At 42.2% G+C, this 144,179-nt stretch overlaps 4 protein-coding genes across 7 annotated transcripts; 2 read left to right on the top strand and 2 right to left on the bottom strand.

Moving 5' to 3' along the window:
* Nucleotides 1–29,236: 29,236 nt before the first annotated feature.
* Nucleotides 29,237–36,878, bottom strand: socs6a (suppressor of cytokine signaling 6a). Its single transcript, XM_080417834.1, has 2 exons — nt 36,794–36,878; nt 29,237–34,873 (listed from the first exon to the last, which is right to left on the bottom strand). Exon 2 carries the CDS (start codon nt 34,848–34,850, stop codon nt 33,144–33,146), a length of 1,707 nt encoding a protein of 568 aa, XP_080273960.1. The 5' UTR covers nt 34,851–34,873; nt 36,794–36,878; the 3' UTR covers nt 29,237–33,143.
* Nucleotides 36,879–45,476: 8,598 nt separating this feature from the next.
* Nucleotides 45,477–121,674, top strand: rttn (rotatin). Its single transcript, XM_080417833.1, has 49 exons — nt 45,477–45,598; nt 53,877–54,064; nt 54,708–54,897; nt 55,656–55,754; nt 55,941–56,031; nt 56,198–56,312; nt 58,926–59,076; nt 59,920–60,088; nt 60,834–61,033; nt 62,305–62,420; nt 64,037–64,207; nt 64,752–64,964; nt 66,734–66,846; nt 66,986–67,112; nt 67,626–67,751; nt 68,626–68,742; nt 69,310–69,449; nt 72,809–72,980; nt 73,258–73,357; nt 74,174–74,259; nt 75,488–75,605; nt 76,072–76,168; nt 76,295–76,360; nt 76,513–76,704; nt 78,419–78,667; nt 83,191–83,347; nt 85,165–85,334; nt 86,838–87,057; nt 90,290–90,418; nt 90,846–90,956; nt 95,852–96,010; nt 97,103–97,180; nt 98,050–98,251; nt 98,589–98,686; nt 99,459–99,552; nt 99,982–100,183; nt 101,121–101,211; nt 101,998–102,148; nt 104,650–104,787; nt 107,642–107,844; nt 108,389–108,494; nt 109,813–109,910; nt 111,517–111,594; nt 112,677–112,803; nt 116,006–116,202; nt 117,625–117,907; nt 119,249–119,352; nt 121,241–121,310; nt 121,459–121,674. The coding sequence occupies exons 1-49, from the start codon at nt 45,568–45,570 to the stop codon at nt 121,536–121,538; spliced, it is 6,783 nt and encodes a 2,260-aa protein (XP_080273959.1). The 5' UTR covers nt 45,477–45,567; the 3' UTR covers nt 121,539–121,674.
* LOC308077548 (protein ILRUN-like) lies at nt 71,517–72,182 on the bottom strand (the record flags this gene model as incomplete). Its single annotated transcript, XM_080418297.1, has 1 exon — nt 71,517–72,182. One exon carries the CDS (start codon nt 72,180–72,182, stop codon nt 71,517–71,519), a length of 666 nt encoding a protein of 221 aa, XP_080274423.1.
* A 2,893-nt stretch (nt 121,675–124,567) lies between the features above and the next one.
* Nucleotides 124,568–136,729, top strand: cd226 (CD226 molecule). 4 transcript variants are annotated; one of them, XM_080417835.1, is made up of 7 exons: nt 124,580–124,649; nt 125,493–125,855; nt 126,922–127,332; nt 128,979–129,081; nt 133,182–133,236; nt 134,225–134,358; nt 136,557–136,729. In XM_080417835.1, exons 1-6 carry the CDS (start codon nt 124,583–124,585, stop codon nt 134,345–134,347), a joined length of 1,122 nt encoding a protein of 373 aa, XP_080273961.1. In that variant the 5' UTR covers nt 124,580–124,582; the 3' UTR covers nt 134,348–134,358; nt 136,557–136,729. The 4 variants fall into 4 exon arrangements, with proteins under 4 accessions (XP_080273964.1, XP_080273961.1, XP_080273962.1 ...); XM_080417838.1 differs by having other exon boundaries at nt 124,568–124,649; nt 134,225–136,729; XM_080417836.1 differs by having other exon boundaries at nt 125,493–125,819; nt 134,225–136,729.
* The last annotated feature ends 7,450 nt before the right edge of the window (nt 136,730–144,179 follow it).

The raw sequence follows: 144,179 nt of genomic DNA, 5'->3' as shown, positions 1-144,179 counted from the left end.
TCCAAAGTAGCAACAAACAACGATGAGTCAGTGCAAGTGTTGCCACATTTTGTGAGAGAAACAAGCAACCAAGTCTACAAAAACATGCTCAAAAGAAGCGACAAACTATAAGGCCACATCAGCACATATTCGTCGGCTATTTGAAAAGAGCAGATCTAAACGTTTTTGAAACGTTTTAAATACACAAATCTTGTGTGGGGGTCCCTGCCACACAAAAATTTCAGATGTGGGTTTGCGGAAAAATTTCCTTGACATGAAAATGTTTGAGAACCAATGATTTAAACTTGGAAGCAAGCCCAAATAAGCAGCTGCACTTTAAGTCCAAAGAACCGCAAACCCACAACTACCAATATTTACAAGAGACTTTACTTAAAAACAAGCCCAAAGTCTCCTCACATGTCCAAAACTGTTACTTTTCAGGATTCAAACTCAAAAATAGCGAAAGTATGGTCTGAGGTTCACTTAACTTGAGTATGTCCATTTTTTGATACTTTCTACTCCTACTTCACTATAGGCTACATGTCAGAGGCAAATATTGTACTTAAATTTGAACTATTATTTGAAATCTTTAGTTACAAGTTACTTTGCAGATTTAGGTTATTAAACCAAAACATACTTTACCGTACCACTTAATCCCTATTCTATACTTCGGATATTTGAAATACAGGACTTTAACTTGTAACAGAGTATCTTGTATTGTTACTTTTACTTAAGCAAAAGAATCAGAGCACTTCTTCCACCACTGGATGGGAGAGACATAAACAGATACACAGAGCGAGGGAGGAGAGAAGGAGACCATGGTTTTGCCCCCCAATCGATCTTACTTGCCAAAATCTTTTCTCTGAGAATGGAAAAAGAGGTGCTTGGGTGATCATGTATTCTCATATTCTGCACAGAAGATACACATGGAATAATACAAACACACCCCGGTCTGCGCTCTGCCTCCGATTCTGTTCCGATGCTTTATAAAGTTTAGAGGGAACTGTCCGTCTTGTAATGATGAATAGTTTCAATTTCTGGGAAAATAACATAGCAAAACTTGTCTAATTTCATTCAGATGTCAGCAATATCTGGAATTGGGTAGTTTGACTGACAAGATCTGTGAGGTGTGTGCGTGTGTGAGTGTGTGAGTGCGTGCGTGTGCGTGTGCGTGTGTGTGTGTGTGTGTGTGTGTGCGTGTGTGCGTGTGTGTGTGTGTGTGCGTGTGTGTGCGAGCGTGCATGCTGGAAACAAACACCATCAGCTTAATGGTTCTACATTGGCTGACCACCAAAGTGTGCTTGGTAACACTTCCCTCTCATGTCTCTGCAACACACACACACACACACACACACACACACACACACACACACACACACACACACACACACACACACACACACAAACCCTCCAACTGACCCGACCAGCCTGTAAGTGTTTTAAGAAGATAACTAAAGCCGTTTCACACTCGGGTCCCGGGTGCGCACTCCAGACCGCTTGGCTAGTGTGAATGTTGCGAATCGTCTCCCGAAACGGGTAACCGTTCCGTTCCCGAAACCACCTCCGGAGGCAGTTTCGGATCCGGATCATGCGTTTTCGGGTACGGTACGCTGCAATGTGAAAGCAAGCGTACCATTAGACGGAAGTGGCCCGCTATTTGGAATAGGTGACGGTATATAAACTCGACAAAAACAGCCAACAAAAACACCGCTCTTCTAGCCGGTGCTACTGAATGAATGAAAACGCCCCAGAATGCATTGCGCACTTAAGGTGGGCAGGTGCATATTACTCTTAAGGTGGAACATAACAATTGAAATAATAATCTGATGGGAGCCTTTCTAACAATTTTACTCATTCAATTCTGAACCGATTCTTAAAATTTAAAATTCTCTATTAGCTGTGAAGGGCCTTCTTTCATGTCTATCAGTCATGAAACATTGGCGGGTCTCCATCGCGCATTTCAGGTGCGCGAGCAGCGCATATAGTATAGTATATCTTGTGGGTATCTTGTGGAGTTTCAGCTACTATGCATCCCAGAAATATATAGCTTATAAGGCTTTGTAATTTGAAATTTGTAAGTAAATATGGTAACTCATTTAGATGTAGGCCTACGTAGGTTTATAGTTTCCCAAGGACTATAGCCGTTTCACTCATGATGCAATTTTTCTTTCATAACAGATACATACATGTGCCAGATAATCTCCACACCAAGAGAGTCAAAAAAGAAAAGACGTTGGATTGATGTACTTTATTTAGACATGAGACATGAGAAACAGTACATGGAAGTACAATTCACAATACAAGGTTTCAGTCATTCAGTCGGACTTCACTGTATAGGCTACTATAGTTGCCTTTTCATAAATTATATATTTTTGTACTTAAGCTGTCGTGAAAGTTTATAATATTTAGAGAAATTTAAGGTTTCAAATACAAAAGTATTAGTAGTTGTGAAGGTTAGCAAACTGGACATTTAGACTGAATGTTTCCTGTATCCTCATCTTGCGCTAATGCACGCAACTGTTTTGCCAGGTTTTATTTGTGTTGTTTCTCATAATAAGCGTGCATCCGTTGTCCGTCAACAACACAGTAGTCTGTGCCTTGACTTCAGTGCGCTGACTCTCTCCCCCCCCGCCCCCCGCCCCCTTGCGCTTCAACTACATGCAAAAGGCCCGTTGACTCACTCCCCAGCCGCAACCCTATATTTATACGAGCCCAGCACAAACATTGTCGCATAGTTGATGACGTCTGTGTCCACAGAAGAAACACTATGTGCATGCCGCCACCTATAGGATCGGGGGTATACATGCAAGTGTTCTCTGGTGCGATTGGATCTTGGGCAGTGTGAATGCTGGCCAGCCAAGCGTACTCGGGACCGGTTTGATTCAAACGAACCCAGTCTGAAACCGCCCTTAAGTGTGAACTGAAGTGACAACTATGAATATAAGTGGTCAGGGATGACACATCTCCACCACATTACAGCGGGCCAGCAGCAGCATCACTTTCACATTAACTAATATCCTAAAAATACATTTTGAACAGACGGGTGGGCTGCCAAAGGATCAAACATGCACAAGTGGTGCACCAGCTGCTGCCGTGGAGAACTACCTTGGAATCCTGCCGCGTGGCTACTGACAGGGCTCCACCCAGGTCAAGAGATTAGCCTGTTTGTAAATATCCTCGCTGGCGGGTGGAAACCTCGTATACGACGAAAACTGTTACTTTTCCAGGAAACGGGCAAAAAGAACCGTGTGTTTCCAATGGATCCAATGTCGTTATTATTTAGTCATTTGCTCCTGTTAATATTTTCATCGGTTCAATATTGTTAAAAACCCACAGACACACTTAACCAATTTCACTTCCACTTAACCCATTCAATCCGGGAACACTTCTATAAATGTCATCTAAATCCTAACAGTTTTCTGAAAACCGTATGTTGCTGTAATATCAGTGGTTCTCAAACTTTTTCATGTCAAGGACCACCCAAAATTATAAGTATTTGGTCGCGGTCCCCCATCTCAAAATACTTTGTTCCAGGGACCCCCAGAAGCAAAGATTTGAGTTACAAATGTTCGCTTTAAAAATATTCAAAGATTTCAAAAAATAGCTCTACAAGCTCATAGCACATCACGATGCGACACGTTGTGAGCTTGTAGACCGACTATTTTTTGTTTATTTTCTGTGATGCTGATGTACGTCCGAAGTAGGGCATTCATTTACGAAAAAAAACATAAAACGCTGAAATATGGAGATATGAGGTTTCTGCCCGACAACAACTATATGGAATGTAAAAGTGGCAAAGATAACTGGACGGGAATAGGAGAGGTGGAAGACTGCACTATAAAATCCTGTGGGTATAAATGGACCCTTGTATGTACAGTACAAACAGTTAACAGATGGTGGCCGTATTTGTTTTTAAGTGTTAGTTGTTGAACTATAGCTTAGAAAATCACTGCATTGTTTGACATTATACAGTATGGCATAGCATAATATAATTACATACATTTTACAAGTTGACTCCAGAAAAAGCTAAGCCTTTCTTTTTGCTGAATTGGCAATCCTGTTGTTCGCATTTGTAAACACGAGGGGGAAATGGTTTCAAATATTATCGTAGTGAGAGTAAAGGTTCACAGAGGGTTACTCTATTACACAATCACACTGTTGGAAGCAAAATCCCATCTTGGATCGATGTCTACACTACAGAATTATCTCTCAAGGAATGATTTTTGTTACAAGAATATACTCGGCTGCCCTAAATCTGCCTCTCAATTAGTCTCATATAAATTACCGGCCTGGTGGCCGCGGTGATATTCTAATAAGCAAACATGCGGTAACTACATGACATGCTGCATCTTGTCCCATAATTAGGTCACTATCCCCCTGTCCCCAAGGAGCTCAGCATATAGGATCGTGAATATAGTTGTTTACATTTATCCACCCTTTGTCCCTGGATGTCTATCAGTGCACCTTACCTAATAGGAATCCAGTGCTGTGCATAGAATTACCATATACTTCCAGCGCTCTCACAGAACCACATAGAAATAGGCAGGAGAGGGGTTCTCATCAAGCCTCTTTGGAATAAGCATTACAGTGTTCAATGAAAGCACATATTCAATGGGATAGGTATAAAAGGTGGAAATGACTCAGCGGGCCCTAAATACGTCAGTACAGATTTAGATGTGTTAAAGAACATGGCTTGTAAATGGAAGATACAGTGTTTGAAAAATATGAATAGCGAGTATAACGACTTGACCTAGTTATGACGACCACGTGGACTTACCTTGGTCATTTGTTGTCATGTTTTTGTCACTTAGGGCACGTTCACACCGCAATTTTGTTTTACCTATGGGGCGGAATCTGCCAATGCTTTTTCAATGGGGATCGCGTGGTTTGAGGATGTTTCCGCGTGTCGGCTGGCTGCAAAAAACAGTCGGCCGCGCACAACATGAGTTTATCAGCGGCCAGCCATAGTTTGTTGTGACCGTGCACCAGGCTTGTTTTTTTTCTTGACCACAGTGTTGAAATGTAGATTAGGTTGTTTAGACAGATGTTAATTGTTTACCTGGTATCCTATAGTTTCAATTGTACAGATAATTATTTTGATAGTTGTTTAGACTGATGCTCAGTTATTGGTTTACTCATGATCCTAGTTTACTGAGGCACTACACTGTCTCTCTGCATTTGATGTACGTGTTTACCTCGCTCTGGTTAAGAGCGTCTGCTAAATGCCTAAATTGTAATTGTAAATTGTGTCTGCCTGCCTGGGCGTCTATTTCAGGCACGTAACCTTAAATAAACATTGTATCCATATATGACACTTATTAAACAAGCATGGTCAGTCAGCTATCTATATTTTCCTGTAATTCACTTCTATATTTGGCCAAATGACAAATAGAAAAACACTCACGACAAAGAGCCAAATAAGAGAACTGAAATGTGGTTGTTTTTCATCCTTCAGTTTGAGATATGCTATTGTACCTGTTTCATATTTTCTGGAATATTCTAACTGGTTTTGCACTCCACTGAGAATCCCACTTAACTATTGGAGCTCATCTTTTTTTTCTAACACAGCTTTTTTTTTAACATTTTCTATTTATGAAAGAGACAGATCAATTTGAATAATGTGGTGAAAAGTGCTGGGTTTTTTATCCTTAATTTGGAGGGAACAGTTTCTCTAAAATTCACAGTGAGGGAGGTATAGAGTCGGTGATAGTCTTCAAGCCACCTTAAAAATGAAGAATGAGACATTTATGGACTTGTATTGTTAAGGTGTGTCACTGGTGCAGTTCTCCAGATGTGAATCCATTAGGCAAAAAAAAGCAACAAATTGTGTATAGAATAGTAAGTGGTAAAGTAAATAATGATGTGTAGAACCATGCCTGTAATCCAAGGCTAAACCAAGAATTTGAACAGCTCACCACACATTCTGTGTATTTGGATTCTCCTCACAAGAAATCTATCAGCTCAGCAATGCAGATGGGATTTATTTATATATTATTTTCCCCTTTATTTATTTATATGTGGTTTTAAATACCATCCACGTCTGTTCCACATTCCTCTTGTCTCGTCTCTAGTTAATAGGCATAGATGCAAAGGAGTTGACAGTCTTTGATTCATAGATCCGAATGATGCACCTATTGCATATTTACTGCTCTCAAAGTGGGTTCATAGACAGCCAGCCCTAGCAGACACTTTATAAGCCCTGTCTCAGCCATGTTCATCCTTAGACAAAAATGTATTTTGTAATACAGTATGACAAACCATTAAAGCCTAAATTAATCTTTTAGATCTCTTATCTTTTAGATTAGCACAAGCTTAAGTGATACCGTGCACTGACCTTGCTGCTGAAGGAGCTCACCGTGTGAAACTCATCTACCAAACATGGCTGCTGCAGATGGTTTTGGTCAAATTCAAAACAAGCTGGTTCACTCAACATCCTGCATTTGTACAAGATTTTACAACAAATGCAAGACTTTTTAAATAACTTCAAACCAAGGCAGGCACTCCAACCTCCAGACCTTGAGGCTCGTAAGATGCGCGCTTGCCGAGCAACTGCCCACGCCTAGCAGCCTCTCACACAGAGAACACTTGTCTTGCGAAGTTGCGAGTGATTCAGATTGCTACCCCGGAAGTAGGTGAAATAATTCACATACAACTAGAAAAATATGCTCCTCTGAGTACAGGTCTCCGCCAGGCCAGGTAGGTTATTGTGGGCCAGCAATGTTTAGAATCCAGTCATTATACAGGTGAGTGGAATCTGTAGTAGTTGAGGGATTAATGTTGATGAAAAATGACACAATATGTTGATTGTCGAAAATGTGTATGAGCAGTTGCAAAAATTGCATTTAGTGGAAAATGGTATGGATTGTGAGTAGTTTTGTGTATACGGCCTCCCTCCCTCCAATGCTTGTGTCTGTGTGGTGCATGTGATGACATTGTTTTTGCATTTGTGCAATGGGGGAAAGGCTATGATAAAGGATGCTGTTTGTTAATGCCTTGTGTCAATTATGTTGGTACAGGGCCAGACTGGGAATACAAATCAGGCCAGGAATGTAAATGACAGAGGCCCCCGTGTCTGTCCAAATTGGCATAAAAATAATGAAGTAGTTAGAGCAGTCGGCCAAAGTGCAATCACCCAGCTGATCAGTAGTCCATAAAAGTAATACAAAGTAGAAAATTGTGAGAAATTGCTAAATTTGTGGTGACCCCTACGGTCAGAGTTGAAAGTGCTTTTGGAGTTACACTATAGAGGGCCATCAACATGCGATGTAAATTTAGGGTTCATGATATATGGCATGTTGTTGTTGTTCTAAAAAAAAAAAATAGGCCCCTCCCATTAAATGTGGAAACTAATTACAGGCAAATGGTATGGAATATGAAACAGCTGTTTGACACTCAATCCAACAGTACAGTTTAGGTGCAAAATCTGAACGTCAAGACTGACACATATGAGTGCTGAGTGAGCAGTCATCATGCCTTTCCGAACATAAAAGCAAAAGAAGAAAGAACAGGAGCAGAAGGTAGCAAAGCACCCTGAATTAGATTGATAGATTCCCTTTTTTTATCAACAGTCACCAACACCCCCTCCTAGCAGAAATGTAGCACTTTGGTTGGCATCAGCAGCGCTGCCATCAATGGTGTGGCAACCACCGTGCAGCAGCAAGCTAGATATACATTTAGTCAGTCCTAAATACGTTCTTATTTATTAACATGGGTGGATGCATTTGAGAATGTTACACAAAGATGTGAAGTTATCTCTGTATCTCATTAGTTGACTTTATTTAATTGACCGCCTGTTTATTTGCAAATTTAATGTTTAACAAATATTTAAATACAATACAATAGCACACTAGCCTAAAAAATAACTAATTCAAATGTAAAAACATAATATTGGCAGAATATATCTACACCTAATGGTGTGTGTGTGTGTGTGTGTGTGTGTGTGTGTGTGTGTGTGTGTGTGTGTGTGTGTGTGTGTGTGTGTGTGTGTGTGTGTGTGTGTGTGTGTGTGTGTGTGTGTGTGGGTGGGTGGGTGGGTGGGTGGGGGTGGGTGTGCGTGTGCGTGTGCGCATGTGCGCCATAACTAGGTAGCGTGCACTAGGGCCCATCGTAGTGAATAAATACCCATAAAAGTTCATCAACATGGAAGTTGAGCACATTACAACACAAGACTGTATTGATTCTGCTGAACCATTATACATTAGACTAAATCAATTAGACCAAATATTTCAGCATGTAAGTCCGGACAAGACAGCTTGGTGTTTCAGAGCCATAAGTCAGACTCAGACAAGTCAAAGAAAGTTGTATTTCACATGTCCAATCCCCACTGAGGAAATGGTTAAGAATTCAGCCATCCAAACACATCTCTACAATCCATTCTATGCTGTACTGTAAAAGGAAAGGGGCCACATGCAGTAGTTCAACCTGGACACCAGATATCAATCCCGCCAAAGGTATGCAAATCACATTATGTTAGGCTAAATGCTTAACAAAACACAAGTGTGTGTGTGCGTGCGTGCGTGCGTGCGTGCGTGCGTGCGTGCGTGCGTGCGTGCGTGCGTGCGTGTGTGTGTGCGCGCGAGAGAGTGAGAGAAAATCACTTTTATTGTCACATCACAGGTTTACAGGTGTAATAAAGTGCAATCCTTTTATGTGCAAGCTCTATCATTCATAGTTTCCAGGGAACAATTGGGCGGCAGAGAGAGAGCAGGTAGAGGAAAATAACAGGTTAAAAGAAAAATCACAGATATCATGTACATATAATACATATTGCATAAAAGAAGTATCAGGTATGTACATGAGGTTAGACATAAGGTGCAAGAAGTAGCAGGTATGTACATGAGGTTAGACAAAAGGTGCAAAAACATAGCGGCAGGTGAAGTACATGATGTACACCAGTGGTTCTCAAAGTGGAGTCTGGGGACCCCCAGGGGTCCTTGGGGGGGGGGGGGGGGGGGGGGGTTAATTACTTAATATAGCATCATAATGTATACTTTTACTTTGATCTACAATGATCTATGTGAGCTTGTACGTCTACATCTGCTATTTTTGAGAAATCTTGAATAATTTAGAATGGTTTAACACCATTCTTCTCTTGTGGGGGTCCCTGGCACAAAATATTTTCAGATGGGGGTCCGCGGCCAAATACATATACATTTTTGGGGGTCCTTGACATGAAAAAGTTTGTACAACTACGGATGTACAGCTCTGGAACGGTATGTCTTATGTGCTAGTCCACATAAGGTAAGAGAGAGAGAGAGAGAGAGAGAGAGATGAAAGGCAGACATATTGACTGGAGGCACAGAGACACATGCAGACAGACAGATATATATATAGAGAGAGAGAGAATGAAGAGGACATAGTCTGTCAGAACTGCTTTCATGTCATGTGACCTGTCACAGCCATATGTATCATCACAGCCTGCCTACACAGTCTGTAAGCTAAATACTTCGTACTTCATACTGTTTTCTCTCAAATGGACTTTAATATTTTCAGAAGAAAAATGTAGAGAAACTTGCTTAACAAGGACATCTATGGGTTTTGCAAGATATCGCAGGACCCCATGAGAGCCCATGTTCCTGTATAGAGAATTCCCCTTTTCTGTCTTCTTATATGCTTTATACTTGGGCATTTGGAAGGCTCTTTATCCTTAATGGTGAATGGCTTTTTGAAATCATCCCTGCACCTGTAATTAGATTGCAGAGGGATAGATACGCAATTGTAATTATGTTAAAACATTTCTAATTAATTAATGTATTAAACAGTCTTAGGAATATAATTTTGTACTCAAAGAATATGTTTATTTGTGTTTATTGTTTTTACATATTCATTCAGATTTTAAAAAATTACATTACACACATAGAGCAGGGGTAGGCAACCTGTGGCTCCAGAGCCACATGCAGCTCTATAGCCCCTTAGGCTCCCTGTCGCTTTGACAAAAGATGATATGGATTTAGTAACTAAGTAATTTTTTATTGTGGCATCAGCCAGGACATGAAGAAAAGAAACTAGGGGTGGATTGGACACACCCCTACACCAGTGGTTCACAAATATTTTCATGTCAAGGACCCCCAAATTCTATTTATTTGTATTTGGTCGCAGACCCCCCCTTTTGATGATTTGTGTTGTTAAAATGTTTCAAAAATATTCCAAATGTTTCAATGTTTCCTTTTTATTCCTCTTTTTATTTCTTTGATTTTTTGAAAATAGCAGATCTACAAAGCTCACAAAACAAACTGATACGACTACTACTCATCCTAAAGCCCATGACCCACCTAATTCCAAAACTTAATTGATTCGCATTATGTGGGGGACAAAACCAATGCCACGCCAACCGGAACACACCACCGTAAAACGTTCATTTTTTTCTAAACCGGATCACACAGGCCAGTTTGGAACGAATACCAGGCTTTCCTCCGCGGTGGAAAGCCTGGTGACGCGAGGTTACTCTAGCAGTAGCCAGTAGTAGACAGTAGAACATGTAGTCCCCCGACTACATGCTCTGGAGGGCTGTTCTGTTCCATACTCGGACAGCAGTGTGGAGAAAGGTTCTGTCCAAGGTGAGTGCGTTTTGGAGCCTGGGAGGCTAAGTGCACGATCTGGCGAAGCTGTGCATAGGCGGGTGGTTTGCCGTCTGGTGTGTGGTGGAGGGAGCATTATCCTGAAGGTCCGTGGGACAGAGGTTGGTGTGCATTTTGTACAGGACTGTAGCAGCAGCAACCTGTCTTCTATGGATATAGGCTGTGGATGGAGAGTTTTGTACTGGCAGTGTCCTGGTCCACTCAAATTATTTTGAGGGCTTTCTTTTGGATGTTGTCAAGAAAATGTAGGCCAAGAAAAGATGTGTATGTGGAGCACTCATCCAGCTGAGTGAGGCGTACTCCTTGACACTGCAGACCTGTAGCTTGTAGACAGTTGCTCGGCTCTCTGTGGTGAGTTTACTGGCCACTCTCCTCAGTGCTGCCATTTTCTGACCTGCCCAGATGGAGATTCTGGTCAGGTGTTTCCCTAGCTAAACTAGCTAAGGATTCAAATTCAAATAAAAGAAAAAGTCACAAAAAAGAAAATAGAGAGTTTAGTGGTGCGTGGAGAGGTTTGTTTGGGATCACCACCAAGGCTATACTCTACTGGCATGCTTGATCTGCAGAGAGAAATTTGCAAACAATCAAAAAGTAATATTGAAAGACATATTCCCCACTGCATGTGCAGTGGCAGTTTGGGAGATAGTAAGGCATGGAAAGCTGTTCAGTGAATACATGACACAATCGAGAGATGTCTACATGCACATAGTGTATGTACGAGTAGTAGGAATGTACATGATGTTTAGAACATTCGCATCATATGCTCATGTTAAGATCAGGTCTTAATACCAATTTTATCCAATCAGGAGAGAGAATTCATACAGGATACAGGATAAACAAGTGCATTTGGAAGAGATGGAAAAATAATAATAATAATAATAATGAGCTGACAAAAACTGAAACAGTATAAAATTCTTGCTGATAAATTCTAAAGTTCTGCAGAAACAGGAGATAGGCTCCTGACCTATGGGCCACATGGCCTGGGAACAGTTGGCTCTGAAGACTACTTACTTAAAATAGGTTTTGCGCCAATATAGAGGATATGCGCATGCTTAAAGTGAATGGCACATCGAGTGGCAAAGCGAGTGGCAAAGCAACATGCAAAGTGAGTTTAACATTGTTTAATGTTGTTTAATGCAATCAGATATGACTTTTCTGTTTGGATGCATGGGCTGTCAAGGCCAGAAAGTATTTTTTTGACACTCAGTAGGCATTCCTGCATAACTTCCGGGTTTGATGATGATGTTACACGCATATCCTCTATTGGATATACATTTTGCCCACCCCTGAGTAGAGTGGTGCACATCTCTTAAAATCTCACATAGATGCAGGAAATGGTGAACTACCCTATTCATGAAAGCTCATTTTAGTCATCATCTTCAATCAGCTATACCTATTGGTATTCTTGATAGGCGAATTTAGACTTCAATCTGTGTTATCTTCAATATGAGGCTCAAATATGCTTTTCTGCACCAGACAGATATCCATTAAAAAAAAAAGAAAATATCGATTTTGATAGTAAAGGTTGCCCACCCCAAATGAAATCTCCCATAGATGCAGGAAATGGTGAAGTGCCCTTTTAATGGAAGCTCATTTTTCATCATCTTCAATTAGGGTGACCATATTCTGAATTCCCAAAAAGAGGACACCTAACGAATGCACGCGCGCTGCGCGCGCGTGCATGCGTTCCGCGCGCGCGCGATTTTTTGGGGCGGTTCTGGGCGGTTTTGGCCGTTTTTTGGGGCGGTTCTGGCCGTTTTTTTGGGCAAAAATGGGTGGATTTTGGGTGGATTTTGTAACTGTTTTTTTTTTACTTTATTTCGGTTTTAAGGTTAGGGTTAGGGTTAGGTTAGGGTTATGTTATTTAATTATTTTGGGGGAGCCATTCTTCAAAATAACCTCTCTCATGTCTATAATGTAAAAATGTAAAAAAAATGCCTCAAAACCTGTTAATTAAACAAAAGAAAATAGAGAAGTAGCCTGTTATTTAATGTTTCGGTACCCCATTCTTCAAAATAACATCTCTCTCATGTCTATAAGCAATATGGGCTTGCAGGTCAGAAGAACCCTTATTTGCCACGGAGACATATGTTCCTGCTTTGCAAACAGTACACTCTGCTTCGCATTTGTCACGACCCAGACGAAAACACGGGTACTTTTTGCGCATTTCATCCGTGAAGTTACATTTGCGTTTCGGCATTTTCTCCGCCTCTGTCTGTCTGTGTAACTTTTTCGGGGAGCAATGATAGGCAGCGCTGAGCGCAGAGCGCGAACACTGTTCCGTGTGTGTCTGTGTGAGTGAGTTTCAGTGTAAAAAAATAAAAAAATAAAAAAACACCGGACATTTGAAGGATTTTATAAACTCCCCCCGGACAGGCCGGACAGCACCTCAAAAGAGGACATGTCCGGGTAAAAGAGGACGTATGGTCACCCTACTTCAATCAGCAGACAATTGCAAGGCTTTTGTTTTGATTCGAGAGGTCACAAAGGTGACCTTTGGCTTAAGAACAGACAAATGCAGGGCTCTCCAGACATAACAATCTATTAAATATTTTGGTTACCCAAACAGTATAAGACACATCAGTTGTCTGTCAGAATAGCTACTAGCCTACTACTCATGCTTATTTGCATAAGCATAATGCTGACGTCTGTAGTTCTTCATTTATGCATCCTATTGTCACGATCCGTGACATGTTCTGTCTCCCTGCTGTGTTTTCTTGCGTTCCTTCTAGTCATAGTTAGTGTTTTACTTTTCAGTTGTGTTCCTTAATTCTGTTGTATTGTTGCTTTCTTTGTTTCTTAGTAGCAGTTAGAGTTTTACTTTACACTTTTGTAGCTTTTATTTTGTAGTATGTTAGTGTCTCCTGGTTTCCTCTGTTGCTACTGTTACCTGTCTTGTCTCACCAGTCCTGTGATTTGCCAGTGTTCCCACCTGTGTCCTCTTAGTCCCCCAGTCCCAGCCTATCCCAGTGTTGATTGTCAGTTACCTGTGTCACCTGTGTCTAGTTAGTCCTTGTTTATTTATATGCCCTTGTGTTGTTAGTTTTTTGTCCTTTTATTAAATAAGTCACTGTGTGAGTTAGCTCCTTGTGATTTTCCAAGCTCCTAGTGTCATTACCTTTGCTCCTAGTTTGTGATATTTTCCTAGTCTCCTTGTGTTCCTATGTTTATTCCTGATCCTCTGTTTTGGTTAATAATCCCCCTTGCATTCGATCTGCCCTGTGTCTGCCAGGGTCCTCTGCTTTTGTCCTGCGCCTCTGTCCTGCGCCTCTGACTCTGATCGTGACACCTATATTAATATTGGCTAATGGGAGGGCCGGCAGGCGGGTCGGCGGACCTATGACTCAGACACATCACCATCACTATGACTCAGACATAACACCGTCACTGTGACTCAGACATAACCCAACACATGCCCATATATGGGCATATATGACCTCTAGTGTTCAAAAAAGTCCGGTCTCATTTACCACCTCAAATAAGCCGAGCAACATAGTAAATGTAAAGATCCACACTTCAGATCTTCCCTCCAAGCCCAATTATCTATCATTGACTTTATCAAAACTTTTACTTTTCATGAAGATTAGTCATTTGGATGCATTTCTTTGTGCTCTTATTAGTGAATGATTTTTTTCCCCTTTTCTTTTCCTTTTTCAATGAACACATGTCAATGCATTTTGGTCTCCCTTCATTTCTGCTCTGAAGTTAAACAATCCAGCATGTCTTTAGAACACTTGACAGTTTGTGAGATGAATAAATAAAGGCACCTATTCTTTTATCCACGCACATCCCTGCAGATCTGTCTAGCGACAGCTGTGGATATTTAACCGTTCTCCTCAAACAGAATTATTTCAGTTCTGCTCTAACCCGCTCCCTGTCTTCATTACTATTGCATGGCCCACGGCCACTGTTACTCATCAAGACTGCATTACATTATTTACAAACTGGAAACAATTGAGGGGGCACTGTGTTACAGGACTGGGAGACACCATTAAAAACCAGACCCTGAATTATGAATGAATAAGGCTGTGTCATTTAGCATGCAGTATTACATCCGGCACCTTTTGAATGCTGAAGGTGTATTTAAGGGACCTGCCCTTTCCTCCATGCTTTCATTTGTTTTAGAAGAGGGGAAGAGGACAGATCTAGGACAAGCGTTCTCTACTGTACAACTTGACTCGCTTGTGCAGGGGGGAGGCATCGGGCAAAGGAATACATGAAGGGCCTTATACAGTGCTGCCTCTGCAGGGAGTTAAAAGTGAGACTCGACAGACGGATAGACAGACCGACGGAAGGATTCAACTGTTGACTAGCTCGAGAGAGTTTCAGTCAGATTCACCAATCTATAAATATTAAGAATATATTAAAATAATATACCGTATATATATATGACTGCAAAGCGGCTATTCAGGGGTACAAGCCAACATGGACTGAAGAAGTGCTGCGAGGGTCTAGAGTAGACCTTTGACAGTTTACGACACCTGTATTAAATATAACTTTCATTTAATGCCAGATTTGTTCCAGGTCCTGCCCTTTTCTGCGGTATTGACACCCCCTATTGGTAGATTTAAAAAAACATCTTGGGGATATGTTTCAACAGCTTAATTAAAAATATCCTGCTAGACTGTCATTGAATATGGCCAGTTTTGCTGCCCAATATTTGGGCCCAATATTTTTTTGCAGTATAGTCACGACATTTATTTGCATTTGTATGTTTCAGGTAGGCTACCAGGTTTTGATGATTGGTCAGTCAACAGTTGTTGACTTTGCTCTATTGTTCTATTGTTCTATAACTTCACTGGTCAATATCTTCAGAATTAAATAAGATATCACTAGCTGTATGTCAGATTTGTATTCAAAATGGTGAAAAATTCAAACGTTATGGACTTTACTCTTGAGGAAGATTTGTAGAGAGAGGACAGATTGATGTCTGTAGCAACCTTTTTGTACATCAGACTCACAGCAAGAAACATTTTGACCTTTAATTTTCAAAACCCCCATGAGGCTGATTGGGGTCTTAAATTTGTTCAGCCCTCCGGCCTTGAATCCCTAATAAGGACTAAATGAAATGGAATCATCACACCAAGAAGCTGCTAATTTTGTTTTTGTCCCTGTGTGGGTGTGTGTCTTTCTGGGGCCACCACAATTGCTATCTGTGTGTGTGTCACTGTTTGTTGCAGAAACTTTTTGCAGAAACAAAACATCCAATCAACCCCCCAATTGGAATCACATGTTGAGGGGCCTCTATAGATCACACCTCCAAAAAAGCACTTTCACTTTCTGTCCATATAGGGCATGCCACAAGTTCAAAACATTGCACAGCAGCCCATGTCGTAAATGCTATGTCCCCTTTCAGTTTCCTTGGGTCCTGACGTCTGCAAGCCGCGTAGGCGGATCAACCTTTTATAGTTCTGCTGTATATTTATAAGTAGCCAGGTACAAGCTGACATACCTCACGATTCCTTCAATGCCAATCTCCTCTTAAAAGACTCCCCTCTAGGCGTACTTTCAAACCAACTGCCCACGTATGCTTTTTCAGAATCACGCCAATGTACTGGACTGCCTGCTCAGATCTTATCCATCAGAGGGGAGAGACTTTGGAAGGAAGAAGTGCAGCATACATAAACTCGGTCAGGTCTGTATAATGATATCACACACACACACACAGGCACAACATGTGTAGGGAAAGAGCAGTCACTGGCAGAAATTATTATAACATGCATGAAAGACGCCCCTGAGATTGCTCTCAAATTGTATTTGCATGTTCTCTCATTGAAGTGTACTCATTCATTGATGTGGAAGCTGTATTCCCCTCCCGATTGGAGGTATATTTGATCATTTTGTAAAGGCAGTTGAACCAGTATTTCTTGAGTATTTAATCATACATCATAGTTAGCCTTTGACTAATTGTTCTTTACGCAGCAACTAGAAATGGGGACGTGGTGTATCATCTCCTTAGAGACAGGCCTCATTCATGCTTTCTGAGTATTGTCGTTCACGCTGGGTGTTTAAAAAAGGAACCCCAGTGCACCAAGAAAGCCTTGTGGGAAACTGTGAGTCACCTAGGCATTGCAGGCATTTGGGGAATTGTTAAAGGAAATTAATCGCTGTCTGAGCATGCGGACAGCACCAGAGCCAGAAACCAAGCAGGCCTCTCATATCTTACAGTACGTATACTAGTGGCCACTGGCCTACTCGAGGACTGTGCAAGTCGGGAACGACGCAAGTTGGGAATGCACGACCCACCAGTTTATGCAATACCCATTGTACTTGTTGTCAGAGTACATTGTAGTTTTGAAAGGAAAAAGTCTGCACAACAGCTTTGCTCCGACAAAAATGCACTTGGTACAAATGTGTCAGCACATCAAATGTGACGTTTCTGCCAAACAAATTTGTCCTTCCTCAGTTGAACGTGACCAGAGGGACACTTTCTTTTGTTTTTGAAAAATGACTCTCCGCCCACTTTTAAGATGTTTCAAGATCAGATATCTCAACTTCTTCCACTACAGAAATTTACCTTTGAAGAGCATAACCGGGGACAGATATTCCAATACCTTTAATTTGGTCTCCACTGTTTTCTCAATTAAACAGGTGACCTTCTAAATGATATGGTTAGTGGCGGAGTGACAAATGCACTGCCCACAATAGGTCTGCTATTTTTAGCATACAGTTACTGCCTATAGTTTGTAATGTTCATTTGTCGCTGTTACTGTTATTATTTATAAAAACAAATGTAAAAAAAAATTGTATTAGGTGGAGGGAGGGAATAGGGAATGGGAGAATTACTGTGTACTTTGGGGCATGTATCTGCTCCACTGTACACCTGTCTCTCAAATAAAAATAAGTTGAAAAACAATGTGACATATCATAAGGCAACAAAAAATATGTAATATGTCACTCTGTGATTAAACTACCACATTGGATCCATTGTAATGGACTCTTTTCCTGTTTCCTGAAAAGTAATGGTTTTCACCCGACAGCGACGATACTGTATGTGTGAACATCTTCACTCAAGCTTGCTTGATCTGGGTCACACCGTGTTCTTCAGAAGATAATGTTCAATGATTCGTGTTTTACCTATATCTGCTAGACAGAGCATGCGCGTGTAGATCAAATACAGCCACCCCCAGGAGCTGTGACTAAGGAACAAAAAAATGGATGTAAAATGTATGCAAAAGAACGATTAATATCCATTTTGACTTGAAATGAAAACGTATGTCGGGGGGACAAGTTCTACCAGTGGAGTAATTGTCTATAGCTACCATTATCAAATAAAACACCCATGGTATTATAAGCGCCGCATGGAGCCTGGAGAGGAACTCGAGTAGGATGCCTAGCTCACACAACAATGGGGCACAGCTTGAAAGTCACCATGCTTGCTGCGTGGGAGGCAGGCACATGTTTTCCACAGCACCATGGTGCGCAGTGGGCTCTCTCTCATCCTAGCACCGGTGGTTCAAAAACACAGTGAGCTACTGTTGCAGTCACATCTGGGCTACCAGAGCGAGAGAGAGAGGGGATGGGGGGAGGAACGCTTCCAGGGCACAGATTCAGAGGAGGGTGGGGCCCCCGTGAAGTGTGGCACGTTCAGCATTGTAGGATCTGTTAATTGCCAGGCGACATCTTCTTGGCTGTGGTGGGAGCTGGTGGCATGGGACCTCTGGGACAGCAGCAGTGCAAACAGTGGGGTGTGTTTGGAGCAGTTCGATCAAAGTACAGAGCCGTGTCAGTTTTACCCTCGACAAAAAAAACTGATTAGAGGCAGATATGTCTTTAATTCTAATACATTTTTCAAATGTCATTGGCAGTGGAGCCACCTTTGTCTTGAAACAAAAAATAAACTGAGCATTGCAGTGCCTGTCTATGCTTTTGCTTTGTTTCTTTTGTTATGTTTGGCTGCAACTCCTTATAAGCACATAGCTGTAAACATGCTGTAAGCGTAAAATGGTGTCTTAGTTATAAACCCATGAGGGTTGGGCACTTTGTGTGCAGGACACGAAAATAAAACAATATCTCTATCTATCTATCTATCTATCTATCTATCTATCTATCTATCTATCTATCTATCTATCTATCTATCTATCTATCTATCTATCTATCTATCTATCTATCTATCTATCTATCTATCTATCTATCTATCTATATCCAGGGCCTTGCACTATTGATACTTTTCTAATATTTGGTGGAAAGACGAGATGACAATACATTCTTAACAGAACTGTATTGATTTTTCTTTCTTAACCACTCGAACCCTTGAACCCTAGCATCCCCAGGACTTTTTTTGTGTAATCCTTTTAGCCTTTTTTGTCTGACTATACCTCGTGCTGTTTACATTTCTGACTAATAAAGTATTCAATCAATCAATCAATTCTCGGGCTAACGTTTGATGAAAATAGCAGATCTACAAGCTCACAATGTGCTGCAATGCGACGCGTTGTGAGCTTATAGATCGGTTATTTTTAGAGCCTAGAATAGCGTCCTTGGGAATTGGGTCAACTATGGGGTTTAAGTGGTTAATTTGAATGAAGGAAGTTGGCAAATGTTAAATATGTATATTAGTCCGTGAGCCAGGACCCCAAAAATGGGGTCATCATTACCATCTGGGGGGAATAATTCTCATAGTGATTTTTGGGTAGGTATACACCCCTAGAGCTAGGAAAAATGTGATAGCCTTGCATCGGTGGTAGCTATCTGTGTGTTATCACTCCTTTTATAACCACAAGCCAAAACACAGTTTTCAAAATCCGAATGAAGCATTCTACTTCAAACTGATGGTTCTCTCTTATTATTGACCCTCTCTCTCTGAAAAATGGTTGGGATAAAGCTCAGACTATATATTGTCCAGAAAGGTTGTTAAAATTTGCATATCTAGAATATTTTTCTATTACAGGCAGTGACAACATAGTGACTATATGTGACATAAGATGTACTTTGGTTTTAATGAAAGATGGAACACAAAGGGTTCCTTTGTAAATTACCTATAGATTTAAAACCATGTTAGATTCTAAGGAAATGTATTATGAAATTCAATAAACAGAATATAGTGCAATGGGTAAGAAAATATCCAAAATGGCCACTAAACACACGCCTGAAAATTTGTTACTTTTAATCCGCTTGTCTTAGAATACCTCTGTTTAATACCTCTTTTTTAGGGTTTTCATATGTAGAATCCATTCCTGATGTTATTTTTTTAATATCAGGTCAATCATGTCAAAGCTCAGGTCAAGGTTAAAATTGACCTCTGGGAGAACAACAAATGGAAACAACTTGATGAACATTCATGGTTCACTATTCATGATTTTGTTTTGTGAAAAGTGTCATTAACATGTCACAAGAACTGGTATTCATAATAACATGAATGTAAAATGATATAATCTAATGTCAAATATGTATCTTTTGCAACTACATCTGTATTCTCCAACCCACATCCTGTTCTACCTCATCCTTACAAGTATCCTCCTTATTAACATCACTCCTCATCTGTAGCTTGAACATATCATCAGTAACCATCTTCACCAGAGCAGTTACAGTACATCAGTGATGTACTTCACACTCTCTGTGCCCTAAATTGATATTGCACCATGTCACATAGCTCTGACGGTGGGGTCACCCTTTGCAATGACAGGAACAAGAATATCCTAGATCTCCTATCCAAATTTTGTGCCATCAAACGACTTGTCAGGTGGGGCTTGGTGGTCTGCCACTTTCCACAACATCACTTGTAAATAAATGAGCCCACATGTGGTGCAACAGGTTGGTCGGTGTTGGAGGAAGGGTCATTGACTTGTGGCACCCACCTCACCCAGCACATCAGGGTAGCCTGGGAAGTTCCCTGCCAGCAAAGTGTAGTGTGCTCTGATCTTGCCTTTGTCATACATATAAGACTGTCCCATCCCAATGCTCCATCTATACTTTACACTGTAGGTCCACCTGATACACCCCAATACACAGCATACAACAGGACAAGAACATCAGTGTAATCACTGAGCATGTGTATCACACCCTTTCCAGAGATGGCTGCATCAGGGATATAGGAACTCATGGTGATGTCTGCCTCATCATGACTAAATGCAGTATCTATCGTCAGCACTGAAGGTGTACAACATGCTCAACGGCTTCTGCTTAATGTTCTTACTCTTCATGATGACATCTCATGTGGGTAAAGGACATTACTATTCACAACAGCATGGGGGCAAATTAGCCAAGGATGGGATTGAAGAGATGATCTTTCTGTGTGTGAGGAATCCTACACCCCAATATTTTATGACCAAGACACACCAGTGCTTCAACTCTCCCTCTGTTTCTGCACATTTTGGGGAAGGCTTCAGTCCACTCCACTCACATGCATCATGACAGCATCTTTCCTGATCGTTATGGCAGTCTGCTCCCCAGACTGGTCAGCAGAGACAGTGATCCAGAATCCATCATGGTGCCGACAGACAAGGTCTAGCTTAGCCTCTAGTCTATGCTATGGCATGGAGCACATGCATCTTCAGCAGGCACTGGGTTAGATATCAAGCACACTGCACATGGCCAGCATGGAAGAAGTGCTTCAGTCATGTGCTTCATGAGAGAAAAGGTGAAGTTAATGTCAATGTGTCTCCCTGCGCATTCAAACTGGTGGATGTGAAGTGTAGGAAGAAGTTGTCTACCCACTGTCAGCCAGTAGGATGGAGATGTGCAGTGTCCAGGTAGGCTACTGCTGTATCTGTTCAAATGTCTTTGGCCAAGTTGATAGAAACCACTTCAGAGTGCTGCTGATACACTCAGGACTGACCACTGAACTTGCCTGTCATGTTCTGCAACCACATGCATTTCCACTTCCAGTGCTGAACCTTGCATCAGTTTTGCAATGCAGCTGAAGAATGACTGTATAACATGCATCCCACCGGGATGCACAATTACATTATAGAGCTTATATACCTGCAAGGTGTCAACAAACGGCTCCATGTCAATTGTGAGGTGAATAGGGCCTGCTGTACATGTCAACCAGTGACCATATCTGCTGCCTGCTTGGACACCTGGTTGGACGATAAGGTGCGAGAGAGACCTTGACCTGACCTTTAGCACATAGGCCAAAGACTGACCAGCAAGTCAAAATATAACATTAGAAATAGATTCTACACCTATGAATGCCCCCCCCCCCCCCCCCCCCCAGGTCCCCATATGAATCACGTTCACGAAGTTCACAGATTCCCTCACACAACTGCAATATTTTGTTGTTTTTAACATAATTTAGTACAATGGAACATCACCATGGGATGGACACCATCTTTGATTTGGCAATAAAAAATTAACTGATGGTAATTTCACTGATTCAGCCATATTTCTTGAACCCTAAGACCTAGTTTTAGACACCAAAACCACCTTTCTAGGTTGAACAATATCATAAAGCCATTTAAGCTCCTGGCAGTCATATTGGACGCCATCTTGAAAATGATGGCTTTACGAGAAATATAATCTCCTAGATTTTTTTGTATGTTCTTAAGCATGCCTAGACGTACCAGAACCAATTGAAAAACCTTTTGTATATTTTTTTGGGGGGGGGTTAATAGTATGTTTTCATATATTGACCCATGTAATTTTCGCCTAGTGTTATAACATAAAATGCATGATAGCACCCATAAAGCTACCATTGGTGCAAGGCTATCACATATTTTCTAACTCTAGACATGCATACCTTGACAAAAATCACTATGAGCATTATTCCCTCAGATGGTAATGACCAACCCCCCTGGCTCACGGACTATATAGGCCTATCATTAAACACAACAGATCACTAGGCCCTCCAAATATGGCAGGCAAGTGGCACATTTTTTGTTTGGTAAAATGTGCAAATGTGGACGCTGGTGTTTTTTTTATTTAATTTTTGTATTACTGTGCTGTTGCTAAACGAAAGGTTGCAGATTTATGACGTCATTGGTAGGCGACACTGAATCAGATCTACAAACAAAAAATCACACCCAGTGTGAAGTGGGCGGTGTGGTCACAGTGGTCATCACAGTGATGGAAGAAGTGATGGAAGAAGTGATGGAAGAAACCATAACTTTAAAAAAACACATTTATTGTTTTTTTTAAGTTATGGTCCTATTTATAGGGCTATGCACATGTGTCATGTTTCCCTAGCCAATCACAGTCCTGAATAGACTGTGATTGGCCAGTGCAGGGTTAGGGGGGTACATTTGTGGCCAATCACAGCGCAGGATTTGGTGTGCAAATATCCAAACCTCACATATAGGGGCGGTTTCACCGCCCAAAAATGTATCACTGACATTCAGCCTGATTATAATGTCAGACCCTACAATATGGGTCTCATTGAGACAAAAATCGCAGAATCCGGAGAGATGTGAGTATATTTTTTACACTGTCGATGCAATAGAATAGAATATGTTATTGACACCATTCAAAAGCATTACAAATTCCTTTAAAAACATCAACATGTATTTGACACAAAAAAGCAGAAGCTTGCTTCCATTGTGTAGTGGTCCATATTAGACATATGTAACATCAAACAAACAAACGCCCATGAAAACAAAATCACAACATCTAAAAATAAACAAGCATTAGACGAGCAACACAGCAGGGGCACGTCAAAAAGAGCCAAGCTACAGCAGTCCGGCCATAGGATGACCTTTATCTAAGTCCAATTTGTGGCCATGATTTAAGATCAGTTTTACATTTTGGTAAATTTAGGGATTTTAGATCATTCCACTGAACAGTGGCTGAGTAATAAAAAGCATTTGTACCCTTAAGTGTCTTAAATCTGGCGAATGGATTCCATTGTAAACCCATAGCCAAGCTTTCTCTATTGGCTGCTCTCTCCCATACCAAAGGGGGGGACTCCATTGCTCGTAAATGACAAGCCACCACCTGTTCTCGTTCCATCTCCTCCGTCCTCACTGTGCCTCTTGGACTAGCGGTGAAGGGCAGACACCCAGGTACTCCTTGAGGTATGGGGGGGCGGCTCCCGTTCAAAACACTCCCCATCCATTTCCTGATGGCAGCCACCTGTTCTTCCCCCGGCACGAGGGATGGACAGATTGCTGAGGGGGTGACAACGCATTGTCACTGTCACGGGAGGCAGAGGGGGAGAGGAGGGGTGGTGGTCTCCATCCAGATGTCACTACTTTTAATTACATAATTATGGACAGCTTATGGCTCTCACTGGTATTCAATATGTCCGGGAAAGAATACACATACCATATACAGTATACATGCATACTACATACGCACGCATGCAAAAACATTATGCATGCACTTGTTGTATATATATGGGGCGTATGACTTTGAGAGCTTAATGCAATCTATAATTATATAGAACTCTAAACAGTTTATACATTACTGAGGTAGTTTCTGTTGCTGTCTAAACATAACAACACAAGAACAGCCCACAACAGTCAGTGTAAATTACATCATACGCTTGCATAACAGGAAGGATAAATAGGCATAACAAGAAGAATATTGAATTTGACAAAACAGATAATTGACCAAATATAATAAAACGGCTAAGTTTGTTCTTTGGAGACTTTGCCATCTGGCATGGTCATTTCCAGCTCATTAACAATGCCCATTGGTCTGAAAGACTGGTTCCTTCCAGGAAAGGCATGTGGATATAGTGCATGGCCAGTAATACCATGCTAACAATTATGACCACTTTGTACCTGGCTGTAACTGAAGCACGTCCATGCATGGTGTGGTAGAGATGGTAGCAACCAATGGTCGACATTCGTGCTCAACCCCAGTTTTTGAGTCAAAGATAGATCCTCCTGGTCAAATATCACTCATCTACAACTGAAAGTTGCTCTGTGAAATGTGTCAAAATCTTTTTAATATCAATGCATGCACAAAAGATATCACTAGGCATAATAGTGAAAATAGCCGATCTATACAAGCTCGAGCTTGTAAATTGGCTGTTTTCACTATAATTGAAATAGGGCTTAAGTGTTTTTTACAAAGAGTCAACAAGGCTGAAGTTAAACAAATACTCTATACTCTTGCGTGTGCACATACACACACACACAGCCTAAATAAAAACACTCTCTCCTCAGAATGATGTGACACAATTGAAAATGGTGTTGGATGAGCCTGGGCTTCAGTGGGGATTTGGTAATCATGAAAGCAGTTCCTTCTATAACCGGGCTAATTGAGGTACAAAGACATCTAATGCATGATAGATGGGGAAGGATGGGGTCTCGGTGGCGTAAGGCACCGCTGGCATGAGATCACAAGCATTAATAGAGCCCGAACCTTTCACTCTGGGCTGAAAGACATCTGTTGCCAGCAGGTAACCTCGGCTTTGTCATTACCCACAAGACCCCGACGCTTTCCTGGTATGACAATTTAAAACGATATATATGTTTGTCGGCTAATTCAAGCTGTCTTCATCATCCCTGTTTGCAGGTGACAAATGGGTGCGCCATGCAGTGCGCCAGATGGCACGACTCGATCATCAATCTGCAGAAGCAGACATGTGATGGATGGGTATTCCAGAGTAAACAGATTTTTGACAGAGAACCCACAGCAAAAAAGAAATTTGCTGAGCACTTTTTGTGTGGGCCGCACTTTAAAATGAACACAGTCTTGGGCGGTGCAGCAGGTATAAGGGGTTTAATTACTGTATATCTGAATCCAATGAATGTCTTATACATTTTTTAAACACTAAATGATTCAGTACCCGCATTACTGGAATCATGAACTTCTCAGTTCTCATCTTTCATTTAAGCCCAGCTACAGGCTTTGTCTGCAATGTAGTGGCCTGTGGATGTCTTTAAAGCAGTGGCTCTCACCGTGGGGGTCTGAGGACCTCCAGGGGTTCTTGAGGGGGTTCCAGGCAAAATGAGGAATAGTTTAATTTGACTATTATTTCATCGACACTAGAAGCTAGCCCAATGAGACAATGTAAAAGAATGATTATTGAGATCATAGGTTTCACTCTAAACTCTCACCACCTACAGTATAGACAGTTGCAGAATTCTCTTCTCTCATGTAAGGGTCCCTTGCACGTCAAGTCGTTTCAAATGGGGGAATATACGTATAAATGTTGGGGTCCGTCATTGAGGAAAATGTTTGAGAACCATTGCTTCAAAGTGATCAATTATATAACTTCACTTCACTTCAACCAGTATCTTAACTGCACAATTATGTTTAGCCAACACTGACACATACACATTAATCTCTCAAGAACAGATTCAGAGCTGCGCCACTGAATCTGTCGGGAGCCCCGTTCAGAACGTGTGAGCGTTGGCCTACAAGTGGGAGTGCCTTCAGATCAGGTAGCAGGCCGCGCTTTACCCAATCAAACGTAGTAGCCGGGATTTACATCTGTGCATTCGCTTCCCACTGGAAACAAACCCAAACTCATTTAATGTACTCAGAGCCGACAAAACCACGGAAAGTTAGTAACATTTAAACTTGTTCTTTCATCATAGAAACAAGTGGGCTTATAACCAAAACGATCCATGTTTTTTGGGAGAAATGGTGTTAGTGTTCCGTGGAGAGATATTGTTAGTGGGAATGAAAACCTAGGCGCACCACCGGAAGTGGAGGGCTGAGGGCAGAGACCAAACGCCGGTTTCCTGTCATCGTCGGTCTATTTTATCACAGAGTCAAATACAAAAGTGAAAAACGCTGGGGCGCTGTTTGTCCTTTTTATTTGACGATGGGTTCCCAGATTGCATACACATTAACCCATTAAGACCTGAGGCCGGTTCTAAAAATGTCTTCTAAATCGTAACAGTTTTCTGAAAAAACTTTTTTTTCATGTCAATGACCCCCAAAATTATATGTATTTGGCCACGGACCCCCATCTCAAAATATTTTGTTCCAGTGACCCCCAGAAGCAAATATTTGAGTTAAAAATGTGTATTCAAAGATTTATACACATTTTCAAGATTTTTCAAAAATAGCAGATCTACAAGCTCATAGCGCGGCACGAAGTGACACGCTATGAGCTTGTATATCTGCTATTTTTTAAAAGCCAAAGTATAAATTAATGTTTTAATGGGTTAACAGGAAAATGTCTGTGTGTGTGTGGATATACAATTAGCCTATTCGGGGACCATGCAAGTCAGGAACGATTGGGAACTATGTAAGTTGGGGATGCAAGCGACATCCAGTTATGCAACATCTGTTGCTGTACCTGTTGTTAGAGTAACCAGCACGATGCCTGTTTACCACATTACTAATAACGTTAGATATTGCAGTACAATTGGTTATTTATAAACAAGCACCGGTCGGTCTATTCAGGTAGGATGCAAGTCAGGAATGATGCAAGCTGGGAATGCATGGGCCCACCCATTTATGTAATACCCGTTGTACTTGTTGTTAGTCGTATCCACTAACCCGTCGTATCCATTGTATTGGTCCTCCACAGACCCACGGATAGACAGATACAGACATGGGTGGTGTATATAGAATATACTGTGAAGTTGTTTACACAAAGTTAGGTGGCAGCTACTGGGAAAAAATGCTGTGTACGATATACAAAGTTTTTTATGCACATGTACATTTGATGATGCTCTATTTTATTCTCTTTTTGCTCTTTTTTGCACTCTCTTTCTTTTCTTTAAATCTTTTTACGATTTCTATCATTATTCTGTTGTTGTTGTTATCTATGCTGCTGCATTGTCTGAAGGAAGCCAAACCAAAATAAGTTTTACTCTTATGTACCTGTACACAAGATGTAACAATACAGTACAACCGTGAACCTTGAACCTTGGTTTTCCAGTTCTAAACACACACACACACACACACAGACAGACATTTTGTCTTGCGACTTTATAGATACGTAAGATATGTGGCTGAAGCTGTGCACTATAACCCCCAGGGTTACAGTCGAAGTGTCCTTGAGCAAGACATTGAATCCCTAAATGCTCCCGGTGATGAGCAGGTTGGTGCCTTGTGTGGTTTCCTTCTCCACTGGCGTGTGAATGGGTGAATGTAATGCACATTGTAAAGTGCTTTGGATGAAGGCACTATAAATGCACCGTTCATTTTATATTTTATGTACTGCCAGACGATCAGAGGTCTACCCGAAATGTCAGGGGACTTATAAATTCAATTTAGGGGCTAGAACAGCGGCGTGAACAGCTGCTAACAAACCTTCCTCTATACTGCTTTGAAAACCAATCCTGGCTGATACCGTCCCAATATAAAGGACCACCCTAAGTCTTTGCGTTGGTTCTGCAATGCAGTTTGTTTTACATTTTCAAATTGTGTCCACCCAGTAAATGTCCCTACATTGAATTTAGATGTCCCCAGATGTTTCAGTAGATGGAGATCTCCGATTGTCTGGCTACGCATGACTAACAATGGTACGTATGGTCCTTTAACCACTTAATCCATATATACTTATATTAATTAACAGGGGCCCTATACTTGATACCCTCCTTTCTCCCTCTACACAATGTATCGTGTTCCGACACATTGTGAGCTTGTAGATCTGTTATTTTTATTGAATGGTTGCTCCAGAATAGGGACGCTAGGGTTTATGTGGTTAATATGACCTAAGCATGCCAACAATAAAAACGACAGCAGATAATTATTACCGGACCTCAAGGTAATAAGGAATGAATAAACCACATACTGAGAAACTCTAGAGTATAACTGGTGTGCTATATTATATTAGAGACCGTTTCAGCTATTGTTATAATAAACAAAACTGTCACATGCATTATGTACTGGGGCTTGATACTTGACTTGATTTAGAACTAAAACGAATTGTGAACCCAGGAGATGATATTGAATCACTGCAGGTATGAGAATGTGGAATGCTGGACAAATTATTCCCTATAGGCATCAAAATACACCATGGTCACTCCTGAATATCTTAATTCACATCTGCTGTGTTGAAAACTAGATTGGGAAAATTGGGAGTAAGGTTGACAAAGTGTTCTAGAAATTCATCTGGAGGTGTCAAGATGCCCCCCCCCCCCACTTGTAGTAATGTTTGCTGAAACAGCAACATATTTGACTTGTTCTCAGGTGACAGTTTCCCTTCCAAGGAAACTGCACTCACAGAAGGACGAAGGTAAAACTCCGGTAACACTTGGGTGTGAGCATTCTGAGCTGCTAAGTGAACAGAGGAATAATACAGTAATGTTCACTGTCAACCCCTGAGGGACTGAGATGTTGGGTCCCATCATGACAAGTTTCACTCGCTGGGAAAAATAAAACTTTTACCCACACAATTTTGACAATAAACATTTTGGAAAGTCGAAAGAGGATTTAAAAAACCCCAAAAAAGAGGAGTCAAAAAAAGAAGTATACGGCAGAGATGAGCCTTTTCATGATGGAGGCATCTCCATATGACATGCGACCACCAGTGTGTGCTATGAATAAATCATCCCGTGCCGGGCGGAGAGAGTAAACAGTTGTATATCTTCACCTCAGATGCCTGGAGAGGCCTGTCAGACACAGCGGTTAACAAGGTCTACCTCCTCATCATCATGCAGACTGTGTTCGAGCAGATCCAAGTCCAAACTCGACACCATTACCCCCCACCCCCCTCTCTTCCCCTTCTACAACACAAGAACTCACTCAGTGCTGAAGTCAACTGAGCAAACTTAACAAGGGATAACTAGGCTATTATTTGTTTAAACCTTAAGCGTTTGAACATTAATTACATAAGCAAACGTTATGAAATTATAAAATTCTGGAGACAGTTGAAAGAAAACTTTCAGAATATAGTTTTTATTTATAATTTATAATCGGCAGATACAAAATCTTCTTGAACTGTATCCAAAATGTGCAATAAATCACCGTTGATTCTTTCCAAAAAAGAAAAAAAGAAAATACAAAAAGACAAATAATCTACTTTGGAAAATTGACAGTTGACAACAAATGTAAACTGGAGTGTTATTCTACTGAGGATTTACTAATAGCTACTAATGATCTTTGTTACGGACTAGTGTTTACAAGTTTAGGTCTACACGTTGCTCTCCCAAGAAAACCAAAATCATTGTGTAGTGTACATACATCTACATGTAAATGGTGACATTCTATTTCCCCATTGTTAAATACAAGAAAGGCAATCATATCCATAAGCAGCAAAAATGTGTATAACACATTCAAATGAAATAAACGTTTTCAAACATTGTACCAAGTTGTTTATGTGAAAAGGGTAAACAAAGAAAAATGTGTGTGTTGGGTGGGGGGTCTACCAAAAAAAAGAATATTGTAAACAGTTACCTTCATTCATAGAGATGCACAAAAATGTTGGAGCTTGTTAAGTGCTAAAGAACTGTTATGAAATTCAAAATGCTTCAGCAGTTTAAAAAAGCATCAACCTCTAGATTCACACACTGAAGGCAATAACCATAATGATAATGAACTGAATTAATCCCAGTCTACTAAAATATTTAAAAAAATCACAGCAGAGACACCATCGTCTTGTATTTATCAAATTGGTTCCCGCTTGTCAACAAAATGCAAATAAAACTGGAAATATAATTCAAATTACACTGTATTAAAAAAGACTAACATTTCATTTTCACATTTGAACTCACTTAAAAAATAAAACAAAAAAAATAAAAAATAAAGGTTCAATTTTATATCCACATTCTTGCCGTGATCCCATTCCTTTGACAGCCCAGGACATGACATTCTCATGCATTATGATGATGCTGGTGCCTTACCCTTTGTATTCCACAGACAATGATAACACAACCATGTCAATTCAATAGACAGTTATGCCTGATTTAAACTTAGTTGCGCACCAGCGTTGCGTGCCAAAATAGCCAATCGTCTATTTTCAGTGCGTGACACCGGCACGCAACTAAGTATAATTCAGGCTTTATATGAACAGCTCTTGGCAACAAGTGTGCGAATTGACATTGTTGTGACATAAAACACCACCGCCATCTGAGGGATGACTCTTAAGGAGTGAGGATCCAAGTGTGTCCATGGTGAAAATTCAAGTGCAAAAAAACAAAATAGTGTCAATGTCGATTTCATGATTACACATGCATTCTGTGATGGTCTGTGGAACAGATAGCAGATAAAATGGATACCCCTCAAACAAGCGTACATTCCTATTAGCTTTAGTACAGCTCAGAAACCCCCAAATGGCAAATGTCACAAAACAACCAAAAACATCCCAACGGAAACACAATTAATGTACACAGAATATCCAGCTTGTGATCATAAGTGGAAAAAATATCCCGCTACACAGCCAAACACACAACCTAGATCCTTCATTCCTATACATTTCAAAGCAGTAAAATGGTCTTTAAACATGCAACACCATTCAATGTTCCTATCTAATCTCTGCTGTGCTAGATTCATGGTTAACTTCCTCAGACACCAACAGATCTCTCTAATAACTAAACACTACACTCTATGCACTACCAACCTACCAACGTTGTCTGAAAGACATTTTCCAAAATACTTTTAAGGACACCAATGTCAAAAGAAAATCCTCAGACATAATGTGAAAACACAATTCCCTGGCAAAGTATCCATATAAAAGCACTTAAGTAGCATAATGTGTGCTCTTCCCTTTATTCCGGCACCAACCGCCCAGTAGAGACACAATCTGTGTGGTATTACAGCTCTGTGGGGACTGGGGAACTTGAAAAGGTAATGGTCATACGCTTCTCAGTGTCCTTGGAACTTATGTGACAGCAGAGAGTAATGACATCATGCATCTATGTTGGAATTTTTGTCATGTGCCAACCCCGCAATAGCCCACACCCCCAAACTCCAAAATATGTCAATGAGGCTTAATCCTGGCTTCCCCCAAAATCCCTCTAACTCAGCTCACACCATGTTTGGTATTTCTTTGACCTGGCTCCATTACTGACATGAAGAGGCAGGGTGACTAAGACAAGAGTTGCCCCTACATATAGAAATAGGCCTTGATGCCCATGTAACTTGTAGCACTGATGGTAATTTTCTTCACTTACAAACTAAGAAATTTTACTGTGAATGAAATAGCCATTTTTTTCATAAGCTACTAGTTAACATATTTAGCCTTTAGAGTCTTTCTTAAACCCTCGTGTCATGAGATCATTTGTCATTTAGAGTAGGTCTACAGTGCACTTACTTGACAGTCTTTAAGTCTTAACTACATGCAGATACAAGCATTACAGATTACGAGAAGTTGGTACTCCTGAGCCGTTGTGCAGCCTTTATAACATTCCTTATGCAGAAACATTTAGCTTTAGTGTTATCTTAAGGTTATGTATTCATATTTGAATTTATACAGGACTATACATCAAGTATTACTTTGAAGAGCACTACAACATGAGAAACCAGCATCTTCTTATAGCAAGTACCTTTATGCTTGATCGTTATAAAATGGCTAAATGCAGCCATACAACTCGTTTCCCTAGCGCCTTTGACAAAATTGTTAAATCCCCCAGCAGACTAGCTCCTTCAGACCATCCTAATGACAATCCAACCACCAAACAATTTATCTTACTGTAGACTGATTATTTGGTGGTGACCGATAGTTGGAAACATTGAGTCATTTGCTATGACAGAAAGGGAGACAGCTGATTTAAGTGCTGCTGCATGGATTCAGAGACTGCGACGTTCTCCCAAAGTTATACATTTTGTGCCATAATTGTGTGTGGCTGGCGTTACAGTACGTTTATCAGGGAGTGACTAGGATCTTGCCAGGCAATAATGACGAGCTGCTGTGCTGGCACAGGTGTAAAGGTAGAAGAGGAGAGACTTTAGCTATTTATGACATGGACATCTATACTTATGTGACATCAGAAATATACCATGACAGGGCCCAAAAAGACATGGCTAGGAAAGATATAAGAGGCCTCAAGTCATGTGTAAAGTACAGCTGATGAGTTACAGTTTATGCTGACTTATCTTTGGTTAAGGGAGTACTGCATTAATGCTATTATGCCGTTTGTTGGCTCATGACAGACCCAGCTTTGTATTTCAACCAGTTGTAACGTATTCCACAGACTGCAATGCATTTCAGTTTGACAAGGCTTGTAATGATTATGTCTTCCCATTCTGTCATTCCATTGCACAACCTAAATTAATGAATGACAAAAGATGGTCCAAAACGCTGTCTGCGGGGCACTCAAGATAAGTCATATCTCGATAAGCAGCCCATTTTAAACTACAGGTGTAAAGTCCACTATGTTTTCTCATACTGAAACCCTTATCCTTTTCTAAATATTCATGCCACCGTACAAATTCTGCCATCTTTTGACTATTGATCTAAAGTGTAGTGTGGAAACTTTCTTTCTACAGGTGTACAGTCAATGCAGATGGTGAAACTGTGATATCTGCTGTAGTTGCCTCACTTACTATAAATCCCCATACCGCATCAGAATGCATGTTTAATGTTTTAATTAATGCATCTATGATAACTTTAGATGTATATCGCTGCCACATTCCTACATTAGATTTAGTGTAGTAGGCCAAAGTCTCTGGACGTAGCGCCACCCTGATTCTGACCAATACCAAATAAAAAACCCTGAACAGTGGAATGGAGGACTGGATACAGACAGTCACCTGGACACAATCGTCTCAAAACTATGGTTGTCTGTAAACCTTGTTTCAAATCTCTTAACTGAACCCAAAAGTGCAAATTGCTACCATGTCCTGTCTCTGCTGTCCTCAGTAGTGCTTCTCCTGCAGGTAATCTTTCATCTTGTTGGGTAAAGGCAGTTTCTGAATCAGGTCTATCCTTGTGTACTGTCTGATGACAAAGCGACATAGGTACTGCAGAGAGCGCACTTGCATAAAACGAGACACAGGGTTGGTCAGTCTTACAGGGTATGTGGCCGACCCCGGTAAGCGGGACCTGGAATAGCAAAAAGCTCCACTCTCCGAGTCTTTAATGGAGTACTCGATCAGGTCCACGATGGACGTGTGGCCCTCCACGTCCGGCTGCTCGTAGAAGCTGAAGCGGCCGTTGGAGTGTTCAATGCGGGTGTGGAGCGTTTTCGCCTGGGACCGGAAGCTCAGGCTGAGGAGGTACCTGTCGTCAGAGCTGTCCCTGACCAGGAACGAGCCATCCGCCAGGTTCACCAGCTTCTCCTCCGCCTCCCAGCGGGTGATGGGTCCCCAATACCACCCCTGCCTCGCCAGCTTCTTCAGCTCCTCCGTCAGGCTGGTAACGACCATGGGCCCGCTGCACTGGACCGACTCGTACACCCGGCTGACCCCGGGAGCAGAGTTGGGGTCAAAGTTAAGGTGGTGTCTTACACGCTCGGCAACCCGACTGTCCGCAGAGCTGAACCCTGAAAATGTCCTGGGGATAATGTCCGCGATGCTGACCATGGGAGGCAGGAGAGGTGAAAGGGGAGGCGGAGGAGCCTCCATTCTGGAACTTTGCAGCATCATGCAGGCAGAGCCAATGAGAAGGCCGTTGACAGTGGGCTCCATGAAAAGGTCCGGAGGTAGGCCACCGATGAGCTCATGTTCCTCCGGACCTCCTTGGTCTGTGTGGAGGAGGGAGCCGCCGTCTCCCTCCGTCACCACCTCCATGGGAGAGGTGCTGTCTAGGCAGAAGGAGTGGGATCCCTCGGGGTACATTCCCTCATCTAAAGGCATAGTGTACTGGATGTAGTCCTGGGGCGTCAACCCCAGCACCACAGGCACGTCATGTTGGTCAATGTTCAGGTGCAGCTCGCCGTTTTGAGGCTGCTGCAGGTTCTTTAGTGAGTCCGCCTGGTCCTGGAACAGACCTTCCATCTGGAAATCGTGGAATTCTCTCCGGACACCATTGAGGTTAGGACTCGGGCTCGGGGAGTGAACCATGGCTTTCACCTTAACCTCCATCTTGATGCATGCCTCGTCAGAGTTGACCGACCTGAGGGGCCACGGAGAGGGGCTATAATGGTGGCTTCGGAGCGACGCTGATCTAAGGGGCCTCTGGGCTTTCACTTCAGTGAAACTAATGGGGACAGAAGAAGATGAGAAGGTGTCGTCGTCGTCTGCAGATCCCATGGCCGACGAGCCGCCCTTCACCTTGGCCTTCTGCTTGGCAGACAGCCTCCTCTTTAGTGAGCCCATAAGGCTCTCACTCTTTGAGCGGCCTTTGTTCTGGCCCCCCTTCTCCTCCTCGCCAGCAAGGTAGCAGCCTCCAAAGAGTGACTCTTCCTTGGAAAAGTCAGCAGTCATGGAGGGCTGCTGGAGCATAACAAAGTCACCCTCCTCTTTGCCCTTTATGTTTAGGGACTTGCGGATGGTTTTAAGGCTTATCTTCTTCATTCTTGCAGGCCCTCCGAGGTGGAGACATGGGACGGTGTGTCTCGCCTGGTATCCTGATGAAGGTGCTATCCACAATGTCCTCCCATCAGGCCACGTAAAACTAGTCATACATTTATTGGAGTCGACATATTCTGTAGGAGAAGAAAAATATATTTTTTAAATGATTATTTTCACACAACCGATTTCGCAGATATCTTTGACAAAAACGGAGAGGGCAGTGAAAATGGTGATTTGTTGATGGCGCAAATGTCCCCATGATTTTGTCATCTGTAAACAAAAAAACACCAGCAAATCAAGTATTAACTTAATTTCTGAAAATCCGAAAAATCAATTGTTTTACATTCCACTGGGATACTCTCCTCTTTGATTATCACCCCCCACTGCAATTCGATTACTCACATCGATTATGTGCTTGAAAATGGTGACTCAGTTGGATCATGGGCTAGGCTGCACTTCCAGCACCTTTCATTTGAAACAACAAAACCATTAGAGTCTAACCCTGGTGATGATGACAGGGGGGCTATTTTATAGCAATCTAATAGTACCACTTCAAAAACCCTATGTTTGTCATATTAACAGCAAGTTAATAACCAGGTTGGTCCTGACCTGGCACGGCCTACACACACACACACACACACACACAGAAGGGCAACTAGCGTCGCTAAATGAGTTAGCCAACTGTAATTAGTTAAGTGATTTTGGACAGAAACTAGAAAGTATGAAATGTAAGACTTCTTCCCCCATTAAAGGAATAAACAACGATGCCAGGGATCCCATCAGATTGACCACCGCTGCTAACTAATGCTAACATTAATTAACGTTATATAGCGTGGATGCCTGCGAGCATAAAGGATAAGTCGCTCAAATAAAAATCTAAGTGTTTTCTTAACAAATTACCTTTTCAACTACACCACCGTTATATTCAACTGAAAATGGCCTTTTTTCATTTTTAATTACGTCATGTTTGATTAGCCACAGTTAGGCTAGTTTGTAAGCATTATAGTTAACCAAGTAGTATTGCCAGATTCTGCGAGAGAAATAAGCAACCAGGTCTAATACAAACAAGCCCAAAACAAGCGACCACTCTATAGCCTATATATACACATTAGCTATTTTCAAATAGCCGATCTACAAGCTCACAACAGAGATCTGCTATTTGAAAATAAAATACTTGGGGGAAAAAGTGAAAAAGCAGGAATATTTCCAAATCCACAAAATCTTGTATGGGGTGGGGGGGTCTCTGACACGGTTTTCAGAAGGTTGGGTCTAAGAATAATATTAATGTAGGGGTCCTTGACATAAATGTTTGAGAACCACTGGTTTAAACAAATTAGGAAACAAACCCAAATAAGCAACTACACTTTAGAAACCAGCCCGACAAAAACCAAAACAATATTTACAAGCTTTACAGAAAAACAAGCCCAACGTCGCTTATAATAAGCAGACATGGCAGCACTGGTTACATTCATCAAGCCCTTTTAAAGAACATGCAGATGCTGCATGTTTCTCACCATGTCAGTGTAATAACCATGTCTGCATGTCTCACTGGGTGGGATGTTGGACCAAAACGTTCCATAAAAGTAGACAAAATAGTAATAACAACAATAATAAAACGTTAAAAGAAACGGTCGGTGCCCTAGTGGGCTAAGGTTAGCTTAATAGCCTAGCCAGCCAGCTAGCTTCAACCAGTTAAAATAATGTAACCAATTAAAATAGCTAATAATAACCAGTTAAAATAACAGCTGGCTAATAATAGCTAACTAGCTTCAACCAGTTAAAATAATGTAACCAGTTAAAATAATAATAACAATAGTAATAAACGTCAAAGAAACGGTCGGTTAGCTTAGCCAGCTAGCTAGCTTCAACCAGTTAGCTACCTAGCCTAGCTTAGATTTATGCTAGCACATTTCTTTCCTTTTATAGTCGGGTGCTGCTGCTTCCAGAGACACACATAATAATCCACTTATATGACTGTCAATAGTCGTAATACGGTGTGTATGTGATGTAAATGTGTCATTATGGTCCGGCGAAACGACAGGATAGGATAATACCTTTCACTTTTAGGGTAGCTATAGGACCTGTTAGCCATCTTCCTCGGCCTCCTCCTTTCTTCTTCCTTTGTTGCCTGTTGAATTGTGGGAGACGTTGTTGCCAGATTCTGAGACGGAAACAAGCAACCAGTGGTCTATGGCAGTGGTTCTCAACCTGTGGGTCGGGACCCCCAGGTTTTTTTGTTTTGTTAATACCTTAAGAAAAAAAAAGAGAAAGAAAAAGTACCATTGCTGCATCAAAAGTAATCAACACACTACACTATAAAAACTGGTCAAATTGTCAAATAAAATTTGAAAGTGACAATTTCTTTAAAAATAGACGATTGTGAGGCATTGTGAGCTTGTAGATCTGCTATTTTCACAATATCTATCTGTGGGACAGAGTCAAACTAAATGTAATGCCCCTCAACTCTAGCATTCCTAGTGCTTATCGGGGTGGGGGGTCCCAAGTTCAAATATGATTATTTTAGGGGGTCCTCAGTTCAAATATAATCATTTTGGGGGGTCACGGCCTGATCAGGTTGAGAACCACGTGATGTACACTACACAGCTATTTTCAGAAAGATCTTGACAAAAATGTTTTGAAACATTTAACACAAATCTTGTGTGGGGGGGTCCCTGGCACAAAATATGTTCAGTTGAGGGTCCGGTCTAAATACATATTAATTTGGGGGTCCTTGACAAAATGAAAATGTTAATGTAGAACCACTGGGTTGAACAACATTAGGAAGCAAGCCCACATAAGCAACTACTTTGGTAACAAGCCCAAAAACAAACTACATTTACAACTCGCCACTGTAAAAAGTCCAAGCCTATGACCAGAAATGCCGATCTGTTTACTGTACATATTTTTCTTTTAGATTACTATGATGTTTTTGCGTATATTGTTTGTCATTAAATGTTTAGATGAATTGAATACACAGGACTCCAATGGAAACAACCCATAGTGCTTTCTTGGGTGTAATCCTTTTAGCATCCAACCTTTTGTATAGAACTGTACTTTCTGTGCTTTTTTTTGCAAACTGTTAATAAAGTATTCAATCAATCAAACAAGCGACTACAGAAAAACAAGCCCAAATTCGCTTATAATAAGCAGACATGGCAACACTGGTGGGAGCGCAGAGTCACATACAGAGAGAATCTAGACTGGGGTCAATTCACTTCTCAGGTTGCTGATCCGGTCTGGGTCTTCTAGAGTGAATACGGAAACGGTACATGCATGCATTTGCGCGTGCAAATGACCGGATACAGTAGGGCGGGCTCTAAACCGGATCAGAGCACCGACCAGTAATATAGAATCCAGGCTTTCCACGGGTACTGTGGAAAAGCCTGGTGACGCGATGAAAACAGCGAATCAAACACATGCATGATGCATCCCACAGACAGAGGCTATGCCATTCTCAAATAATACATACATTGGTCATTTGAAATAATTGAATCTAACGCAGTAGCAATACCACAATATAAATATACTTCGTTACACGTAAAAAGCCTGTGTTCAAAATGTTACTTGAGTAAAAGTACAAAAGTATTGGGGTAGGGTAAGTGATATTTGTTGGTAATTTTTTTGTTTTGTTAAAAGTTAAAAGTACTATATTCTGATAGTAATCATTGATACAGATCACAGGGGTCTCTCCAGCTCTTTAGTAAACAGAATATAGTACAGTTTCAGGTAGGTGACACAATTTTAAATCAGGAGAGAGCACTGAAAATGCATTTTCTGTTTAATAAAGAGCTGGAGAGACATGGGAGACTCCTTTTACTGAACAAACACTCTATTGTGAGTACTATCAGATTATAGAGCTATTTAACACTTATTTTAACAAAAGTAAATCACTTACCCTACCTTTAAAGTACCAAAAGTAAAAGTACTAAAATCTTTGAAAATAGCAGATCTACAAGCTCACAGCTTGTACATCGGCTTATTCGGCTATGTTCTAATAGCCTTAATGTACTTAGTTACTTTACACCACTGCATTTGAAATAATTGAAGCTAACGCATGAATTATTTGATAAACACCTATAGTATGACAGCAGAATCCTGTGTGTTAATTTTTTTAAAACGGACTCTTTCGAATACAATACATTTTGCTGTGTATCTACTTACTATATAAACATTTCCACCACAGTTGCTTGTTGACTTATAATTTGGTAGAAAATGCATCACAGTTGTCTGCACACAGCGATGATTCAAGAACCAAATTTCCTCAGGCTGAGAAAAAAAATATCTAACAAATTACATCTATTTTTAGAGGGCATTTTGACATAAATGAAATCATAGATGATGTGTGCTGCCACCGTTGCATGTTATCAATATTAATAGAAGTGTTGTGTCACAAATGGGATTTCAAGGACTGTGAATTTAAATATTAATGTTCCACAGATTAGGGGGGAGGGGGGGGGGAGTGGGATGGGACTGAATGAGAGGAAATGGCCAAACTTGGAATATATGCTACAAAAAGTTGTCCATTAAATTCACTCACATTGACAGCAGAGTCTAGGGCCGGCTTGCAGTATACGATCTCAGCAGTCAAGCTCTCTTTCAAATAATTTCATATTTTTTCTCAGTGATTGAAGACTGTTTTCCTCAAGGTGCTGATATTTCCCCAGTCTCCGGTTTTAGAAATGCATGCAAGTCATTTGAACGTTTTCAAAGGAAGAGCACAATGCATGCCCATCACAGTGTGTATTCTGTGTTTATCTTATGGGATGGAAATGCACAGAGATGGGGCCTAACAGTTGGAACTGACTAAAATGGAAAATATTGTGTGGATAGGTTATCTAGAAGAGGAATATGGCCTATCGTTGCTCGGGCGGAAACCTCATATGTCCAAAACTGTTGCTTTTCAGGAAATGGAAAAAGGAGCCAGTGTTCCAATGGATCCAATGTTATTATTTAGTCACAAGCTCTTGTTTATTTGTTGAATATTTCTACAACCCACAGACAGACTTAACCACTTTCAACCTGGCATTTTGGGCAGGTTATTATTACAGGCAAAACAAATTCAAACATCTAAAAAAAAATGAAAATAGCAGATCTATAATCTCACAACGTGTTGCATCACAACAAGCTTGTATCAGCTATTTTCAGAGAAAGAAATATAGAGATACCATTTTTTTTGCCTGACAATATTTACTTGCCAAAATAGTCACTGAAAGTATTTAAGCCTGTATCAAAAGAGACCTGTAGTTACCCCGTAATCAACCCAACTGAGAAAATGTTGAGTGGTACTAATAACATCATTGATTCAAAAAAGCGGCACTGCTTTGAGAGCTACAGTACCAGTAGGGTCAGGTGCATGTTCATCCTATTGGGTGTTATGTCAGATTGTGATTGAGGTAGAGAGTGGCTCCATTTAGTTGCCCTATAATTCAGGGGTTCCCAAACTTTTCATTTTTCAAATGTGCTATATTAAAGACGTAAAAAAAATATATATATATTTTTTGGCTCTGACAGCATGACTCTCCAATGCTCTAGAATTGAGGCCCAACCTCCCCTCCCCCCTGCCCCCCACGGCGAGAAGTAGGGAGGTCCCAGGACTTTTTCAAGGTTCAGCTCAGCAGCCAGTCAAATAGCCAAAGAGGCATGTTATTGTGTGCGTGCGTGCGGGCATGTGTGTGTGTGTGTGGAGGCCAAATTGTTTACTCAGAGATCCATTAGCATTTTTCACCATAACATTTATAGTTTCCAGTTTATTTTAAACTGGAATCTGAAATCCAGTGTTGGGCAGTAATATATTACTTAATAAAACATTACTGTAATATTATTATTTCCCCAGTAACGAGTTATGTAACTTATTATAAGTGCCAAAACAGTAAAATGATCACCTATTACTGATCCAAGAAACACTGCATTACTGTGTTACAACAATGAACGTGATTTGTTTTTGTTTCTGACCCAGATAAGCGCTCTCTATTTGCTGCACAATAATAATACATTGGATTCAGTTGTAAAGGGACCTGGATAAACAGATTGTATTGTACTTCACTTTTCTTGGGGAGGTTGGGTGGCAGAAATAATAATTATGTAATATAATATTATTAATGGGGTAATAAGTAACTAGTAACGTATTACTTTTCCTGAGTAACCTGGCCAACACTGCTGAAATCACACATAGCAAAATTATAGCAATAAAGAAAAAGGTCATGGTGAACCAGAACTGGTACGCAGTTTCTACAAGCTCCTAATCTCCTGACCTTAACCAGAAATACATATTTTGTTATGTGACTGTAACTTATAATACACATCATTGGCATTTACTCAGCTCATGGTTCCGTTCCTCACTGAAAACAGGTAGAGGTTAATATCACATTTCTTTCTCGTGACAGGTTTGCTTCACAATTATGTGAAAGGGGTTTTTCTAATTTGTATTCATGAAACATAGTTGGCTCTGAAAGTATTTTCAAGTAATGATAGCGGCTAAAACTTGAACTCCGAAATGATACATTGGTTGCCTAATTAGTGTCATTGTTTTAGAGTGGATTGTGTTTACTGCTGCCAGGCTAATTTGGTCTATACACTGAACATTACATTGTTTTTTCCACACTGTCAAGTGCATGGCATTTCTTCCCCCAACCTGCTTAGGGCGGCTGCGTGCAGACAGGCTTTATGCAAACACTCTAATTACCAGACCCTATTAGGGTTGATCAGGCTGCCTTCACTTGATATGCGGTGCAGGAGGGGATAGAGGGGGAGAAAGGAGGGGGGCATGCTTCTTAGATAGCACCATGACCATTTGCAAGCAATCGTGCAATGTTTCTACGCACCAAATTAATCCTGACAAACAAACTTTAGCCTTGTTGATATTTGTTGCCAGACAGTAAGTAAACATTCGGGGCTGTGGGGCCTTGTCTGTTTTCTTATAGGGGCGAGAGGATCAAACACTCGCTAATGCTGGGCTATTTATTTTGAGTTTACATTGCTGTAATAAGATTATGTGAGATTCAGTGTAAACAATTGTCATTTGGCTGCATGTGAAGGATTTCTGTGTTTGAGTTCTCTGAATATTCCCCACCGTGTTAAAAACCCTTTCACCCTGTTTTATTCAAAATATGTCAAGAAGTTTCCAACATTTTCAAAAATAGCAGATCTATAGCAGATCTACAACGTGTTCAGCTTTAGATCGGCTATTTAAAAAAAAGAAAAAGGCCTTATGTTGTTAAGATGAATATATGTTTTAGCACCCCCCCATCCACATCCAATGTAAAAGTATAAATAAACCCTGCACAAACCTTTATTAAAAAAAGTTGGAACATTCCAGACACGCAGAAAGCCACATGTTTTAATGGTGTCGACACTTCAATGTCTGCAGAGGAGCTTTTCGTTTCACCTCAATTTCAAATGAAAGCTGTATTGGCCATAAATTATTTACTCAATACGTCTGCACCATGGCTCAGCTTGACTCAGTCCTTTGACTTGTCTTCCCTACCGAGGGGGGAGGGGGGTCCCGTCCCCCCGGTGCAGCCCTGCATATCCTCAACACTTGCAGTGGAGCGAAAGACGGGTACAGCAAGGCATGTGAAACAATGACAGGACCGGAGGGAACACTTGGGTTTTTGTTTCAGGAATGACTGCGGAATAACATGACAAGGGCTTGCCTCAAAATACAGTATGAACATTTATAGAATGCATAATGCTCACCTCTCTTCCTGCATGGTTTTGGTCTCTTATTCATGGTTTCAGCAGATCAGTTATTATCGCTGCTTCTGCTTCTGCTTCTTCTTCTTCTTCTTTTTTCCTTTTTCTTTTGCAGTGTTTGGAGTTTGCAGAGTGACCCGTGGCTAAGTCGGTCCTTCATGTCACCTTTGCTCTCCTCAGGGAGGAGTTTTAAAAGGTGGTGGGAAATTGTGCATTAATTACACCTACAACAGCTGTATCCACACATAATGTAATGAGTCAGCTAGAGAGACTTGAGCTCAATCCAGGTAAAACAAGAAAAAAAGTTGACCATGTTCGCCTACTGTCCTCAAGTGGTCTGTTGAAACATCATCCTTGATGTCACATTATTTATTCTGGTGGTAACTTTGTATTTTGTCACCATATGGTAGACTGCATGTTGGACAATTAAATTATATGATGTGTTTGTTGTTCTGACCTTGTTTTATGCATAAAGACCTCCAAGGATAAGTACCAAAACAAGGGATCTTGCCAAACATTTGATGATGGTCTGTTTTTATGTTTAATTTGCCTTAGCTTCATTGCAAACAAGACATGCTAAACCTTTGTTGATCCCTGGAGGGAAATTGAGATGTCATCCCAGCAACAGCAGATCGAGTACATGAGATGTCATCCCAGCAACAGCAGCGAGGAGAGCATAGGAGTAAAAGTAAAAAACAATACCAGATACATAAGATAAACATCTTGCACTAATGTAATGGATCTCTGAGTATTATGTACAATCAATCAATCTATCTATCTATCTATCTATCTATCTATCTACAGTATCTATCTACAGTATCTATCTACAGTATCTATCTATCTATCTATCTATCTATCTATCTATCTATCTATCTATCTATCTATCTATCTATCTATCTATCTATCTATCTATCTATCTATCTATCTATCTATCTATCTATCTATCTATCTATCTATCTATCTATCTATCTATCTATCTATCTATCTATCTATCTATCTATCTGTGGATAGATATGTTGGTGTGACATGGTCCCCAAGGCTGTACAACATCACAATTAATGCAATATACACAAGATAATAATACGAATATTATAGCACTGTATAGAATAAATAAAAATAAGAAATACGAAATCAAGATAGCAGCAACAGGTTATGCGCAAATGGGGAATGTGCTGAATTTAGGGAGGTGGGAGTATAATAGAATAACCGTCAAAGATCGAGTACATTCAGTACAGTACAGTGCAATAAGACACACACATCAGTATACTTCCATCCATGTACATTTGTGCAAAAAAACATACAAGGTAAAATATATGTATGGTTATTTACAGGTTATTATTTTTTCCTTTTTATTTTGTCTGTGTTCATAGCTCTGACAGCCACAGGGGAAAAAAGCTCTTCCAGCCTTGAGCTGTGAGACACCTCAAGCGCATACTCATCCGTAGTATCATCATGAACAGTTCAGTCTGTCACTAGGGTGCCATGTCCCCTGTCAGGATGCTCTGGGGGTACCGGCGGTGTAGAAGGCTCTCAGTATCTTCTGTGAGACCTTGAATTTCCTCAGTTGCCTGAGGTCAGACGCTGTCTCGCCTAGTTTGCCACCATCTCTGCAGTGCATACTCCAAGTCAGGTCCTCAGTAATGTCTACCCCCAGCTACTGCATGGAAGCTGCTCATCCTCTCTCCACTGGTGCCCTGTTGATCAGGAGGGGCATGTACAGTCTATCAACCTGCACGAATGAATGAATATATGTAGTCTGTCACCAGTCAACAGTCTATCAACAAGATATGTACAATATCACCAGTCTATAATGAATATATGAATGAATATGTACAGGCTATCACCAGTCTATAATGAATAAATGAATGAATATACAGTCTATCAAAAATCAACATTGAATTTTAATAAATGAATACAGTCAACAGTCAACAATAAATATACCACCACATTCTTTATGTTTCAAGTCTATTTGTTCACAACATTTGAAGCTGATCAGTATGATATTAGTACATCTATTCCCATATCCCATGCAATTGGATTAGTATAGACTGAGCTGTTATTAAAATAAATGATGCCTATGGGCCTACTTGTGTGGAGATGCAGAGCACATCGACTTTGATTCCTCATTACTGTTTCATATGAGATTTAATTGAACGACAAGATAATGTGAGTGGACTCAAAATTTCACTCAGTGTGGCAGCAATGGGATTAAGGTTCAGTGGCTATCAAACACTTCTTGCAAACATTGATCGTCCTCCAGGCGAGTTAAGCCACTTCAGTGTATGTGTTTGTTTACATTTCAAAAAGATTAGATTGCCATGTCTAAGAACTGATGTGAAACAAGTTTTATCTAAAGCAGTGTTTCTCAAAGTGGGGTCCAGGGACCCTCAGGGTTCCTTTTAATTGATTTATTGAATACTTTGTTAACAACAGTAGTAGACATGCTGAAAGGATAACACAAAAAGCCCAAGGGGAGCTTCTTTCCGTTGTGGCCCATTGTACTCAATTCATCAGTAATCCATATGATACATACAATTCAATACAATACAATTACATATTGATTGAAAACTCAGTAGCATCAAAAGGTATATTTACAGAGAAGGGGGGGGGGGAGGATGCAACTACCAAGGTGGTATTCAAGGAGTTAAACTATGCTCAATTGTATTTTACGGGTTCGTTTGGTTCCATTTGTACACTTTCAGAGTTATGGGTGTCCTTCATTGATCATTATTATTTTCTGTTATGGGTTTTCTTTAGCAGTATTTTTTTGGCAGCCAGCACCCTGAAGTTTATTGTCACTTGAAAAAAAGAGAAACAGAGAAAAGGGGATTTTTAGTCTCTGCTAAAAAAATATAATAAAATAAAATAAATACAATTACAAAGTTTGTGTAGTTTTACAACTGAGTGAGGAGGGTCACAATTCACAGTTAACGTTTCACACGACTTTATTTCACGAGCGCACCCAAACAGGAAGTCGTGTGATGCAGCCTGAGCCTGGCGCGTTTGTTGAAAACAAGCCCGGGTAGCAGCCTTATAACTCTATGGTAGCAGCAGACACACTGACAGCGACAACAATGACACCTGAAACCACCAGCTTCTGACTTTAACACAACTTTGTAATAATATCCTGGACAACATGGAGCTGTCTCATCATGTAAAGAAAATAGGTAAACCTGCGCTAACTTTCTAGCAAAGTAAAGTTACACACTGACTAAGCCCTGAGTCTGACTGAGTGTAAACAACTCTCTTAGTGTTAGCCCTAGAATACCTGTGATATTATATAGTACATTTCACGTATTCCATATACACAGCCAGTGGTCGAAAGTAACTAAGTATATTTACTCAAGTACTGTACTTAAGTACAATTTTGAAGTACTTACCTTTTACTGGAGTATTTCCTATTTTAAATACTTTTACTTCTACTCCACTATACATCTCAGAGGCAAATATTGTACTTTTATTCCATTACAATTAGAAGCTTTAGTTGCTAATAGTTACGTTATAGAGTTAGATTATTATCCTCTGCATTAACCACTTAAGTTCTGTTTTATACTTTGGCTATTTGAAAATAGACGATCTACAAGCTTTGCGACACGTTGTGCTTGTAGATCTGATATTTTCAAAAGACTATTATACATTTTATAACTTGTGAAATGGGATATTCTACTTGAGTACTTTTACTTTTGGTACTTTAAGTACATTTTGATACCAATGCTTTTGTACTTTTACTCAAGTAAATTGTGAATTCCGGACTTTTACTTGTAACAGACTATTTCTATATTACAGTATTGATACTTTTACTTAAGTAAGAAATGTAACTTGATATTGTTACTTTATACACATCTAGTAACCATAGAACCACAGAACACAAGTTCACTTCTGGCAGAAAACGTGTATTTATTTAGTCAAACATCTCCACTTTTTCCACGAGTTTCACACTATATCCAAATGGGGCACACAATACAATAGACAGGTGTCATTAATTACCCTGCATCAACAGCAACGCAGTGGGCACCTGGTGTTTCTGGGCACCTTTAAAAAAAAAAAGAATAATTCTATTTTGTCTTTTATATTGACTGTACAAACGAGGAGCCACATACATGTAATATTTAGTTTTATTACATTTAAGGCCCAATATGTCTACAAATGCATTTTGGGGATAACAAGAAGTAGGGTAAATCTAGATCTGATAATGTGCATGTTCAAATCATGTATGCTTTATATTATTTCCGACCATTTTCCAAAGCAAGCATTTTTTATTTTTTTTACATATTGGAAGAAACAGCCAATTTAAAGCCCACAAGGTTTAGGTGCCCACAAGGTTTAGGTGCCCACACACTGGACCTGTATCCCCTGTCTATTCGTGTGCCCCATACATACAGTACAGTATGTGCTCACTGGAGGAAATGTGTTCTGTGTGCTCGTGGAAAAGTGGAGATATTTTAACCCTTTACAACAGGGGAAAGCGTTTATCATTTTTGATTTTCACGTTGGCTATTCAAATAGCAAATATACAATCTCACAGCTTGCACAATCTCATGAGCTTGTACATCTGCTATTTTTGAACATTTTTGAAAAATCTTGAAAGCGTGAGAGCTACTGATTTAGGAGGCATTTGTAGAAGAATCGGCCTGAGGTCTTAATGGGTTTTACCACGGTTCTCCGTTTACTACTCACTATGGGATATCAGCGCCCTCAGGCGATGAGACAGAGCAACACACACGCTCCCGGTGCCAATACTGATTGGCTAAGGGTATGTCACGAGTCCGGAAGACCCGGGAGTATAAAGCTCCCTCGTGACGTAGGCTCTTCCTCTTTTCTCCACTCTGCAAGCGAATGCGCAGAAATTCACACACAACAAAGCAAGAAATTTTCAACTTAACCCAACGCGGGAATACGGAGTATATCCCCACGGGAAAATCCTTGCAAATAAGTTTTCTCCCGGAACTTATTAAGTATTTATTTATTTACCTATCCTCTCAGTTTTCCTTATTTCTTGGTCTGTTCTGGAAAAGCCGGTTAGCTGAAAAAGCCGGTTAGCTGCTAACACCGGTTAGCAGCTACTAGCTCATTCATTCATTCAGTGGCTAGGCTAATACTAGCAGCTACTAGGCTACGCTATTGGCTAGGCTTTAGCCTGTTGTTTTCCCAGACCGAGGACCAAGATGGAACCACCGAGGAGTTGCGGGGTCGCGGAATGCGACCCCCTCATCGCCGCAGACGACCCCCACCGCGTCTTCATCCACTGCTTGGGGGTCGATCACGCGTTCTGCGCCAGGACCCACCCGGGTGAGACAGATGCGTGCCCTAACTGCACGAGGTTAACCGTTTCTCAACTTGACGCTCGGCTTGTCAGGGCTAGGACCCTGGTCGGCTGGACTAGACGAGATAACGGTGAGACCTCCACCGCCACCGGACCGGGGACCCCAGTCGGGCAGCACGAGCGGCCCCCCGGCTCATGGGACCCCCACCGGTGCCGATGCCAAGACTAGAGCGTCAAGCGTCCACGACGCTGACGCCACCTCCCGCCGCTGCTGCTGCGATGGGGGCTTGTCCCCATCGCAGCATGCTAGCAGCGGCCCTCCCTCCCCCCCTGCCAGCGAGGAGTCGATGGCTCTTCACGATGACGACATGGCGGAGGACGGGGAAGATTTCCTGGAGCTCCCGTCGTACCAGGACACCCAGGAGGTGTCCACGACGAGCCCCGGACGGGGAGAACCTCCCGCAGCCACCGAGGAAGAGATCCTCGAACCTGTGGCGGCTGGTTTCAACGAATGGCTAGCCTCACTAAGCAACAGGTTGTTAGCAGCGCTGTTCTAGCTTAGCTTGCTAGGACAACACCAGCTCGTTAGCCTCTTCAGAGCCGGCGTCTGTACCACGAAGAACGAGGCTACAATCGGGTGCTTTGAGACACATAAAGGGTTTTCATAAGAGTATGTTGAACTGTTTATGCTGTTTCCACTGTTCTGTGTTTTATTCTGTTCCATTAAATTTCCCAAAATACACAAGCACACTATCCAGCCCCGGTCAGGAGGTCACGACGCTAGGGGTCCCTGGGGGTCCCCGGGCGTCGATGCCCTCCTCTATAAGCCCATTGTGCCTATCAGGCCTGCCTTCACAGCATGATAGACAATAATGGGATACTTCTCTACCTGTTTTCGACAACTGTCGGGGTGCATCGATGCATAGGGATCACTAGGTGGTCCCCGTGTTGATAACCACCCCTTATAAGCCCAAAGCGCTTGGAAAGTCCCTTGGTGACTTTCCAAACGCTGCTGGGATGAATACTGTGCATGATATGAACAAGACAAAGGTAATAAACCCATTGCTAATTCTATAAGCCAGTGTACATGGGTCACGCCAAAATTTTTCCAATTCTACCATCCATCCGGCAGAGGGCGCCAGAGGCCCACTGTGGGAAGGAAGGTTTGCAAGATGGCGGCGCGGGTCGAAGGTCACCCCAATATTTACAACCTGCCAAGCACCGTGTCACGCCAGCCTCTGGAGGGCGACAGAGTGCTTCCTTCGGTGGAGGTGGCTCCGTCGCTTCCTTTAGCCAGGCCAAGAAGCCTAGACAAGATGGCGACGGACTTTGTAAACACAAGGGAGCAGCGTGGAATGCTTCCGTACTCAGTCACGTGACCCCCACGCTTGCACGGGCCCTGTGGGTTAGGTGTCGACGTCACCTGTTTCCATGGAAACGGATGTCAACGTCTCTTCACTCTTGGTGAGTTAGCCGTGACTATTACTAGCTATGGTACCCTAGCATGCTAGGTTGGCATAGCCTCCAGTCAAGGCTGCTGTTGTTTTCACTTAGTGGCTGACTAGCCTCACTAACATCGACACAGTTAAAGAGCAGTGTTGTTTTGGTGCAGTGCTTAGACAGTCCCCTAAAACAACACGTGGTGGCCATAGCTCTCCTTCGTTCTTGGTTAGCCAAACAACTACAGGTAGCAGCTAAAGGCTAAAGGCGACCTGTAGCTAGGCTAGACTAGACCAGGCTAAGCTTACAGGCTAAGCTAGTTAGCCCTTTGTCTACACTACCACGATGGAGGCTCAGGTTCACTGGGTGCCTTGAGACAAACATAAAGGGTTTTCATAAGAGTATGTTAAACTGTTTATGTTGTTTTACACTGTTTTTGTGCTTTATTTTGTTGCATTAAAAATGTACAAAAATACACAAGCACATTATCCAGCCCCGGCCAGGAGGTCACGACGCTAGGGGTCCCAGGGGGTCCCTGGGCGTCGAAGGCCTCCTCTATGAGCCCATAGAGTCAGGCTGATGTTGTTTCACTTAGCGGCTGACTAGCCTCACTAACATCGACACAGTTAAAGAGCAGTGTTGTTTTGGTGCAGCGCTTAGCCAGTCCCCTAAAACAACGCTGCGGTGGGCATAGCTCTCCCTCGTTCTTGGTTAGCCAAACAGCTACAGGTAGCAGCTAAAGGCTAAAAGCGACCTGTAGCTAGGCTAGACTAGACCAGGCTAAGCTTACAAACTAAGCTAGTTAGCCCTTTGTCTACACTACCACGATGGAGGCTCAGGTTCATTGAGTGCTTTGAGACACACATAAAGGGTTTTCATAAGAGTATGTTAAACTTTTTATGTTGTTTTACACTGTCTCTGTGCTTTATTTTGTTCCATTAAAAATGTCTTAAAATACACAAGCACGTAATCCAGCCCCGGTCAGGAGGTCACGACGCTAGGGGTCCCAGGGGGTCCCTGGGCGTCGATGGCCTCCTCTATGAGCCCTTTGTGCCTGACAGGCCTGTTTCACAGCATGGCAGACACTAACGGTCTCTAATGGACGCCACAGTACGAGTCCGCTGGACCGCGTGGCGACGTCATCGGTCCCCGTGGAAATGTGCACGTTGCCCACGGGACTGATATCAGCAGCGCCCCCTCCCGACTCGCTCGCTCGGTGAGCAGCTTTTGGGAGGGTTGCAATCCGAATCTGTTTTTATCCCAGTACATCAGCGTTGCACTGTGTTTACTGGTTAAGCTCAGTACGGCAGTGACACACTGTGGTTGTACTGGCCAGGCTCCCCTGAACAACAACAACACATTGTGGTTGAACTGGTGTGTTTTCCACATGCCTTGTGTTACTTCCTATGTCAGACGAGTGTGTCTCTCTCATGCGGAAGATAAAAGCAGCCACGACTCTAAGAGAGAAGGTTCTCTCTCTCTCTCTTGAGCATGAGCGTTACCAGAGAAATATCTACGAATCAGAACCGACTGGGTTTCTGTTCAAAGCTTTTTCTGGTGAGAAAAAGGGGGGGGGGCGTACGGCCCTTTCTGAATCTGAAGGGCCTCAACAAGTATCCATTTCTTGGTTGACGACCGTAAAAGCTGTTGCAGAACGGTACATCAGGGGCACTGATGGGCGGGCATCAACCTCTAGGTTGCTTGCCTCCACGTTCCAGTCTGGCCTCCACACAGAGAATTCCTGCACTTCGGCTACAAAGGGGAGTGTACGAGTACACGTTTTTTCCCTTTGGTATGTCATTGAGCCTGCGAGTGCTCGTGCAGTGTACCAATGCGGCCATAGCTCCACTGCGGCGACAGGGGATCGGTCTGTCGACTTAACTTCGACGACTGGTTAATTGCTGGCTCAGAGGAGGAGGTGGCACGGCACACGGCCGTGGCCCTCTCCCACCTGACGTCGCTATGTTCACAATCAACGTCCAGAAGAGCGTTCTGGTTCCATCTCAGCGGACCACCTTCTGGGGGATCTCGCTGGACTCGAACACGCTCAGAACGCGGCTGTCCAAGGGCAGGTTAGACAGCGTCTTAGCTTGTGTGAGGTCTTTTCGCGTGGGGCGTCAAGTCACTTACAAACTAGGCATGCAGGCGGTGAGTCTCATGGCTTCAGTCATTCACCTAATCCGCTTGGGCAGGTTCTACATGAGACCTGTATAGAGGTGGCAGCGGGCTCTTCGGATCCCACTCACCTCAGGCTTTCAGCAAGTGGTGGTGTTTCCAGGGTGTCGTGGAGACACTCGGATCGTGGTCGCAGGTGGCTTTTCTGTCCCAGGGGGTCAGTATAGGCGCTGTGATATCACAGAAGGTCATCGCCACGGACGCCAGTCTCACGGGGTTTTTCCTCGCTCTCAAACAGTTCGGTGCTCGGTTTCCGGGTTGTTCTGTCTCGATCAGAACATACAACACCGCGACCATGTGCTATGTCAACAAGCAGGAAGGTTTGGCCTCCCTGGTGTTGGACGGATTGGCGTGCGAGATGGTGCTGTGATGCGACTCACGTCTCGCGTCCATTCAGGCGTTCCAGGTGCCGAGCCTCCTGAACGAACTGCTTTATGCTTTCCCACCAATAGAGCTGATCCTCCCCATGTGGGGGAGGGTCAGGCTCCGAGGGTTGTTGATGTTGCTGGTGGCCCCAGCATGGGACACGTAGAGGTCAGGAGATAACTCCTCTCCTTCACGACGTGCCTTGGGCCCTCCTTGTCGGCAGGGACTTGCTGCGGCAGGGAGGGGGGACGCCCTCAGGACCTAGACCTATGGGTCTGGCCCGTGAGAGGGTGAATTTGAGCTCGTGTGGCCTTCCCCCTGACGTGATGGCTACCATCCAGGGCGCAAGGGCCGTGTCCACGAGGAATGCTTACGAGGTCAGATGGGGGTTGGAACAGTCACCAGTGGTGGTGGCTTTCCAGGCCTCGATGTGTAGCATTCTTACTTTCTGCAGGGAAGGCTAAATCAGGGTTTATCCTTCTCGACGGTGAAAGTGTATTTGGCTGCCATTTCGGCTTGCCACCTAGGTTTCGACGATGGCAAGAGGGTGGGTCAGCATAACTTCGTGCGCCGATTTATGAACGGCGCCAGAAGGGCTAGACCGGTCAACAGGCCACTGTTCCCAGTCTGGGAGTTGACGGTGGTGCTGGAGGCACTGTGCCGTCACCCGTTCGAGCCTTTTGAGTCTATGGACCTGAAGGTCATTAGTCTAAAAACGGTCCTTTTGGTGGCCCTGTCCACGGCTAAACGGGTCAGTGACTTGCATGCGCTCTCGGTGAGCCCGGAGTGCATGAATTTTCTGAACAACGACAGGAGGGTTTTGCTTAAACCAAACCTGGCGTTCGTTACAAAGACCGGAGTGGTGGCCCCAGATCCGGTTGAATTGGTGGCTTTTCATCCGCCTCCCTTCGCTTCGGCGGAGGACAGGCGGTTACATTGCCTCTGCCCGGTGAGAGCTTGAAGCTCTATTGCCAGAGGACGGCGGCCAGTCGCTCATCGACACAACTCTTTGTCTCTTTTGGCGTGGGGGTTCAGAGGAAGGCGGTCACCAAAGCGACGCTTTCTAGATGGATCCGTGATGCCATTAAGCTGGCTTATGTGAGTAGTGGTGTCCCTGTCCCGGGGGGTCTGAGGGCCCACTCTACTAGAGGCATGGCTACGTCCTGGGCTCTCTACAAGGGAGCTTCGATCCAGGAGATTTGTGCGGCTGCAAATTGGTCGTCACCGTCGACTTTTGCGGCCTTTTACAGTCTGGACGTGGCGGCGTCATCAATGGCGCACGCTGTCCTGGGTGTGGCTGCTGCCTCCAGGTCAGTGGAGGATAGGGTGTAGGCTTGGGGCCTTTTCTCCATATCTTCCGACTTCCTCTTTAGGTTTCCTTGGGACCAGCAGGGCTGTGTCTTGGGGATAGGGCCCTGCTCCTCATTATTATGAGGCGGACTGTGTCTGCCTGTTAGTAAATAGGGCAGACTCTAGAGTCTGTCAGGGCCTACTCTTGTTATCTATCCCGGGGGGGCGCCCAGGGGCCGTGAGGTCATGGACCTATGGCCTGGGGGTCTTAGGTCACGTCCGGGGGGGACGTGACCTAGGAGCTGAGGGGCGTGCGGGGTTGTCAGGGTTGTGTGGCTCATTACCTCAAGGGGGGTTTATGAATCCCATAGTGAGTAGTAAACGGAGAACCGTGGTAAAACTAGAGGTTACGAATGTAACCCCGGTTTTAGTAGGTTCGGAGTTTACTACTCACCAGACACCCCTTTCTGTGCGCATTTGGCATGCAGAGAGGAGAATGTTAAGAGGAAGAGCCTACGTCACGAGGGAGCTTTATACTCCCGGGTCTTCCGGACTCGTGACATACCCTTAGCCAATCAGTATTGGCACCGGGAGCGTGTGTGTTGCTCTGTCTCATCGCCTGAGGGCGCTGATATCCCATAGTGAGTAGTAAACTCCGAACCTACTAAAACCGGGGTTACATTCGTAACCTCTAGTTAATGCCACTGTGATGAGTCCCCGGTAGGGGGTGGGGGGCATGGGAAAAATCTATGGCTGTGCATATATGGAATACATGACATTTATGTAATATCACAGCTATTCTAGGGATTGAGTGTAAACTCCCACACTCGATCTCTTATGTACCATTAATGTTGACAAAAGTAAACTCTGCACTCAATAACTAAAATAATCTGTATTCCCTGTATGATTAGGTCATTCTTTGGTGGAGATCAGAGTTCGAGCATTGAAGAGCATCATAAGTAAACTGGACCATTCCTTAGTTTCTGTATCTGATCTGGTCCAAGAGAGGAGGCTGTTTGTGGTCCTACTGGAATGGTTCAATTTCCCCACGGTGCCAATGCAGGACGAGGCCCTCGAGTTGCTCAATACTTTATCACAGGTAGGTTGAAACAAGCTAAACTATGCCCTTTGAACTAATATTATAATTCATATTCAAAGTGTAGCCCAGGAAAAAGTTTCATGAAGATGAACAGTGTCATAGACTGGACTTTTAAAAGACTGTCACATAGTCAAGCAAAATCATTAACCAGCAGAAAGCATGCAAATAATATTGACTATTATAGCCCATAACAGGTTTACAGGCAGTGTTACTTATAGGGGTGTGCCGATATATCGCAATACGTTTTCGTGGCGATATGTATTGTTTTGGGTAAAAAAATATTGTTTTGAAAAAATAATAATAATAATAATATTCATATATATATATTTTTTAATAATAATAATGCAAAAACAGAAGTATTTGTTTGCATTTGCTCTTTTTTACCCCTCATATATTTTCATAAGCTTTTTTTCCCCCCATATATTTTCATAATAAAAAAGTGCCATATATCGTATCGATGTCGTGAGCCCAGTATCGTATCGTTTTGTGAAATTAGTGTATCGGCACACCCCTAGTTACTCTGCTATATTCATTGCATAAACTTTATTTGACATACAGTATACTGCAATGACTATGTCACAGTGCTGTTGGGTTTGGTTTCTTGACTATTTGCCATGACCGCTCTGCTATCGTACATCCCAAGCATCCTGGTGCAGCGCAGATGCTGAGAGATGTTGGTGCGGTGGAGTTCCTTACCCAGCTGTCTCCAAACATGGAGCCCAGACTGCGAGGTGTCATTGACGGCATCCTGGACCAGCTGTTCTTGCTACCGGAGCTAATCCCTAGGCATACGACGGTCTACTCCCATGGACAGCATATTGCGGCTCCAACAGGTGTTGCAAGTTAAAGTCAAGTCTTTGTATCCAGTCAAATTGTTTTAACCCACTAAGACCTGGAAGTCATCCGTGTCATTTTTAGATTTCTTTGGGCTATTCAAAAATAGCAGATATACAAGCTCATAGTGCCGCGCCGAGTGCCGCGCTATGAGCTTGTAGATCTGCAATTATTTTTTTAAATAATGAATTTCTTTTGCAAATCTTTGAATATATATTTTTTAAAGCAAACATTTTTAACTCAAATCTTTGCTTATGGGGGATTCTACAAACCTTCTAAACAGTTTTTTTTGAAAAAAACGTATGTGATTATTGCATAATCAGTGGTTCCCAAACTTTTTTTCATGTCAAGGACCCCCAAAAGTATATGTATTTGGCCGCGGACCCCCCATTTCAAAATGTGTTGTTCCAGGGACCCCCCAAATCGAAGCAAAGATTTGAGTTAAAAATGTTTTCTTTAAAAAATGTATATATATTCAATGATTTGCACAAATTTTCACGATTTTTCAAAAGAATTGCAGATCTACAAGCTCATAGCGCGGCACTTAATAAGCTTGTATATCTGCTATTTTCGTCCAAAGTATTAAACAATGGTTAAAGTGGTTTACACAGATGCGTTCCCGGTTTTAGTTGGTTATTTCTTGTTCATAATGCAGTAAAGTGGGGTGATGTGTCCCTGCATGCACCGAACCACGTGAATAATGTTTTTGTAGTAGCATGCCAATTCTTTTGCCAAAAATAAATTGTCTTTGCTTTAGCTCCTCCAGTTGCTCCTCCGGAAGAGCATTCTATCAAAATGGGCTTTTTCCAAAAGACTAAGCAAAGCAATGCAGATGTTCTACCTCAGAGGATTGCAGGTATTTTGAGTAGACAACCTCAGACTCAGTAGTTGTTGTTTGTTAGTTTAACTTATGTTGCATATTTATTATCTAAATGTTTGGCTTGATATTGTATTTATATTATGTACAGCATAAAAAAGGAAATAAATGCAAATGCACCCCATTAAGCATTGATTTCCTTATGTTCATGTGTTTCACTTCTAGTTTCTGAGTCTGTCAGATGTCTGAAGTTTTCTATGTTTCCATGGCTGGCTTTGACCACCACCGACAGACACATACTTTCATCCAATGAAAGGTGGGTGACATCACATTGATTTTTCCACTGCACTCCATGACACCGATATAGTCAATTAAATTAATACGTTTGATGTGACTCCACGCAGCACTGTTTAGTTTCTTAATATCAAATGTCCGAACTCTCAATGAACACGTTTCCTCCTTTTATGCTCCTTTTTAACTAGCTCTTTGAGAAGCAATAACCCCAACTTAGTCCAGACAACGTGTGAACTTCTGCGTGACGTCATCATGCAGGACTTCCCAGCGGAGATCTTTCTGCAGAGGCCTGGTATTGTGCAGGTATTAAATCTAATTACACTACTGGTTCTCAAAGTCGCGTCCGGGGACCCCTATGGGTCCTTGAGGATGTTCCAGGGGGTCCCCAGCAAAATGAGTTAATATAGCATCAAAATCAGTTTCACCAGTTTAACCCTATATACAGCAGCTTCAATCTGGCATTGCTATTTTGGGCATGTTAAAGTATGAAATAGGGCTTGAGTGCTTAAACCTTTTATTTGGCATTAGGCCTGACCTCTAGTAGTCGAATAGTCGACTAATTAGTCGAGGGGTGTCTGAGTCGACTGCCAATCTCTTAGTCGAATTATAAAAAAAAAGAAGGTTTTTAATCGACTGAGAGATTGGCCTAGTAGTTTGTTATATTAATTAACTAATAGTTTGCCAAAAATATGATATACATCATGATTTAATGGGAGAAACCAATAGTATATGTTAAATCAGACACTAAGCACCCCTACAGCCCAAATGGAATGTTCCTCTATTGCATAACATATTTTTTGCATGATTTGACTGAGAGATTGGCAGTCGAATCAGACTGATTCGACTGCCAATCTCAGTCGAATCATGCAAAGATTATTATTATTATTTTTTTGCATTAGTCGACTGCCAGTCGACTATTGGCAATTAGTCGCCAATCAGATTCGACTATACAAATCCTTAGTCGGAGACAGGCCTAGGCATTAGTAACAAAAAAGACATGTTAAGTGATAACATGAACTCTTAATTATAGGTGTGTCTTGAGGTTTTGATTTGCCATGGGCACAAAAAGTTTGAAAACCACTGGAGTAGACTAATGGAGACAAACTAATTATTTTATTACAATAATGATCTTTTCTTTTGACTAGCCTGCCTTTATACATAATTGATTTCATTGGCTTCTTCAACTACAAATGACCATTTCCTAATGGTACAAGACTCAAGGATACTCGGAGAGGATACACAGAGGAGACTCCACTTTTTCTGATCTTGCATTTGTAAGTCGCTCTGAATAAGAGCGTCTGCTAAATGCCTTAATTGTAAATAGACTCTAGGATACTAAAAAATGTTTAAATACTTTTAAATGCTTTCAAAAATAGTGAAACTAGCCGACAAGCTCACAACTCATTGCAATGCGACACATTGTGACCTTGTTGTTTGGCTACTGTTGAGTGACATTAAGACAAAGTATAATGTAGGCCCATTCATTTATGAAAAAATATGAGATGAAAAATAGAGATGCAAGGTTTCTGCGACAATATATTTCTTCACTCAATTTTAACAGTCCTTGCCCACAACTTCTCGTAGAGCTCCAGTAGCATCATGGCCTTACATCAAGGTTATCAGAATAGTAACTACGGTATCTTTCACAATCACTGTAGAAATTTCATTTGCTCCTTTTTCCAAAGTGTTGTGCAGTGCTCTCTGTAATCATTAGAATTTTAATTATTCAACAGGATTATATTGTGTTTGGGGAGGTGTGTGTTCCTCCTGTGGCTTCATAAGTAGCCTCCTTTGCACCCCTTATCCTTAGTCAATACGTATTTAGAAAAACCAGAGGCTTGGATTTAGAGGCATGGCATCATTAGTGACAGAGGGCAGGGAGTTTGAACTTGGAACAAATTGCTGCTCCAATAATTAAATTCCAGGTGCCCTTTTATTTAGTGAACCTAATTACGACTGTTCCATCACTGTCTGAGTTTCAGGTCCTCTGTTCAACACAATCACGCTGGCTTTCTCTTTCAGCTTGGACGCTCCTTTTGTTCTATTGCCAGATTGGTCCTATAGACCACCAAAAAATAGGCGATCAACAAGCTCTGGGCTTGTTGATCTGCTATTTTTATAAAAACTTTGAAAGTTAGGGACGGCAGGTGGTTAAAGTGGAACACATCAGCTGCATAATTGCAGATACCGATGTCGTAAAAAAAATGTAATAATGGCCAAACCGATATCAATATGTACTTTGTCATTTGTAAGCATGTAGCTTTACCAGATCTCTTGCTCTTTTTTTCCTTACAGAGCCAAATCCCCCCCTCAAATATCGCATATTTCACTACTCGCATACTGTATATTCATCTTATTCATCCACAAACAGATAGCAATACAAATAAAAACATATACATAACAGGTATTTTCCATATTTCCCTACTGTAAAATCCTAGGAGGTGCCAAGGTGTTTCTTTTCTTCTAACCTTATCCAGAGTTCAAGCCCTTTAACCTATTTTGGGGCGGGAACCCCTATTTGTAACTATACCTTTCAAGACGGGAACCCCTATTTGTAACTATACCTTTCAAGACGGGAACCCCTTTTGGGGTTCTTGTTGCTATGTACAGTATATAGCAACATACATTTGTAATTTTTTGTAATCTTTGAATACATATTAGAACATTTTTCAGAAAACTTGTTTTTAGAATCGGCCTCAGGTCTAAATGGGTTAAGACTGGTCAGTATCTGGCTAAAAGCAACATTATAGGGGATTGTTTGACCTAGTGATATAATTTGCATCAACAAGCCCAAGTAAATTTTTAATTCCGGACTTTTACTTGTAACAGAGTATTTCTACATTGCAGTGTTGATACTTTTACTCAAGCAAAGAACGTGAGTACTTTTACCACCACTGTTCATTCCTCTGATTTCAGAACCTCCTGTCCCTCCTGCGGCTGAGTTCAGGTGAAGGTGAGAAGCGCTGCCTCCGGCTGCAGGCTCTCGCCTGCCTGCGGCAGCTCTGTGTGTGTCTAAGGAGCAGACTACGCTTTCATCAGGACCCCAGCTTCCGCTCCTCCAAGCAAGGTGGCTCCTTCCTGAAGTCTGATTTATGCGTCACTAACAAAGTGTCGCTCGACAAAAATAGCCTATTTATAGCCTATAGTATTTGAGCACTAATTTAGCACTAATCTATAACTCTGTCAGGGTCTTTCCCACAAAAAAATTCAGAACCCAATTCGTAGGTGTCCCAATTGAAGGATTATTTTTCATGAAGGGACACAAGAGTATTTTCTATGCATGTGGCTTATGTGTTAAACCCAAAATAATGATTTCTATGTCCCGTTAGTGGGCATTAAACGCATTCTCCTGTGTGAAACCCATCACATCATTATAGTTTGGATTTTAAGGACACTTAAACACACCAGATCTTAATTTTATAAATGATGCTGCCTAGTACTGATTTTACCCTCTGTGCATACTGCATAACGCATAATAAATTATCAGGCATATTGTGATCTGCTCTCTACAGATTATCAGGCATACTGCATAACACATTTACATTATCAGGCATATTGTGATGTGCTCTCTTTACCGATTAATTCCTCATAATGTGTGAAAGTTTTAATTCACTGCCCTATTTAACCACTTAAACTCTCTATCTAGTCTTATTGAAACAGACCTGAGTTGCAACTGCGATTTCTTCGGTCTACACCAAATCTCTTTGCCAAAAATAGTCAATCTACAAGCTCAGCTTGTAGATCCTGCTCTTGGTGGCTTATGTTCCCCCCCAGAATATGGATGCTGGGGTTCAAGTGGTTCATCTTGGTTCTGCTTTATTCTCCTGGTTCTCCTATTGCAAATGATGTGCAAAATATATTTTCAATGCCTTTTTATATATTTGTCTTTTTTCATTTGGTTCTTGTGTAGACCCAGTGTCTCAGAACTCGTCTCTGTCGTACTCCCAGGAGGGGCAGGGAGCCCAGCGTTCCCTGGCCTCCTCCCCAGGGGCAGAGTGCTCTCCCAGGCCCTCTGTGGTGGGACGCACCGGACAGAGAGCCAGCGGCGACGGCCAAGATGGAGATGCACCCTCCAACAGGTCTGTGTATGTGTGTGTGTGCGCCAGTGGTGGAAAAAGTACTCAAATGTTTTACTAAAGTAAAAGTATCAAAACTGCAATGCAGAAATACTCTGTTACAAGTAAAAGTCCGGTAATCAAAATGTACTTGAGTAGAAGTGCAAAAGTATTGGTATCAAAATATACTTGAATTACAAAAGTAAAAGTACTCATTATGCAGAATGTCCCATTTCACAAGTTTTCAAATGTAGAAAATGTGTACAAATCTTTAGAAAATAGCAGATCTACAAGCTCACAATGCGTCGCATTGCGAAGCATTGTGAGCTTGTAGATCGGCTATTTTCAAATGGTCAAAATGTATATAGGGCATTTGAAGTGGGTAATGTATGTTTTGTAATAATAGTCAAAATCTACAAAAAAATTGTAGTTTTCAAATAATTGTAGTGGAGTAAAAGTACAACATTTGCCTCTGAGATGTAGTGGAGTAGAAGTCAAAATACTGAAAATTGGAAAAACTCCAGTAAAGTAAAAAATACCTCAAAATTGTGCTTAAGTACAATACTTGAGTAAATGTAATTAGTTACTTTCCACCACTGGTGTGTGCGCGCATCTACTTGTGTGTGTGTGTGTGTGTGTGTGTGTGTGTGTGTGTGTGTGTGCTTACACAGTAGAAAGAGGCTTATTGTCCGAGCTGCTCCAGTGTTTTCTTCCACGTTTTGCTCTTCACCAACTTTAATGTTTGTGGTCTGTGTGATCTTCTCTCCAGCGGTAGCTCTCACGGAGGCAGCGGTGCGGCGGCCCAGGACGCCAGGCGGCCCCTCCAGTCGCCCGCTCCAGACGGAGGAGCCCACCTGGAGCTGCCCGACCTGGGTGCGGAAGATGCCCTGGAGCTGCAGCTCCGGCAGCTTAGTCTAGCCCAGTTTACGCTTGCCACCATGGAGCATGCCATACCTCTGCTCAAGACTGGTAGGAAGTGTAGTCTTTTCTAAGCATGGCGGGGGGGAGGGTAGAGAGGCAATTAGCACCATCAATCTCGCTCGCTCCTTTTTTTTTCCTCACCCCTTTGCTCCTATAGAAGGTGTTAATATTAGGTGAGATAATGCAACAGTTATCCTCCCCTTCCAACCAAGGTTTTTTTTATAGGTTTCATTATCTCCACCAGGTCGGGAGGCGGAGAATATGTTTATTCTTAGTTTTATTTTAGTTTTTTATTAGTTTTAGTTATTTTGAAATACTGGGTATTTGTAAGGGGTGAGATTCAAACACTATTAGGGCTGGGTGATATGTACATTGGACAAAATCAAATATCTCAATATGTCTGACCAAATCCCTATGATATTGTGACGATAATATCATATTGTGATGAAGAATTTCCCCCCCAAAAACGGAAATAGCCGATCTACAAGCTCACAACACAGCTTGTAGATTGGCTATTTTTGAACATTTATGAATGTATAAACTAGGGCATGAGTGATTCAATCCAGGAAAAGACAACACTTATCTCATATCACGATACACAATATTAGGATATATACAAGATTCCAGACGATTATTTTGTCTCATGTCGCGAATCATGATTGCCCTAAAAATTCAAGAAAACATAATGCCTTTTTAAAAGATTTGATTGCAGCTAAAACTGGCACATCTCAAAAATTTGAGTAAGATTTCATATCCATCCAAAATGTATGAAATATTGACATGAGTTATAGTTTAATTTTTTTTGTAAAGTTGTAATTTCAGCCAATTTAAGATGTTTTCTAGTTTTCGTTATTTTGTTAGTTTTAGTTAACTATAATGATCTTGCAGATATGTCTCACTTGTTTTTTGTTATTTAGATGTATTCTTCTTGAACACAAACCTTAAGAATGTTATTTATATGGCATGTTGTTTAGACAGATGGTAGGTTCATTGTTTTCCTGGCATCGTAGTTTCTGTGAAGCACTACATTGTTCTCTTTGCACTCTACTTAATGTCACCATTTACTCTGTTGTTTTTGTTGACTAGGGTTCATGCCTGTAAGTCGCTGCGGATGAGAGCGTCTGCTAAATTATAATTGTAACCTTTCCTCCAGCTCCCACATGTAGCAACACAAGTCTTCCAGTACTCGTCATACCATATGGTCTTGACACGAAGTTGATCTCATTCCCCTTCGCCCTCACTCACTAACTCACACTCTCTCTCTCTCTGTCTCTGTCTCTCTCTCTCTCTCTCTCTCTCTCTCTCTCGTGTCCTCTCAGAGGGTACCCGCGTGGTCCACCGTGTCCTAGATCTGCTGTGCAAAGCCGTCCTCCTGCTCGGGGACTGCGTGAATGAGCTGGTGTGGGACGACCAGAGCCTGGTGGGGAAAGAACTGGCAAGTGTAAAAAAAGAGAACGCGACTCGTGACAGCTTTTTATGTAGATAAATGGATACACTTCACTGAAGAGGGAGCCGCGTTGTTGTGGCCACCAGACAATGCACTGCAGACGCACGCGCCGGCACACGGCTGTCAAGGAGAGAGCCGTGGGCACGTGATTGAAGTGAATGAATTTACACAGGCCTTCACTCTGCTACAAAGAGTCTTTCACGTGTATGTACTACATACAGTACATATGCATGCTATGTAGGCATGCATGCATGCATGTACTGTATGTATGCATCATTGCATCGATGCCAGTGGTGGAAAGTAACTAAGTTAATTTACTCAAGTACTGTACTTAAGTACAATTTTGTGGTATTTTTACTTCCAATTTTCAGTACTTTTACTTCTACTCCACCACATCTCAGAGGCAAATATTGTACTTTTACTCCACTACATTTATTTGAGAACTTTAGTGACTAGTTACTTTGTAGATTTTGATTATTATTACAAAACATACATTAACCACTCCAGCCCTATATATATATATATATATATATATATATATATATATATATATATATATATATATATATATATATATATATATATATATATATATATATATGCATGTACTTTGGCTATTTGAAAATAGCTGATCTACAAGCTCACAACGTGTCGCAAAGTGACACGTTGTGAGCTTGTAGATCTGCTATTTTCAAAAGCTTTTTATACATTTGAAAATGTAGAATGTCCAAAAAAATTAACATTCTGCATAATGAGTACTTTTACTTTTGGTACTTTTACTCAAGTAAATTTTGAATTCTGGACTTTTACTTGTAACAGAGTATACTACATTGCAGTATTGATACTTGAACTTAAGTAAAAAAAATACTTTTTCCACCACTGCATGCATGCTTGCATGCATGCATGCATGCATACACACACCTCTTCTTTTTGCACCCCCTGGGTTCAGGCCAACGCTATACAACGAATTAAAGTAAATAAGTGTATATTTTATGTATATAAATTCTACACTCGGGATTGCATGATTTTTTTTTTTTTTTTTTTTTTTGCTTCAACCATGCAGAATCATTTGTTAACCTCTTTGACTGTTTAAAGACTATGTTCCTGTGTGCAGGGAGTTATACACTTGTCAAGCCCCGGCCCCTCTGGCCCTCTGCTGTTTAATACATGCCCAGAGCCCTCGCAGGGCTGAGAACTGTTTTGTCATCTTTATGTGGAGGAGCAGCTTTTGTGTGCCAGACCTCTAGGTTTCCCAATGGGACCGCGACCAATTCACACCAGTCCCAAGCAATGCACAGGACATTTACTGCCCCCTGCTGGTGACAACAGCCTATTGTTACTTTATTTTCTTCTTAGATTTATTTCTGCAGCTGCAAGTGGTTGAGAATAGATTGTTCCAATTTATTTTATACTGCGATGGGGGTGGTTCTGTATCTTGTATCCCAAAATAACTCTTAAATCTGATTACGTTTAATCTCCTGTTCCCCTGGGAACTAAATTTGTTTTCTTGGAGCCCAGCTTGTTATAGTAACTGTGTGTGTGTGTGTGTGTGTGTGTGTGTGTGTGTGTGTGTGTGTGTGTATATGTGGGGGGGTGTTATGTAGAAGGAGAAGCTGCAGGTGTGTCTGGAGCTACTGGGGGACATCCTGAGCTACCATCAGAGGGGTTCATCAGACTGCCCCCCGCAAAGCGCTGTGGTCCACCACAGACTGGCCTACGCGGGCAGCGCCGTGTTCACCGTCCGGCTGCTCCAAACCATCGTCCCTCCTGAGAAGGTGTGCACGAGTTTCATCATATGCATTTTTATGTGCTTGCGCGCATTGAGTTAATCTGTATGCAGGTGTTATCCAAGTCACTCTGCCGTGTATGGCAGCCCATTTCCACAACTGAATTGAAACGGTTGCAGTTTGTGAGAATGAATGCTGAGATAAATGGTCAGAATTACTCACAATTCGCAAAACTACTCACAATTCAGGCCTTCTTCATTTTATTCATAGCCGAAAATGGGCTTCCATAGCTAAGCGAATTTACGATTGTGATTCATTTAAAACATCTGGTATTTTTGAATAGCTAAAGTATAGGTTAAAGTGGTTACAATTATTGTGATGCTATATTAACACATTTTGCTGGGGACCCCAAGGACCCCTGGGGGTCCCCGGACCCCACTTTGAGAACCAATGCTTTGAAGCACATAGCACATCTTTGCACTCTTATTGTGATTTTGTTTCCTAGGGTTCATGCTTACTCCGTTTACTTTTCACACTTGTAAGTTGCTCTGGATAGGAGTGTGTGCTAAAAGCATATAACTTGTAATTGCAGGCCAGTGACAACATTCCAGACGGCATGGCAAAGGCCATATTCTACCTGTCCCTGGACCCGGCGTTGGGAACGGCCTATCCCAGCGTGCAGGAATCAGCGGTGGCCTACTTGGAGCAGGTGAACCCGGACGGCCATGACCTCTACAGGAGGGTGACCCGCGCCTCACTCTGGATGGAATCCACCTGCAGCTTCGTGAAGGAGACACAGGCACAGGTACAAGTTTACATCTCACATAACTCTTTGACTGCCAGATATATAGAAATAAATAAATCACCCAGTGCCAGCGTTTTACTTACCTTTTCAAGTAGTCACAGAATATTTATCTCCAGTTTGATCGATCCTCCGATCGTTGCTCTTCACGGAGGGTTTCACTGTGCTTCTGTCTGTGGGTTTTATGAATATTTAACCAAGGAAAATCATTAACAGTAACTACATTGGATCCATTTTGAACACAGGTCCTTTGTCCCATTTCCTGAAAAGTAATGGCTTTGGTCATACAAGGTTTCCGCACAATCTTTTTTTGGGGGCCGGTGGTTGATAACCAGCCACTTTGGCCGGTAACCAGTGATGATTCAGACGATCTGTTCTGTTGTGGAAATCCTTATTTGGCTTGTGAAGTATTGCAAGCAGCTGGTGATTTTTGGATTCCATCATCAACCACAGTGGCTGTTGTTGGAACAGGTTTCCTGCCCTGGGCTCATATGCTTCGGCCCTGTTTGAACATAATATTCTCACACACACACTGGCCATTTTGTGCCCTTACACCGTATTCATCGTTACATCCCATCCAGGTGTGGTTTCCCACCCCCTGATGGGGGTGTCCCACCTCATGATGTAAGAGTAACATTGCTGCCCTGTGGTCAATGCAGAGGTGGACCTGATGTAGGTAATTGAGTATGATTCTATTGGTAGTTTTGACAGTCAGCTACTTGTAAGTCATGAGTAGAATGAACTAGCAAGGGTCATTCCATGGAGCGGCCAGGTCACGTGGTTATTTATTTATTCTTACAGATTTATTTATTCAAAGCATCTGGTGACCCCTCCAAATTATTTGGCGATCCCTCGGGGGTCGCTACCCCTCAATATGTGATTTTTGCCATAATTTTTTTATAACATGGGCCCTCCCGCAAAATGTGGAAGCCAATGATAGTCAGTTGGTATTAAATATAAAAAATTGGTATGATACATGTTCATCACATGATTCCAGAGATGATGTGTAGCGATTTGTGTGAGTTTTGGACAAAATCTGTTGGTAAGTAGTGACGTCGCTACAGTTAAAAATGTTTGGCGAAAATGCTAAATGGCAGAAACTCTCGTTAGGTGGAAATGGGCATGGCCTATATGTGGAGTTGCATCACGATCCAAGACGAAGAACAAAGTATTCGATTGTACGTCCTACGGTTCAAGACTTACCGGCCAAAATGTAAAGTGGTATAGTGCTACCATGAGGCCGATTTGGAAAAAGATCGGTTCAAGTGTTTCCTTGGCCTACTGGCTGCGAGCACAAATCTTAATGCTGATTAGTCCAGCGTTTTGAGAGATAAGTTCCAGAATCCCAGTCACACACAGACATACAGACAGACAGACAGACAGACAGGGGCGAAAAACATAGTCATTGCTCCTGGACGAATATAGTTATCTTGTTACTCATACTGTACATTTTCCGAATAAGTACTTATTTTTCAGTGGGTTGTCTATTTTTTTCATATTTACTGTATAAGGATTAGGAAGCTCCCTAGTACCATTATCTACACATGTTACACACTTTGCCTATCCCCCAAGACTCCCACAGATGTAGCTATCAGCAGAGAGGTCAGAGATTCGGGTCGGCCATTAGCAGCGACCCAGAAGTAAGCAGGGGTCTGTTTGTCTGGCTCACGGCCAGTTTGGTAGAAGTGGACCCAGTGACCTGTGTGTTGGGGACAGCCTGTCTATCCTCCACGCCACCCTGGGGTCCTCCATTGATGCTGTTTATTTTCCAGGGGGAAAAGAATTGGCTGGAGTTACTGGAGCTGGCCGACCAAGCCGTCGATGGACTTCCGTATCACCAGCACTTACCCATCGTCAAGGAATGCGTTCACCTCTGCTCTTACCTGTAAGAGACATTTTGTGCCTGTCAAATGCAGTCCGTGCCAATGCTTTGAGATCTATTTTTGAAATGCTTTGTTGCGAGCTGACACTCGGCATAATTGCAGGTATTTATTTTTGATCTAACGGTGGTTATGTGATTTTAGGTGGAAGTTGGATCAGCCCAGTTCGCTGCTCCGGACGGAGAGCCAAAGAGTTTTCCTCAAGCTGCTGTCCCATCCCTTACTGCCTGTCAAGACGGAGACCTACACCTGCACTCTGAACCTGGTCAAGGTCAGAGCTAGCCCACTTAAGCCTGATTTATAATTAGTTGCGTGTCTGTGTTGAGCGCAGAAAACAGCCGATCTACAACATCGCGACGCGTGAGCTTGTAGATCGGCTTTTTTCAGTGCACACAACCAAAGTATAAATCAGGCATTATACTGTCAGGCACTTCTAGTCAGGCACATCTAAAACAATTTTCAGGTTCACGGCCATGTGTGGACCCCCAAAGGTTCTAATAGAGCCATTATGTCGGTGCGTTTGGTAGTGCATTCATTTGTGAATAGGTGAGCAATACATGAATGATTGAATAAATGAAAAGGTGACTGACGAATGATATGTGGGACATTTGATCTCAGGGGCTATTCATCTGACCACCTATATTCTAAGAGTTAGTGTATGCTAGACTTGATCATAGCTCTTTTTGGTTTTGAGTGCTTTGTTGAAATCTTCCAAAAGAGTTCATATATCCCAGTATGGTGTTGTTAATTTGGACTTTGTTAATTGTTGATTTTATACCTCCAGGAGTGCCTCGGCATCCAAAATGCGTGTCGTCTGGCATCGTCGGTTTGCTGTGGAGTCCACTTTCTTCTTCACCACAGAGTGCTGTATGAGATCAGTGCATTTGGACTCCAGGACTCGGCAGACAAGGTGGGCTCCAGACTTGCATTCTCAACGGGGGACAGTGTGTCTCATAACAAAAATTATAATAAATATAATAATTTGTACCTGATAACATTGGCCAAAATAATTGCGATGAACAATATTATCGCGATAATCAAAATGCTTGCTTAAAACTCTTAATTACCGCCGGTCATAATTATTGGCTTAGCAATGCGACAAAAACTAAACAATGTCCATGAATTCAAGGCTTCATTGGGGTGTGTAATTGATAGAAAATAAGTCATTTTTGGGGTGAACTACTCCTTTTTAAAGGGTTGCCTAGACCAGTGGTTCTCAAACTGTGGGTCGGGACCCCCAGGGGGGTCCCCTAATGACTTTGGGGGGGGGGGGGGGGGTCCGCCAGATGAGTAGCTTAATGTGCAACATTGTTTTCTCACTCAACAGTAAACAAACCAACATACAGTATAAGTGTGTACAGGATATACCTGCGCATTTCTAAAGTGACAATTTAAGACCTTTTTAATACCTTAATAAAAAATGGTTAAGCATTTGCCAAATTGTCAAATATTAGAGGCTGAAATTCTGAAAATAGCAGATCAGCTATTTACACAATTTAAACAAAATGTAATGACTCAACTCCTACAATTCCAAGTGCTTGTCAGAGTGGGGGGGGCGGGGGGGGTGGTTCAAATATGATTGTTTTTGGGGGTCGCGGCCTGACAAGGTTGAGAAGCACTGGCCTAGACACCCAGCCTCTTTGTCACAGGCTTCATGTCATCATGTCAGAGGAAGAGGTGGTGCAAGTCTGACTTATCGCTTACAGAGGCTGCTGTTAAGAGCTTTTATAAGTTGTACTTCATCTGCCCCGGTGGGTTCAATAGTTTACCTGTGTGATCCATAGGTGAACGCCGCTGCCAAGGATGTTCTGCTGTTCCTGATCAAGGGGCGATTAATGATGACAGCATCCACCTGGGACAGATTCAAAGAGGCAGTTTACCCAGTCATCCCCGTTCTACAGGTGCTGAGCTGTCGGTACACAAAGCTCATAAAGCAGGATCACATTTTGCGAGTTACATTGCATCGCTTTCATGGTGGTTGTAAAAAAAAAAAAAAAAGACAACAGTGATGTGTTTTCCCCACAATCAAAACAAATATGATCACAAAACCAATTTTAGCACTCACAGACCAGTATATTGAGCTGCCAGCCAGCGGTATATTCAGTTATTCTCTCATTTACATATTCTGTGTGATATTGTTTCCTGTATTTATTTATTTATTTCAGCGGAAAAACCCAGCTTTTTATTAATTGTTCGGTTTGAGGCAGCGGAAAAAGCCAGGATTGTTTTTCCATGAATATGCATGAGAGTTTGACTAGGCTGTCAAGTGTGATTCAGTTCAAGGGGGCCATTCAGAGATGGCAACCAGAGACAAAATGATACCGGCCCTAATCACAACCTGCATATTTATTATCTGTGTTACGCTGCACAGCATTCCCCCGTTGTTTGATTCTTTGTCTGTCTAAAGCGGTCCATATATTGTGTCTGTGTGTGTGTGTGTGTGTGTGTGTGTGTGTGGGGCGTCACAGGGTTATGCAGGTACCGAAGATTCACTGGGAAACTGCGTCCTGCTGTTAAGTGAAGTATCCGATGTGAGAGGAGATGACGTATTTCCAATCACAGGCAAATTGAGGGCTGCATTGCGACTCCTGTTCACTAAAAAGCCAACGTGAGTGAGAGGAACATGCTTTTTTTTCCCCTTTTTTGTGTCATTGTGCGGAATGTGCACGCACATGCATGCATCTGGTCTCTACTGTGTTTGTGTGTGTGTGTGTGTGTGTGTGTGTGTGTGTGTGTGTGTGTGTTTGTGTGTAAAGCTGTTTGATGATTTTGACATTCAGTCTCAGGGGCTTTGTGTGAGACAGACGTCTGCATGTCTGGGAGTCAACATATTCTGCTCTGCAACACTTGTGATGGACGTATTACCTCCGTCTGTTGTCATCAGGTGATGTGCTCATCAGCTCATCAGAGCTCTCTGTGATGCTTATGTAAAACACGCCATCCGGTCCCACTCTATGAATATTGATATAGGATGGAAATGGATGCCAGTCACTAAGCCAACAGTGGTCTCTGGCTGTTAAGATTGTCCATTCTACCTGCCAGTTTGGTGTGGAACCAATTAACATTTGGATATTCTTATTTTTTTTTTAAACAAAGCAAAACAAACAAAACAACTTTGCTGTCTGGCTGATATATTTTAATGTGGCCCAAAAAAAAAACGCTATAAGGGGAAAATAGCCTTTATTGACGATGGTCCAATATTGATTGATACATTACTGATGTAGTGAAAGGAAGGAGGTAATGTAATATAGATAGGTAACTTGGTTTATAACTTCATGAATGTGCTTTTTAATTCAGAGACTGTTTAACATTAAGAATAGAATAACTAGTCCATACAACACTAGTAGTTCATACCCAGGGATGTGCGCACCCAAACTATGTGCAGGCTTGAGATCCCATAGCCCAACAAAAATGTTAACAGCTTAGATTTGGGAAAAGTAAAAAATCAGCTGCAACCATTTTTTAAAGATATGCAGCAGTGAAGGGTGCTCAACAATTCTAATAAACAGCTTAACATTTGGGGAAATATCAGCTTCCTTGCTCCCTACATAAGACAATGGTCAATACGAGTGAAATTTTCTGATTGACTGGTCAACCCACTGGAGGAAAATGGATGAGGACAGACGGAGAGGACAGAGGTTTCCTCATTTCATAGCCAGGCTCCACGGTGCACCCATTCGACCGCACATGCACTCATAAACCTGGCCAGTGCAACTAAACATTTTCCTCGGTTGCACCAGTGCACCTTACATTTAGCAGGTCCGTCTAGGTGTGTGTATGTGTGGGTGCACCTAAATTATATGCTGGTGTTCCTATATGAAAAAATGTAGGCACACCAGTGCAATTAACTAAAAAGGTAGTCTGGAGGAGCCCTGTATAGTAGGATACTAGGATAATAAGTGATAATCTATATTCACAAAACCTGTGTGTGGGTGTGTCTGCTGTCCCGGGCATGCCGAACAGAGTCAAACTTGGTGTGTGTCCCGAATGACCCGAAGGTATGCAGTGCCAAGTCAGAATTTCCAAGAAATGAAAAAAACATGAATGTCTGTCCACGAACATCAGCTGTCCTGCTGCGGAGGATGCATCGAATCTCTGTGTTTGGGGGGATGTGGCCACTGGCTTCCCTGATTGGCCAACCTGACCCGTCAGCTATTATTGATTGTCTGAGCTTTGCATATCACGACATTGTATTTTTACGCTATTTTTGAGATTTTTTTAAAGATTATTAAATGCATGGCCTGTATTGGCCATGAATGTTTGTTTATAAAGCCTAAATGGTGAACAGAAATATATGAATTATTTTCACAACAATCAATCGTCAACCAACATGTAATGATGGTGACACCCCTGTACTTGAAAGTGAGAAAATGTGTGCACAAGCTTTTTAATGGGTGGTTCTCAACCTTTAGAATGTCAAGGACCCCCCAGTTTGATGCCCTTTTAAAAATGTTTTATTTGTAATCTCTAGTCTGGGATCCCAATCTACACTGTATCATCCGCACTGTTAATTTAACGCTGAGTGCACGAATGGAACCGAATGGTATGTAAGGGTTCCAGTGAGTCCATTCGGTGCCATTTAAACACTCACAGAGTTCAAGGGGTCCGTGGACTAATGCATATCAAACAGAGGTCCTTGAAATACAAAGAGTTTGTCAACCAGTGGTCCGTGACATCATGCATGTTCTGATGCGCGTGCGGTGAACGGGTTGAAGTCTCCTCCCCGCACGTTGTGACGTCGGCGGGGTTGCGTGTTGAACTCCGACTCCAATGAGGAGAGTTGCTGGGTCACCCCGAGGAGACCTCCCACCTCAACGTTCAGGATCACCCAGATCATGTCTCCGAAAAGCAAGCCGGAGGGCGTGCACATCCTCCAGCGGCCCTGGTAAATCTCTGGAGCCGCCGGGCTACGCATCGGCACGCTCACGTCGCTGATTTCATACGGCTCCAGAGAATTCACCGCCACCGCGTCGACGTGGCCGAACCGATCGCCGCCGATGTACTTCAGAAAAGCACCGGGAGGCCACGCTTCGCCGCCCGTGTTCTGGACCCTCCAGGTCTTCGTGAACGGCGTGTCCGGCGGCACGGACTCGCCTTCCCCGATTGTCACGTCCTCCACGAAGGACATGGACGGCGGGCGCTCGTTTACGGGACTCTCGAAGTCGTAATACTTGCCCACGGCGTCCTGCAGGTTCCAGTTGGTCATGTCCAGGAAGAACGTGCATCCCGCCGGGTCCAGCTGGAAGCCCAGAAGTCTCTGGAGCTCTGAGATCAGAACGTCTTTGTCCGTCGTTCCCATACAGCGGAACCTCTGCATGAGATCTGCGTCCATCATGTCCATCACCTCCTCCCTGTCTATCCCCTTCTCCCTGTCTATCCCCTCCATGCCCATCCCGTCCATTGTGTCCAAGCCGTGGTCCAACACCACTGTTGGGCAGTAACTAGTTACTAAGTGATATACTACTCTAATATTATGATCTGCTGTGGCGATCCCTCATTGGAATTAGTCAAAAGATGATTATTACTTTGCCCAGAAACTAGAAGTGTAACTTATTAAGTGTAACTGCCAAAAGGGCAATAATATTCAAATATTGTTGAGTTACTAATTTACAACGCAATTAGTTTTTCTCTGAGATAGACTGTATTAAGCTCATACGTTCCAAAAAGTTGTCACCTGCAAAAAAAGAACAGATCTTTACTTTTTTAACTTTCTATTTCTCCAGGACAAAGCAAGGATAAATGCGTCTAACACCTTATAATCTGACTACGGGTCAACTCTGATGTCAACAATGACAAACTGATGCCAAGCATGCTTAACGACGCCGATTTGCACAGGCAACGCATTCTCACACCCGTGCCGTCAAACGGGTGACGAATGGGGACGGATTTGACCATACTGTCACATCTTCATCTATAAAATATTGTGATACGTGATAACAAATCCTGTCTCCCCTTGATTACTAACAGGGTAAGAATAGCAGCAGTGCAAGACATCTTGCCCCACCTAACCAGTGGTGAGCGGGCCAACATGGCCAGACCAGTCCTGAATCAAGCAGTCCTCGATTCCCTGCCATCGCTGTTCTGCCTCAAACAAACCTTGGACATCACACTGGACACTATCAAGAACTCCTTTCTTAAGGTATGGATCCATTTCATACAGACACACTTATACTTGGGAGTTGGAATGGGGACCCCCTCGAAACCGAGATGCTGCATCTCAAGGGGCTTATCCTCCAGTGAAATTTCAAAATAAAATAAAATAAATCTACACAAAATCAATAAAATAAAAATGATTGTCAGCATGTGAGTGTGTGTGTGCATTCCACATGGCATCTGTAAGTGTGTGGGTGTCTGTCTGTCTGTCTGTGTACACCCACATGGAATCTGTATGTTCCTGTGTGTTATGTGGGGCACAGGTGGAGTCCGTGGAGAAGCTATTTGGCATCTTGACGTCTGACACGGTCGACGTTTCCCTCAGAAGGTCATCCGCTGAACAGCTGGCTGTCGTGCTACAAGGTCAAGTATCAATAGAGCGATTAACCATGATGCATTCCTTATCTGCTAGACTTCCACGATTTTTTGTTCTACCCTGCAGTCTCCCATCTCAGCCGCACACCTCTTTGTTTTCCTCTACAAAGCTTTTGCTACCATCTGTACACTCACTGACCATTATTTGTTTGTTGTATCCCATTTTAATTTATTTATTTGATGTATCTTTCGTATAAACTACATATTGCACTACGACAGAGGCTCTGTAGATAACCCACAGAGGGGTGGAGTTTTAGCAGCATGAAAATAACACTTGCATGCTATGCACTCTTTACCCAGGCAGCCACACATGCCAACTAGTCCTGTGTTTGCTGCTTTAGATTATGGGAGTGAATCCCAAAAATCATTATATATTATATTTCCTTTTTATGTGTCACGTTTCCCTACAACATACCTGATGGCCCACATCTATCTTTACACTCTCTTCTTACCCCCTGCTGGGTGGGAGTGAAGATAAGTGGAGCAGTGTGAGCATCGCTACCCATTGTTCGCATAATTAATTCAAACAATGATAATGAACTAGATGGTCCAGGTGGGATTGTAGAGGCGATGTTCACTCGATGAAAGCACCAACAATCTGAGCACACTTTTTTTGATTGGAACGGGGAGCTCCCCCCCGCCCCTCCCCACCCTAAACTAAGCCTCAATTTGCTGCTAATGCAGCAGTGTTTTTGTCTCCCCACCATAGCCATATGTTACAGGCAAACAGGAAAAGTAAATATTCAAGGAGTTATGCAAATGTTGATTGTCAGCATATTGAATGGTTCTCATATTTCCCCACAGACACGGCGATGCACCCCGTGCTGAAGAATCTTGGCATAACAGACAAAGTCATCTTTTTCATTCTGGAGAGCATAAATGGCAGTGAGGTAAAAAATAAATAAAACAAAAAAAGACATTGGCAGAGAGATAAATCAAGGTGTATGAGTCAATGGCTATTGAGACCAAACAGAATAAAAAAAACTAATCTCGTCTTGAGGCGAAAATAAATAAATTTGACGAACAGAATAATATCGGCAGATGTGTGTATAATTATGCAAAGCGCGTTGCGTGCGCTCGTGTCGTAATTGCATATTGCCGGCGGATGTGTGCAAGGCTCAGTGAAACGTGCGTGAATGAAGGATGAAATAGCCTGAGCTAATGGCGCCCGAGTGACCCTGGGCAGCAGTCCTCCAGGCTCTGTTCAGTTCTGCTCATCGTTCACCAGGGCCTGCTAATGGGGGCAATGGTGCAGCAGGTCTGCCCATGTTAACCACTTTAACCCTGGCATCCACTATTTGGAGCATGTCATCATAGGCGGAAAAGTAAAAAAATAATTCCTGACACTAGCAGATCTACGAGCTCATAATACAATGCCTTGCGAGTTGCGATGTGAGCTTGTAGATTGTCTATTCTTTTGTACTGCTTGAAAATAACATTTTGTAACACAGATTTGTAACAATTAAAAAACAATAGGGCTTAAAGGACCACTTCACCCATTTTCCACCTATGTTCATATCATTGGTCCTCACTAATGCTTATTGTAATGTGGTCAAATTTGTCTATTCGTTCTGTGTCTCAGAAAGTTCAGAAACGCGCCTACCAGTGACATCATCGATGGGCTATCGAAGCTTATAGAAACTACAGACTCTCTCTTCCTGGAAAGTTAGCATGCTATAATGGAAGAATAGTTGTTCTTGAAGTGACCAAACCTGCCTACTGATGATGTCACTGGTAGACTGGTTTCTGAACAGGCCACCGCCCACCAATGAGACACAGAGTGAGTAGACAGAAATGGTACCATATTACAATGAGCATTAGTGAGGAGGTTGGAAATGGGTGAAGTGCTCCTTTAAGTAGTCGGAGACCCATGGAGCATGACTTGTATCGACTAATTAGCATAATAGGGGGAGACATGGCAGCAGACTCTTATCTATCTCAACCCTCTGTTTTCTGCAACTTGCACAACCGTAGCATGTAGCTCTTACCTGAAGTGACACTATTGTAGGTATTGTGCGAGTGCGTGTGTGTGTGTGTGTGCATGTGCGTCAGGTAGTCGGCGAGCAAATACAAAACGTGTGTGTTGTGTGTGTGTGTGTGTGTGTGTGTTCTCCCCAGAGTTTGGACTGCCTGTTGGAGCCGTGTTTGTGCATTCTCAGAAAGCTGGTGTACGCTGATCCCTCTCTGAGGCACAGCCTGGCGGAGAACACCCCACTGCTCCTCATGTTGCTCAGGGGTACGTCGACAAGACAACTCATTAAGTAAAGTTCAACCACTACACACGTTATCGTTGCCTTAGCTCCGGGGCACAGACACGCATCGAGACAGAAACATCAAGTCATCTGCTGTACACGCATAGCCCTTATCACCATCATCATCACGTATCCAAAGCTGTTAGCGGGATGCATCTCGTCTCTAATGATCCCCTGCTCAGCAACAAGTAGAGGCTCTTTCTGCCACTTGAGCTGTATCTGTGACGCTGCATTCTGTTCACTGCAACACCCGTCTATTTGGCATGGCTCCATTTTCACCACTGACAAATGGGCTTTGTGTTTGTTTGTGAACATACAATCGGGAATTTATTCTATCATTCACATTGTGGTTGTGGAGGTCACACAATTTTGTTGAGGAGTTTGGACTTTCAAGCGATAAAAGCCAAAGGCGCGCTCAGCACATGAAAACTTCTACCGTCTTCTTTTCAGCATCCTTGTTGTTAAAGGAAAACAAAGTGAACGTTAGCGAGGCGGCAGCGCTCATGTGTTTCCTGCTTTTTGATGAGATTGCCACAGTTGATGTTTGGTAAGTTATTATTTATTAATTTCACTTGCAATTCTTTCTGTTAACAACCTAAATCCAGTGCAGTCACATTTGCGGTCTCCACTTTTAAGCCCTTTTGTTTTCGGTACCTCCTTTCCCTTCTATCAGGACGGACACATCCTGCTCCGACGTGGCTGTCGCACCGTTCTCCCTGCCGCTATCGATAGTACAAAGGTAATTGGCGCCATACTGACTTTGGTAATAACCTCGTGGATACGTGGAGCTGTAAATACATATGTGCATGACTCAGCTTCACCATTCATTTGCAACCTATTTCGAACACATTCCAAACTAAATCCTCAACTCGCTCCCCCTCCTCCTCCCAGGTACAACTTTCCATTCCAGGCAGCGGCCCATCACGCCGTCAGCCCCTACTGCTGCGTCCTGCCGCCCTCCTCGGACCTCCTGAACCTGGCCCCTGCCCGCCACGTGCTGCAGGTTGCCTGGAACACCGCATGGCACTCTGGGATAGACAGTCTGCTGGAGGAACGCCGAGGCATCCACGACCACGTCACAGAGTAAGGACCTCTCTTATTTATTTTACTTAAACCTACGTCAAGGGTGTCAAGCTAATGTTTATTCATTGGGGTAATAATGCCTGTGCATTAGTTTCGGGATAGTATATATTATGATGGGTGGGGATTGGAGACCACAATATATTCATGCTAGCAAAAGGAAGAGTAAATTATTCCTGACTAGCCACTGGGAGAAGGGAACAGACTAATTTGGTTATTCATTGTGTTCATTATGTTTCGTAAATGTATCATTACGGTTGTTTTATCGACGTGAGAGCGCAAAGTGTCTTGCTCTTGCAAAGAGAATATTTAGTTTAAGCTCAAAAAGAAAGAAGTGTGTGTGAGACAGACTGGGCACAACGAGACGAGCCCACTGTCAGACCACCTTTTACACCTCTACCTGGAGTTTCTGTTTTCTTCCAGTGCACGAGGGATGTAGCAAAGGTTTGGCTTCACCGGCTGGGGGGGATTGCATTTCAATCTGTCTTCATTTACGTCTAATGTGACCTAACGCAAACAGATGAGAATGCCTCGCATTGCAGTTTAAACTGGCTTAATTACAGCAAAAGAGTTTTAAGCACATAATGAATGCATCTCCAAGTTTGACAAAAATTGTTACACCGTGTCCACCGTCATTGGGAGAGGAGCTTTCACTTAGCAGAGACTGACATCAAGATAGATTGGCCTACGGGGAAAGGTGCGTTCACAGAGATCTCATTTTGAAGTCACATTTTACTGGCGAGCAAACAAGCCTGTATATATCCACTGTGCCGTGAAAATTCCTTATCATTCTGTTGACTGTAGCTGCTGTTGTGGCTTGTGCTGTGATTCGAGTCACAGCATAGGAAATCTTATACCGTAAGCAACAGGGAACTGTCTTGTTGTTTGCTATATATGTACTGGATGTTATTTATTTGTGTGTGCGTGTGTTTGTGCAGAATCTAGAACAGGGGAAAGGCCCTCTGATACTCTGGGCTTTGTCAGAGTACCAGTTGTCCCTTTTTGTGCCCATATACAGTATATATGAAGATCTCTGTATCTGTCTGTCTACCTGTGTCCCTTTTATGCCCATGTATGGAGATCCCTGATGTCATTAGTCTATGCCCATAACCTGTATATTGGCATGGGCATATTGTTTGGATCTTTTGGTTCTGGATAACTGGATATCCATATATGCCGATATATGGACATATCGGTCAGATCAGCGGTTCTGGACAACCGCATATCCGAAACGACTCGGCGGCGGGCACCGCACTCCCTCGAGTCCTTGCCCGATGTGCACGGCGAGTTTGAAGTCGGTCGGTCCCATATATGCACATGACCATATATGGGCATAGCGGGCGGATCTGTGGCTCTGGACAACCGGATCTCCAAATATGCCTATATATGGGCATATGGGGTTTGTTTATGATTACTGAGTCATAGTGACATGCCTATATATATATATATATATATATATATATATGTATGTGTGTGTATATATATATATATATATATATATATATATATGTATATGTATATGTATATGTGTGTGTGTGTGTGTGTGTGTGTGTATATATATATATATATGGGCGTATCGGGTTTGTTTATGGTTATGCCTCAGTTAGAGTGATGTGGCCGTGGTCCTGCCTATATATGTAGCCAATTTTAATATAATAGCCAATGTTCCTGTCACTTTTTCACCATCTCCTCTTCTTACTGACCCCCTCCCGCTCAGATTCCATGACGACCTGACACTGTCAGAGACGCAGCTCCTGTCACTGCGGGCGTCTCACCGCCCCACTGGGCTGCAGGACTGCATCCAGGCCATCGCCACGGCAGCGGGACACTGTTCTGTGACCTCTGCCCTCTCCAGGATTCGCCTCTACCTCCTGACAGACCGAGCGGCCCTCCTCCCGCACAGCCACGCACCCCACAGCTGCAGGAGCGTCCTCCGCTCTCTCACTTGGCAGCGAGCTTTCACCAGGTACAGTATACATAGTATATAGTGGTTCTTAACCTGTGGGTCTGGACCCCCAAGGGGGTCCCCACATGATTTCTTTTTTTTGGGGGGGGGGTCCCCAGATGATAGTTAAGTGACAATTTAAGGACTTTTAAGACCTTTTTAATACCTTAAAAAAATAACCATTACTGCGTCAAAACTAACCAATAAACTATACTATAAAACATTGGACAAATTGTCAAATAACATAAGAAAGAGAAAAAAAAAAAAAAAAGCCGATCTACAAGCTCGCGTTGTGAGCTAGTAGATCTGCTATTTTCACAATATTTATCTGTGGAACGGAGTCAAACAAAATGGGGGGTCCCCAGTTCAAATATGATTATTTGCGAGAGGTCACGGCCTGAAAAGGTTGAGAACCACTGCAGTAGGCTATACCACAACAAATCAAATCCATTATTCATTGTGATTCATTACATTTCATGGGGCTATAATAACCTACAATACTCTGCCATCATAGGCATTGTTGTAGAGTGTGTATATATCTACATCGACTACAGGCTGTTGAAGTGGCGTCTGGGAGGCATTATTGTCGTGACAGCCAGTGTGACAATACAGCGGCATCTCTGAACTTTCCTTGACTCTGTCGCCCTTTTGAGAGAAAAATAAGTCTAAATCTCAAGTTTTATTCTGTGGCTCAGTGAGGACACTGTGGCCTTCATAACAGAATGAACATTGAACAAGTACAAAAGGCCAATTCATGCCCAAGTCTTATGGCATTCTGAAAGGCTTAATATGGAACATAATTGGTACCCTATATGTAATGTCTACCTGATGGGAGCAGTTCACGTTCTGAATACAGGCAGGGTCAGCGATAATTTCACATGCCTGTAACAGTCTTCTCAAAGAGCATTTGGAGGGAGAGATGCTCGTTCACCCCATCACTTTCATTGCCACGTTTGTGGACGGCTCTATTTATTTGTGATTTTTAACTATACTGTATGTTACCAAACCAAGTTAATATTCTGTAACATAATATAGATAGACTGCTCTCTAGCACAGCATGGTAAAATAACATCTATGTCTGGGGTCCCGCAGAGGAGCATCCTTGGTCCTTTACTCTTTATTTTATATATTTAACGATTTTAGAGCGGCTATTTCACCTGCCTGTAACTTGTGTCTTATATGCGGATGACTCTGTATTAACTCTTTCACTGCCAGACTTATTTCTGGCTGCGTGCACCCACTGCCAGCGATTTTCTTACCCTTTGAAGTAGTCACAGAATATTAATCTCCAGTATGATAGATGGTTGCTAATCACAGGGGGGTGATCTGTGCTTGGGTGCAGGGTTTCAAATGTCATCGCGACCTCTCGTTCGCTTTTATACGCCTTAGAAAATAGCTCGGCCAAAAATACATAGTAAAAAAAAAAAGTACACAGGAGCCGAGGTACAGGATTTTTAAGTAATAAGTTAACCAGGGAGTGAATAGAGCAGTAAATCTTCGGATCACATTATCTTGGGTTCTGGACGTCCCCCCCGTCCCCCCCCAAAAAAATAATGTAATTACTGCATGTCACTCTCTATCTCTCTCCCCATTTCCTGTCGGACTACTATCCTATCAATAAAGGCATAAAAGCCCAAAAAAAAAAGAAGAAAAAAAAAAAGATAAATCAGCAGATTAAATTCTTGGCCAGAAAAGCTGCATTTCTTGACAGTCCAGTCCTACGCACATTGGCTGGTGCATTGTGTACAGAGTCATTTTGATTATGCTGCCATCTACTGGTATACTGGCCTCTCTCTAAAGCTCAAAGATGAGCTTCAAACTAGGGATGTTAACGGTTAGCCGGTTAACACACCTTCACCAGCATCGTCATCTTCATCTCCAGCAGTAGTCAGCGGCCTCAGCCCCACAGCTTGTAGTTTAATTTTCAGTTGTTGCATTTTCACTCTGTCATTTGTTGAAACTGCAACAACAGATGAAACCACAAGCAGTGGGGCTGAGGCCGCTGACTACTGCTGGAGATGAAGATGATGGTGATGTGCGTGTTGTGAGCGAGGGAGATGGGCCATTACGCACAGATGAGAACGCAAACAGTAGCGCAATGCGATTGCTCCTTGGACATAATTACGTTACGTCCGAGGACAATGGGTCAGTAAATGAAGTGGAGAGCTACTTAAGAGAGATTTCAGCTCCCTTGGAATTAAATCCATTGGACTGGTGGAAAGTTCACAGCCGTTTCCCCAGACTGGCTACCTTAGCCAGGCTCTATCTCTGTGTACCAGGGACGTCGGTTCCCTCGGAGAGGGTGTTCTCGGTCGGTCAACAGACTGTGCACTAGATTGACGCCAGAACATGTCAACATGTTGATCTCCCTTAATAAAAATGCTTAGCCTAAGCGGCCAGTGGCCTTATAGGTAGGTAGATTGCTCCGATCTGGACATTTTCTTTTGTTTTATAATTAAAGGACAGCGTTGTATTTATTTATTATTTATTATTTGGAGTCAGTGGACCCATAGAGCTGTAGGTAGACAGGCAGTAGGCACAGACCGCACTCGTTGAAACGTGCAGATCACGACGATGTTAATTGATGATTAAGCCTACAACAATTTATTTTCATTGTTAAATGCTGCTTTTTTTTTTTTTTTTTTTTTTTTCAGAACCCAAGATATGATGATTTGAAAATGTTCTGCTCCATTCACTTCTTTTTTTACTTCTTACTAAAAAAGGCTGTATCTCGGCTCCTAAGCACTTTTTTTTTACAATGAATTTTGGCTGTGGCACTGAATGAGTTAACGTATAACTGAAAAAGGCTGTATCTCGCTTCCTAAGCACTTTTTTTTAACTTTGAAAACAGAAATAGCCAGAAATAATTATGGCACTCAGTGAGTTAATTGGCTGTCAGTTGAAAAGTGCACTTCATACATCAAGCTGCTTCTCACTTTTTAATGGTTAAAAATACAGTGCCAAAGTATCTGAAATTTTTTTTTTTTAAACTTGTAAGGGAGAGCCACCAATATTCCACCAGAGGTAGTGAAACCGAAATTTTCGATATAGTGCAGTAACACATTGGAATACGTTGCCCACTTATCTAAAACAGAGTGCTTCTCAAATCATCTTTAAAGGGGCTTTAACATATTTTTTTAGTATAGCGTCATGCAGACAGAGTTGTGTGGGTGTGTATCTTATGTGCAAGGTAATACATCAAATGCATAGAAATAGTAATCTAGAATCATAGGTAAACCAAGAACCTATCATCATCAGTCAGTCTAACAGTAGAATATCCCCCCCAAAAAATCCATATATTTTCATTCCTTTCACTCCTGGTTTTAGTTAGAAAATGTAATAATTTAAAATGCATAAAGATGCGTAGACTGTTAGCCAGTAAACTGTAATGCTGCTGCTGCCTGATGCTGCTACCTGTGTCATAGTTAGATATAGATATGTACTTGTCTCTGTTATGTTGTGACTGTTAGTGTTTTTTTAGAGGACCACAATGGAAATACGGTAAGCCTTTGGGCTTTATCGTGTTTTTATCCTCTGTGCTATTTTGTCTGCTGTATGTTGTGGAAGTGCTGATGTGCCGTTTCCTTTTATCACCAAATAAATTCATTCATTCACGTATACCCTCTGTACAACCCCAAACCCTCTGAGTCTTCCCAAGAACTAGAGTCGTGTATCATCATAGTGCATACAGAGTTCACATAGACATTCCAAAACAGATTGCAGTCAATATACATCCCAAAATAATTTCTTCTGTTTTCATAGTGTTTACAATGAGATGATGATTTACCACACACACACACATACACACACACGTTGAATATCAGGCTTCAGACCTCCCCTGCTGGCAGAAGGCCGTCATTTCAAGCAATTTCTACTATGGATGCTAGAGGAGAGACTGCATCTTATGTCAAGTAATTCTTTCTCTGAACCCAACTTGGCGGATCTTAATCCCAATATGCGCTGTCTAAATGGGTAAGGAAATGTTTGCACTCAGCATTTAAAACAGCTTTTTGCCTGTCCAAATGCAGACCGCAAATTCTGTGTGAATTTAGCAGTGCACCCCGATAGCGCCAGAGTAGACCCCACCTCATTTTAAGACCAACACACCCATGAGCACTAAATAGGCGCAAGATCATTAAATGATCTTTGGTATTTAGTAAAAAAGACTTTTCAAATAGAAAATATTGTACTTTTGACATTTCTAGGGACCGAAACATACAAAAGTACATTATGAATTTATTACTTCAAGCCCTATAATCTACAAGCTCATAGTGAGCTTGTAGAACAGCTACTTTCACTATAAAAAAAAAAAAAATTCAAACTCATTTCTGGGGAAAAAATTGCATTAATTTGGAATTGTTCAACATTTCAATACAGCAATGCATTAATATTAACTTTTGAATACTTGAGTATTTACTTGAGTATATAAATTCTTTGTCCATCACTGCAAGATGGCAACAACCGCTGCCTCGATAGCGCCGTGCTTTGCGCCGGGCGGAAGACATGGTGTTTAGTCTTATTACATCTCCATCCACTCTCTGCAGGTTTCTCGAGGTGCGTCCAGCATGCTTGGAAGATGAGAGGCTGCTGGCAGACATTGTTGCGTTCCTGAACGCCTACTTCCAGCAGGGGTGCACTGATCCCTCGTCTGACCAGGCGACGGACGACCTCCGCTGGATACTGGAGCTGCTCCTAAACCATGTACCATGTACCTTCATTACTTTCCGGTCAAAGTTTCAAAAATCATTCAATCAATCACATCTCACAGTCAATGTCACGTTTTGTCTTTTCTGTTTATGGTTGTGGTTTGGAGGGTCCCAGAGTTGATAGTTAGGATGAGGTTGTTGGTAAATCTCACTGGTAAAAAAAACAGCTGCCCTTTTTTCATCTGACTTGAAAGTAGGGTAATAATGATTTAATCATATTATTGCAAAGTTTAAGTAAATTACTTCCCTATTTCGTCATACAAGAGTGTCACACAAAAGTAGTGAAAATAGCAGATCTACAAGCTCACAATGCATCGCAATGCGTTGTGAGCGTGGCTATTTTCTCTATTTTAAAATAATAACAAATGGAATGGCTTTGGGCATATAAGGTTTCCATCTGACAGTAACGATATGAATCAATGTTTGTGGACAAAACATAAATATTATCAGATTGAAGAATTCAGTATTGACGAGCGTTTTTTGAAATCCACATGGTTAAGGGTTAATATTAATATATTAATATGAAAAAGAAACCGATTTAAGGTGGAGTATTATAGTGAACCAAAGGCTGTGATGGTTACAATATTATGTAGTGTCAGGTGTGTGTGTGTGTGTGGTGTGTGTATGCACTTTTGCATGTATTTACGTGTTAGTGTGCACATTGTAGTTCTTAGTATATTTGATACCTTTAATCCAATTAAGCTCTCACAGCCTCTCCAACACAGAGAATTGTATATAAATCTAATCCATGCACAACTACTGTATTATCACACACTGTCAAAAAAGACAAACACATTACTCTTGGTTTCATTATGATAAAACTATTGCATCAGCGTACCTCCTCAGAGCCATGGCAAGTGATGGTTTCCTGGGCTTTTATTTTTTTTAAGATGAAAGGATGTCTAAATTTTTTTCGCCTTAGGAGAAAACCTGCACTCTTGCACTCGATGCGTATGCAAACAATAGGCCCTCTCCTGGCAGCCAAAATGCTCAAGTAGAATGCTTGGCAGTGGGGGGGCATTCCGTCAGAAATCAATCACTTTTGCACCTCACCCTTTTTAGATTTGAATAATTATTTTCATACATGTGAACCTAATGTGAGTGTCAATGCGATTTTAAAATGAAATCACATAATAAGGAAGCCTGAGTCCACAAAGTACAGATGTGGTTAGTTTTTTTTTATTTTGAAGCCACTGGTCAAGGGCTGATGGACTTACCGTATATTAGACAGTATGTTCTGCCTGTTGCTGAACACACAGTACCACCCCGGGGGGGAGCAGCTTTTGTCTCTCATCCATTGTGATGTGTGTGTGTAATTACTGAGCTGTTTCAGGAACAGCTGTCTCTCTGTGCTTGCAGTAACTAACTGTATCATGCACGCACGTTGTGCAATGAGGCGTGCATGTTCTTTTTTCTTTTTTTCGGGGGGGGAGTTGGTGTTTTTGCTTCCCTTCAGTTCTGCATGGTGACATGAGCGGTGTTGTGGGGGAATTTGTTGCGTATGTGATATCCATTCATTCATTCATTCATTCACGCTTGCACATAATCACCACTTTCATCCTTCATTCCTCCCCACCTCCGCCTTCTAATTTGTGGTTGTTGGTCAGTCGTTTTTGTGATATTCCTCACGGGGTGAACATTGTCACTTTCTTGCAGGTTTGCATCTGCTAAGCATTTAACATGCTTTACCACCCCGAGTCGAATGCACTGTGTATATGGGAGGGGTTTAAGAAATGGATGAATTTAAATCACTCGTATAGTCCCGTCACCTATTCCATCTTGTACGATCCACCCATCTGTTCATTCCACCAGGAGACGGCGTCCCTCCTGGACTTACTGCTTGGTGTGGAGAGCCAGGCGGGACCCGGTCAGAGTCCCATGGAACCGGAGGAGCTGAGGAGCCAGGTCGGCCAGAGACTGCAGAGAGAACTCACCAGCTTCTTCAACACTTTACTCCGCTGCCTTGAACGAACCACTGACAGGTAGACTCTCTCACAGAAACACACACACACACACACACACACACACACACACACGTGTGCACACACACACACACACACACACACACGTGCACACACACAGAACAATGCTTAAATTAGTTAAGGATCAGTCTGGAGCGGCCTGCCACTTGGCATTCACTGCTTTGCCTTTCCTTTTTCCACGTCTGCTCACAGAACCTTGAAGGCTGAATGATGGATGTGCATGAAATTCAAATAATGAAAGCCTTTAAAGCCATAAAATCTTGGGATGGCCCATTAGAATTTGATTGAAAAGTGTATGTTTACCGGACCCGTTCTAATAAGACAAGTGGGACTTTTATGTGGGTTTTGTTGGTATTATACACAGTGCTGACCTGCTCACCAACAGCACCTTGGGGCCGTGGAAGCTCTATTGATTTTTGGATTATTTATGTGTTTTTTATATCGTCTCCTACTAATTATGCCCTGATTTTTCTCTCCATCTGAATGTAATGAATAGATTTTTCCTCATATAAATTGAATGAAAGCGTCGGGATTGTTACGCTTTGTGTGTAAGTGGAGAATGGCCGCACGCTCATGTAAAGTTATTCAGGCCGCCTGCGGGGGTTGGATAAATGTTTCATAATGATCAGAACCCTTAAAGGAGTGATTGAAGAGGAGTTGTTTGTTTCAACTGCAGGGGGAGTGTTGCATTCAGCATGGTTGGAGGTGTTGAGGATGTTGACGCAAGCAGAGTTCGCATTTCCTTCTTTTGTAATTCTAAGTTTAACATGATCTCACTAGAGAAATCGGGGATCAGAACAAATGTATACACAAAGATAATAGGGGAGCTTGTGTCATAGGAACCAAGTTGTACTCAAAAACAAATAACAGGCCTGCATCTTACCGTTATTCTGTAATATTCACATATTGTTATAGAGTATTGTCAGAACATACAGTATAAGTCCACATCCTCATTGTCATCAATGTTGCAACAAGACAGGCCTTTAGAGCATGGCCGATATATTGGCCATTATTTGACTTGTGATGTATCGGCAATCATGCAGCCAAAGTGTTCTAATTTTTAACCACTTTCAACCTGGCATCTCTATTTTGGGAATGTCATCATAGGTGGAACGTTTTTAAGGTTTTCAGAAATGTACCAAAAATGTCCAAAATAGCAGATCTATTAGTCTGTAACGTGTTGCGATGCAAAATTAAATTAAATTCAGTTGATTTAGATGGGGAAAAAAAGAAGGAAAGAAAACGGTATCAGACCCAAAAGCCTGGCATCGGTCGGTCAGGTCATACACAAGGCCTTACTTACCTAACAGTGAATATATAATAATACTATAGTTGGTTACCAAGGGCTGGGGGAAATACTATGGGAAAGCATCAATGGCTCTCTGTGTTTGTTGGCAATAAAACTGAGATATAATATAGTGTGGTCTCTCTCTGTCTCTCTCTTGTTTTCTCTCTCTCCACGTCCCTCCCTCCCTGACTCTGTCTCTTTTCTTGTCTCTCCAGGCTATCACTGGCTCTTGCAGGCCCCTTCAGGAGCCAGCTGGCGGCCCGTTTGCTCCAGTGCCTGCGGGTTTCCGATGCCCCACGCTTCTACGGCCTTCCCAGCCTGGAGAGGACACTGCTGGGCATGGTCAGTCTGACAGCCCGGCCTGGCTGGAGCCTCCACTGCCCAGAGCTGGACTCCACGGCCCTCTGCTCCAAGTACCTCAGCGGCCTGTTGGAGGTGTGTGTGTGTGTGCATGTATTACAATTCCCCTACTCAGAATGCCTGCGGAAAATAAACACACAGTAGGTACTGTCAGTGGAATTAATTAAAATCAAGCCAAAACATGGTTATGGGACATGAATCGCAATCGGTTTAAAAATGGAATCGATTGGAAGCGCTGCACCCCGAGGCGTGTGATGAGGATAATCAACCTTGCCGATTCCATCTGCTCTGTCACTCAGCAGTCCACAACAGATTCGCGCAACACGCCCGCAAACTAGCTTACACAGCAGCCATAAGCGCAGGGGTGTCCAACATTTTATTCCTGCTCAGCACTTAGCGCTCCCCGCGGAAGCCAACAGCAGCGGGTTTTGTCTGTCAGCTCGTGTTCAGATCGCCTTTTATGGGACGCCCGGGCACGCACGAATCAGCATTACGTAGTCCCAAACTCGTTTCTTCTCCAGCAGAGAGACGCGCTTTGTCAACGTGCCACTCTGAATAGCAGACCGTGTTTCTCACTTCCTCCTGTCCGCTCTGCGTCACCCTCTCTCTCCCTCGGGCTCGGCCCGCAACCTCCTTACTCTATTCATCTGCTCTCCAATGACACCCCAGCCCCCTCCGCGCCGCCCTCCAACCTTTTTGAAGGCAAAGCAAAGCAATTAGTCTCAGTTGTATTTAACCTTGTATTGTGTTTAACCCATCAAGACCGGGGAAAGCATCTCTGTCATTTTAGATTTCTTTGGCTATTCAAAAATATCAGATCTACAAGCTCATAGCGTGGCACAGAGTGCAAATCTTTATCCTAAGATCCTACATTTTTTTTGGGAAAAAACGTATGTTATATCAGTGGTGCTCTAACCTTTCCATGTCAACGACCGCCAAAATGATATGTATTTGGCTGCGGACCCCCATCTCAAAATATGATGTTCCAGGGACCCCCCAGAAGCACAGATCGGAGTTAAAAATGTTCGCATTAAAACATATATATATTCAAAGATTTGCACAAAATTTCCCAAAAATAGCGAAATAAATGAGAGACAGCGAGATCCCAAACCGACCCGACGCTGACGCGACAGCGTCGCGACCGGTTCGACGGACTACCGACCCGGCAGCAGCGTCTTAAAATGACACAGACGCGTTTCCGGTCTAAATGGATTAACCTTCATTAAGATGCTGTGACTCACGGATGCTGTGAGTTGCATGACAATCTCTGTGAAACGTTTGAGCTCAGTCTCCCCGCCTGACCTCCGCCATTCTAACTGACAAATGTGCTACAAATGGGAAAAGACTAAAAGGGCTAAAAGACACAGCAAATTTGCTGGATGTGTGAGAAGGCAGAGGGTACACTTTTTACACGCAGTATAGGTCTTGTTATTCAAGAATATTGATCCCAAGTAGATAAGAACATTTTCGATATTCTGAACATTGACTTTATTTTCAGCCCGAGGCTGTATGTGTGTGTATGTATTGGGCCTCTGCTCCTTGCTAATTGTAAGGGACCAGAATGGATCCAGACCAGTATTATGGTGGGAAAGCAGATCATAACTAGAAAAACTGCTCCTCGGAGCACAGGTCTCCGCCAGGTCAGGTACGTTATTGTGGCCTCCTGGTGGCGCTATAATAGGCCAATGTGAAAAGGGTGCCATTTATTCTTAGGTCGTTCACGGCAATTGGACACTGCATTCATGATTTGAGGCATTTTGTTCCAATTTTTTTTTTGCTAAATTAGACCTGCTGGTGGCGCTATAACAGGCCAATGTGAAAAAGGGTGGCATTTCTTCCTTGGCCTAGTGGGAATGTCTTTGTGAAATTTCACGGAAATCGCAAGCTGCGTTCATGATTTGAGGCATTTTGTTCAAAACGGACCAATCCTGAAAATTTTGGAAGCGAACCTTAGCCTTAGAGGATGGAATATGGGAAATCGGACAGATCCGTGTTGATCACATGACTATAGAGATAATGTGTACCGATTTGCATGACGTTTGGATCAAATCTGTAGGAGTAATGTAAAAAAATGGGTTTCGCACAGGCCCATGTGAAAGATTTGAGGCAGAGGTTCTGAATTGGCATCCAGGGAGAGTGTGTGCACAGTTTCGCAGCGACCGGGCCAACGGTGCCGGAGATTTGGTGCTAAGTTACGCTAACGGACGGACAGGACACACGGTCATACACACGGACACACACACGGACGGACGGAGGGTAAAACATACTCTCTCGCCATGCCTTTCGGCCTGGCGGAGACAATGAGGGGGTGGAAGACGTCAGGGGGGACCCTCTGTGCTAGGAATGGCTGACTGAGCTGGGAAAGGTTGCAGCATATGAGCATCTATCTTACGGGATGCAAAATAGATCAGAGGCGTTTGAACTGAAATGGGGGAAATATCTAATTTATATCGGGGGGGGGCGTGAGGTCTTGGGCTGGCCCTGGGGCCCTTCTGCTTATGCGATTTGGAGCCTGCGGGGGGGCGGAGGCGCGGCATGCTGGCCCTGCGGCGCGTGATGTGTGGGCGGTCCGGTCGTGGCATGCTGGGCCGGGTGCTGCCGGTGCTAACGTTATGTGTAGATTCGCTATTTTCACTGAATGTTGGCCTATTTTCATTCTATATTCATTCTATTCTAACCGGATGCACCACAGTGGATTTGAACCTGGTGGTGGACAGGCACTTTAGCCCTGTGCCACCGGAGCGCCATAATTTTTCCCCTTCTTGAGCTGAATCAATCCAGATGCACTAAAAGCCTTTCACAGCCAGCAGAGGCACGTATATAGCGCTATGTTCAACTTGAGCCACAGGATAATGTCAGCTAGGTGGATGTAACAATGTCCACAAGTCCGTCACACCTCCGTCACCATTACCACAGACTGCAAGGTTAAAGTTGAGAGCTTTTAATACTACTTAGATTGGTTTCTTCCTTTGAGCAATTTTCAAAACAGGGTTACAAAGTGCTCCTCCTACGCCTTCCCTCTCACCTTTCCTACATCTCAATAAAAGCAAAGGACTGACCACTCTCCCTCTTTAAAAACACAGCATATATGGTGTTCTCATCATCGTGCCTAGGGTTCCTGAACGGCCAGAAACGCCACTGTAGATGTTGAATGACTCTGAGGACCCCCAAGGGTTCGCGGACCCCCTGTTGAATACCCATGGTTTAAGGAATAACATGAATACGCACTGATGCGTATGGATGTATTGTGATGCTTTTTTTACTTCAATATAGATCCAATATTGTGGTTCCTTTCTTGTTCTCTCAGGTTATCTCTTCGTTCTACGTGGAGTGGGGTGGAAACGCTATGTCCTTCATGGGAAAAGGCGTGACCAAGAACGCCGTCATCTGCCTGCTTCATCTCTCCCACGAGATGAAGGCCGAGAACAAGGATAATGTGAGTATGGAGAACACCTAAGCACTCATCAGTCACCGGATTTGTTTTAGAGAAGGTTCTCGAACCTATTTTGGGTAGTAGTACTAGTAGTACGAACTCAGAACTCATCTTTCTCATCTCATCTCTCTCTCTCGAAGTATAAAATAACGCCAATCGATAGAATAATTGCTCAGAAAATAATTGATAGTTGTAGCCCTAGTGCCAACTAGAATAAGGTGGTGGTTATCACGGGAAAACGGCATCCTTTTAGCTCGTTATTTAGTTTCAGTGATGAAATCCAGTATGTTGTTGTGTCACAACAACTTTTTTTTCTTTCAAGGAATAGCTTTTTGCGCCACAGGCAAGGATATCACTGTGCTTAAGCAATGTTCTGCACTGTTGTTGAAAACTTTTCTTTCCTGTACTCTCGTCATTCTCTGTGCTGCAGGACTTCATTTCCCAGTGGGCTTTGGGGCAGGAAGCAGGATCGGAAGAGACCAGCGCTTCTCCGATGGGTTTGGCCTGGCTCATCCCGCTGTGGGTGGATCGAGATGCTGAGGTGTGGCTTGACCAGCATTCTCAACGCATGTCACTGATACTTAATCACCTCATATTAGTCCAGTACATTAACCCTGTTTATTTTACATTATCGATACGAAGCTGATAATAGCGCCAAATTTTGCATGAGGCTTCTTTAGGACCTACTGATGGATTCTAGCCTTGGGTACCAAACTTTATTTTTAATATTTTCCATACATTTAGGCTTATCAATATTCATAAAAAAAAACAGGCCGATTCACCTTTTGGCCTATAACTCTTGAACCGTAGGTCATAGCATCAAAAATATTTTTCCCCTGGACTCCTTGGATCATGACGGAACTTTGCATATAGGTCCCGCCTCTTTTCCGATTTCAAGATTTTCCGCCATTTTGCGTTATCTTCAAAACACATATTTTGCTACTACTCCTAAATATTTTGTCCAAAACTCACACAAATCGGCACACCCTCTGTCTTTGGTCATGTGACCAAGATTTATCAGTCAGAATTTTCATATTCCCTTCGGATTGGCTACGATTGGCTTCTGAAATTTGTGGGAGGGTCTGTTTGGAAAAAAATGGCACAAATCATAAACACAGCGTCCTATTTGTCCTAAATTCATATCATTGAGGGGCCATTAATAAACGTAGAGCCAATGCGATTTCACTTCCACCCATAGGGGGCGCAACAAATTCTACAAATGTCACTGTTTTTGCGCCAAATTAAGTACAAATGGTCTTGTGAGTCAAACATTTGCAATTGCAAAGTGGAGAACAGTCCAAATTTGATTTGCCACATTTGCAGGTGGAACAGTCCCCTTTACAAGAGCATTTGATCAGCTCTCTGCATGCTTTGGAGACTTCTGGAATTGTCATCCAAACTGGCACCCATGCCTCAGATTCCTTGGTCCATCCATACTCATGTGGGGAAGGAATAACTTGTTCTGTTTGTAGGCTGGTCGCCCAGATGCCTGCTTGATACACTGCCCGCTTAAAATGCTGAAGTAGTGCATCTTGGGTGGGTGGCAGTTTCTCCATTGACCTATTCCCATGACAGAAGAGTTATTTTCTAGTCTGGTTAATGGAGCTCAAAGGACTGGATTTGTCATACAGGATAACCGTCAGTCTCTCAAGCTTCTGGAATTGCTGACTCTCAACATTCAGCTGCTGGAAGGGATGTTTGGCCAGACTGACAAGTATCTCCGTGACATCATCATAGGCTTGCCAGGCATGCCAAGCTGACTTCTTACCCTTACTGTGGAAAGCAGATGTTGTGTCACAACCTGACAATGCATGGAACATAGGCAGAGCACGAGATTGTGGCTCCCCCAGAGATTTACACATGATGTTGATGTGGTAAAATCGGTCTTTTTTGCCCATGCCAAAAGCCACCCAGATGTCAGCCAAAGGTTGAATCGTAACTAAATGATGGAACAAGCTTGCAAGGATCACGATGACATCAGTGTCCACAGTACGCACAAGGATAGTTGTTGCTCCTTGCTCAAGTGCATGCCGTACATGAACCAGAATCCTGGTGTCTGCCTCCTCATGATTGCAACAGGTCGATTCAACCTTTGGCTGACATCTGGGTGGGCTTTTGGCATGTTCCAGACACAACATCTGCTTTCCACAGTAAGGGTAAGAAGTCAGCTTGGCATGCCTGGCAAGCCTATGATGATGTCACAGAGATACTTGTCAGTCTGGCCAAACATCCCTTCCAGCAGCTGAATGTTGAGAGTCAGCGATTCCAGAAGCTTGAGAGACTGACGGTTATCCTGTATGACAAATCCAGTCCTTTGAGCTCCATCAACTAGACTAGAAAATAACTCTTCTGTCATGGGAATAGGTCAATGGAGAAACTGCCACCCACCCAAGATGCACTACTTCAGCATGTTAAGCGGGCAGTGTATCAAGCAGGCATCTGGGCGACCAGCCTACAAACAGAACAAGTTATTCCTTCCCCACATGAGTATGGATGGACCAAGGAATCTGAGAGCTGATCAAATGCTCTTGTAAAGGGGACTGTTCCACCTGCAAATGTGGCAAATCAAATTTGGACTGTTCTCCACTTTGCAATTGCAAATGTTTGACTCACAAGACCATTTGTACTTAACTAGAAGTTCTGCCCGCTACGCGGGCAGAATTCTAGTCCCCCCCCCCCTACCCCCCCCAAAGAAAATGTCGTTTGGGGGTACAAAATCATGGGATAAAAAAAAAAAAAAAAAAAACCCAGAGGGTCTTCCCCCCCCCCCCTTAGGGGTCCCTGGAGACGGCCGTGACCTACAGACACTGCGAAGGAAAACTGTGAAGCCACAGCCACGCATGCAAGATGTTGCACATGAATTCTGCAGCCGCACTGAGGCGCTCCAACACAAACACTCTGACATTAAGCTTCACACAACAAACATCAGCAGCACACACAAACATTCACCACAATGACAAACAAATTACGTCCGCGCAAAAATAAGCAAGGGCTCGCTTATTTTGGGGTTCAAAAATCGTGGGATAAAAATTTCCCCCAAAAAAGTTTTTAAATTTTTAACAGCGCATCGCCTCCTGCCGTCCTTCCTCTCTCTCCATCTCCGTGTCTCTCTCTCTCCCCCCTCTGGCCCTCCCTGTCTTTCTCTCTCTCTCTCTCTCTCTCTCTCTCTCTCCCTCTCCCTCTCCCTCTCCCTCTCCCTCTCCCTCTCCCTCTCCCTCTCCCTCTCCCTCTCCCTCTATGTCTCTCTCTGTCCGTCAGCGAAAATTCTGTCGCCGGTTCTCTGAATTTTTATTTTTAAATAGGCTCTGTCATGAATAATTGAGCACACATATGAAGTGAAACAACTAAATTCTATCCAAACGATATGTTATAAGTAAATTCCGTGCCTCAGAGAAGAAGTTTGAGAGCGTTTTATAAGCTAAAGTAAGAAATGAAGGCACTCGCACCCTGACTCGCACAAAACAATGGCTGGCGTTCGTCTTTTGTCGGCTGCACTCGGAGCCATTCGGGCTCACTCGAACTCGCCACCTGATTGGCCAGCTTTTGCTGTCAATCACAGAACGATGAGCGACGTTGCCATGTCCAGGTTTTGTAAGCGTGAAGTGGGTGTAAATTGGTTAGAGAAAGTGCGTCGACGCATGCGCAGTGGGCAGCTTTGTGTGTTAGGTTGCTTGTTGCTCGCTTAGGTTGCTTGTTGCTCGCGCACGATCTGGCAACAGCGGGTTTTTTGGTCGGGTTTTTTGGTGGGTTTTTTGGTCGTTGCTTTCTTCAGCCACAATCGGGATTGTAGGTTAGATTTGGCGCAAAAACAGTGACATTTGTAGAATTTGTTGCGCCCCCTATGGGTGGAAGTGAAATCGCATTGGCTCTACGTTTATTAATGGCCCCTCAATGATATGAATTTAGGACAAATAGGACGCTGTGTTTATGATTTGTGCCATTTTTTTCCAAACAGACCCTCCCACAAATTTCAGAAGCCAATCGTAGCCAATCCGAAGGGAATATGAAAATTCTGACTGATAAATCTTGATCACATGACCAAAGACAGAGGGTGTGCCGATTTGTGTGAGTTTTGGACAAAATATTTAGGAGTAGTAGCAAAATATGTGTTTTGAAGATAACGCAAAATGGCGGAAAATCTTGAAATCGGATATTTTATAATATTTTTGATGCTATGACCTACGGTTCAAGAGTTATAGGCCAAAAAGTGAATCGGCCTGTTTTTTTTAATGAATATTGATAAGCCTAAATGTATGGAAAATATTCAAAATAAAGTTTGGTACCCAAGGCTAGAATCCATCAGTAGGTCCTAAAGAAGCCTCATGCAAAATTTGGCGCTATTATCAGCTTCGTATCGATAATTGTGCGAAACGACCCCACTATATGTCCCAAACTGTTACTTTTCTGTAAATGGGAAATACCTGTGTTCCACTAGATCCATGTAGTTATTATTTGGCCACAAGCCCTTGTTAATACCTTTCATTGATTCAGAATGTATAAAAACCCACAGACACACTTAACCACTTTCACTTAAATTTAGCTTGCTGGCTAATTTTGGCTAATTTTGTGTGACACTAGTATGACCAAGTAGGACATTCATTTACAAAAAAAACATTTTTTTATGCCTGACGACATATTACTGTACACACTGTCTCTGTCATTTAAAAAATGTCTTGTAGGCCTTTGGTTTTCCAGGTACCCCCAGGGGCCCTTGAGGGGGTTCCAAGGTGTCCACAGATAAATGACTGATAGTTAATCTTCACCATTATTACATGTACAAGTACATTAAACTAGAGAACGTAGAAGAAAGACTAATTTGAAAAATACACCCGTTTACTGCCAACAACGAGTATAACCGTTGTTAAAAAAAATTAAATAAATCTAGCTCCATTCACTCCTTGGTTAACTTATTACTTTAAAATCCTGTATCTCGGCTCCTGTGTAATTTTTTTTTTACCATGGCAGTGGGGGAAGTAAAAAAAAAAACCCCACTGGCAGGGAATGTGTTAAGAACTTATTTTTTATTTTTTATTCTGAATGCTGAACTGTTACACTATGCTGTAAACAGCAGGTGCTGAGGGTCTATTCCAATGGGTCTGGACCCATTTTATGGGTCATAAGTTTCCTATTTCTTTTTAATTATTTTTAATGCTTATTATTTCAAATGATTTTCAAATTTGTTTTAGAAAAATCATTATTTTTCAAAAGAATTAACAAAAAAGAAGAATCCATAATAGCAGATCTACAAGCACATTTCTCTGTGACTTTGGGGACACCTACAGCCAGAGTTGGGTAACCGCATCACTCTCTAATTGCATATGTGAGTGTGCACACACCCCACCGTGTGTGCCGTTTCTCAATTTCTTGCTACCCTTCCTCCTTGTCAATTCCCCCCCACTCCAACTCCATCTCTCTCTCTCTCTCTCTCGCCCCCAGGTAAGGTTTTCCAGTCTAGGCGTGGCCTCGGCCCTCTCGTCGGTGCCCAGCGGGTGCCAGGGTCTGTCTGCCAGCTGTCAGAACATCAGCGGGGGGCTGTGGGGTACGCTGCTTAACATGCTCCTGGACCAGCAGGAGTGCAGTATGGTCCGCAGAGAGGTAAAAAACCCACCCGCTCCACACTGCCGTCAGCACCAGTCATATAAATACACAATGAGTTTAACCCATCCAAACCGGGAAAGCATCTGTGTCATTTTAGATTTGTACACTTTGGCTTGTAGATCTGTTATTTTTGAAAGACCTTGAAAATGTTTGCGAATCTTTGAATATATATTTGTAACTAAAGTTTTTGCTTCTGGAGGTCCCTGGAACTAAATGGGGGGGTTGGTGGGCAAATACAATTTTGGGGGTCCTTGAAATGAAAAAGTTTGAGAACGACTGATATATCAACAGAGATATTTCAGAAAACTGTTAGGATTTAGAAGACATTTTTAGAATCGGCCTCAGGTCTTAATGGGTTAAGACTATGATGTTTGAATTCCGCTTCACTTTTTAAAAACTTTTTAACCATATTTTTTAAATATCTGAAATATTTTTGCCTATAATTACATAATTGTCCTTCTAATGCACGACTGGACCGTGACTTTTTTCATAATAATAAGTAAATAAAATAACTACCTGGAAAATTAAGGACAATATCAGTCACCAGAAGCAGGGATGTGTGTTTTCAATGAGTCTAACATGGTTAATGTGGAGTTTGAAGTTGAATGGGCTTATAAGCCCATTCAACTTCAAATGTCTGATCAAATGAATATCAGATATCTAGATATTGAATCAAGCAACTTTAAAACGGTCTCGGATGCACATGCAAGTCTGAGTAGACGTTAAAATGAACCAAGAAGTGTCTAAAAGGGAATTTATGTTTAATTTAAATATCCTTGTGGGGTGTGTGGGGGGCAACACTATGAAATAAGAAAACAAAAATCAGAACTCATCTTTTGCAATTTGTCATACGCTGATTGCTGCTAGTTGTCTCATCCAAGTGTTTGCACCAGGGCACCAACTTGACAAAATGAAACAAGATGGCACATTTTGCTGGTGTACAAAACAGCCGAGTCAAAGGCTTCAAGCTGCAATGAAATGTTTTCAGGACTTTCTTGTTTTTCCAGCCAAGCGCAGGCAGATGGCAGTGTTGTAAATGTTCTGACTTAATCTGTGTGTGTGTGTGTGTTTGTGTGTGTGCGCATCCAGGCAGCATTTATCCTGCAGAACTTGCTGGTAATGCCCATGCCTGCCAGCGCAGAGGAGGCCAAGGACTCCCACTGGCAGGTCAGTGCCCCTGCCAGACAGTTTAAAGGCTTTTATGGACCGTGGATTAAAATAGTCACACTGTGTTTTCATCGCCCTCTCTCCCTCTTCTCCCCCATCTACCGTCTTTCAGTGTCTTCTTCTATATCCTCTCCTGCAAAGATGTGCAGTATTCACACCATGGGTATAGAAAAAGTATCATATATTTCTATATCCATGGTATGAATATCAAACAAACACATCACAGAGGCCCCTGTGGATTGATCGCTTCCTTTTTCTGTGGTCGTCACGGAAGGAACCGGGGTGGCCATGAATGAAAATGTCCACTCTATACATTTTATATCTAGGATTCACACTGAGTCCGACCACCCCCTCCTCGCTGTACCCTCTCCGTGCTCTTTTCATCTCCCTGTGCACTTCTCCCTATCTGCGACAGAAACCTGGAAGTCACATAATAATTTAACCCATTAAGACCTGGATGACCTGGTGTCATTTTTAGATTTGAGCTAAAAAGCATTATTTTACACTTTGGCTATTCTAGCAGATATACAAGCTCATAGCGCGGCACCGAGTGCCGCGCTACGAGCTTGTAGATCTGCTATTTTTGAAAAATCGTGAAAATGTGTGCAAATCTTTGAATATATATATTTTTTTTAAGCAAACATTTTTAACTCAAATCTTTGCTTCTGGGGGTCTCGGGTACAACATATTTTGATGGGGGTCTGCGGCCAAATACATATAATTTTGGGGGTCCTTGACATGAAAAAGATTGAGCACCACTGATATAGAAACATACGTTTTTCAGAATACTGTTGAGATTTAGGAGACATGTAGAATTGGCTTCAGGTCTCAATGGGTTAATGCCAGTTTTCATCTCTCTTGCATCCCAGAACCCCTGTGTCCATGACGAGGTGTCTGGCGTCTCCCTGGTGGGACTGCCGGCCCTGCAGGCTCTGCTGTACCACTGTCAGTACTTCCAGCACGTCGCTCTCTCCGCCTCGGCTTGTTACCTTGGCAGGTACATCTTCCACCACCTCCAGCCCCCGGCCTCTGCCACCCGCGGCCCCAGTCCACAGGAGAGCACCTCGGGGGGTAAAAAGCTTTGACTGCTCTTGTCTGGCCGGTCTTAAGCTGTCTCTTGCCTGTCAGTGTGATGTTTATGTTTGATCCCCCCCCACTGTTGGGGTATTAACACGTCGAACTAGGACAACCTGTTCCTAGCGTCTGTCTGTTTACACGTCTGGAATAGTTTTGTTTGCGAGGACGCCCTGAACATGCTGTGTCCCATCTGTGTTTGCAAAAACTTGAGAACGATTTTTCAGGTGCTAAACTGTGTGATTTGCTTTATGGTGTAAAGCGGAATCATGTACAAGTCGTGTTTTGTGTTTGATCTTGGCGTCTGTATCTGTACAACATGGTGTATGTTTAGATTCAGAGAACTCCCTGAGATATTGGACGAGCGCACCCCCTGCAACAGCTGTCAACACCAGCAGAGCGTCTAGTTCCCTCTCTACCTCTAGCACTGTGGTGAGCAACGCACACACACGCACACACACACACACCTACACATACATTATAAACACAGAACACACTCTTGACTCTGAATCTGACTGTTACAATACACCATGCACTAATACGTTAGTCTGGCTCAGTAAAGGTTTTGTCTTCTACTCCAGAGTTTCTTAAATGGGGGTGTGTGTGCCCCTAGAACTACCCTACAACATTGACAAACTTTGTGAACCTGGTGATCTCTAAAATGTTAAACCAAATAAAATAAAAAAATGTGACTAGCACTGTTATATAATGGAAACGAATATTTATTCGCCGTTATGCTGCGTTTTATTTTATGAACTGGACTTACTGAAATGTTATGGCCTGGCAGTGACTACAGTTTTGAGGCACTTGGATTCCGAAATCAGGGAAAGGGGGTACTGAAGCTACAACAACAACTACACACACTCCTAATAAAGATCTGAATTATGTCCGATTAACACATTGACTGCCAATCACGTAGATCTACGCGAACCGCTTTAAAGCCGCCACGTGCCAATCGCGTAGATCTACGTGAAGTGAAAAAAAAAAAATGTTTTTTTTTCCAATTTCACCCAAAGACCAAGGAGATATGATTAGTTGAAGATCTAGACTCCTATCCACTTCCTTGTTAACTTAAAACTTAAAAATGCTGTATTTCGGCTCCTGAGTACTTTTTTTTTTCCAATGAAAAACTCTGGCACTGGCTAAAAAATTATGAAATAATTCTGGCAGTCAATGTGTTAAGTGTGTTGTTTGTCTTTCATAGCTTGGGGGCTCAGGCCCTCACACGCCTGTGGCTCTCTCCCCATTGGGTAACGTTGGCACGCAAGATACACCTGCCAGCAGACTCATGACTCAAGGTACAGAGAGAGAAACAGAGAGAGAGAGAGTGCGTGTGTCTGTGTTTTTGTGTGCATGCAGTGCATGCATGCATGCATGCTTTGTAGTCATAATAATCAAATACCTCAAACCACATAAACCTTGACTTTTTTTCTTTTCTTTTTCTTTTCTCTTCTTGAAACTGAGCATCTGTCTAGCTCCAAGGCACAATGACATTTCCATTTTGTCACCAAGTGATTATTATAAACTACAGCCCATTCCCAGTGCTGTGTATTTACATATCCGTTTCCCTCGTCTCAAAGAGAAACATTGTTCACGGGTGTTTTTTGGGTGTGTGTGTATGTTTTTCATCCTGGGGTCATGGCATTCTGGAGTCCTCCTTCACAGCAGGTGAAAACACTGCTGAAGGCTTCATTATTAACTGTCCGGTTCTCGCGTCTCTTTCTCAGGCCAGAGTGACACGGACACCAGCGACTCTGTGATCTCCCAGGATTCCCGGCGGGGTGAGCCCTCGGCGGCGGAGCCTGTCGTCGTGGTAACCCACGACCTCCTCGCAGCCCACTGTGGCCTGCTGAGTAACTTGATGCTCGTCCTGCCAGACTTCACCCTGGACGCTGTCCGGCACAGTGGGCTCCTCCACTCACTGGCCAGGTCAGGACCCCCATGCTCAGTCCACACACTAGCGACAACGGCTCATTGACAGGCCATCTGTCAGCAGCCAATCTGCAGCCAATTTTCACCCCTCTGAGAAAAATCACGGGGGCATTTTATTATACTTGTAAGGGGGGGATACTTATTTGTGTATAAATTACATTCCACGAAACATGAATCGGATTTTTTTTCTCTTCAGGAGCCTCTGCGTAGGTATTTTAACAATAACTGAATGGCATATTAACCCAAGCTTGTAAATGTAAACTAATTGTTAAAACAAAACAACAAATGGGGCATGTTTTTGAGTTTTTGTACCACTGCCTGTGTTTTCTGAAGCATTTTTAGATTTCAGGAAGTGTTACCCGTTGCTATATATTTCAGATGCTGTTGCATATTCTTGCAAACAACTGTTTGTTTCTATTAGATGTGACTTGACTTACCTTGGATTACTTTATATAACCCAGGGAGTGTAAATGAAGTCATCGAGGATGTCAAAGTCAGAGAGATGCTGGCTGTTTCCATTGTGAATTCTCCTGCTGTACAAATCATAACACACCCTGTATGTTGCAATACAGAAGTTACGGAAAGTAAGGGCAGAAAAAATGCATTGCTCCTCTATTAGATCCACTTGAGCTACTTTCTTCTAAAGTAGACTAGAAACCACACACTGCTGTCTCTCACCGTCACATCATTGCTATCGGGCAGAAACCCCCTATCTCCATATTTCAAACTTTTTAGAGTTTTTTCGTCAGTTAATGCCCTATTTCGTCGTACAAGAGTGTCAACCAAAAGTAGTGAATATAGTCGATCTACACAGTGTAGCTTGTAGATCTGCTATTCACTATTTCTGAAAAATTTCGTTCCATATCCTGAAAAGTGATGTCTTCTGTACATACGAGGATTCCACCCGACAGCCACGGTATTTTTTGTTCCTCAGTCTGGTGGATGCAGGCCCCATAGAGAAATGTCTGGCTGAGCTGAAGAATCCAAACACCTCTACCGGAGAAAGGGAAGACATCAAGATTCAGGTGAGGACAATCTGCCCCCCCCCCCCACACACACACACTCTCTCATCCAAATTTTATGCTATCATCACTCACCGGCAAATGCCATGGGGTTGATACTAGTGTGTATGGTGTCAGGGCTGCTGTCAAGAAAGGTTGTCTGAGGGCACCCCAGCAGGTTGTGTTTTAGGTGGAATACTGCTCTGTTGAGGCCCGGATTTGCTTCTTGCTGTGCAGTGTTGATTTTGACAGCACATTTTGATTTAGTTTTAGTCAGTCTTTTGAATAAAATTCCATTTAGTTTGAGTCATATTTTAGTCATCTGGAATGTTTTATCTAGTTTTAGTCGACTAAGGTCATAGTTGACTAAATGTACAGTTGATTTAGTCGACTAAAATGTATTTTGGCGGTGCCTTGATGGCGTTGATGTTGGAGTGCAACACCTGACGCAACCAAACATAAAATGACTTGTCTTTTAGTTATACTGGATCTCTTCTCCACTCGTACCTCACTAACATTTTAGTCTAGTTTTTATTTGTCGACAAAATTGTCAATATATTTAGTCTTATTAGTATTAATCATCGTAGCTTAGTTTTTATTTCGTTTTTATTTCGTTTTAGTCAGTGAAAAAAGGTAGTTGACAAACATTTCTCGTCATAGTTTTAGTCGACGAAATCAACACTTGTTGCTGTGGACATTGGCCTTTACTCTTACTCGCAAATGTGTGCATTTATTTTGATGTGTGAAATGCTGTATGTGTACCTGACATCATTTGTGTATCGTTTTGTGTACATGTGTACTATACTGTAGGTTTTTACCCTACTTCAGTATACATCCAGCTTCTCCAAGTTTCTACAGACATGTGTGACGGCCACTCAGGAGTTCATTGGTCAGATGGAGTTCCTGAAGCCGCTGCTGGCCAATGGGGTGACGGTCCTCACAATGGATACCGACAACTTGGGTAAAAACCGCAATGCCAAAGTTCGTTAAGATAGAAGAAACTAAAATGTAAACTCTGTGTAGACTCTTTGATCGAAGCTAGTGGGAAATTACTTAGGATCATGTGGTATGCAATACGCCTTACAAACTTGGCACCACCAACAAAATATCCACCGTCAATATCAGTATGGTAACTGCTTCCTTTAGAGCAGGGGTCTTCAACGTTTCAAGGACCCCTTAGCTGAGAGAGAGATGAAGCAGGGACCCCCACTACATATTGTATAAAACTGTGTTGCAGATTCAACTTTTTCATAGATTTCATAGCTAGTTGGATTCATGCTAATGTGTGTTTTCAAACAGTTCACCTTTTAAACCTTCAATATTTAGTCAACGTGACCATTGGCTCTGTACTTGGTCAGCTCTTTCTTCCCTCTACACAAACTCGCTGAAAATAGCAGATCGAAAATAGCCGATCTGCAAGCTCACAACGGCGCGTAGTAACTCTGTAGTAACTCTGAGGATCCCCTAGGGGTCCCGGACACTCTGTTGTAACTATAGTAACTACGTACAGTAGTAACTCTGAGGATCCCCTAGGGGTCCCGTACTCTCTGTTGAAGAAAAATGAGATGAGATTAAATGGGTTTGTAAGGCTGGTCTTCATATTTAGGTTGTTAATTGCCAACAATTACCTATATTGGAATAGACTAACGATTGTATTTGTCTGAGGTGTCCCTTTTGCGAGAATCAGGTTTTAAGTATCAGTCTGTCTGTCGAACAAACACTCTCTTCGTTAACAAGATTGAACTACTGGCTGGATTGCCATGGAATTTGCTGTGTGCCTGTATGCTCCCTGGAGGATGAACCCTACATATTTTAGTCCAAACCCTTAGGCCAAAATGTCTACTTGCCAACAAGATATATCTCATAATCTGATAGGCAGATTCCAGGTTGATGTCTTGTTCCAAGGTCAATGAGTGATGTGAGGGACCAAGCAGTACAAGGCAACACAGGTTTTCAAACTCAAGGTTTGTTTAATTTAAAACAAATTAACAAATGATTAACAAAAGATTCAACCAAACAAGTTATAGACCCTTAAGAGGTCAACAGAAAGTAACTCTAATGAAAATAACGTGTAACAAAACAGGAAGTGAACTCAACTAACAGACCTGATATAATGACACATGAGGGAGACTTATAATGGTGGTGGACCAAACCAATACACACACAGGGGAGGACTCAGAACTAACTAGAATCAACCAAACAATTCCCCCCCCCCTCTCTCAATCAAGTCTCTTAGTATGATCACTTTATCCATTTATACCTTGGCTATTCAAAAACAGCAGATGTGCAAGCTCACAGCTCGTCCCTTTGTGCCGCGCTGCGAGCTTGTACATCTGCAAAAAATATGTATATATTGAAAAATCTCAAATGTTTGGAAGATTTTGAAAAATGTTTTTAACACAAATCTTCTCTTCTGGGGTTCCCTGGCACAAAACATTTTTAGATGGGGGGTCCCTAGCCAAATACATATCAATTTGGGGGTCCTTGACTTGAAAACGTTTGAGAACCACTGGTCTACCTGACTGAACAAAGAGCAAAAGCATTAGTAAAACAGTGCATACTGTCAATAAACAATTCGTAACTACTGGGTGTGTTTTATGCATTAAGATTACTGCAAATGCCAATACTAGAAGGTAGAGTGAATGCAAATGTGAGTTTGAGGAGTCTTATCTCAATGTGTTGCCTGGAGTCATCACAAGTGACCTCAGAAAATATACAGAATCAACTTTAGTTTGTAGTGCACACCTTGCAATTATAGTCCTATAAAATGTGTAAAGTACACAACAAAATATCTGAGTGTTAATACTGACTGACAGTATAAAAATGTAACTCTTATAGGTCTTCAGTCATACTTTGTTAAGGAGACGTTTTCACATGGATTTTTCTGGGATAAACAATGAGCAACATGAGCAACTTAAGCCTTATATTGCGGTTGTCGGGCAAAAACCTCTTATCTCCATATCCTTAAGTTTTCCTAAATTAACTCCCTACTTGATCATACTACAGCGTCAAACAAAAGCATCAAAAGTAGCAGATCTGCAAAAGCAGCAGATCTACAAGCTCAAAATGTGTCGCTTCGCGCCAGGTTTTGAGCTTGTAGATCTGCTACTTTCGCCATTTTTGCATTTGAATCCCGAAAAGCAACGGTTTTTGGACATACGAGGTTTCCAAACCGACTGAGACGATGTTGTGTTTACTCGTATTTCTTTTACCAAAATCAAATCAAGGCAAATCAAATGAACCCCTTGAGCCTCATATTAAATAGGGATGTGAATTATATCCGACAGTGCATTACCTGCAGCGAGTACAATACTGGTGGTTCAAGCGCAACTAGATGTCTGTCATTCTGACACAAAGGCATATTCTAGTGGGATATTTTACATCTGTGTGGTGTGTTTTTTTTTTTTGTGCATCTCTCTCTGTTATTTGTGACTCACCTAGTTTTCTCTCTCTTCCCTCAAGATGCAGAAGCCCAGGCCGCGGTGTGCATGTGCTGGGCAGACGTGTTTACGCTCCTGGCTACTCTGGTGAGGAGGGACTGCTCAGCGGCGTACCCATCTGTCTCCGCTGCGCTGGGAAGGCGCTGGCAGGCCTTTGCAGGTGCACAGATACGCCACCTTTTGTTGTGTCTTGTGTGTGTGCATGAACGCGTGTCAGAGAAAACTCATTCAATCCGGGAACGCATCTGTGTCATTTTTGATTTATTTGGCTATTTTTGAAAAATCGTTAAAAAAATCTTTGAATTTATGTAGTTTTTTTTAATTGTTTACTCAAATCTTTGCTTCTGGGGGTCCCTGGAACAAAATATTGAGATGGAGGTCCGCGGCCAAAGACATATCTAAAAATCCTAACAGTATCTTGCTATATCAGTGGTGCTCCAACTTTTTCATGTCCAGGACCACCAAAATTATATGTATTTGGCCGTGGACCCCCATCTCAAAATATGTTGTTCCAGGGACCCCCAGATGCAAATATTGGAGTTAAAAATGTTTGCTTTAAAAATATGTATATTCAAAGAATTGCACACACCTTTTTTTTTATTATTTGTGCATCTCTCTCTGTCTCATTTTAAATTATATTTAAAAAAAAAAGATCTACAAGCTTGTATATCTGTTATTTTTGAATAGCCAAAGAAATCTAAAAATGACACAGAATGCGTTCCTGGTCCTAATGGATTAATGAGGGAACATGACAAAGTAAATGACTCAGATGCAAGATGCAAGTCACTCTCCAAACTTCACTCATTGGAACTACCGGTATGTGTTGAACAAACATGCCTTATGCTACATCGCCTCATAATTCTCATCTTCATCTTCCTCTGGGTGTGATTGGGCAGTGAGGATTTGTTTAGGGTAAATGCTAAATGGACTGCATTATGTAGCGCTTTTCTAAGTCTTTCCGAGCCTTCAAAGCGCTGTACTGCGCATTCACCTATTCACACACCGATGGAGGAGGAAACCATGCGAGGCAACCAACCTGCTCATCGGGATTAATTAAGGGTTCAGTGTCTTGCTCAAGGACACTTCGGCACGCAGCCAGGAGGCGCCAGGGATCAATCCTGGAACCTTCAGATTCCTACCGCCTGAGCCAATAGGCCCTTCACAAACAATGATTATACAAAAACAAAATTATAAGCGTGTGCCCTCCTAAAATACATGTTCTGTTGGAGTGGAGATCTCAGAGCCCACGGCCAGCTCTGTCTCGTATGCCTCGTTAGACAACCTAAACCTAACCTTGGTTGTGGTTTATTTAAAAAAGGTGCTCTAAAGCAGGGGTTCTCAAACTTTTTTTACACCACGACCCCATTTGATCTTGGATTTTCCACGTTTTATTTTTACCGCTATTTCAACGTGGAAATAAAGAATATCAAAATAAAAGCTCACGTTGTTGAACATAAACATGCATATTTATTTGAAAATGAAATTACAACACTATGTTATCAATGAAATGAAAGAATATTATCAACAAAAGCAACAGATTTGTTTCTATATACACATTTATAAAACGAGGCATATTTATCCAAAATATGTTGCCAGAACCTATTTTTTTTAATGAAAATGCATTCACATGCTCTTTTCAAGAACAAAAAAACATAGATGGGAAGTGTGCGCTTGTACGTTTGAACACCGTTCCATGATACGTGGCTGCATTGTGCTGAGAAAGAGGCAGAGATCCACTTCTACTCTGAGGCGAGATCTGTATTTATATCTTTATTAATGTCAGTGCCGAAAATCCGGTCACACAAAGGGTATGTTGATGTGAAGAGGACAAGCTTTCTCAGCGCAGCATTACACAACACTTGGTACTCGTTCCGGACTGATATCCAGAACTTTGCGAGGGCCTGTCCGGTGAACTTGACTTTCAGCAGCTCGTCACATGAAAGATCAGCGATTGCATTTTAAATTCAGAATGTTTAGTTTCCAAGTGCCGCTATAATTTACTTGGCTTAAAGCTCTCGTTAGCAAGGATATCGTAACACACAACACACTGTGGTTTCGGGTCATCTTTATGGCCAATCCAAGTACATGCAAGGTATTTTGGATCATAACTTATTTTATTCCGTTTCATTTAAGTAGTGCTGGTGTTACTACTACTAGATTCTGCCTTTCTTTTGCTAGCATTTGGAACGCACGGTCAACCGCTTCGGACAATAAACCTATCCATTGCGAGTGTACAGGTTACAATACCTGACCTGAATGAATCAACTCAAATCAACTTTATATGGACAGTGCTTTAGTTACGAGACAGCCCCGATCACAAAATAGCAGAGTACACATTGGAACTTGCAAAAGACCAGACGGCCTCCGCGATTATACATGCAACAGGATGTAGTGAGAAGTATATTACTGTCTGTCGGCTTGAGATGATGAAGGGGCGAGATATGGAAAATACACACAGCTGCCTGGTGGAAAACTTGATCTGAGTTGGGGTCGTCGTCGGTTTCTTTCTTGATTATTATTATTGTTTTCAGTTGCCAATGCACGACCCAACTGTCACCTTCCTGCGACCCCAATTTGGGTCGCGACACATAGTTTGAGAACCGCTGCTCTAAAGTAACAGTGGTCCCAAGAAACCACATGCAACAACATGGGGAGGTTACTCATCCGTGTGTTTATGGAGAGTGCTGTGACTTCTCATCTCCTCAATGGCTTCTCCCACAGCAGAGTAGTTTCAGGCCCGAACTCCATGACATCTCTACTCCACTCTCACACTCCCCACGGCACAGGGGTAAATACAGGCATCAAGAGGAGGATTATCCACACCCCCCCCCCTTCCTCGTCCAGCCAACCCTATGACCTGTCACCTGTCCATAAGAGAAGGACATGAGGGATTTTCTGTTTTATTTCCCCGAGGTGCTGTATGTGTTGTACTCTCATCCAAGAAAATAAAACACTTCTCCATTTATTTTGTGTGTGTGTGTGTGTGTGTGTGTGTGTCTGTGTGTGTTCTGCAGGAACCTTATCTGTGTGTGTCAGCGAGAGGCTCGGGGATCCTCACCTCCACACGGTGGCGCTACAGTTTCTCTGTGTGCTTTTCTTCAAAGAGACGAAGAGACACATTGTGGAGGTCACCGGTCTGACCTCTGAACCTGTGACTCCCTTGTCTGACATCCTGAACGGGCCCCCTGCAGGCCACCTGTGTGAACTGCTACTGCAGGTAACATGTACTCTAAATCAGTGGTTCTCTAAAAGTGAGGTCCCCCAGGGGCCCTTGGGAGGGGGGGGGGGGGGCTTCCCAAAATGGATCAATATAGCATCAAAATCACTTTAACCACTTTAGCTCTATTTTATACATGGGCTATTATGGAATTAAAAAATATATAGAAAATGTTTCAGAGATTTGGACATTTTGTACAAATCTTCTCATCTGGGGTTCCCTGGCACAAAATATTGTCAGGAGGGGGTCCGCAGCCAAATACATAAACCTTTTTGGGTGTCCTTGACATGAAAATATTTTAAGAACCACTACTCTACACACTAGAGCATCATAAACATGGTGTGGCTGTTTCCCTGAGGTTAAATTATGGAATAATAAGAGCAGTCTAGCTTTTTGCATGAGCCTTACCTCAGCATGCTAGGGGCATGCTAGGGGCAAAAAAGCCTTGAAGACATAACTTAAGTGTGTGTGTGTGTGTGTGTGTGTGTGTGTGTGTGTGTGTGTGTGTGTGTGTAATGACTTTCTTCCTGGGTGTGAATGGCAGAGTTTTGAGAGGAGGTCATCTCAGGATCCTCTGAAGAGACTGACAGCCAGGGCTATGATGGCTGTGCTCGCCTGCAGCCGCCCCGCTCAGACCCACGCTGCCAGGGGTAAGCTTTAGCCCTGGCATTCATACTTCGTTTTGCACCGATGGTGTTTTGGCAATTCTTTGAAAAATCGTGAAAATTTTTGCAAATCTTTGAATATATATATTTTTAAAGCGAACATTTGTAACTCAAATCTTTCCATCTGGGGATTCTACAAAACAGTTTTTTTAATGTATGTTGCTATATATCAGTGGTGCTCAAACCCTTTTTATGTCAAGGACCCCCAAAATTATATATATTTGGCCGCGGACCCCCATCTGAAAATATTTTGCCAACCCCCCCAGAAGCAAAGATTTGAGTTAAAAGGTGTTCGCTTGAAAAAATATGTATATTCAAAAAATAGCCAAAGAAATCTAAAAATGACAGATGCTTTCCCAGTCCCATTGGATTAAAGTTCTCAGTCGCCACGACTGATTTCAGTCATTTGGAATACATGGATTACACAAATCGCAGTTAAATTAGGACCTGGCCGAACAAAATGTTTCAGTCGTGAGATTTTATTTTGCTTTAATCCATCTAGCCGACCTACACGCTCGCAATGAGTCGCGCACACGATGGGTTGCGAGCTTGTACTGTAGGTCGACCGGCGCAGCGAAAATCAGGCTTCTCTTTCTCTCTGCCCAATATACTGTACCTAATAATGTTTAGGGCCCGGGCCAGCTTCTCTCTCCACTGGAGTGTAGAAATGTATTCATTTTTATGAGCCCTGGATTCCTCAGGACAGTTTTTTTGTTTACAATCCATGCTTCAGGACTTTGGCTATTGCCTTATTATTATTATTATTATTATTATTATTATTATTATTATTATTTATAAATAGAAAAAATACAAATTCTGTATATCTACTTGCTTTGGAAGACATAATAGATCAGTGTAGAGAATTCCAACCAAGTGCTATTTCCTTTTCTTTTTTTTTTACAGAGTATCATAAACAATAGTTGGAGGAGCATTTCACCCATTTTCAACCAATTGGTCCTCACTAATGCTCATTATAAAATGGCACCATTTCTGTCAGAGCACCACTCTGTGTCTCATTGGTGGACTGTGGACAGTTCAGAAACCTGCCTACCAATGACTTCATCAATGGGGATTCGAGGCTAATAGAAACTACAGCCTTTCTTTTTTTTTTTTTACTTCCTGGAAAGTTAGCATGCTGAAACAGAAGCCTTGTTCTTGCATTAATAAAAAAATCGAATAAAAAGTTTGAAATCTCCATTTCCTGAAAAGTAACTGGACATACGAGGTTTCAACGATATGTCACATAGAATCTGTGTTACGTGGTCTGATCCCATCACTCCCTCCGTGTCTCTGTGTCTTTCAGCTGGTCTGATAGACAGCTGTGTGGAGCAGATGAAACAGAGCCAGTGCCATCTCTACAGGGAGTCCATCCGACCAGGCAAGGCTGCTCACCGCAAGAAGGTGAGAGGAGGGAGGGAGGGGGGGAGGGGTGGGGGGGCTGCCTGCCTGCACATGAATTCACTGTATCAGCTCTTCTCTTCCCATCGGAGCCACAAACCATTTAGACCAGGGGTCTCCAAGGTTTTTCAGGCCAAGGACCCCTTATCTGAGAGAGAGAGAGAGAGAGAGAGAGATGAAGTAGAGTTGAACCCCCAGGACTCATTGATTATCATCAGTGTTGTGTAATTATTAACATATTTATGTTTTTGGTTTATTTCAGACATTTAACCACTCACTGTAAACCCTCTCTATACTTAGCTTATACTTATACTTTTTAAAACAGGGTACAGTCAGTGCCTGGATTTTTAACAATTTTTGAACCTTTTTCAAGTAGTCACAAAATATGTTCAGTGATCACCGTCCTCACGGTGATCCCCTCATTACACACATAGAGGTCTCGTACAATCGGGGGAAAAAAATTAAAAACATTCGGTAATCCGTTCCATAGTTGCAGCCAGTTGAAAATAGTCAAAAATAGTCAAAAATACATAGTAAAAAAAAAAGTATACAGGAGCCGAGATACAGGCTTTTGAAGTCATAAGTTAACCAGGAAGTGGATTAAAATCTAAATCTTAGAAAAATTATATATCCTGGTGCTGTGAAGGAAAATAATTAATAAAAAATTTTAATATTTTTTTCCAAAAGCGGTTATAACCGTTTTTGGTACACCTCGTTTGGATTCTCAAAAACGGTCCGGACCGTTTTTGGCACTCAATGTGTTAGTAAACTTGACCGTTAGCTCTGTACTTGGTTTGCTCCTTTTCCCCTCTACACCATAGCCCATCTACAAGCTCACAACGCCTTGCAATGCGAGGCTGATTTAGACAAACAGGGTGGGTCGAGACCCATTTTTATGGGTTGCGTGTAAAATATCCTGTTTTTCCCCCCGTTTATTCAAGTTTTTGAAATATTATTCAAAAGATTTTAAAAAAATAAATAAATCAAACATTTTCAGAAAATACAAATAAATGTAAAACATTTATTCAACAAAATTCATACATTTTCAAAAGAATCTAAGCAATTCCATAAATAAATAAAAAGTATAAGAAGTAGTGAAAATAGCAGATCTACAAGCTTTCAACACGTTGCATAGCAAGGCGTTTTGAGCTTGTAGATCGGCTATTTTCATTATTTTGGGTCCCGAGAGACATCAAATTTCTCTCCTGCGTCTCTAGCTAAAAAGTTGAATTCGAACCACTGATTTAGACTACATGTGAATGAGTTTCTAATCTAGATGGATATTGTGAATATGTCTGTTGCAATTCTCCACAGATATACCCTGCTTTATTAACTTGATTATTGTTTTATAGGTGGATTAACCCATTTAGACCTGCTGTAACCCATACGTCTTTTTCCAATCGGGGATAGCATTTGTGTCACATTAGTTAAAAATAGCAACAAAGTCTTTTGAATTCTTTGAATACAAATTAGATTTTTTTCAGAAAACAGGCGTTTTTAGAATCGTCCTCAGGCCTAAATGGGTTAAATGGAGGTCTAATGAATGTTACTATTTGTATGTACGCACATTTTTGGTGATGTCGGTGTGTCTTTCTATCTGTGCCATCAGGAGGAGAGCTATTTAAAAGAAGTCAAGCTGATGGCGGAGATCCTGCGCAACGCTCTGTACCGCAACGATGACTGCAAAGTAAGCCTCCTTGTCTGTTTTTTCTTCCCCCCCCCTTTTTTTATTCCACTATGATAATTGACTTTTAATTAAACCACAAATGAGCGTTGCCCCCTGTTTACATCTCAGCAAGTTTAGCTTCTTTAAAGGGACTACACCATGAATTTGAACTTTTTCTTCTTTTTTGTGTGTTTTTGGTCTCCCTTACCTCTCTTCTATCCCAAAAAATACCCCAGTTTGAGCACTCAGGCTTTCACAGCATATTTGGGGTTTTATGTAAATTGGTCTCAAAACAGGCCAAACTGATTTGCCCCCGAAAGTGACGTCACTAGCAGTGCATCCCTCCCGTTTTTCAGTTCCAACATAAAAAAAATATATATATACATTTTTTTAAAACTTTTTCCACACAGAACCAGGAGATAACATGCATACAAACTGGCTCAATAGCGCCACGTGCCAAATTAGGACAATGTGGTATTGCAGGTGAAAGTGCTTTATAAGCCAGAGAGAAGTTAGTTGGAATGAGTATATCTGAGGCTTGATTTAGGCTCAAACCTTTTGAAAAATGTTTGAGAGACATAAACAATATGATATTAAATGTAAAAAAATATGTTTTAATTCATGGTGTAGATCCTTTAATGCCTGATACTTTATACTTGTTTGCACATCGCACACCAAACATAGCAGATTTACAAGCTCACTTGAACGTGTCGCACCGCGGTACGTTGTGAGCTTGTAGAGCTTTCAAAGCACGACACCAGCGAGCAACTAAAGCCGTGAGCCCTGCTGTATCAGTGGATCAGCTTGCATTCATTTAGGCCGGCCCGTGTTGGAAACTAGTCTATAACGTTTGCCTTACCCTTACTGTCTTCATTGTTTGCTTTCCCTGCACACTGGGCAAAAATATTGAGGCACTTTATGTTGATTGTTGCCATCTGTGTTTGTGCTGTAGTGTAAATCAAGGTTCCCCTAATGTATGTTATTACTTTCAACCAAGGGTGCACATGTGTGTGTGTGTGTGTGTGTACATGGTCCTGCTCCTATTTAAGCTTTTGTGGGTTATGTTAAATTGTGAATGTATTTTTCTGTGTGTGTGTGTGTAGGTTGCGGCCACAGACGCTCGCTTGACGCAAGTGCTCCATGCCCTTTGGCCTTGGCTCCTGTTGGACGATCCGACAATGGAGGCGGTGCTGGAGCTTCTGTGCGTCTACACAGCCAACTGCACCGCAGGTCTGTGTGTGTGTTTGTGTATTCGTTGCTATCGGGCAGAAACCTTGTATCTCCATATTTCAACTTTTTAGGTTTTTTCGTAAATTAATGTCGTTTTTCTTTTTTTTACATTTCCTGAAAACTAACAGTTTCGGACGTACAAGGTTTTCTCCCGACAGCGACGATACAGTGCATGTGTCGGTGTGTTTGTGCAGGCACTGTGCCTGGCCCGTGCCTGCCCATTGCCTCCGTCTGCGGTCAGCAATCCGACTTGAGTCATACACGCTCCCCACCATGCTCCACATTGTCCTTCCCATGACCACTGAACAGCATTCTGTCTTCACTGTATAAGCTGAAAGCGCCAGCTTGCCTGTGCCTTTACAATAGATACACTGTCAGGATTCCTGGGGCCCAGGCTGTCTCCACTGTACTGTATGTATATTGCTGGAGCTTTCAGACCGGCGGGAGAGACACTGTGGGGAATCACAAAGCGTCCCCTGTGTCTGAGAGTTTGGCATTCCATCATGTGAGCATCTGCATGCATGGCAGGCCAAACAGCAGCAGACATGTTGCAGAAGATTCAGAGTGACAGAAACAGGCTAGGTTTATATTCAGAGAGACATGGTGTCAAACCTTGATCAGCGGCTGTTGTCTTATTCATTTCAGGTGCGCGTGTGTATGTGCGCGCGTGTGTGTGTGCGTGTGCATGTGTGTGCGCGCAAACTAACGAACACCGGTGAAATCAGTGTCTGAAGACGGGTAGCATCATTACTTTTTCGAGAGTACTTGATAAATGGCCACACCCCAGGCCGATTTTCATGTGATAGCACTTCATGGGGTGGCACCGCCCACCCCAGACTCATCTTCTCAAGCTAAGATAAGAGGATCTAGCTACGTCGAATGTCCATTACGTTTCTAAACCTCAAATATGTTTCATAACAATATATATTTTGTATACATTATACTACTATTAACTACCGGTACTAACTATTCCAACTGTAATGGCAGCTTTTGATGTTACTTTAAGTAAGTTAAACAGATCAGGAAAATGCAGGACTGCAATGTCAGGAATCAAACTTCATACTTTATTGTAGATCTCATCACAGCAGAGAGAGACAAGTATCTCCCTCCAGAGCTTCCCCCAGCACCCCCCAACATCAATGTTCCACACATCTTTATACTGTCAGGAGAAGTACACAGAGGTAACGGCAAATGGTCACTCTTTATTCTATAGTTGACTCACACATAGTCGGCATGTTTGAATTAGGTTTGCATGAGTCGGCTGTTTGTAAGGAGTTTGTCAGGGAGAGGAGTTTGAACGTGGAAGAACAGGTGATGATTGTTGCATCTACTAATACATTCAATTAATCAATACCACAATGACTGTTATATGAATTTTGTCACAACCCTACATTTTTTGCAACTCGAACGGCGCGCTAGTCGACACGTGAGGTCATCGGCTGTTCAGCTGCCTCACAAGCCTCAAGATGTCGCTGTAGGCACACCTGCCTTGTTGAGTCATGTACAGTAAAAAGCCATCCATTTGTTATACAGAACATTCTTTAGTTTGTTCACTACATTCAATATTCATATGTTATGCTACTGTAGCTAACATTACCATGTTAACTGACTACATGAAAAGAACAGAGGCTCGCCTCACGACACAAGCCTCAAAGTCTTGCTGTCAGCGTTTTTTCCTTGTTGTCAAGTGATACAAAAATGTATTTCAATACATTGAAATGTTATGCTAGCTAATGTTAACACGCTAGCTCCCTACATAAATGTAAAAAGACTGGCATGCAGAAGCGTGTACTGAACTCACCACTACGTCCACATCTGCTAAACCACTGTGGTGGGTGGTGCTATCAGTGAAGCGCTATCCAATGAAAATCGCGTGGGACCTCATTGGCCAAGTGCTCTTGGAAATAAATAAGTTGCACACAGAAAAGGTCTATCTACAGTATACATCTGCATTTATATGCAGACTGGAGATGCAGGCTACACACTACCCAACTGTTGACCTTAATTTTCTGTGAAATAAAGGGCACTTTCCAGGAGCTCTAACTGAACTTGTAGTCCTTCCTATAAAGTAGTATTGTGAAGCAGCAATAAAATGGTAAAAAGGCTAAACATTTATAAAGATCACTATGGCCATTTAGCCAACTGCCCCAGACAGTCCCTCCCTCACAGCACTAGCTAAAACACCCTCATGCAGCCAGCGGCAGCTCTACATGGGAGCATATTGAAAGCTTAAGCATATTATACACCCATCGTCAGCTCTGCGTGACATTATGTTCGAATAGCAACCTGCTGGAACAAGCATCTGAATATTCTAATATTTGGGGCCAGCGCTAGTAAAGTGGGCTCTGTGGGTCTTTGAAGGTTATCCAAACAGCAGGTAGTGCTCAGGCTGCGTGAAGCCTGGCTTAGTATTACACCATGCACCCTCAGGCTAGCTATGTCTCTCCTGAGACACCATGCCCTCAACAGGGTGCCGTGTCTTCAAATTAGCGATGTCAATCAGTGTCAGGCAACGTCTCGTTAACATTCCCATTATCTATTGCTTGTTTATCTCCGCTCTGCTTTCCTGGGTAACCCACAAACGAGAGCGGTAATGAGCTGCGTCAATGATGCTCATGAGAACATGTTTCCAAAACAAGGCATTTTTATCTGCCAGTTCTAGTGTCTCCTATTTTGGGGCGTTGTGTGTCTGTGTTTGCAATTCTGAATCCTTAGCCTTGGAGCACACGTTATCAAAGCCGAGCGCTGAATATGCTGTGCCTCCAGGACCCAGAGGTGCTGCCCGGCTGTCATCTTTATCCCTGCCTTTAGGCCTTGGATAAAAGATTTAATCCAAGTTCCCCTTTCGGTGGTGTTTTAAACTATAAACACATTATGTTTCTACTACCCTGGACAGGGTGGCTATTCACCGCTGACACTGCTAAAGTTTGTGTTTCTTGTCTCAGCCACCCCGCTTGTCTGTTAATGCGACCACAAAGACATCTTTTCACTGTCTCTTTGTTCTGCAGGCAGCTTTCTTGCAGCTCTGATGTCCTGTTTAAGTGCTTTGTAATACGCTATACCCTGCACACACACACACATTTCACATTTTCCTCCTGGTGGGGAGCGTGCGTATGCATGCAAGTACGTTTTGTGTGTGTGTGTGGGTTTGCTCTCTATTGACTTAACACCCATCAGGTTTATTTTAACCTCCTCTTCCCAGCATGCAGTTCTCTGTGCTGCGGCGGTGGCACTGGTGTTGCTCCAGGTTGCCGTGGGCCTCCCAGCAGCACCCTCATGCACTGTGTCATGAAGCTGACATCGGGGTTGGCAGCAGACAACAGCCCCGTCCAGAAGCTAGCCTTCTCTCTGCTGGCTAACCTGGCCATGTCCCGGGACTGTAGGGGCCTCCTGCAAAAGGTGAGAACCAACCAGGCCTGCGCCAATACCGCAAGAAATGGTGCAATGTGTGATTAAGTTTACAGATGGAACCCGCACACGAGCTATGGTTTAGACTTCTTTATTCAGCAACAAATAAGACAGCATTTCGATCCATAGTGGATCTTTGTCAGGTGAATTGAAACTATGGTCTACTTTTAACCTAGCACCACTGCCAATGTGCATATATACCGTAGTTAACCCTACATCTAAAATAATGTGTGATTAACTAATTTTGAGTTATAACAAGCAATATTAATAGTAATAGGTGTTATTCTACTATCCTTCCTATTGGTTTGTAGATGCTGAATTTTAATATATCATATTATGCATACACCACATTGCCCCATGTATGGTGGATGAGATACTCTGCCACAAAAATAAATGAATAATGTTTCAGTTGAAAGGAGACAAGGGTCTAGTTGCCTTCCATTAATAATGTATACTGTACATCTGGTTAGTGATAGCCTCTGTAATACAGGTTAACTTGTACCTCCACAGTCCTTCCTGCCCCATTGTGAGGTATAACCTGTTCTACTAGACGTTAAACTAACCTGGTGAGGCATTGAGATTAGGAGTGGGGATTGTGTCCTTGTCACTGTGCTAGCGACTCCTAATGAGTCAGTGGGGGAGGTAATCTCTCGAACTAGACTGTTGACTCACACAATCTTCATATGCTTCCGTCATACAGTTAATGCAAAGGCAAAGGCAGATGTCCCGCCTTCTCCACGCTTCCGTTTCGTCTTTTCAGTCTCGTAAATATGCACTACTGATTACCAGTCCGGTAGTCAAAGCATACAGTATACTGTATAGCTTGCTGCTTATCAGAAATGAGGATTAAAAAAAATATGTTTTAAATACATTTTAAAATATATTTTCCTGAACGGAAATGACAAACAGATGACGGCTTCCTTTCTCGGCTTTCGGGAGGTGTAGGCCCAGACTCTATATAGCATTCAGAGATTGTGGAATAGTTGCCTGGCTACGCAAGACTAGTGGGGAGGGGGATCTGCAGGAGATAGCATGAACCACCACCACACACGGAGGACTGGTAAGACCCCTTGCTGTGAAAAGAAGTGGCTAATGACTTGTCTGTATAAGAGGAGGCATGTGATTCTAATCTGGACATCCACCCCAGGCCTAGTGGGGGTATTCAGCAACAGAGAATACAATACACATGGGGCAGATTTGCAACGTCAAACGATAAAATGGAAACAAAACAAAAAACCTCTCGGTCTATAAATTAATTAATTTAAATTTCATCCCTTAATATTTCAGTCCAGTGCCGGCCAACACGGTTGTTTTCCAATGTGAGACAGGAGCCCCGTCAAAATAAGACATCGTTCCACATAATGACACCCAAACTCTCATGTCATCCCTGTCTCGTGTCTCTCTATCCTCCAGAGTAATTTCCTGCAGGCCTTCCTGATGGTCTCAATTCCCAAGGCAGGAGGGGTGAAGTCTGCTCCCGCTGCTCACGGTGGCAGTGGTGGCGGGGGGGTGCTGGGCCTGTGGCTGAGGTTGCTGGTCAGCCTCTCATTCGGTGAAGATGGCCAGCAGAGCATCCTCAAGGTGACCGGAGCCCTGGAGCTGCTGGTAGACCTGGCACCACATCGACGTCCTGCGCTGCTCACCCTCCACAACCTCTGTTTCTGCCCGGCCAACAAGACCCACGTCCTCGCCAACGGTATGAGAGAGACAAATGACAAGAGTCCCTGACAATTCAGTGCAAATGCAACAAGTGACTCCGACTTGTGGAGTCCGGCATGTATGTGCAACACATAGGAGCCAACCAATGCCCAAGCACCTGCTCGATTGCCTTCATAGGAGAAATTGCCCTTGTCTAGTAGTATGTAATAGGCTAAACATGAATTACTAGGCGCTTCAATTGCTTCCTATCTGAAAATGCCTTTATGCAGCAAGCTGCTACCAAAGCCTTCCATTTACACCAGTGATGAAGTTCGTTTGACATGAACGATCAGTGATTTTCCGTGAACATAATAGAACATTGCATAGTACTGTATATGCAATATACTATATATAGCACGTCAAGTGGTATGAGAGTAAGCTTTTGACCTCTGGTTGGTGAAATAAGAGTGTAATAAAAATAAGAGCGACATCGACTTCCATTAGGGTGTAATATGTGTTTTGATGGATAACAAATATAACAAGTAAGAACTGTAGAACCCATCAGGAATATGTTGTAAAAATTATCAGCCATAATAAAAAAATATCTGTTGAATCCAGTTTTGAAATTGGGGTTTTTTTATTTACTAAAATATAATAAACATATTTATATATCAAATGATCAGAAATAACAGGAAAATGCATAGATTTCTGTCAAATAAGGTAACACAGACTGATTGCCTTTGCTGTTGCACATAGTCAAGACACGGATCGATCATGCATACTGTGGTGTGTAAGGCAGGAGTAGATGTAGAGTGAAAATGACCCCAGAAGTTTTTTTAAGTGAAATACCCCTTTAAGCATTGTTGGAATAGAAACTAGAAAACGGACACTAAGATAGAATAGAAACTAGTAAAACGTAATTAAAGAATTAGACCATCTCTTCAAATACTGAAGAGATAGTCTTTTACTAAGAAAATGGCTGTTTTCTTTCGTAATACCATCTGTTGAGATCTTAGGAGGGAAGGGTTGGGTGTCAGTGATGCAACTTCATTCAGTCGTTTCCTGTGGAAAGATTTCCACACATTTCCTGCACATTGTTTTATAAAACATTCATCTCAAAGATTTGCAATCAAACCGTGACGGTTACAGTGCGACCACATTTCCTTGTGTACTCAAGTGGAAGTACTTTAATTGCTCTGTGAGAAAGTGGTTGTTGTAAAAGGTTAGTTATGATGCCACTGACATCACAAAATGTAAATTTGTCGACCAACATTTTGGCATTCAAAAAAACGATTGCTAGCTTAGAAATTCGAAGAAGATTATTGCTAGTTGCAGCTCTGTTCTGTATAGTAAGTAGTATTACATTATGTCATCTTAATACTACATTATGTCTTTTCAGACAAGGCCAGGAGTGTGTTGGTGTCCTGTCTGGAAAGTAAAGAGACAGAGGTTCGCTCTATGGGAGCCTCTGCACTTTGGGCCTTACTCCATAACAACCAGAAGGTATAAATACACACACACACACACACACACACACACACACACACACACACACACACACACACACACACACACACACACACACACACACACACACACACACACACATATCAGAGCTTAGTTCAATAGATTCCTTGAAGTATCCTTGTAAAGTCTGTTCCAATTTTATGCCACAGATCTATTTGTTTAGTGTGCTGGTTGTATCAGCATATTGTGCTGATGTTTGCATTAGCATGTGAGCGTGTTCATGCGCCTGGAATGAATCCTGACTATAAATGCGAGAAATCTCTTCGTGTCTTGTTCACGTTTCTCGAGACGCATCGCATATTGACCTGAGGGGGTGCTGTGCCCGGCGTCAAGTCTGTCGGATATGCGGATACGGCTACAAGAGAGGCTGGTACAGACCATGGAGGAGAGGCTAGCACGTCTGAAGATGGCATTAGGGGCCTTGCAGGAGACGCCGGTACACATACAGTACTGTACAGGGGCTGGTACAGGAACAGGGGAGGCTCCAGGACAAGAGGCTGGTGCAGGGCTTGGAGGAGAGGCTGGCACATGAGCTGCTGGTAGAAGATGATGAGAGGCTGCCACAGGAACAGGAGGCGGGAACAGGAGAGGAGGCAGGAACGGGAGAGACTGCGGCTTCAGGAGGAGAGGCTGGCCACTATTGAGGCCATGGAGGAACATAACTAACCCGGATATTAACCTGGCTGTAGAGTTTGACCCAGCTATTCCACCAGCCAGTGAGCATCGAATAAACAGTCTGCCGCACATGAGCATCTGTGACTCTGTGCAGGACTCCTGTACAATCTGCTGTAGTGAATACATTCAAGGGGATGTCCACTCATTTGCCTTGTAACCATGGTTACAAGGCCCCCCCCATAGACGCCTTAGGCGGAGGCCACGCCCCTCGCAGCAGAGGCCGGGCCCCATTCCCTCTACATGTTTTATTTTCTTTTTATTACTTCATTGCTTTCCGTCAGCATCCAGACAAACTGTTGACCGATTGACTTCCACTTGGAGTGCGTATCATTGCCGAGGACCTGAGAGAGTTATGTGCTGAGTGGGAAGTCAGTTAGATTGGCGGTTGTCCAGAACCGAAGTGCGGCAATTGTTCTCCATTTAACGGAGATGGATTGACTTGTGAGCGCGTGGAGATGCGAATGGACTATGCATGCGTGTACAGGAGGTTCAATATTGGGCGTGCGGAGATGCAGAGAATTTAATGAACTGTTTGGCACTGTGCACATCGGTGTGATCTAGTCAAATAGATTAATGTGCAAAACTACACCCTCAGAGAGCTTTTTTCAATATATAGGCTAATTTAAGGAACATAGCCTAAATATTCTAAACTTAAGGAGAATCAAATAGGCCAACTTTTGTTTGTAAAAATCTACCGTATATTTTTACTACATTTTAGTCATTGTTAAAAATATTTGTTATATTGTGCTTACATTATATTGCTGTTATAAAATATATATATGCTGTTATATTGCAGTTGATGAGATTATAGCTGATACATTTGCAATGGCATTTTTAATTAAGTCACAGGACTGAAGGGCTATTATTACATTATAATTACGCATATACTGTATATGACTGTTTCATCATGAAGTTGCAGTTAAGAGCAGTGGTTAGTAAAGTTTGAGTTGGCCAGGAAGATTTTGTGTGACACTAGTAGTGTAATATGACGAAGTAGGGCAATAATTCACGAAAAAACATACAAAGTTGAAATATAGAGATGCAAGCTTGAGAATCTATCCTCTCTCATGCACCTGAGCACATATTTTATGTTCCCTCTCCCGATTATAAATAGAAAACGTTGGGTCCCCTGGACAAAGCCTCATCGACACAACTGCTCCTAATCTGTCTTTGTAATTCCTCCTCAAAGGCCAAGACGACTTTGAAGAGTCCCTCTGTTCGATCGAGGCTGGAGGAGGCACACGTACTCACCAAGAAAGGTATTCATTCATTCACTTTGATGAAGGCACGTCTGGCCCGGCTCCCAACGCCTCCCATTGTTTACATGTTTTTAAAAGAAAATCATTGACGTGCCCTTTCTTCTTTTCTCTGTCTGTCTTTCTCTCTCTGTGGGTCTGTCAACTACAGAGGCAGAGACCAGGCAGGACTCCATGAACGCTTATCTGTTGAAGTGCCTTGAAAACCTTTCCCAGTTGCTGAATAACTGACACCTGCACATAATATTTATTTGTTTTGAATCATTCCAGTCATTGCTTAGATATTTTCTAATTGCTACTGCTAATAATGTATTTATGTTTTGCTTTGTGTACAGTTTTTACCTATCAAATGTTATTTAATAGGATAATTAAAGTGCCATTTGGATAATTCTAGCTCTTGCCTTGTGTTATGGGAATTTCCCTAAAAGGAGTGTATGAATGACATCATTGGTAAGATACAATTGCGGCCGAGGATTGTACCAGGAACTATTTCAAGCATAATCAATATGGATCCATAGTGAGTATAAAGGTCCTTACACACCGGGGCGAATTCTTCATGCGAATAAATACGTTTTTTTTTTAAACCTTATAAAGTCAATGCAAGCGTCCACATCAGTTTCGTGAAGCGAAAAAGCGTCTTTTAATTATTCGGAACGAGTCAGAATTTTGCGTATATTCGTATATTCGCCGGTGTGTAACCGCCTTAAAGGTATCATGACATTCATTTTCACTTTTTTTATTTTCAATGTTTTATTTGGGGTTTTATGACCTCAATTACACCCAAAAAACCTGAACTTAGAACATTCAGTGGATTTTCTGTGGTCTGGGGTTTTCTGAATAGTTAGGCTGAAAAGTAATCTGAGCTTGGCCCTTCGACAGTGAGGTCACAGTCGATTAATCCCACCCACTCTCCTCCTTGCCCCTCCCCTCCCCTATCCTTTCCTTTGTGGGGGGCGGAGCAGAGGCGATGATTGACAGGCAAAATCCCTCACCAGCGACACCCGCAGGCAAAGATTTCTTTTTTCATTGCAGTTGAAAAGGCTTTAGAAATGTGAGAGAAAAACACCTGCCATGGATCACTGGAATGGAATTTTCACTTAAAACTTTTTGTACACTTTTGAAGGACCAGGACAAAGACTTTGAATGTGGTGTAAAAGTGAATGTCATTAAACCTTTAAAGGTAGGGTAAGTGATATTTTTTGGTTAAAACAAAAAGTATTTTGTTAAAAGGTTAAAATACTATATTCTGATAGTAATCATTGCTATAGAGTGTTTGTTCAGTAACAGATGTCTCCCTGTCTCTCCAGCTCTTTAATAAACAGAAAATACATTTTTCGGTAGGTGTCAAAATCTCAGCCAATCAGGAGAAAGTACCCATTTTTAAGCTTAATTTGTATAGTGTTCCAGTTAAAATTGTGTCTGCTCATTTCTTAGTGTCATCACTTCCAATTTCACTTGTTTAATCTATATCCTGATTGAGTTCTCTGTCCTGGTTGGATAAAATTGGAAATGAAACTACAAAAAAAAAAAAAAAAACTACAAAATACATTTTCTGTTTTATAAAGAGCTGGAGAGACATGGAGACTCTTTATATGGACAGGACACTCTATAGTAACGAGCTCTATCAGAACATAGACCCATTTTGCAATTATTTGAATAATTGCAAATCACTTACCCTACCTTTAAGTGTTGCCATAATCATGTAGCTCTACAGAGGCACAGCCATGACAACAATGGTACAAAAAATGTATGTGTGTGTGTATAATAATATATATATATATATGCACATAACATCAAAAAATACATCAAATGTATTTTTATGTAATTTTTAAATCATTAAATGATTCTAATAAAAAGAAGACATTTTTTTGTCCGAAACCGAACTAAAGGAAACCGAAAGACTTTTCGGTCTTTCTGTTTTCTTATGTTCGGTTTCGGTATCGGCCAATAATGTTCCATTCGGTGCATCCCTAATTTTTATATAGCTATATTTTTATAGTTCTCGGTGTGAACGGCCCTTTAGTCGGATATCTAAACCAGTGTTCAGAATAAGCTCTGATCAGCTACTATCGCTCTCGTATCGTTCTGTCACTAAGGATTGTCCCGGTTCTGTTTTTTTACTCAGTTGACGTGTCCTGACGGGATGACCCTGGACGGCTGCTGCCAACCCTAACCAAACATACATTTCTCCGTAACGCCGTGTCTGATTCGAGGTCAATAGTACGTTGTGTATAATACTCTGTTTAAAGGGGATCCACAAAAAAAAGGAGGGAGAAAAAAAAAGTTTGTGCTATAACCTTGGAAACTGCCTCTGAATGACACATACTTCTCCTCAGTTGGAGGACATCGACAAGAATGTTTCAGGAAGTTCATTGGCAGCGGGTCTATTGCTGCTCTTCTGCAGCTAAGTAGATAAGCGTTGTTGGGTTAGCACACTCAGTCCTCCACACCAGTGGTTCACACACTATTTAGCTCAAGAGTCGAGACCCAAAAGAGAAATGTTATGTCTCCCTGGGACCAAAACTAGTGAAAATAGCCCATAACGCGTCGAGTTGTGAGCTTGTAGATCTGCTATTTTCACTACTAAAAGTAATTTCTTCTAATTTATGGAATTTCTTTTTTTTTTATCTATGAAATTATTTTGAAGTGGGGATTTTTGAAAATCTTGAAATAATAATTAAAAACAAAATGTAGGAACCGATAAAAATGTGTACGCGACCCACAACACTGCTCCACACCACAGTCCCCTGACTCTCTGTAGCCTGGCCTAGTTGCTAACCAGCAGAGCCTTCACACAAACATTCCCTGGCACTCGCATGCCTCCCGCTTCTCCCAAACACTTGGAAAACCCTTCCAACACAACTGCGTGGAGAGAAAAAAAAGAAAAAGATCTTTAAACTGATGATTGATGATTTTGATCTTTCAACCGTGAAAACCTTTTAAAACGCGTCGAATTGTCTCGACACTTTTTTTGAAACGTTTTGTACAGTACGTGCGATTTGGGACCCTCGTAAGAACTTCCAATCTACAACCCATCATACAGCACTATGCCATAAGCTTGCCACCCATTACCAGCCCCAGTGATAAAGTGCCCCTCTGTTGTGGAATGAGCTAACAGTGAGTTAGCATGAAGTGTCCCCCCCCCCGCACCCACCCCACCCCCCCAGTAGCTCAACTGATTCTCTGTAGCCTGAGCACTAGCAGGAAGTGCAGCCTGGGTGCCTCTCCACTCATCACATCAATGCAGCTTTCATTCTGCCTTCAGTGGGGCAAACATGGAAGCTGTACAAAAGAACCACTGGTACTTCATGGTACTCCTCATCGTTCTCTCCTTTCTGAAAGGTAACGGGATTGATCATTATTGAATTGTGTTTTTACACTTATCCTGGCATAAAAAAAAGTCAATTAATTAATCTTGTGTCAAAAGTTCCTACCGCTGAGTGAAAACAACAGATAGGGGTTTGTTTGTTTCCAGGATTTTACATGGACTGAGTGAGTTGAAAATGTCATTCACTGTTGACAGCTTGAGATGTCTCCATATTGAATTTATTCATGAGGCAGTAGTTTGCAATATAGAGAATGTGCCTTTATCCATTTTTTTTACTTCATCACTCAGTGTTTGGATGGGAAGGCAGCAGGCAAGCTTGTTATTGTGATTCCCAAGGGCAATCCTGGACTTGAAATCAGTTGTCATTCAGCTCAGATAAAATGCTCAGAAATGCCATTGCTTAATCAAGGGCTATTGTCAACTTTGTTGACATGCACTTGCTAAAATACACTTAATTAACATTGCACAGGGGATGGTCTCAAAGTAGTGAAAGGCTGTGATAATCTTCAAACAGACTTGGAAAAAGTTAATGCCCTTTTGTTTTGACTCTACTAAAGATAAAAATGTCAAACAGACTTATAAAAAGTTAATTGTCTTTTTTACGCTACTTAAGATAAACATTTCTATCATGTCTCAGTACTGAGACATGACTGCTAATCGGATCAGATATGAAAAAACAATGAAAATAGCCCTCTGGATTTTAGACCGTTCAGACAATGGTATTTGTTGTTTCGGGCGCCCCACCACACATTTTGTATTTGCCGGTTCTTTCTAGATTAATGTGGACATGATTAAACATCCATCATCCACACGTGGCATGTTGAATGAATGGGTGAATATACTGTGTATCTTTCTAGTTGCTAGCCAGCAGAAAGATGAAGCCATCACTGTGACTCTGGTGGAAGGGATGGTTCTGGAGTGTCGGTGCCCCTGGGACGGTAACCTCAGCATGGTGTCCTGGACCAAGCACCCGGAGAAGGCTCCGATAGCGGTGTTCCACCCGGAGTACGGCGTGGCCTTCTCCCATCTGTACCGCGAGAGGATCGAGTTCCTCAGGACCACGCCCATGGACGCTAGCATCACCATGAAGAACATCACACACCAGGACACGGGGTTGTACCACTGTTCCATCCAGACCTTCCCACAGGGCTCCTGGACCAGGGACATACATGTGGAGGATCTAGGTACTAAGCATGCTGCCGCTCATTTGTTAAATGGAGGTATTATGGCACGTCATGGTTTTTGATCCGTTTTATCTTAGAGCTATAGTAGCTCTCTCCTAGACCAGTGGTTCTCAGACCTTTTGATTTCAAGGACCCCCAGTTTGGTATAAGGATAATTCCTTTTAACAGGTCGTTCATGAAAGTCCTTGCGGTCTTGTTTCCAATGAGAACCTGTGAGCAATTGGGGTTAAGAGTCTTGCTCAGGGACAAATTTCATATCATCGGCACATATGCTGGGATAGCCTGGAATCGAACCTGGGGCAACCAGGGCCAGCTGGTTCCCTAGGCGGGCTCACTAACCACTCAGCTATGGCCGCCCCTCAATAATGTATGTATTAGGCCATGGACCCCTATAACTCTGAGAGTGTGTAAATGGAACCAAACGGACTCTTATGGGACCGTTTGGTGCACTCTCAAAGTTATAATAATAATAATAATAAACTTTATTTGTATAGCACCTTTCATGACATGAAATGCAGCTCAAAGTGCTTTACAGAGCAAGAATACAATTACAATTACAACTAATTTAACAATAAAGCAAAAAAGAAAAGCAAAAGCATAAAACATTAAAATAGCAAAAGGCAGTGAATCAGGCAATACAGTGAGGACATGGATAACAACACAGATTTAAAAAAGCAAGAGTGAAGAAGTAGGTCTTGAGCTGTGCTTTAAAGCTATCCACAGAGGCTGCCTGTCTTAGGTGTAATGGGAGTTAATTCCACGCTGTCGATCCGTAGAAGCAGAATGCTGCTTCACGTAGTTTTTTTATGTCATTGTAGGCACCTCGAGCAGGTCAGCACTTTTATAGACCGGTAAGGTCCATTTCCTTCTTAACTATCGGTCATTTAGCTGGGGACCCCTGAAATCCACCCAAGGACCCCCGAGGGTCCCCCTCAGGCCCCACTTTGAGAACCACTGTTCTAGATCATTGATCCAACTCTGAATTCAAACTCAAAACTTTTACATTTTGAATGTCATCTTGGGTTTGTCTCAAAAACCTTTTCATGAGGTCGCAGCTTTTTTTTTTTTTTACCTCTCCTTCTTTCTCCTTACCCGGGTACAGATACAGTGGATGACATCATAGAAACACCGGCGCCGGAGGAGATCGAGGCCGACACGGAGCTGGTGGCAGAGCGGAGCGACAACCTGACCATCAGCTGTACCCACGAGCACAACGGGACCGTCTACCAGGTCACCATGGAGAAGCTAGATCTCGGCCGGCCCTGGGGAGGAGGAGAAGGAGAAGGAGGTGATAGCAGCCAGGTTGGCATCTTAGGGTTGTGCCGGGTGGTGGACGGGGGCCTGGTGGGTGAGGACTACACCCAGAGGGGCAGGGTGAACTGCACGGACACGCTGGACATCAGCCTCCAGCTCACAGAAGTGGTGGAGGAGGATGGAGGCTTCTACCGATGTCACTTCATCACGGACGCCGGGTCGCAGACCACCACCGTACTCCTCACTGTACCTAACCCAGGTATGATGTCTCACGCACGCACGCACGCACGCTAGTCACTCTCAAAGCCCATATTTGGAAGATTTATTTGTCTTATCTTGTGGCAATTTGGTCATGTGTGTCATGTCGACAAAAGTATTGTATAGGGATATGTATCGCATCATGACTCCTGTATGGGAATACGTATAGCATCATGACTTCTGTATGGGAATACGTATAGCATCATGACTTCTGTATGGGAATACGTATAGCATCATGACTTCTGTATGGGAATACGTATAGCATCATGACTCCTGTATGGGGATACGTATCGCATCATGACTCCTGTATGGGAATACGTATAGCATCATGACTCCTGTATGGGGATAATGTATTATATTGTGGGTTACCTGCCAATACCTAGCCCTATAACCTAGTCCTCTTGGCTTTGATAATGTCATAGGACTGAAGCGCAGCAGAGTGTGGATAATTATCTGTTCAGACAAAAATAAATACAGATCCAGAGCCTTCTCTCGTATTCACCACCAAACTAAGAACAATGTGCACGGTGGCGAGAAAACCGCCTTAGACTTCTAAGTGCCTACGTCACGGCACAATAGGAGAGCCTAAGCACCATTGTGCTGTTAGTGGAGGTTGAGAGTGTGTCACCTGGTGAGACCACACGTAGCATTCATGACTTCCTGTTAGCATGTGGGTGACTCTAGGGGGGCTTGTGGTTGTGTGAATCTAGTTTCTGTGAACATACTGCACACGTGAATACTGATCAGATGTTCTACTGTATCAGGGATCTGAGTCATGACTCATTTCTGCAACATGGCTCTGTAAAAGGCAATATGGTTCTGTCTGTTTGTCTGTTCTGAGGTCATCGCAAGCTTGTTACATCTTTTGCACAGGTATGTTCGGCTTCCTTAATCTTACAAACAAACCGCTGGACCGATCAGCGCCATATATCTTGTGCATGCTCCCAGTGGGCCAATGAAGTAACTTGACTTTAGCTTTTTATTCACATTATGTTTTATATCCTTTGTAATATTTAACTTAAATGTGACAATGGAAGTCAGTAGCAGTCGATGGCAGTCAAGTATGGCTGAAACCTTGCCCAAATATGGAGCCATACTGTACATCATACTTTCTTTCTTTCTTTCTTTCTTTCTTTCTTTTCCTTTCTTTATTCAGGGGGATCAGGATGCCCTGATCACAGCATATAAAACACAATACCGGTACATATAATGAAAAACAATAACAAACATTTGAAATGCATTACAACATCACAGATGCAAATAAACATAGGGTTACATGAAACAGGTGCAGTCACTATGTAGTGTGTGTCCTCAAGAAGCATACTGTACGTCATAGATGACTGACTTCACTTCACAGACTGAAAACATGAAGTTCCAGATCCACATGGGAGGGACAATGTTGTTAGACCCTGTTTGGTTCAAATCTGCATTCATTGGCATATCTTTGTCGCTCCAGTGAGTGATGATGATGTGAAGCACTACAACCACTGTAGAAATATCAACCCACTGTGATTTATTTTTACTTTGAATAGAGACCACCACTGACTGACTTGATGCTGTTCTCTATGTGTTCGCCTCCAGGTGATTTCAGCCTGTCAGCATACATGATGTACATTTACATTGTTCTCTCTTTGTGTTCGCCTCCAGGTGATTTCAGCCTGTCAGCATACATGATGTACATTTACACTGGGATCGGTGTAGCTGGGGTGCTTCTGCTCTCTGTCTTCGTCATGCTGGCGATGAGGCTCAGGTACGATCACACCGCGCATCCTCACACCACTTCAGACAACTCAACTAAGGTTGCAACTAAATGATATACCCGGACTGTACCATCTATTAGTTGAGTTGTGACAGGTTGTCAGGTTCCATTTACAGTAATTTACAATATTGGCTTATACTACTTAATAATTACCACTCAGAGTTTACAAGAAGCAACACACATCAGTCCTTATCAAGCCAGAGAACACCCTTCAAAACCGAATAGAACATGGCGGCCAACGGTAAAGACACTAAAATCCTAAGAGTCACCGCACACTCTCGTAGCTATCGATGCACAACTTTATTAAGGACTATAGAACAATAAAAACGGACCTACATTTGAGACCACAGTGCTGCCTTCTTCAGGACCCTGCATCGAGAGCTACAAGAATGTGTGGCGATTCTTGATGATTAATGATTTTATACAATTATCGTACCATAAAATCATTACAGCCCTAAACTCAACACAACTGAACTGTGAATCACAGACCTGGCCACTTGTGTGTGCCATCATGTGCTGGAAGTGTGCAACGCAAGGATGAAAAGAATGACCTGGAGATTTTCATTCAGCCCTGCAGTGTTACAACTGTATACACAAACAGTTGTAAATGTAATGACAGAGTTGCCAGTGTAGTTCCAGGACTCTCTGTGTTTCAAACCTTAGATCAGGATGTCCGTGGGTCCTTAAAGTTTCTTAACATGTCTTACATTCAATTTCACAAACATTTGGCCTTAAAAGTCATCATATTGTCTTACATTTTTATTCAACTTTACTTATGGGAGTAGTTCAGCCAAAAAATGGTCTCTCCAGTAGGAGACTCTTTGCGTCTCCTACTGGAGAGACCGCCGGTTATCAAATTATTGGCTTAGGAATGCGATAAAAACTGAATTCAATGCTTCATGGGCTGTGTAATTGATAGAAAATAAGATTTTTTTTGGGTGAACTACTACTTTAAGTTATTATTTATTTCAACATAAACACAAGTTTTGAGCATACAGAATTAGTGAAGTTCTGCAGAAGAAAAGTTTTGAAAGCCTGTAACACCCACCCGTACCTCATGTATACCCCTACGCTGAACCTTCTATACCTGCTATACTGTTCAGAAAATGCCTATTCTTGCCAAACCCGCATCTCTCTTTATATTTACCAGTCCTACTTACCTGTGGGAGAGAAATCCAAGTGAATCCTAGTAGTTACAGTAGCTGTCCAAAACCCTGTTTCTTTTTTTAGGGCTTTTGAGCATTTTTTTATTAGACAGGACAGTAGTGAGTCAGGAGCGTGGCAGAGAGATGGGAAGAGACATGACAGGTGCCGGATTCAAAACTCAAGTCCTCGCAACCCACATGGTCAATGCAGTAACCGGCTACACCACCAGGCACCCCAGTAATGCGTTAGGCCAGTGGTTCTCAACCAGTGGTCCGGGGACCACCAGTGTGGTCCTTGAGGGGGTTCCAGGTGGTCCCCAGCAAAATGATGGAGAGTTGGTAACCAAATGGACCCTTTAACTCTTGGGAGTGTAAAAAGAAAGAGTACAATTATTGTTAAACATCTGCATTGTATAATTCAAGAATTCATATTTTGATCAACGTTTGCCTGTTATCTCTCCTCTGTGGTACCAACATCAATACAGCATGGAATTGTGAACAAAATCGTATCCAACGATAACAAAATATTCATAGTTTTGGGTCTGAGAGGCAAAATCTCATCAAATGGTGGTCCATGGCTCAAATGCAGAATAAATGATGGCCCTTGATATGAATAAGGTTGAAAACCACTGTGTTAGGGGGTAAGTCAGACTGCTGTGACTTTTGTCTGCAACGTTCTAATGCTTGAATATATGCTGAAAATAGCAGACCTACAGGCTCACAACACGTTGCTTGCCTTGTACATGTAATTATTTGCAATAACTTCAATTTATATAGCATCTTTCAAGAAACCCAAGGACGTTTTACAATTAAAAAAACAACAACAACAAAGAAAACAAAACAGTAGCAGTCAAAGGCCTTGGTGAACAAATGCCTTTTCAGGGCAGACATAAATGAGTCTTGCCTTGGGGCTCGGCGAATCTCTTGTCAGGAGGCAGGAGTTCCAGGGGGTGGTGTTATTTTCAAAACGGCAGATCTACAAGGGAGGCACCGATGGCAGGCAGGTCACACGTGTGGACGGTGGGTGAGCGAGTGCACTGTCTGTAGTCTTTGTACCAATGAAAAGTTCAAAGCCACCGGGGGGCAGTTTAGAAAGAAGAGGAAATGTTAGGAAGAAAGGAGACACAACTATACAGGTGTGTGTTTGTTATGGAAATGTCTTTAAAGCATCTGTCTGTCTCTGGTTGTCCTGATGGCTTTTGAAATAAAACACTTTATTTTTAAAGCAATTTTCAAAAGAGGGTTACAAAGCTCTCCTCCTATGCCATGCTTTCATCTCGATAAAAGCAAATAAACTACAAAGGACTTACCACTCTCCCCCTTTTAAAAACACAGCATGTGGGCGCACCCTCAGAGTTAAGAGGTTAGGGTCCTTGAAATTAAAAAGTTTGAGATCCACGGATGTAGGAAAATGCAGTGTCCATGTGTGTGCAGAATTATACCACAGCTAGATAAGAGAAGATGTTTATTGTCACTGTACGAAATACATCCCTATACATCCCTGTTATGTTTTTTATAAGATAGATCTTGCTGACTTCAGTGACGTGTAGCTTATTAGTGTTTTCACCTAAAAGTGTGACTGCTGTCATTCAAAAGCAGTAAAGCGCCTTCCCTGGAAATCATCTTTACTTCATTATATCATCTCCCTGTGGTGTGGCTGCACTACTATAGATACTTGTAATGAGCTCCTATGTCATGTTTGAAGTAATTTGTCTAATACACAGTGGTATAAGCCGCCGTTAGTAGATTTTTGGGTTTAAATCATTGCAATGTATTTTCCAGATAAGCAAACCTTTTCACAAAGGTAACACTTCCTATGCATTTCATATAATGCATTATAAACATACTTATAATGCTATTATAATAATATAATGCTAGCTAGTCGCTATAAGTGGTCAATGTGTGCTTTCTCCTTTCTCCAGTGTTTGTTATTTCAGTGTGTTTGTGGTCAAATTTGTCAAGACTGGTTTAACTACTGTACACAAAAAACACCATACATCTTCAGTGTGATGATATGGTAGGGGAGCTGAGAGGGATTGTTGCATAGGAGGAGCTCTTGTAACCCTGTACATTTGTTATTTTCCCCAAGGCCACCTCTGTACCTTTTTCCATCTTTCTACCATCTTTCCTCTTTCTAAAGTGCCCCTTGATTTTCAATCATGAAAAACGGAGACAGATTTTTTTTTTAAATGTCCTTAAAAACACACCTATTATACAGTACCTTTGTCTCCTTTCTTCCTCATGTTTGCTCTTTATAAATTGCCCATTGATGGCTTTGAACTTTTCATTGGTACAGACCGCCAGTGCTGCACTCACCCACCGTCCAAACCTGCCAGTGCTAGATACTGTTATTTTTTATTGTGTTTAGATAGTTATTTTTTATTTTATTTTGGGGGGAGGTTGCCTACCTCTCATCTCCCTGCACATCTATTCTCTAAAACTGTTCAGAGCTGCCTGCAGATTTCAGTGACCGTGCCTGGCAGAAATAGTTTCTGAGATCAAACAAACAAAACTTGACAATTCTATGCAAGACCACATATACACATACCCTCCAGCTGTATGACAGAATAGTTGGCCTTATAAAAATAAAAAGGATAAGTTGGAGAGACAGAGGCCTAGTTTAAGACCGGGAAAGCATCTGTCGTTTTAGATTTTAACCGCTTTAACCATTATTTTATACTTTGGCTATTCAAAAATAGCAGATATACAAGCTCGAGCTTGTAGATCTGCTATTTTTGGAAGAATCATGAATACGTATGTATTTCATATGTGCAAATCTTACTGTACTGTACTGTATATTTTTTTAAACAACATTTTTAATTTGTAAGGACATTTGGCCCTCGAGTATAGTGTAATCCATGTACACACGCACGCACGCACACACGCCTGTAGGTGCTTTTATATGTCACACCATCCTGTGTGTGTGTGTGTGTGTGTGTGTTTCAGGAAGAGGAACAGGAGAGAAGAGTACAAAGTGAAACTACATCCATCTCAGAGACAGGTAAATGTTACTGTGTTCCATCTAGTACAGTGGTTCTCAACCAGTGGTCCTTGGGGGGGGTTCCAGGGGGTCCCCAGCAAAAGTAGTTGATGTAGTAGCATCACAACCATTTTAAGCACTTTATCCATTTATACGTTGGCTATTAAAAAATAGCAGATATACAAGCTCACAGCGCGTCACTTTGTGCCGCGCTGATTTAAATATTGAAAATGTTTGGAAAAGGTTGAATCATTTTGAAGATTTTTTTTAACATAAATCTTCTTTCCTGGGGGTCCCTGGCACAAAACATTTTCAGATGGGGCTCCGCAGCCAAATACATATCAATTTGGTTGTCCTTGGCACGAAAAAGTTTGAGAACCAATGTAGTAGTCTGTCTATTCCACATGATCTGTTTACATGCAATTGATATGAACATTTAACAATTGGCAATATACTTTGATATTAATATCTTAATTTATGGACTGCCACGATATCATCCATAGTGCATGTTGTCACTGTCGGGTGGAAACCTTGTATGTCCTAAACCGTTAAGGTTCCTTAACTAAAAAGAACCAATGTGTTTCAATGGATCCAATGAAGTTATCATTTAGTCACAAGCTTTGTTAATAATTGTGAGCTTGTAGATCTGTTATTTTCGCTCTTTTGCGTGACAATCTTGTACGACGAAGTGGGGCATGAATTTATATTATTATGAAATATGAAGATGGTAAATGGACTGCATTTATATAGCACCTTTCTAGTCTTCCTGTCCCTGCAAAGCGCTTTACAATGTACTTCACGTTCACCCATTCACACACACATTCACACCTCCGATGGCGGAGGAAACCATGCAAGGAACCAACCTGCCATACAAGTTTTCTACCCGACAGCAAAGATGTAATGCATTTGCATTTGTAATGCACTGTAAGTCATTTGTCATGATTTACCTGACTAATACCATGCCTTATGCTAACCCTTCTAACATCTAATCTATACAACATGTGCACAGCCTAACAACTATGAGAACGTACCTGGGTACAGGATGGGAACCAGACCCAAGAAGCAGCTGAGGAACTGTCCCATCTATGCCAACATACACACCTCCCAGCACCAGCCAAAGCCCTACAGATAGCACTGAGCTAAGTAGGGCGGCAACAGCTTATCCGACTATCCATTTCATTGATTATTTAAAAAAAAAAAACTACTCAATAATCAATTTTTAATGAAAGATAATTGACTTTGAAATGTTAAAAATTTAGTAAATAGCTGATCCACAAGCTCACAATGCAACACGTTGTGAGCTTGTAGATCAGCATTTTTTTTGCTATTTTCGTGCGACACTTGTACAATGAAGTATAAAATAGGGCTTAAGTGGTTAATCATACTGCTCGATTTAGTCAATTATAAAAAATCCATTATATTAATTAATCAAATTAATTGATATATAAAAAGAAAATAAGTGATATATTCGATTAATTGAAAACTTGGCAGCCCTTGAGCTAAGCCTCTAGCAGGGCAGGGTGCAGACATTTGATATACTATTAAGAGTTTTCTTTGGAATTCCTTTTTTTAACCTTTTGTTTTTTAACTACTTAAACAGTACATAGACCCCTGTATATATTAATGTACAGGGAAAAACGTATATATTTGCCTGTACGCTAGTAGATCGGCTATTTTGAAACAAAATTTTCAAGGTTTTAATTTTTTTTTCTTTTACCTAAATTATTTTAAATTATCAATATTATGTTAGTGTTTTGCCAATTATTTTGGAGCTCACTTGCAATATCCTCACTTCCTGAGAACCACTGTGCTAGTTCTTATAAACATGGTGGGTTTGTCTGGCTCAAGCCATGTTCCCACTAATGTAACATGTGCTGCATAATTCCTGTAGAATTGAGTAGTGCGTGTTTGGCTAAAACAATGCAATGCTAAATTATCATCACAATAACTCTCATGCAGAACTGCAAGACAACAGCCTCGTTATAATCGTTCCTTTCCATTTTCACATCTCCTGTGTTTAAGAAAAGCTTGTGTAATTGTTATTTTTTCTTATTTTTTTACGTCCATCTCCTTGGTTTCCATTCAAAGCTCGACAATGCTGCCTAATCATTTTGACAAAGAACAAAGCGATCCCTTCCCATTGCACCTTCACTTGAGATGGTTGCATTCCCCCGAGGTTTTCTCTGTCCAGGACGGCCGTATTATCGTTAGAAACTGAAAGCTAATTTACGCTTTAGCGAAAAAGGTGTTGTGCGACGTGTCCCTCATCAAACAGAGCAGATTTTCAACTTTGAAAAGTGTAGACGACACGTCACATCACACTTTTTTCTTGCAGAGGCCTAAATTAGGCATTTGTCTATGTTGTTATGTAAGCTGAACCCAAGTGAGCTAATCCTGTTGTTGTTGCTGTTAAGCTGGCAGCAGAGGCAGTCACAGAGTCGGGTTTGATGTTAAGATCCTGTGCACTTTTCTGCCTCCAACTGCTCCATGCTTCTCTTCAATTTCTCGCCCCAGCCCGTAGGAGTACTGTAACGTGTAGTGACAAATATGGGGTGGCAGCTACTTTACCACTGCACCACCGAGTGCCCCTCCAATGTATTTCTGATCACACAAACACATTGCTCACACAAATCCGGCATTGTAATGTTAAGCATCAACATGTTATCCCTCTCTCTCTCTCTCACACTCACTAGTGATTCACGGGTCAGTCTTTTTTTCTTCTTTTTTTTTTACCTGCACCCACCCGCATTTTTTAAGAATTTCAACCGCAACCATCCAACACACTTAATTGCATCTATTTTCACAACCCAACCTGACCTGCAGTCTTTAAAGAAGATAGACAGGCACACAAAAAGAAAACAACTCGAAGCCTTTAGAATTTGACAACTGGATGGGTTATATCACTTATTCACTTGAGCATGCTCTTCTTATTTGGAAAACAGTCTTTATATTATGTCGCCCTGTGAAGGAAAGAACGCAGTCTGTGTCATCAGTCCATCATTTTTTCTGGTGAAATAAATGCATAGGCCCTAGCTGTAAATCTACCGACAACATACTGTCATCTTAAACAGCATAGCGTAACACTGGACACCCCTGACTCTGGAATGCCGGCATGCTACAGTATGTAAATGGCCACACGGGGGTGGTATTATTCTGGCTTTGTTTAGTTCTGTGTGAAAATAGGCAAAACCAACCTTATTTACGGCAATGTATCGGTTTCTCTATAAAAAGGGCGTATGTAAACAAATAGTTTTTTTTTGCTTTTAAATTGTGTTAAAATATTGTGCATGTGCTATTCTCCACTGTGGAAAAAGTGTAAACAAATTCATCTCTCTCTGTAGAAATGGAGGCAGTGGCACAGGGAATAATGGATGTACACACAGGTCTACTCCGCAAGACGACGACACAAATGTGGACAAGGTGGTGATAGTGGAATGATAATGGACAATGTAGTTGTTGTTTTTGTTGTTTTTTTGCCTTCATGAAGTAATCTTGACTTCAGCAATACAGAATAAGTTGAAACCCAATTTTTTGGCTGTGATTCCGTGTGGTGTGAATATAAAAGTGTTATAGCCACTACCTCATTTCTTAATGAACATTGACTGAAATGATGGACTCCTAACAACTTATCATCAGGAAAAGGGAAGGGTTTGTTGGGGAAAAAACAGGGTGTTCCCAAACCTTCCATTTTGGAAAAAACAATTGTTTTTAGAATACTTTCACACATTTTTTCCAAACGTCACGCAAATGTTTAAGTCATGTGCCCCTTTTCGACTAAATGTTTCAAACCATGCAAGCTGCGTTTGACTGCTGTGAAAGTTTGAACACACACTTCTACTTGCTTGATGAAAACATGCCACCTGATATTTTTCCAATCAGCCATATGCTGCCACTATAAGAGGTTGATTCATGTTTTGATCATGTGATCATGTAGAAATACATCAAGTAAAAAGTACCAGTATTAAAAATGTACTTGAGTAAAAGTACCAAAGTATTAGCATCAAAATATACTTAAGTACAAGTATTCATTATGCACAATGTCCCATTTCACAAGTTATCATGGGTGTGTTTGGGAATGCACACCAGGAGCGCAGGCGCCTATTAGTTTGTATTCGCCAGTGCGCTCAGTGCTATATTTCCGAACGCACCCCATATGTATAAAATCCTTTGAAAATAGCAGATCTACAAGCTCACAAGTGACGTGTTGTGAGTTTGTAGATCGTCTATTTTCAAATAGCCAAAGTATATATGTCTAAAGTGGTTCATGTTTTTTTTTTATATATAATAATCGAAATCTACAAAGTAACTAAGTTTCTCAGATGATTGTAGTGGAGTAAAAGTACAATATTTTCCATGCAGGCAGTTTTACCCAGCTGATACCTGCCCTTCGAGGAGCAGTTATTATTATGTTGCTCAGGGACATGTTGACATACTGCAGAGAGCGGGTCTGGAACCTATAACCTTCGGCTCACTGTGCAGCCACTCTATCCATTCAGCTGTCTCTATGACTTCAGTGAATCAAAACATTTTGTTGTCAAGGCCTCCCCTAAATTGACATGTATTTGGCAGTGTAAGGGCCCCCCATGAGAAAGATTTATATTTATTCCAAATTTGTCGATACTTTCACACAATGTCAGGGATAGGAATCAAACCTATAACCTTCTGGTTCTCAGGCATGCTCTTAGTACTTGTGCCTTGCAATAATCTGAAGGCCAAACGGATAATGACAGAAAAGCCTTGTTTCCATTGTGGTTCATAAACATTCAAACATCTAGACAAGCAGCAGACAAGCAGCAGCACAACAAACCATAGACAAAATAATATGCTGTTAAGATCTTTTTTTTTTTTTTGTATTGTTGTGTGTTGTTCCTCAAAGAGGAATGGAGACCACGTTACAAACAGGCAGTCTACAGCTCAGTGTGTAAGACACTGTCTTCATAATCCAAGGGCCGTGGGTTCAAACCCTGCCGCTCACTCTTTACCCTGAACCTTTCCTTTACAAGGAAAGGTTCAGGGTAAGGAGTGAGTGAGGTTTGAACTCACACACCCACGAACCCTTAAAAGCAACACAGAAAGCAGTGGGATTCAGCCGGTACTAGTGGACTAAGTCAGGGGGGCACAAGGACTAGCCAAGGTAAGGACTCCCGGTCAGAAATCCCAGTGTCGGGTACCGAAAATCGTCTCACCCATGCGTGAGCGGGGTGGGCGCGGTGGGCTTATTCCCCCGTGGTTTCCAGACAATAAAGCGGAGGGGTTATAGAAAAAATATAAACGGGTAGCTAAAATATTACAGGAGGGGAGGAGCTAGAGGGGCGGAGGTAGAGCGCGGAAAGGGGTGGATCCAGAGAGTGGAAGGGGCGGAGTTAGAGAGAAAGGGGTGGAGCTAGATTAGCGCATTAACACTATAATAGACACCATGGTGTGTTTCTGTCTATTGTATTGTTAGTGTCTGTATAGATTTCTATGTAGTGTACTTGTATTTTTTCTATAACCCCTCCGCTTTATTGTCTGGAAACCACTAATCCCCCACGCCCACGCATGGATGAAATGATCTTCGGTACCCGACACTGGCGCGACTTGGTTCGACTAGTCCTGGCAATGCCAGGCAATGCCAGTCCTTGTGGCTTGAATTTAGTCCAGTAGGCCATCAGTACCGGCTGAAATTCACTGCTTTCTGTGTTGCTTTTAAGGGTTTCTGGGTGTGAGTTCAAACCTCACTCACTCCTTACCCTGAACCTCTTCTGTAAAGGAAAGGTTCAGGGTAAAGAGTGAGTGAGGTTTGAACCCACGATCTCTGGATATATAGGCAGTGTTTCAACACACTGAGTCAACAGCCTTACTGAGTACAGGTCTTCATTCCTCTTTGAGAAACAACACACTACAATACATTTTCTGTCATTATCCATTTGGCCTTAATCTTAAGGCAAGAGCCTGCCTCGGAACTAGTAGGTTACAGGTTTGATTCTCGCCGCTGACAAATATTTTTTTATCTAAAAATGTTGAATACTTTTAAATATAAATATTTCTTATCAGGGCCCCTGAGAGCCCCTGAGAGCCATTGTGTTGGTAAAGAGGGAAGCCATGGCCTTAGCTCAATGGGTAAAGTGACTGCCTGGTAAGCAAAAGGTCGCATCAGTTCAAATCCCAGCTCTGTCAATGTGTCATTTTTGGGCATGAGGTTTCCACACGAAAGACATATTTAAAAGCTTACCTTTTCTTCCATCTGTATTTGTCTGGGCTGACTGATGCATCTCCAAACAACTTAGGAACTTATGCAAAAAAAACTAAAATGAAGTATACACCCATTCCATGCAATGACACAGAAAGCAGTGAGATTCAGCCGGTACTAATGGCCTAGCGGACTAAGTCAGGGTCACAAGGACTAGCCATGGCTAGGACTAGTTGAACTAAGTTGCGCAGTCCCAGTGTCGGGTACCGAAGATCATCTCATCCATGTGTGAGCGGGGTGGGCAGCTGAAATATTACAGAAAGATTGAGAGAGGGAGGGAGGAAGGGGAGGGGCTAGATAGAGGAAGAGGCGGAGTTAGATAGAGGAAGGGGTGGAGTTAGATAGGGGAGGGGCTAGATATATATAGAGAGAGATGAGAACAATATGAGAGAGAACACAATATATAAGAATATGATATAGATACATATGATATAGAGACCACAATATGAGAGAGAGAGAACAATATATACGGCAAGAACAAAGAGATATGAGAGAGAGAGAGAACACAATATAAGAACTGATAGAGAGAACACTGATGTCTATATTACAATAATAGATATTCTATATTACAAGAATAGAACTATATGATGGAGAGAGAGAACACAATATATAAGAATATATAAGAACAATATGATATAGAGATACATATGATATAGAGAGAACACAATATATAAGAACAAAGAGAGAATATGAGAGGGAGAGAACACAATATAAGAACTGATAGAGAGAACACTATGATATCTATATTACAATAATAGATATTCTATATTACAAGAATAGATATGATATCTATATTACAATAGAACACTATGATATCTACAGAACTCTATAGGCATATATGATAGTTATAGATATCACAGTGTTCTCCCCTGTATTGGAGGATACTATTATACAGTGTCTTTACTTTCTATTGGAGGATACTATTATACAAGCCTTTCTATTGGAGGATAGTACAGTGTCATACAAACCATGTTGGAACCATTGTTAAAATATATCGTTGTTGAAAAATGGCTTCCAAGGTTTGCAGGAGTGCTCCGTGTTGAACAAGATGCCTCAAATTATGAACATTTTCAAATCAGCCTCATGGTGGCGCTATAACAGGCCGATTCGTGCTATTACCTATAACTGCACCGACTTATGTAAAACAATTGTTTTTATATTACTCCTTCCCATTTTATCCAAATTCCACGCAAATCGGTACACATGATCTCTATAGTCATGTGATCAAGACGGATCTGTTTGACTTTTCATATTCCATCCTGATTGGCTAAGATTCACATCTAAAGTTTGCAGTAGAGGCTTGTTTTGAACAAAATGCCTGAAATCATGAACGCAGCGTCCGATTGTGGTGAAACTTTGCACGCTGATTCACACTATGTTGAGGAACAAATGCCACCCTTTTAACATTGGCTTGTTATAGCGCCACCAGCAGCTCTAATTTAGCAAAACACATTTTTGGAACGAAATGCCTCAAATCATGAATGCAGTGTCCGATTGCCGTGTAAGAAATGGCACCCTTTTCACATTAGCCTATTATGGCGCCACCAGGAGGCCACAATAACCTACCTGACCTGGCGGAGACCTGTGCTCCGAGGAGCACTTTTTCTATTTTTTGTCTTTTGAAAATTTTTAAGATTTTCTTGTCCAGGAAAAAACTTTTATTTTTAACTTTATAAAATCTTTTGAAATTTATTTTTTCCCCTACATTTTAAAAAGGGGATATTTACGCCTGCATGACCGAAAAATGGGTCGCGACCGACCCATATTGTTTGGGAACCACCGGCGGAAAAGGACACGCCCACCACGCCTCATAATGTACAGCCGGTCTGTGATGGGAGTAACTTGTGGACGCCCCTGTTGATAGAACATTCAATTTATTCTCTCATCAAAAACATTACATATGTACATTTAGTGAGTGGAAACTGTAATCCTACACTCCTTGTGTTGAAAGTGCCATTAACATATAATACGACTTTTAACAGAACACAAAACAAATGACTGACCATTTTACATGTCGACACAAAAAACACGATCGTATACAGTAGGATAGAAATCATAAAATGATCAGAATTGCATACCTACGTTAGATTCAAACAATGTTTACTGTATATGGCTAGCATAAAGTTTAACACAAAGTGAAGGAAGGAACTGGCAACTTATTAAACATTGTGAACTAGAACCGTGGTTCTCAACATTCTTTTTTTTTTCCCTCAATCAATTAAGTTCCTATTTATCGGTATCGCAATGAAATGCTGTCGGGTGGAAACCTCACATGTCCAAAACTGTTACTTTTCAGGATTCAAATTCAAAAATAGCAGATCTATAAGCTCAAAGCGCATAGCATTTTTTTCCCTGGGAGATTCGTCTGGTTTCCAGGCTACTGTACTGTGGCAAAGTTGGGCATTAGAGATGCGCAGATGGGGTTTATCGTCACCCAAATCCGTGTATACATGTTCATTATCCACCCGCCATCAAACCACATTAATTATCCTATCCCATTTCTAGATCCACACCAGCCGCATCAAATTATTATTTTCCTGACGTTAGTTTTCTTAAGTTATAAAAAATGTTACTCACCACTGTGTCGCGATGTAGTGACTGTATACAATCCATATCTATGGTAACAACAAGACGGAGCTTCATTCACTTTACTTTCGATTTGCCATGTCTGCTTTTTATAAGCGACTTTTGGGCTAATTTGGCGCTTGTTTTGGGATTGTTTTCATAGGCCTGGCTGCTTATTTCTCTCGCAAGATCTGGCAACACCGGCTGCATGCTGTACGCTGTTGTTGGCAACGTGCAGTAGGCGGCTAATTTGTGCCTGATGTAATATTAGAATACTACAAACGCACGCACGGTGAGATTCTGTGCTTTTTAAAAGCTATAATAGGCCTATGGATTGATATCATTAATTTAATTCCCGCATTATTTCACCCGCGGTTTATCCAATATTAATTAATTATATTTGATTGGCCCAAATCCACCCAAACTGCGGTTAACTGCGGCAACCGCGGCCCGCGCATCTCTATTGGGCATTTATTTACGAACGTTAAAATATGGAGAAAAGAGGTTTCTGCCCGACAACGATGTACTTGTATGTTGTTATTATTAAAATCATAGTGTTTTGCCAATTATTTGAGGGGCCCGCCAGTGGGCCCCTGCCCACAGGTTGAGAACCGCTGAACTAGAACATTGTGTAGTCCTCTCTCAGTCGTGCGGTACTTACATTTCAGATGTAGGCTACTGCCAACTATTTAACATTTATAAACAACACATCGGCTAGTATGTGTTAAGACTAGAGACAAATAGGGCAGAATTAATGACAAGAAATGTCAAACATTTTTTTCTTTCTGCAATAGTTAGATACTTCTTAACAGATCCTGCTATCCTGTCACAGAAGGGCACTTTTCTTTGTTAAATCAAATCAATATTATGGTTCAGTTATTTCACATGCAATGGATTAAATGAATTTAACTAGTTTGTGCACAACATAAAACAGTAGTGGCTGCATGGTCATCATCTCTAGTTCTACTAGAAACAATCTATTTTCCAAACGTTTTAACAAAACATTAACAGCAGCAACGGCGACAACGTAGAATACATCAACACAACAAAGGGAGGGGTTGAGGTCCAGGGTTAATTAGACTAATTTGCTACTTCCAGCTGATTGTCTTTTTAAAGTCCTGTTTGACTTAAAGGACCACATCACCCATTTTCAACCGATCTTCATATAATTGGTCCTCACTAATGCTCATAATATGGTACCATTTTTGTCTACTCACTCTTGTCTCAGAGGAGGCCTGTGGACAGTTCAGAAACCTGCCTACCAGTGACATCATCGGTAGGCAGCTTTGGTCAACAAGATTGATGAACATATATATTTTTTCTTGTATTACTGAGAGAACTAGTGAAAAAGAACTTCCGCACACACAGTAAGTTTAAAAGCAGGTGCATCATAGAGTTATGATATATCTAGAGGGCGGACTGCCCCGCCCCCAGCTATTCATTTCAATTAGAGTTGCTCAGTGGCGTTTGAAGCACCTGGAAGAACGCTCTACTTCCGCATTTGGACACCAAAATGTGGAAGTCTTGAGCACCGAGCAGGCGCAGTAGGGTTTCAAACGGTAGAAGCATGATGCGCAGTGGCGTTTTAAATGCGAAAGTATTGCATTCTACGATTTGACCACCAGGCGACGGCAGCTTCACTGTTCTACCGTGGCTCTGGGGGCTTGAGGTGCATACTGTAGGCCGACAAACAGTAGGTGAGATCAATCTTGAAAGATATACCCGCACACTGCCACTTGAGAACTTGAACGTGCAAGTGGCTGTGTTCGGGTATATCTTTCAAGATTGATGTCATTAATGAGAACAAAAGCTTCTATATAACGTGCTAACTTTCCAGGAAGAGAGAGCCTGACGTTTCTATTAGCTTTGATTCCCCATCGCTGATGTCAATGGTAGGCGGGTTTCTGAACTGTCCACAGCCTCTGAGACACAGACCGAATAGACAAAAATGGTGCCATATTACGATGATTAGTGAGGACCAATTATATGAAGATGGGTTGAAAACGGGTGTTTCAGGGTGTTTCAGTGATTTCTGTCTTTGTAAGTATCATACATTCCTTTGAACCGCTTCGTAGGGCAGGTGTTATGGCACAACGGAAACTGTCAAAGGGAAAGTCCACCTTTGCATTATCCGAAAAGAGATCTATAGCTTCTTCAGAGTATCTGATTA

This window comes from Gymnoscopelus braueri, assembly GCF_963280865.1.
Source record: "Gymnoscopelus braueri genome assembly, chromosome: 21".
Lineage (NCBI taxonomy): Eukaryota > Metazoa > Chordata > Actinopteri > Myctophiformes > Myctophidae > Gymnoscopelus > Gymnoscopelus braueri.
This window is presented reverse-complemented; position numbering and strand designations above follow the sequence as displayed.

Excerpts from the sequence above, each read along its gene's own strand:
- cd226 (XM_080417838.1), top strand. The coding sequence starts at position 124,583 with ATGGAAGCTGTACAAAAGAACCACTGGTACTTCATGGTACTCCTCATC. Across the intron at positions 124,650-125,492 it reads CGTTCTCTCCTTTCTGAAAG|TTGCTAGCCAGCAGAAAGAT; the intron begins GTAACGGGATTG and ends GTATCTTTCTAG. Across the intron at positions 129,082-133,181 it reads ATGCTGGCGATGAGGCTCAG|GAAGAGGAACAGGAGAGAAG; the intron begins GTACGATCACAC and ends TGTGTGTTTCAG.
- socs6a (XM_080417834.1), bottom strand. The coding sequence starts at position 34,850 with ATGACTAGTTTTACGTGGCCTGATGGGAGGACATTGTGGATAGCACCT.
- rttn (XM_080417833.1), top strand. The coding sequence starts at position 45,568 with ATGGAGCTGTCTCATCATGTAAAGAAAATAG. Across the intron at positions 100,184-101,120 it reads CTCCTCCACTCACTGGCCAG|TCTGGTGGATGCAGGCCCCA; the intron begins GTCAGGACCCCC and ends TTTGTTCCTCAG. Across the intron at positions 102,149-104,649 it reads AATGGATACCGACAACTTGG|ATGCAGAAGCCCAGGCCGCG; the intron begins GTAAAAACCGCA and ends TCTTCCCTCAAG.